The following is a 144,179-nucleotide window of genomic DNA, read 5'->3' as shown; positions in this document are numbered from 1 at the left end:
TTTCACTGCTTGGGGGGGTGGCAAAAACTGTAGAGCCGGCCCTGCAGGGATGCAAAGCCATGCTCTGAAGTGTCCCTAGCCTCTGTGTGCCAGAAGCTGGGAATGGGCGACAGGGGGTAGATCACTTGATGATTACGTGTTCTGTTCATTCCCTCTGGGGCACCTGGCATTGGCCACTGTCAGAAGACCGAATACTGGGCTAGATGGACATTTGGTCTGACCCAGTATGGCCATTTTTATGTTATGTTAAAGAATTTCTAACAACCCCCCCTCCTCATCCTTGGAAGTGTTTCTTAGTTAATATATTTATTTAAAGAGAGTACCACAGACAGTCACTATTCCTAAGGGGCAGGGGAAAAGAATAAAGGATGTGTTAATATGTGTTTGGATGACTGCAGTAGTATACTAAAGCAAACCTCAATCCACCATGTTATACTAACACAACTTTCAGTCAACTTATGACACACGTGAGCAAGTAACGTGTCCAGCTGAAAAAGGTTTTGGGTGCATGTCACCTGTGCTGACCTTTGGCAAATGAAATGTTACATCTACAAATGAAAAATACACATTCGACAAAATAATTAAGAACAAACTAATGGATTTAAACTAAAGTGCAAAGACTTTGAAAAGAACACAAATAATTAAAGGAAACATGACCTACTCTCAAACTATGGCTACATGTCAGAGAAACGAATGAAAGAGCTGACTCAAACACAGAATACAAAACTAAGCCCACAGAATATAAATCAGAGGTGCAATAATAAAACTCTGTAATTAATTGTAGCGTTTAAAAAGGCATGGAGAAGATCAGCAGGGTTAATGTTAAAACTGTGGTATGAAATATTATACTAAGCCAAAACAAATTAAAATTTATAAAGGCTAGGCAAATTATATTTGTGATGGGATTCAAAATATTGTATATAAAATCTGAAAGAATATGCATAAAGTCAACCTTAGTCAATATTTTAGGTTAGTATAGAAGATGTTCGTATTTTAAATCAGTGTTGAAGACAGTGTAATCTAAGAAAGCAAGTTAAAACGAAAACAAAACCAGAACAGGCAGCATGAGGCATTTTTCCATTTTAATAAACCATAGATTTCTCAAGTGGCTATTAAAATCCCAATCCTGTGCTGAATCTGCTTGCTTGGAGCCCTGCAACTGTGGAGTCTTACTGAAGCCATTGGGGCTCCATGTGGGTGCAGAAGTCAGCACTAGCAGTCCTATTGCAAGATTGTGGCCTAAAGAAATAATTATCTGCTCTCTTGCCTGGTACCTGTTAATTCTGATGAGGGTTAGGCCCTTCAGTAATTCCACCTGAAATCCTTTCCTCGGACTTGTATGTGTGCATATATTGAAATGTCGATTAAGAACATACCATCTTCCATAAGGATTTTTGAGTTTGTATATTGGTATTGCTTTATCTTCTAATAATAAATATATCGATCTATCCATCTATATTTAGAGTGTATTATGCTACTGTAGGTAATCTATTTTAACTCATATTTTAGTTGTTCCTTTTTTCAATTTTACAGTAGAATATTTTACCAAATGATAATGTAAAAATATTTTAATATAATTGTACATAAAACATCTTAATAGTTTTATTTTTATAAGTGATATATAAAGAGGTATATCTAATGTATGTATACAATAGTCCTATATAGCAGGAAGCATTTGGCATAAAGTTCATTAAAAATGTAAGGCCATCTGTGAAGCATACACTGCTAGCATGTGGAGAAACCTATGCAGTTTCTACTCATCCTGTAAGTTTCCCTTTGAAATTTAACAGGGCTTACCTAAAATCCCATAAAATCCCAACTTAATCCCTGCAACCTCTCTGCTTCCATTTTTGCATGGATATCACTGAACATATCTGTTTAAAGAAAAGGAGTACTTGTGGCACCTTAGAGACTAACCAATTTATTTGAGCATAAGCTTTCATGAGCTACAGCGAAGTGAGCTGTAGCTCACGAAAGCTTATGCTAAAATAAATTGGTTAGTCTCTAAGGTGCCACAAGTACTCCTTTTCTTTTTGCGAATACAGACTAACACGGCTGTTACTCTGAAACCTGTCATATCTGTTTAATAATTCTGGATGGGGCTTGACCAAATATGTGACTCTGTACTCCAGGGACTAACTCCACTACTTTTGATTATGCCAGGTTACTATGGACAATTTAGCTGAGTGATTTCTTTAGAAAGAATTTAACAGCAAAAAATGTAGCAGGTAGTAAAATGGAACCATTTCATAGTGCTGGGTGGAAGAGCTTTCCAAAGAAAGTCTATTCATGTCAATGCTATTAAATTTGCCACTAGCATATGGCTATATAGCAGTTAAAGGATGCAGAAAATCTGTAGTCTACCTGATCCTTATTAGTGCCACTTGGCCTATGTGATCAGCCCATACATTGTAATAAAGACTATTTCAAGGGTTGGGTTGCTTGCAGGGTAAACATACAATCCAGATAAACAAGCAGGTCCCTCCAGTTATCCATCCACGTAGAAAGGTGCCATTTGCACTCTGTGTTAAACTCAAGGCTGAGCTCACAAGGATGGAAACAATGCAAGTAATACAAAAAATTGAGGCACCAACAGAATGGGAGAGCGCCTTAGTCATTGTGGAGAAAAGTAAAAGCAAGGTACACATATGTGCTTAGATTTGAAAGACCACAACAAGGCTATAAAAAGAGAACATGTCAAATTGCCAACTAGAGAAGAGATTATGACTCAATTTGTAAATGCACAATAGTTCAGTAAACTGGATGTCTCTTCAGGATTTTGGCAGCTAAAATTAACTGAAGAAAGCTCAAAACTATGCACATTTAATACCCCATTTTTAAGATACAGATACTTATGCCTACCCTTCGGCATAGCTTCAGCACCAGCAGTGAACCACAAAACCATACTTATGGTCTATGAACATATTAACTATGTCGACACCTCAATGGATGATATCATCATCTGGGGCTCAACAAAAGAGGAGCATAATTGTAGACTTTAGGTAGTCTGGGATTCAATTAAACCTGCAACTAAATCAGGAGGAACATGTTTTAGAGGTTATGAAACTGATTTTTGTTGGAGATATTGTTTCCAGTGAAGATGTAAAATGATAAGAATAAGGTTTCAGCCATTGAAATGATGCTCCATTCTCAGCCAAAGAAAGTTTGAAAGTTTTCCAGTGGTTCCTGGAAATGTTAATTATCTTGGAAAATTCAAGCCTAATCTATTTACAAAAGCACTAGCTTTGAGGAAACTCCTAGAAAATAGAAACAGGAGGAATCATGGGAAGGTTTGAAACAACTGATACAAGAGCCAGTGTTGAAATTCTATACATCAGACAGGCATATGAAAATTTCAGGTGATGCTTCACAATCTCATTTAGTTGCAGTGATTTTACAGAAACACAATGATTGTTAGCAACTAGTGGAGTATGCATCCAGCTCACTGACTGGTGCAGAAACCAGATATGCACCGATTGAGAAGGAGCTTTTAGGAATACTGTTTGCATGTGACTGATTCAATCAGCATTTTACGGTCAGAAAATGGATGTTGAAATGGACCACAAGCCCCTGAGAGCATTATTTGGCAAATTGCTAAATGACTGTATCTTAAGGATTCAAAGAATGATGATAAAGCTGCAAAAATAAGATTTGGTTGTGACCTACTTGCCTGGTAAATTCACATTTACTGAGTGAGGATGCACTTTCCCGAGTGGTGACTCCCAGTATGAAACCAGAAAAGACCTCAGAGATAGAGATGCAAGCATATGTAAATCTGATTGTAAAATCAGTTGCCCTCACTAACTAAAAACTTCAACAAATAAGATGGGAAACGGAGAATGATGAATCACTGGGGATCCTTAAAGAAGTGATAATTAAAAGGTGGCCTGAAGAAATAAGCAGTTGCTATCCAAGTCTAAGAGACTATTGGAATTGCAGACATGAACTTACTGTGATAGATGGGGTTATTTTCAAGGGTAGCAAGGTTGTAATACCAATGAGCCTCTGGAAAGAAATGCTACAGAAGATCCACAAGGGTCATTTAGGAATTGAGAAGTGCAAACAACAAGCATGAGAGGTGATGTATTGACCACAGATCAATCATGACGTTACTAATGTGGTAGGAAACTGCTTCTCAGCCTTGAAATACAAGCCATTCCAACAGTCAGCCACTGAGATCTCACCCAGGTCACACAGGATTTATGAGAAGGTAGGAACTGACATTTACCTGGCAATCAAGGGTTTATTTAATAGTCACAGATTATTATTCTCTGCACCAGAAATGTGCACAGTTCACAGTACTAGCAGTAAGTCAGTGAGAGCTGGCATTAAGGGAATATTTTCCAGACATGGAATTCGAGATCAAGTCTTTAGCAATAATGAATAGCAATTTTCCAGCACAGATTAAGCAATTTGCCATAATCGGGATTTTTGTCACAAAATATCAAGTCCAAATTACCCCCAATCGAATGGACATGTGTAAAGGTCTATAAAGACACTAAAGAACTTTATGAAAAAAACTTTAAACAGTGGGGGTGTTCTGCATAAAGCTTCATTAGTTTATCAAAGTACAAACCTCTGGAAAATAGCTTTTCTCCAGCTAAGCTTTTAATGGGAAGAAGGATCACATCTAATTTACTAAACACTGGTAGCTTGCTGAAATCTCATGACAATAAAGCCACACAGAAGATGAAAAACTTAGAAGTGGAAATATTATTTTAGCAAAAGGACCCATGATTTCCCATCTCTTCACCCAGGTGATAGAATGTGCCTGATGGATCACACTGCTAATATGTCAGCCAAAGGAATAAACCTCTACCCCGATATAATGCGGTCCGATATAACGTGAATTCGGATATAACACGGTAAAGCAGTGTCCAGAGAGCGGGGCTACTTTACCTCGTTATAACCGAATTCATGTTACCGCAAGCAGTTCCTCTGTGCCCCCCCTTTACTTGCTGCGGCCCCTCCGCCCCAGCTCACCTCCGCTCCGCCTCCTTCCACGAGCGAGCCTCAGCTCCGCTTCTCCTCCCTCCCAAGCTTGGCCACAGCAAGTAAAGGGGGGGCGCAGAGGAACTGTTCCCCGCCCCACCTCACCTCCGGTCCGCTTCCTCCCCTGAGCGCACCGCCGCCCCTCCACTTCCCCCCCCCCCTTCCTTCCAGGCTTCCCATGCCAAACAGCTGATTGGTGTGGCAAGCCCGGAAGGGTGGGAGGGAGGGAGGAAGAAGCGGAGTGGCGGTGGCGCACTCAGGGGAGGAGGTGGAGGCAGAGTGGAGGTGAGCTGGGGTGGGGAGCGGTTCCTCTCCCTACCCTGATATAACGCCCTTTCATCTATAAGACAGTAAGATTTTTTGGTTCCTGAGGACCACGTTATATCGGGGTAGAGGTGTACCATTAAAGAACTGCTGTATCCAAGACCTTGTGTAGCCCAGGCAGACGAAGAGGACACATTTTGGTGTAATTGAAGGGATCCCAGAGTAATCCCATAAATGTCAAAACATTGATAGTGGATGTGGACTCGGGCATTTATCAACCAACTGATCATTTATCATCAACAGGCAAAGGAGAAACTGGCAAGGAACAAGAGAGCAATTCAGACTCTAATGAAAGGCTGTGACTGAGAAGTTCATAAAGGGAGATCAAACAGCCTGAGAAACTAATAGTGACTTGCTAATCTGCCTAGAGAAGGGGTACTTAGACGAAGTGAGTGATAAAGACTCACTCCAGAATGATGTTTTGGTAACCTCTCCTTCCTAGGTAGTTGACATGTTGGGTATATGGATTCTAGTTCATGGAAACTTACTAGTTGGGTTGAGAATTTAATATATATGTTATTAGATAGTTATTACATGATCTTCTTTTTTTAGGAGAGAAGAAGTAGAGAAATGTTTGTGAAAGATTACAATGTAGAAAGGCTCCCTCATAAGAGATAGTCTTATGAAATTAGGAATTCTCAGATATGCCCTGGAAGCAGGGGAGTGGATAACAAAGGATAGCTGTGTACAGAAGTTTACCACGGATATGTTCTGTTTTTAATAAAAATGTATTCCTTTCTCATTCAGTGGTTTGTTATTTAATAAACCTCAAGATCATTAGAGGTACTAGTCAATATTTTCATTAATTATTTGGATAATGGAGTGGAGAGTATGCTTATAAAATTTGCATATGGCACCAAGCTGGGAGTGGTTGCAAGCACTATCAAAGACAGGATTAGTATTCAAAATGACCTTGAGCAATTGGAGAATTGACCTGAATTCAAAAAGATGAAATTCAATAAAGAGCAATGCAAGGTACTTCACTTAGGGAAGAAAAATCAAATGCACAACTACAAAATAGGGAATAACTGGCTAGGCAGTAGTACTGCTGAAAAGAATCTGGTTGGATGACGAAGTGAATGAGTCAACAATGTGATGCAGTGGCAAAAAAGGCTAATGGCATTTTTGGGTGTATTAACAGGAGTGTCATCTGCAACATATGGGAAGTAATTGTCCCACTCTACTTGGCACAGGCGAGGCCTCAGATGGAGTACTGTGTCCAATTCTGGGTGCCACACTTTAGGAAAGATTGGACAAATTAGAGGAGAGCTACAAAAATGATAAAAAGTTGAGAGAACCTGGGCATGTTTAGTCTTGAGAAAAGAAGACTGAAAGGGGACCTGATAAGTCTTCAAATATGTTCATGGCTATTATAAAAAAAGACGGTGGTAGATTGTTCTCCATGTCCACTGAAGGTAGGACAAGAAGTAAAGGGCTTAATCTGCAGCAAGGGACATTTAGGTTAGATATTAGGAAAAACTTTCTAACTGTGGGTAGCTAAGCTCTGGAATAGGCTTCCAAGGGAAGGTTGTGGAATCTCCGTCATTGGAGATTTTTAAGAACAGGTTGGACACCTACCTGGGTGGGGCTGGACACAGGAACTGAGAGCAGAGAGACTGTGTTCTTAATGACCTCCCTGCTGGCACTCAGGCAGCATGGAGGAGGGAATGCCTAACTCAAATGCAGAGGGGGTAATAGCTGACTGAGGTGACGGAAAGGACTAAATTGGGAAATGGAATATAGAGGAGAAGAAAGAAACTGGGACTAGGAGCCAGATGATACTGGGGCTAGTTGGGCAAGGAGCCATGGACTGGGAATTCTGTGGGAAAAATATTATATGATGATGTAATTGGGGATGAATCATGGTTGCACAGTGAATGAGACTACTGTCTATAGGGCCCTTGCCTCATTTATTGCAGAACTTGGAAGGTATGTACTATTTGCAGATCTTGTAGAGGCAGGATTAGGACTGCCCAAAACCAAACGCTGGGGCCCTCAACTAAAGGGGGAAGAACAACTAAGCCCAGGCTACAAGTGAGTTCATGGGACAATGAAGGAAAAAGCAGGGAGAGAAGTGAGGGGAAAAGTTGAAAATTGGGGATCCAGAGGAAGACACTGAGCAGAGAACCATGAACAGTGCCCACTGCTCCTCAGCGGTGCCTATTGTTGTACCAATAAATTAAAAACCAGCAGGATCTTATTAAAGGGAAAAAGGCAAAATACCACATTTATTGTGAATACAGAAAGAATCATAGTAAGCAGTTAATTACAGCTGTAACATTCCATTCAATCTCATCTTTATTCACTCATTCATTCATACAAACACACACACACACACACACAGGTTCTGCAAGGTTGTTATCATAGTAAGCAGTTAGTTATAGCTATAACATTCCATTCAATCTCATATTTATTCACACATTCACACATTCACACACACACACACACACACAGGTTCTGCAAGGTTGTCATCATAGTTACCAGCCTTAGAGTTGCTCATGCCAAGCCACTGGCCAGGTGGCCTGGACATGAGGAGGGAGCAGGGCCTTGTCAGATGCTCATCTGATGCTCCTGGAAGTTGGTTTGCAGAATCAGACCCCAAAGTTCTCACTTTTTAAGAGTCTATTTTTATAGGAATTTCTTCCTATGCCAGTCTATGGGAATTGCTTCATCATGCTGTTGCTGAATCAATCAGCAGATAGCACATTCCTGACGGCTCCAAGAAGTTATCTTGTTCTTTGGTTCTCCCATTCTTGAGGCTGTTGGGTGGATTCCAGTCTGCCCTCCGGGGGTCCTCTGGTTATTTCCACTTGACGCCTTCTTCAGCCGATGGACACTGGATTCTTAGGCTGGCACCTCCCTGATCATTCAGTTGTTATCCACACCAAGCATCCGTCCACATACATCCTCTATCTCTATTTTAATCACAATTGTTAATACAACAAAAGGGCGGGGAGTCTCTGGGTGCTGTTTCTGTTGTTAGAGTATTGCTTTGAGTCTCTGTGAATTGCTTTGAGAACAGATTCTGTCTTAGAATGTACTAACACAATTAGCAGCTTGCAAGTTTCACACATAGAGGGAGAGAAACAGTACCAAAACCCAAGAGACTTCTTAATTAGTAATACCCTGGAATTTAAACTATGGGGAATCAAACTCATTTGTGATTTTAATACAGAACTTCTTTAATATGATCCAACACTATGGAATCAGTGGACACCATCCAGAAGAACTCTGCCTGGAGATGTGAGAAGACTAGGGGCCAGAAATAGGCTCCACAGTCGCAGAGTACCCCACACCTGCCCAGCTTTTTCCTCCAGGAGTGATGGATGGCCATAGTCAGGAGGTTGATGAAGAGATCAGAAGGTGTGGGGAAAAGTGCAGCCAGACCTCAGTAAGAGGTCCTAGAGGAGCCAGCAGAGAGGCTGCAAGCTGATGCACCCTACAGGGATTTGCCCCAGGGTCTCCCTCTCAGCGCAAAAGGGACAGGTGTTGGAAGAGTTCATGAACAACGGCAGGTACACACCTGTGCTCATGACTCCATGGAGGAGACACCAACTAACATCCCCGGCAGGCTGTGGAACAAGAGTTAGTTATCAGTGATTTTGGATGCTACAGGGCTGCCGTGGCTAGCTATGAGTTCAGCGGTCAGTATCGATCAGGGAGACATAATGTAGATGCAGATACATTGTCCTGGTGTCCACAGGCACCAGGAAATTGCTGTGATCCCTATGGATGGAGTGAAAGCTATTTGCAGTATGAGTCATCAATAGTCAGAGGCCCAGGAAAGTCTTTATGGTTGCAAAGCAAAAACTCTGGGCCTGTCCTCTGAAAGTGTGTCATCTGCCTCAGTGATATATTGTGTTGAACCAATCTCCATTGCCCATGCTCAACGCTGCTGACTGGCAAAAATCCTAGTTGCAAGATACTGATATTTCTGACATACTGCTTGCTAAAAGAGAGGGGTAAAACTCAGCGGCAATTATTCCTTCCACATTTGAGGATAAACTACTAATGAGAGAATGGAGCAAACTAAAACGGATTTAGGGAGTGCTGCACCAAATCACAGCAGATCTTTTACAAAATCACAAACAACTAGTGCTACCAAAGAATTACTGAGGCTTGGCCATCAGGGCCCTGTATGAAGACTTTAGACATTTGGGAATGGAGAGAACCATGAAACTTATTCATAGTAGGTTCTATTGGCCCTGGATGGCTGACAATATTTGCAACAAATGCAAGATGTGCACTCGGTGTCTTCAAAGGAAAACTCTGCCCTGCAGAGTTGGAGAGTATCACTAGCAGAAAACCTTTGGAGCTGGTATGCACTGATTTCTTGTCTTTAGAAGTGGGCAGGAGGAATGCTGGGAACATTTTAGGAGTGACTGACCATTTTACACAGTATGCACAGGCATATCCCACATGCGACCAGAAGGCCACCACTGTTGCTCAAGTGTTGGGGGAAAAATGTTTTTCAGTGTATGAATTCCCAGTTCTGACACACTCCAACCAGGAATGGTACTTTGAGAGTGACCTTCTGAAGGAGGTGCTGAGGATGGCAGAAACTAGAAAGTCCAGTACAATGCCTTATGAGCCACAAGGTGACCCTCAGCCAGAGCAGTTTAATCCAACTCTGTAGAATAAGATCAGGACTTTACATCCAGAACAGAAGGCAATCTGGAGCCAGCACGGTGTAGTTTTGATGCATGACTACAATGTCATGAAGAACGATGCTATGAGAGTCACCCCAGATCTCCTGATGTTTGAACAAGAACCTAGATTACCCCTAGACTTGTGCTTTGGTGTATCAGAGGGTGGAGATAGCTATGAGATGCATCAGCAATATATCTCCCAATTAAGAGAAAATCAGGGGGATGCTTATCACTTAGCTATGGCTGCAGCCCGCAAGAACTGAGATAGTCATCATCTTCTTTCGTATGGCTTGGGTAGGTAGCAACAATTACAAATTTATATCTAGATTTGATAGCCAGCACATTGCCGCAGCAGTGAGCTGGTGAATGTCCTTCAGGCCTCCAGTGAAAGAACGAAAGGGATACTCAGATATGATGTGCTCCATCGTTTGTTCCTGGTGCCCACTGTCACATACCGTGTTTGCTTCATTTTCCATTTAAGAAGGGTTTGTCCACATCTCCCATGAGATGTCCTAATGCAATTCAATCTGAACCAGTCTTTCTGACATAAAATCAAAACGTGGTGGTTCCTGGGCAGGGTCAATGATGATCTGTTTGTTTTGAGCAGTCAGAATGCTCCATGTGGCTCTCCATTGAGCCTCGGTATTGAAGTTGAGTGTAAGGGTCTTGACGCAGTTCCATAGAGGGTTGCGGGATTCTGATCTTGTCTTTGGTGGATTCTGCAGGTCATGCATTGGGATCCTCGTGTTTGAGAAAGTGAAATGTCTGGGCAGCTCTTCTGATCTGAGGAGGCTGAATGTGTGATAGGACTGGTAGCCACTCGAATAGAGTCAATTTGAGCATCCCTGACATTATGCATATGGCGTTATTGAGTATCAAGGAGTTTAGTGTGACTGCTGTGAGACCACACTGGTGCACAGTCTTCAGCCTCAGAATATAGGAAGGCAATTGCTGTGGTTCATAAGGTCCATGGAGTAGAGCCCCATGATGTTCTGGCCAATTTCCTGATAAGCGCAACATGAAACATGACCTTATCGTGGGTGTTCTCGAGGTGTTTTCCAAATGTCAAACTCTGGTCCAGTGTAATATTTTGGATTAGCCTGATGGCTGATGCTCTCACCACAGAACTGTGCATCAACTTTGGTATTAGCCATTTTATTGTTCAGATGAAAAGCAGCCACCATGGGTTTTTTTGGGTTAGGCCTAAGTTTCTAGCGTTGGAAATAGTCAGCCATTGTGCTAAGATCTTAAGTTAGGGTGTAGCTGATGGTATGGAGGCTTGTGTGCTGAACAGCTAGGGCAACTCAGATAGTAACAAGCACTGGTATGATGCTAGAGTTCGTTTGCAGGAGCTCCAGCCCAGGGACAGAGTTCTGTTGTGAAATGTGGGTGTTGCTGCAAACACAAGATAGCCAACAGATGGAAGGCAATAACTACCTGGTGGTGGAAGAGCTGGAAGATCTGCTGGGCTACAAGATTAAACATGAAATGGGGCCAGGGAAAAATAAAAACAATATATAGAAACCTCTTACTACCTGTGGGGGAATTAGTTGGCGCCCCTTATGAAATGGACTATGACATGGTACACCTAAGTGGCAAAAGGGTGCAGACTTGGGGCTAATCTACCCCCTACTCAGCAAATCTAAGAGTCAGTGTGAAGAGGAGGACACTCCCACAATGTATCTTAGAATGGAGGTCAGATTCTGGCCTCGATCAGTGGGACATAGTGAGAGCACCACTTCTTTGACCCTAAACCCCATGGTGGAAGCATCTAGGCCCATTGCTGGCACATCTACAAAACCAGCTTGGGACAATGAGTCTGTCCCACCAGCATTCCCAGGCCTCTTTGAAGAAGACAAACCTGTGATGACACACTTAGGTTGTTGGATAGTGGTGACATACAGGTGGAAGGTGTCCCTGGTGCCTGAGACACTCCAGTACTAGAACAAGAGATATGGCGGCCTATGAAAATAGCTGAGGGACCCTCAAGGAAAAACCCTCACCATCCCTAGCCTAAGAAGTTCCCCCTTCCCCTGCAATGCCCATTTTCAATCAGCATGACAGGGTTATAAGGCCAGTAAGCAGGTTAACTTATGATGTACCTGAGGTGTCAGTGAAGAACCAATACACTTAGATCACAGACTTGTGGCCAGAGTAGGCTTCCTCAGACCCTTTGGAGACAACTAGTGGACTTGGTATAACATGGTGTGTGATTTGCCAGAACAACAAATTCTCAGCAGGGGGGAGGATGTAAGCAAGGTCTGAATGAGTTCTCCCCTGACACCTAGTGATGAGCTGGGGGAAAAGACTTCAGGCACAGACTGTGTTTGCATAGACTACTCTGCCTAGGTGCACAGCATTATAGAGCTGCTTTGCCAAAATGATCACTTTTGGCAGACGCTGAGTTACAAATCACTTTAGTGTTGAGTGCAGAGGTAATTAAAAGTTTTTATCCTTATTGTATGAGTAAAGGGCAGCAGAACTATACTTAGCCAGCCCTGCTTGAAAGGCTGACCCTAAACTGAACCTCACTCGCTAAGCAGGGAGGTAGGGATGCCAAATCCCAGTAAAAGAGAGAGTGGATATGAGAGTGCACAGGCGTTCCTACCTCGTTGTGGTTGCTCTGCCTAAAGAGTCTTAGGCTATGTCTACACTGCAGCGTATATCGGCATAACTTATGTCATTCAGGGATGTGAATAAACTATCCCCCTGAGTGACATAAGTTACACCGACATAAGCGCTGCTGCTCTGGCCGACATAGCTACTGCCGCTCACAGAGGTGGTTTTATTATGCCAAGAGAGCTCTTCCCATTGGCACAGAGTATCTTCACCAGATGTGCTGCAGCACCACAGCTGCAGCACTGTATGTGTAGACAAGCCACTAGACCAGGGGTGGGCAAACTTTTTGGCCCGAGGGCCACATCTGGGTGGGGAAATTGCATGCAGGACCATGAATGCAGGGCTGGGGCAGGGGGTTGGGGTGTGGGAGGGAGAGCTGGGTGTGTGTGGGAGGGGTTTGCCGAAGGGGCTCAAGGCAAGGGGTTGGGGTGGAGGAGGGGTGAAGGGTATATGAGGGGGCTCAGGGCAGAGGGTTGGGGTGCAGAAGGTGGTGCAGAGTGTGGCAGGGGGCTCAGGGAAGGGAGCTGGGGTGCAGGAAGGGTGCAGCGGCGGGCTGGGGTGCAGGAGGGATTTGGCAGGAGTTCAGGGGGCAGAGGGGGTTGGGGGTGCGGACTCCGGCCCAGCACCGCTTATCTGGAGCAGCTCCAGGATAGCAGCGGCGCACACCGGGGCCAGGGAAGGCTCCCTGCCTGCCTGCCATGGCTCCGCTCCACTCCTGGAAGTGGATGGCACCACATCCCTGTGGCCCCTGGGGGAGGGGGGCAGAGGGCTCCACATGCTGCCCTCCCCTTTGGGTACCTCCCCCGAATCTCCCATCTAGGAGACTAGGCCTTAGACCTGCTGTAGGGACAGTGGTGAAATGAAAGACAATGTAAAGGCTGTATAGGCAGTGAGGTTCCCAGCTACCCGGTGAAATCATTAAGAATATTAGGAAAGGATATTAGGAAACAGTATTTCACTAGGAGGGTGGTGAAGCCCTGGAATGGGTTACCTAGGGAGGCGGTGGAATCTCCTTCCTTGGAGGTTTTTAAGGCCCAGCTTGACAAAGCCTTGGCTGGGATGATTTAGTTGGGGTTGGTCCTGCTTTTGGACTAGATGAGCTCCTGAGGTCTCTTCCAACCCTAATCTTCTATGATTCTATGAACCGAAATCTCTAACAACCTGACTGGAACCTCTCCACACGGCATTGCAGAAGTGGCAGTGAGAATCCAACAGCAGCAGTGGAGTAAAGCAGCGGCAGCAAGCAACCAGCAGTAACTGAGAAAAGCAAAGGAGGAATCAGCAAATATCCAGCTGCAGAGACCCACGGTAACCAAGGAGACATTGCTTCACACCTCCCCACATCCTGTTCTTTCTGTGATGGGAAGTGAACCCCTGTGAATGCACCTCTGAACTCTGGGTCTTCACTAACGAAGAACAGCCAACTGTGAGTGAGGTACAACAGAGGGAGAGGGGAGTGATGTGTTAAAGGGAGATTCGTTTGCTGGATTTTCCCGCCACAAAGGGCACTGCCCAACACACGGTGGGGTCAGGTTAGCTTATGGTCACATGCTTTTGAATGTGGTTGTGGTGATCTCCCAAACTAATGCATGGTTCCCTTTCTTTTTAATAAAAGTTCTTTTGCTATGCACAGACTCCGTGCTTGCCAGTAGGGAAGCATTGCCTCTTAAGGGCACCTAGGGGTGATGTTAAGTTTTCCCAGATTACTGGGTGAGGGCTTGAGCCAATTCTGTTTTGTATTATTCAGAGGAACCTCTAGATATTGAACCCAGATCTCACTGTTGCCGGCCCCCTCTGGCAGAAGAGTGACACTCACAACATAATTTAAAATGGCAGTGCCCTCTACAGACGGGTAATTATAACAACAAAACCCCCTCACCTGTGTTACTATGTATTGCCTGGCATTGTCAAGACTGGTTTATGACACCCAAAATGTTAAGTGGATATTCATCATATTACTAATTCCTAGGCTGGCATTCAGGAAACACTGCTGTTTTGTTGACACACTATGTGCAGAAAAATTGGAAATTTTGTTTAAAAATTAGCCTCCAAACAGATATTCTGGTGCTCATCCAGTAGTAACATTACATAATTTAAACAACTTTTACACACATATAAAACATCACAGTGCAGAAAAATGTAATGCCATAATAAATAATTTAGAAACAGTTTCTTGCATGAGCATTCTGTCAGTAATTTAGTTCTGTCTCTTCTGCCTGACAGATGTGGAATATTGTGTGCATGATACTAACAGCTAAAAGACATTGATACAAACAAAGCCCATTCAGCATTTTTACAGTGGTGAGATGCATTAATAATGTAGTTGTCACAAGGTAGTCTGACAACAGGAATATATGTTAATATGTATTGTCAGGCCCTCAGGCCATGGGAACAATGGCTTACATATATAGTGTGGTTCTATTCTGCAAAGCGAATATGTAAACTTGGTGCCTTCTTTCTCAACAGGGTTGAAATAGATTTCAACCTACATCTTGTGGATTCAGTCATATCTCCTCACTTTAGTGCTGAAAGTCAGTTTTTAACTGCATTTTGCTCCTGCCACCACTGCACAGCCAACACAGCTAAGGGAGAGCTGCCAAAGCGTTTTGCTAGCAGCCTGTAACACATGTTGGAAGTGCCATTTGGGGGATTTAAAGGTTTTGTTCTGTTAAATTATAGTACATGCATATTATTGTGTACTGCATCGGTGAGCTCAATATTAACTGAAGTTCTTCAATGAAAAAAATAATTTCAAGATTTTATTTTTTTTTTTAAAAAGAAGACAGGAAAGGGAAGTGTTACACCTGCAGAAATTAGACTGCAGAATCAGGGCTTACACTTCCTTCCCTAAAAAGAAAAGGAGTACTTGTGGCATCTTAGAGACTAACCAATTTATTTGAGCATAAGCTTTCGTGAGCTACAGCTCACTTCATCGGATGCATACTGTGGAAAATACAGAATATGTTTGTTTTTATACACACAAATCATGAAAAAATGGGTGTTTATCACTACAAAAGGTTTTCTCTCCCCCCACCCCACTCTCCTGCTGGTAATAGCTTATGTAAAGTGATCACTCTCCTTACAATGTGTATGATAATCAAGGTGGGCCATTTCCAGCACAAATCCAGGGTTTAACAAGAACCTCTGGGGGGGGCGGGGGTTAGGAAAACAAGGGGAAATAGGTTACCTTGCATAATGACTTAGCCACTCCCAGTCTCTATTCAAGCCTAAGTTAATTGTATCCAATTTGCAAATGAATTCCAATTCAGCAGTCTCTCGCTGGAGTCTGGATTTGAAGTTTTTCTGTTGTAATATCGCAACTTTCATGTCTGTAATCGCGTGACCAGAGAGATTGAAGTGTTCTCCGACTGGTTTATGAATGTTATAATTCTTGACATCCGTTTTGTGTCCATTTATTCTTTTACGTAGAGACTGTCCAGTTTGACCAATGTACATGGCAGAGGGGCATTGCTGGCACATGATGGTATATATCACATTGGTAGATGTGCAGGTGAACGAGCCTCTGATGGCGTGGCTGATGTTATTAGGCCCTGTGGTGGTGTCCCCTGAATAGATATGTGGGCACAGTTGGCAACGGGCTTTGTTGCAAGGATAGGTTCCTGGTGGTTCTGTTGTGTGGTATGTGGTTGCTGGTGAGTATTCGCTTCAGGTTGGGGGGCTGTCTGTAGGCAGGGACTGTCCTGTCTCCCAAGATTTGTGAGAGTGTTGGGTCATCCTTCAGGATAGGCTGTAGATCCTTAATAATGCGTTGGAGGGGTTTTAGTTGGGGGCTGAAGGTGACGGCTAGTGGCATTCTGTTATTTTCTTTGTTAGGCCTGTCCTGTAGTAGGTGACTTCTGGGAACTCTTCTGGCTCTATCAATCTGTTTCTTCACTTCTGCAGGTGGTTACTGTAGTTGTAAGAATGCTTGATAGAGATCTTGTAGGTGTTTGTCTCTGTCTGAGGGGTTGGAGCAAATGCGGTTGTATCGCAGAGCTTGGCTGTAGACAATGGATTGTGTGGTGTGGTCAGGGTGAAAGCTGGAGGCATAGCGGTCAGTAGGTTTCCGGTATAGGGTGGTGTTTATGTGACCATTGTTTATTAGCACTGTAGTGTCCAGGAAGTGAATCTCTTGTGTGGACTGGACCAGGCTGAGGTTGATGGTGGGATGGAAATTGTTGAAATCATGGTGGAATTCCTCAAGAGCTTCTTTTCCATGGGTCCCGATGATGAAGATGTCATCAATATAGCGCGAGTAGGGGCTTTAGGGGACGAGAGTTGAGGAAGCGTTGTTCTAAGTCAGCCATAAAAATGTTGGCATACTGTGGGGCCATGTGGGTACCCATAGTAGTGCTGCTGATTTGAAGGTATACATTGTCCCCAAATGTGAAATAGTTATGGGTAAGGACAAAGTCACAAAGTTCAGCCACCAGGTTAGCCGTGACATTATCGGGGATAGCGTTCTTGACGGCTTGTAGTCCATCTTTGTGTGGAATGTTGGTGTAGAGGGCTTCTACATCCATAATGGCCAGGATGGTGTTATCAGGAAGATCACCGATGGATTGTAGTTTCCTCAGGAAGTCAGTGGTGTCTCGAAGGTAGCTGGGAGTGCTGGTAGCGTAGGGCATGAGGAGGGAATCTACATAGCCAGACAATCCTGCTGTCAGGGTGCCAATGCCTGAGATGATGGGGCACCCAGGATTTCCAGGTTTATGGATCTTGGGTAGAAGATAGAAAATCCCAGGTCGGGGTTTCTGGGGTGTGACTGTGAGGATTTGATCTTGTGTTTTTTCAGGGAGTTTCTTGAGCAAATGCTGTATTTTCTTTTGGTAACTCTCAGTGGGATCAGAGGGTAATGGCTTGTAGAAAGTGGTGTTGGAGAGCTGCTGAGCAGCCTCTTGTTCATATTCCGACCTATTCATGATGACAACAGCACCTCCTTTGTCAGCCTTTTTGATTATGATGTCAGAGTTGTTTCTGAGGCTGTGGATGGCATTGTGTTCTGCATGGCTGAGGTTGTGGGGCAAGTGATGCTGCTTTTCCACAATTTCAGCCCGTGCACGTCGGCGGAAGCACTCTATGTAGAAGTCCAGTCTGCTGTCTCGACCTTCAGGAGGAGTCCACCTAGAATCCTTCTTTTTGTAGTGTTGGTAGGGAGGTCTCTGTGGATTAGTATGTTGTTCAGAGGTGTGTTGGAAATATTCCTTGAGTCGGAGACGTTGAAAATAGGATTCTAGGTCACCACAAAACTGTATCATGTTCGTGGGGGTGGAGGGGCAGAAGGAGAGGCCCCGAGATAGGACAGCTGCTTCTGCTGGGCTAAGAGTATAGTTGGATAGGTTAACAATATTGCTGGGTGGGTTGAGGGAACTATTGCTGTGGCCCCTTGTGGCATGTAGTAGTTTAGAAAGTTTAGTGTCCTTTTTCTTTTGTAGAGAAACAAAGTGTGTGTTGTAAATGGCTTGTCTAGTTTTAGTAAAGTCCAGCCACGAGGAAGTTTATGTGGAAGGTTGGTTTTTTTATGAGAGTATCCATTTTTGAGAGCTCATTCTTTGTCTTTCCCTGTTTGCTGTAGAGGATGTTGATCAGGTGGTTCTGCAGTTTCTTTGAGAGAGTGTGGCACAAGCTGTCAGCATATTCTGTGAATAGAGACTGGGAGTGGCTAAGTCATTATGCAAGGTAACCTATTTCCCCTTGTTTTCCTAACCCCCCCTCACCCTCCTCAGACTTTCTTGTTAAACCCTGGATTTGTGCTGGAAATGGTCCACCTTGATTATCATACACATTGTAAGGAGAGTGATCACTTTAGATAAACTATTACCAACAGGAGAGTGCGTTTGTTTGGGGGGGGGAGGAGAAAACCTGGATTTGTGCTGGAAATGGCCCACCTTGATTATCATACACACTGTAAGGAGAGTGATCACTTTACATAAGCTATTACCAGCAGGAGAGTGGGGTGGGGGGGAGAGAAAACCTTTTGTAGTGATAAACACCCATTTTTTCATGATTTGTGTGTATAAAAACAAACATCTTCTGTATTTTCCACAGCATGCATCCGATGAAGTGAGCTGTAGCTCACGAAAGCTTATGCTCAAATAAATTGGTTAGTCTCTAAGGTGCCACAAGGACTCCTTTTCTTTTTGCAAATACAGACTAACACGGCTGTTACTCTGAAACCTGTCATTATGCAAGGCACATCATTTAGCCGTATGGAGTGGAAATCTATCAACTGCATGAAAAAACTTGTACAGATACAGACAGACATCATCTTCCTTTCCAAATGCAAACAGATGGACATCGTACCAAAAGGACTGAAGGTAAAAAATCCATTACAATCTACATACCACACAGACTATGCTGACAGGTTTTTCTAAGTAATCTGGCCATTCCCCTGTATAAAAACTAGTCTGTTCTGTAGTTACCATTCATGCTCTTCTATGCCTTGCATGAGATCAGAACAGCACCCTACCTCCTCATAGGTTGAAACTTACTAAGAAACATTTATTTGAAAATAAAACAAAAAAAGTATAATTTGCTGCTCTAAAATGTAGAAAAGAATCACTTTTATATAATAAATGTGTGTGAGAACTGTACTCCTATGGGTATCACATCCCTGACTTATGCTGGTATAACTGCGTTGCTCAGGGGTGTGCACCTAACTCCCAGTATAGACAGAACTATGTTGACAAGAGGGTTGGGGGGCGGGGAGAGGTTTTCTGGCTTTTCCCATCAACATAGGCAGCATCTTCACTAAGCACTACAGCATTTTAGAAAGGTTTTGAACTATCAAATTGCACAATAGCTAGCACATGATGTTGCTGTTCCCTTTATCTTCCGTTCCTCCTTTTGCTCCTATTCTTTGTCACTCTCACTTGTCTTAAATTAGATTGAGAGCACTTTAGGGAAGGGAGCATATCTTTCTCTGAGTTTTTTGTACTGTGTTGAGTACATCAGTCCGTAAGTCCAACTGGAGCCTTTGAATACTACAATAATAAGTGTTTAGAAACATTTCAAAACTAGTAGCTGTAGAGAAAGATCAAAACAAACATGGAATCTGAAGTCCCATCACCCCAAGATTTCAGGGTGGAGGTTAGCTTCAAATGTCTGATCTGAATCCACCTCCTAAGGTTTTGGTCAAAATGCTAACTGTTTTCTGGTTCTAGTTCAGAAAGGGTCCCAGGTTGCCAAAAAAAAGTCTCATGACAATTTCTGATCTTATAAGATTTAAAGCATTCCAAGATGAATGATGACATCAGCATTCTTTCAAGATCTGTCATCTGGAGTGAACATCTCATGACGCCAGCTCACAGAATTTCAGTGTCACTGAATCAAAGCCATTGACCTTGAACCTGAACAATGGATTTAATTCTATTACAGATCTAACAGGTCCTTGGGAATTTTTTGTTGTGTTTTTTTAATTTGGAGGGATTTATACCTGCAGATTTTATCTGCTACTCCTTTCATGTTTTGCCTTTCTTTAACAGCACAAAGATTGCTATAGCATATCTTGTATCATGAGAATAGATTGCAGGTCTAAACTAATCCTGATTTGATATGGAAAACATCTAAGTTTTTAAGAACCTTGCTGGAATCTGACCATGCTTAAGTTTTTCACGTTTCATACGTCCCTAGATGTAATTTTTATTGCATAATCTTTCCTGTATGTCGAGTCTGATAAATGGAATATGCCTCATTTTAGTTAATAACCACAAGGTGGCATGCAATACATATAGAAATACTTACCAGGAAGAACACAGTACAAATAGTCGATGGTATGTACTTCCTCTACAGTGACTGGAAGTTTAAAGAATTTTGTAATATTAAGTCTAAGTACGTCAAGCTAAGTATCTTGGGAGTGTCAGCCTATTCCAGTCCTACTTTCTCAAATAAGACAAGGAATAAAATGGACTGTATACCTCTTAGCATGGTTTTATATTCTCACTCACTTAATCACCACAGTCAGATCAGAAGTTTTAAAAAAACTTTTAAAAGTTTTAAAATACACAGAGAAACTGTTTCAAACAGAAACCAAGCTTCTACAGCAGCTCTTTGTATGTAGTGGAAATCCCTGTGGCAAACTTAGAACTTTTAAAAGCTTCCTTTTAATAAAAAATGGTTCTTTGTGTATTCTAACCCAGCCACAGGGATTTGTTCTACTCAGATAGATGGAGTTCAGAACAGTCAATGGAAACCTCAGAAAATTTTCCTGTATGGCCCACAGAACTACAACAATTTTAGCTGCCTTGCTCTGCATGATATATGCACCTGTGATGGGTGACCCTCCAATTTAGTTTAAACTACTAATCTCCGTTGCAAACTTTTTTAACTAAACCTAAAGCATTACCCTTTTTCATACAAATGTAGGTGATATGACAGGTGTGTACTGTTGTTGCCTAGCATCTGAGGCCTGAGTCCATTCATGCTGAAGACCACAACACATGGAGAAAGCGAGTTTGAATATTTCTGCATTTTTTCAGTTGAAGGTGGTTACAGGAAAGCTTAACTTAAAGCCGATCTCTATTCTTATGAAGTATTCAATGACCCTATGACAAGAGGTTCGGGGCGTTGGTGGCCTAGTGGTTAACACACACAACTTCCAGGCCTTTGTCTCTCTGTCAGGGTTGTAGAGGCTTTGGCTTTCTACTTGCATCTAGGCCTTGGCCATCAAGGGGGTATTGTTGGGGACCTGGGCCTTCCCTCTCCATCAGGTCCCAGCCCAGGGACCTGTGGGAAGGAACACAGGCAGGGTCTTTCCTGCAGCAAATCTAAGTTTGTTTCTCTGGGCTACTTCCTACCTTTTCTGTTTGGGGCATGGTCCATATAGTCCAAACACTCAGTCACTCAACAACAACAACAAAGGGAGTCCAAAGGAGGTTCTCAAAGGGGGGATGGTGGCTAGAGAAGGTACTGCCCAAGAGTCTTACTCACCCTGTAATCCCCTCTCAGGCATCAGCCTCCTGTCTGACTTCCTGAAGAAGGCTTCCTCTTTGCTGCAACCTGTCCACCACCCTTTTCCTGGACTTCTGAGCCCCCCCTTTAATCAGCTCCTCCAGTCAGAGCATGCTTGGCAGGCCCAAACAAGTGGAGCTATCTGGGCCTAGTATTGCCCCCTTATCGCTTGGGGCACCATGGGGTTTGTATACCCATCACAGACCTTACGACATCTCACCACTTAGTTGTGCGAGAGGTATGGGATCATAGTAGAAAATGTGTGGCCAGTGGTTTTAAATCTCTGAATGCAGCATTCTTCAGATTTTCTGAATCTGGGACCAGTTGGGGTCCACTTGTCCAAAAAATATCTAACCTCATATAGATAGTGACCTAGACTTATGTTTATTTCCTGCAATACTATTCACCAAAAAACATTCCTATTTCTACTTGTTTTTTCTCAAGATCTTTTATTGAATGTACCCTAATCAAAACAGTTATGCTGTAAATGCTGAAAATATCATCTACAGATGACAAGGCATTAATTATACTTGCATATGACAAGAAGAGATAACTATGCTTGTCTTTTGAAAATCAAAGAAACAATTAACATGGTTGCTTAATGTCGGTTGACTGAAAATTCCTTAACATTAAGGAGAAGTGCTAATTGCTAAAATTCTTAAGATGTATTACATATTATTAAAGTCCAAAATGACCTACATCTAAATTAATGAGGATGAACTACAATAAAAAGATAAAATTGCTAATGAGATTGTGAAAGGCAGGGTTATCAAAATATATGTTAATGCATAGGGTTGACAGCAAACACCTGTATAGTTATGTTTAAAAAAGTAAATTTTGACACACAAACCTTATTATATATAGTGCAGCAACAGAGTAAATGATATCCCACTATATAAGAGGGTTTCTATGGAGATGGCCCTGAGTCACAAAGTTTGGACCAGATCTGAACTTCCTTGAAGTTTGAAGGGGTAAAAATCCAAAGTTCCAGTGTGAGACCCACAGTCTCATCAGGGGCTCAGTCCTGCAAGGTGCTAAGTACCCCCAACTCCCACAGAAGCAAACAGGCATTGAGGGTATTGAGTGCCTCACAGGATCGGTTCCGAGTAGTCTTACCCCTGCAGTTCATACTTGTTAATTTAGATGTAGGCCATATTGGAGTTTAACATCATGGCACATAGACCTATAGGTTTTGGTAACTAAACTCTAGTTTCTGATGACATTATAAATTATAAAATGAAGTATGAATAGTTTGTACATGTCACTAGATTCCAGCTTCCAATGATAAAAATATAGCGAGAGTTTGGTCGTGCTTTATTTTTTAAATAATTAAGTGCCAATATAAAACATGGAAAGCAAATATGAATGCTTATTAACATTTGTGTCCCATACCTCACCTTTTGTCTTAATGTACTTGTTTTATTATCTAGACATTTTCCCACTAGACTTGTGATAATATGGCAAAAATAATGTTTTACATCACATCCACAACAATTCTGCTCCATTGGGGTAACAAATTGAGAGAGAGAGAGAGAGAGATTGGACTGAAAAGATGTTTTAGCGCATCCCTAACGGGAAATTTTCTGTCCAGGCTAATACTGGCTTAAATTAAAATCAAGTTATCAGCCTCCTCGGATGTGGTGTTATAAAAGCAATGGCATTTTAGAGATTTAAAATATACAGGGTCACATTACCCACCCCAGGTTGAACACTGTGGGGGGCGGGAGATGACATTCCCCCAATGTCTTCCATTGAGGGAATGTAGAAATTGTCCCAAGCAGAAAAGGGGGTGGGGCCTGACCCCAAACCTAGCAGACCACTGGGCCATCTCTGGGTAGGCCATGTGTCCTCACAGGTTCCCTGGCAGCAGATTGAGGAAAAGGAGGTAACGCAGCATACATATGTGTTGTCTTTTCCAAGTCAGGCTTTCCAACACCTGCTCCCTAACCCCTCCACACCTTTTTCCATCCTATCCTGTCCAGTCCCTGCCCCATACACTAGTTCAGTGGAGATGGCTCCATTGGGTCCTTGTTGTGGGGGGTTGGAAAAGAATTGGCACCACACAGGTGTATGACACCTGTGTGCAAAACGAGGAGAGATCCGTGCATGGAGGACACCTCTGTGCACAGATCTACTGGGGGGCCAATCTGGTCCATAGATATCAAAATGATTAAAATGCAGGATGGCTTTGCTATGAACTATCACAACTGATGAGACACAATTATTGGAGTTTCAGAGAGCCACCAACTAGCCGTGGTACCTTACCCTGATACTCTATTGTGATATTTGTATTATGATGTATCATCAGAACTTAGCATCATCAAAGTGCAAAACAATGTAACCCAAAGTTACGATGTAGTACTGAGAATATTATGTGACTCAGAGTCTGCTAAACACATTACCTTCTCCTTTTCTCCTCTCCTCCTCTCACTTCATCACTGCTGGATAGGAGCCTGGCAACTTTGGCCTGTTTATTCAGTGCTTTCTGTGGTGCCGTTGTGTTGCAATAGTTGAATACATATATATTCACTCATGTCTGCTAACAATGTTTCAAATGTAAAAAAACACTCACCAAAACATTATGAAGACTTCAGGTAATTCCTAAAAGATCTTAGGTCTTTAAAAACCATGTAGTGATTTGGGACAAGTATAGTCTTGCTCCTATGTACCTCATGCTAATTAAAAAAGAAGCTGTACCAAGGAGTACTTTAGGCATACAGGCTAATGAGGCAGCCTCTTAGGGTTCCAATTTTCACCAAATTCCACTGTTGTAGCTGCCATTGTCCAAACAAACCAGATTTGTGTGTGTGTTTCCTCACGATACAACTGCTGAAGTAGACAGAACCAGGGTTTAAGCCAGGGGATGCATGGGGCAAACATGGAGAGGTTACTCACCTTGTATAGTAACTTGAGATCTTCAAGATGTGTCCCTCTATAGGTGCTCTACCTGAGCAGGATATGCACTCACCTGAGCAATCTTAATCAAAAATTTTTGTCAGCAGTGCACGTGGGTCCGCACCTGCACCCTAGACACCCTCGTAACCTTCATATCAGGTATATAGACAGAGACGGACCCACCAGCACTCCATTCCTTCTCAACCTCGAAAGTCCCATGAAAGAGACTCTGAGGCAGAGGGGAGGAAGGTGAGTAATGGAGGACCCATAGGGATACACACCTTGAAGAACTCCAGTTACTGTCCTTCTTTGAGTAGCGTCCCTATGGGCACTCCATGTCAGGAGATGCCCAAGCAGTACCTCTACCATGGAGGAGGGTGCCAAGGAGGCGGATTCTGTACAGATTGTAGGATAGCATCTCCGAAGGCCACATCAGTCCTGGAAGCGGGCATGCCAGTAAAACATGTGCAGCAAAACCAGGTGCCTACCCTGCAGATGTTTGAGATGGGTACATTTTTGAGAAGTGTTACTGAGATAGATTGAGCCCTGGTGGAATAAGCAATAACTCTTGAAGGGGAAAGAACCCCTGCCCTGAGGCTTCAAAGCATGGCAGGACACAACCTGCAATCCATTTGGACAGTCTGTGGGTGGAGATTGGATGTCCCTTCATTTGTTCTGCAATAGAGATGAAGAGTCTAAGGGAAACTCAAAAGGGCCTACACTCCTGTTGAGGTAAAAATCAAGAGCTCTTTTAATATCCAGTGCATGGAGGCTTGCTGTCAGGCTCTGTGTTCTAGATGGTCAGGCCTGGTGGTTGGATCAGTGGTCAAAGCCAGAGGTAGGGTTGGAGCGGGCCGAGGTGGGGGCAGTGCTGAAACCAGGCTATGTTTCAGAACCAGGGTTAGACTCCATGGACAAGCCAAATCAGGATTGAATTCAGAATCAGGTAAAAGACAGGTTGGCATAAGTCCAAGGGTGCGGGGGTCAAGAGTTGGGTGCAAAATTGGAGAGGGTCAGGAACAGGGCTGGAGCAGGAGCAGGATAGGGCAAAGACAAGGCTGAAGTGGGCTGGAACCAATCTTGGCCAAGGCTGGGGCAGGCACAGGAAATGGATCAAGGGCAGGCTGGAAGCCTAGGGAGTCTGACACTGTGAGGCAGAAGGAATATTTCTGGCCAAGCAGTGCTGTTGCTCAGACTAACTTGCAACTCTTGAAGGGTCAGTGAAATACCTGTACCTCAGGGTAATCTGATGCAGGCCCTGCTCAGGGATAGGCTGCTGCAGCATGACCGAGGACTGAGTCACTCAGGCTCTGCTGGAGAGATGAGTCATGGCAGCTGAGTGAGCAGCCCTGGTCTAGCTGTGGGTTTGCCTCACACTTCTTCTCTAGAAAAGGGAGGCATGGGGTAAAATACTGGTAGGTGACTCTCCTGATTAATGTGGAATTCAGAAGATATTTTAGGAAGGAGGAAAGGATGTGGATGTAGAGTCTCAGACTTTAAGGCCAGAAGGGAACATCGTGATCATCTAGTCTGACTTCCTGCACATCACAGACCACAGAACCTTACCCACGCTCTCCTGTAATAGACCCATAACCTCTGGCTGAGTAACTGAAGACCTCAAATCATAATTTAAAGACTTCAGGTTACAGAGACTCCACCATTTACACTAGTTTAAACCTGCAAGTGACCCAGGGTGCACATTACAGAGGAAGGTGAAAAATCCCCCAAAACAGGTTATCTGCCAATCTGACCTGGAGGAAAACTCCTTTCTGAACCCAAATATGGTAGCCGGCTGAACCTTGACTATGTCAGCAAGAACCACCAGCCAGACACCTGGGAAATAATTCTCTGTGGTAACTCTCAGCCCTCCCTATCTAGTTCCCCATCTACAGCCGTTGGGGATTTTTGCTACTAGCAGTCACAGATGGGCCACATGCCATGGTAGGCAGTCTCCTCATACCATCCTCTCCATAAACTTATCAAGCTCAGTCTTGAAACAAGTAAGGTTTTTTGCCCCCACTGCACCTCTTGGAAGGTTGTTCCAGAACTTCACTCTTCTGATGGTTAGAAATCTTCATCTAATTTCATGCCTAAACTTGTTGATGGCCAGTTTATATCCATTTGTTCCCATGTCAACATTGGCACTTAACTTAAATAACTCTCCCTCCCTGGTATTTATCCCTCTTATGTATTTACAGAGAGCAATCATATCTCCCCTGAGCCTTCTTCTGGTTAAGCTAAACAAGCCAAACTCTCTGAGTCTCCTCTCAAAAGGTAGGTTTTCTATTCCTCAGATCATCCTAGTAGCCCTTCTCAGCACCTGTTTCAGTTTGAATTTATCTTTCTTAAACATGGGAGACCAGAACTGCATACAGTATTCCAGATGAGGTCTCACCAGTGCCTTATATAATGGCAATAACAATTCCCTATTTTTACTGGAAATACCTCGCCTGATTCATCCGAGGATTGCATTAGCCTTTTTCATAGCCACATCACAGTGGCGGCTCATAGTCATCCTGAGATCAGTCGATACACCAAGGTCTTTCTCCTCCTCTGTTGCTTCCAACTGATACATCCCCAGCTTATACCAAATATTCTTTTTGATAATCCCTAAGTGAATGACCTTGCACTGTGCACTTCCCCACTCTGAACTCTAGGGTACAGATGTGGGGACCCTCATGAAAGACCCCCTAAGCTTATTCTTACCAGCTTAGGTTAAAAACTTCCCCAAGGTACAAACTTTGCCTTGGCCTTGAACAGTATGCTGCCACCACCAACCGTTTTAAACAAAGAACAGGGAAAGAGACCACTTGGAGATGTCTTTCCCCAAAATATCCCCCCAAGCCCTACACACCCCCTTTCCTGGGGAGGCTTGAGAATAATCCTCACTACTTTGTACAGGTGAACACAGACCCAAACCCTTGGATCTTAAGAACAATGAAAAATCAATCAGGTTCTTAAAAGAAGAATTTTAATTACAGAAAAGGTAAAAGAATCGCCTTTGTAAAATCAGGATGAAAATACTTTACAAGGTATTCAGATTCAAAACACAGAGGATCCCCCTCTGGGCAAAACCTTAAAGTTACAAAAAAACAGGAATAAACCTCCCTCTTAACACAGGGAAAATTCACATAAAACAAAAGATAAACTAATCCGCCTGGCCTGGCTTACCTATACTGGCTGCAATATTGGAGACTTGGATTAGGATGGGTGGAGAAGATGGATTTCAGTCTGGCCTCTCTCAGTCCCAAGAGAGAACAAAAATATAAACAAAGAGCACAAACAAAAGCCTTTACCCCCCAAGATTTGAAAGTATCTTGTTCCCTTATTAGTCCTTTGGATCAGGTGCCAGCCAGGTTAGCTGAGCTTCTTAACCTTTTACAGGTAACAGGATGTTGCCTCTGGCCAGGAAGGATTTTATAGCACTGTATACAGAAAGGTGGTTATCCTTCTCTTTATATTTATGATAGCACTATTAAATTTCATCCCATTTCTACTACTTCAGTTTTCAAGGTTTACCAGATCTTTTTCTATGATATTCCGGTCCTCCTCTGCATTGGTAATATATCCCAACTTTGTTGCATCTGCAGATTTTATAAGCACACTCCCACTTTTTGTGCCAAGGTCACCTTATCTTGGTAGAACACGGTGTATGGTGGGTCCGCCCTCAATGGTGCAAGCTCCCTTACTCTTCTGACTGAAATAATGGCTACAAGGAATGATTTTTGAGTGACAAATGAAGGAGGGAACAACACCTTATAAGTTTAAATGGGGGATTCCTCAGACCACTGTGAACTAATGTGAGGTCCCATGGTGGGGTTCATTCCTTGATAGGAGGGAAGAGCTTGAATAAGCCTTTGGTAAATCTTGCAATAGTGTGGTGGGAAATGACTGAACCCCTCTGTGGAAGGGTGAAAATCTGTGATGGCAGCTAGTTGAACTTTGATGGAGCTCAGCAATAAGCCGGTGGTCTTTGAATTCAGCAGATAATTGAGGATGTGACCCAAAGAGGATTTGAGAGGAAACATAGCTTGATGGTTGCCCCAAGCTGGGAAGCATTTCCACTTCTGCAGGTAAGTTTTCCTACTTGTTGTCTTTCTGCTATTGAGTAGCCACCTTTGAACTTCTGGAGAACAGACCTGTTCTACACCACAGAGCCTTTGAGTAGCCATGCCTTGAAATTAAACACTGCGAGAGTGGGGTGGATGACCAATCCTGATACCTGGGTAAGCAGAGTCAGGGATCAGAGGAAGGTGGAGAGGAGGCTGCAGGGACGTGCAAATCAGCTCTGGGAACCACGCCTATTTTAGCTGCAATGGTGCTATGAGAATAGCTATTAGCTCATCTTGTCTCAAGTTGATTAGAAACTTGAGCAGTAGAAGCACTGGGGGATAAGCATATACCAGGACTTAAGGCCATGTAATGATTAGGGCAGCTCCCAAGGAGCTGAGGCCATATTTTCCCCTTGAACAGAATCATCTGCACTTTGCACTGGATGGAGTTGTAAAGAGATCTACCTGTGCATGGCCCCAGGTAAGATATATCTCTTACAACACTTTGTTGTTCAATTCTCACTCATGGTCAGTGCTGAAATGTCTGCTGGGGGAATCCGCCATTGTGTTCTGTAATCCCAGTAGATAAAACCACTGAGATCTATATGTGGTATGATATGCACCAGTTCCATAGTTTCATGTCTTCAGCATATAAGGACCAGGATCTTGCTCCTCCTTGTGGATTGATATAATACATTGTTGCTCTGTTGTCCAGAATTATTTTGATTGAGTGATTCTGTTACCCGCACAAAATTCTCTGTTACTCACACACTCGGGGCACCCACCTTTACCCAGTTCTTAGGGGTCAAGGCGTAACCCTCTTAATTTAGGCACCCCCACCCTTTCCCAGTTCCTAGGGCTGCAGGTGAAAAGCACCTAACTTTACCCCTCCGTGGGCTACGGGCTCTACTCCTCCGTGGGATCCAGGAAAATACCCTTTCCCTGTGGACTCAGGGCTTAATCTTTTGCAGGTTTACTGGGTCTTTTCCCAGAGAAAGAGCTTTACACAGTAATATACTACATAACCACTACTTATTAACATCACCAACCACAGAATGCACATGCTACACATACAGTGCTCACCACTCCCAATAAGACAGAAACTTTTCTTGATGGCCAGTCAGGATCAGGTCAATCTGGGGGACTCCAGTTTCTGCACGGTGTCATTGGCAGAGTGTTGAGGTCTGGCAGCTCTGATCTTTGGGGCTGTGTCCTGGAGTTGTTTCCCAAAGAACTTCCTTTTGGACCCCAGTTTATATAGTGAAATTTGAGTCCTTTTTAACTATACCTTAACCAATCATTATACTAAAATTTTACTAACCAATCCTACGCTAGTGTAACAAAATTCTTTAACCAATCCTACCCCACCACCTTAATTAATTTACACCTAGCAAAATTAATTATGTAACAGACAGAAACAATTAAAGAACCAGAGACCATACAGATAAACAATTGGGAAATAGGGACCATAATGACAAAATAATGAAGAAATGAGGATTTCACATTATGATAAGTGATTTCTTGACAGACAGAATGCTATCAAACTAAGTTTTCTTTAACCATCTTAAGATCTGTTTCTTTATCCGGTGATAGTGGGTGCCATTAGGATGGGGTCTCCTTCTTAACAGCCTGATATTACATTGTTTTAATGTAATTTAGATGGAATGTGAGGATGTGACTTCCTGCTTCTCATAATGGCTACTGGTTGGTTGCTCGTTTAATCTGGCTGCAGACGAAGGCCTTATCCTTACAGTTCTTGATGTGTGATAGGAAGTGTGGACAAGTGTAGTTGGCTGTTCTGAGCTCCGATATGTTGATATAAAGATTGTCTCCTGAAGGGTCCATTTTCCCTGAGCTATGAAGTTTTGGAAGCATGCACCCCAACCTATTTGAAAGGCATCTGTAATCCTTGTGGGAAGAGGTTGTACAAATGGAATTCCCATGTACTTTGGGGGTCCTTCCACCAGTTCAGAAAGAATCGAGGCTCCTCAGAGGTACGGTTATCTGCTTGGATAGATTGCGTCCGTTAGGCGTGGAGAACTGTAGACTGTTCTCAACCATGTTTGAAGACTTCCAAGAGTGAAGTCTTGCTAGGGAAGTCACAAACGTACAGGCTGCCATATGGCCCATATGCCATGTGGTTGTAGGCAAGCCCTTGCAGTGGCTTGTGGACTCTGTTGGTTGTTGAAACAGCGCTTGACATTGTGGTGAATCTATCCCTGTGCTGTGGCAGAAGAGGAATACCAGAGTGGCACCAATGAAGTCTATACATTGTATGCATTTTAGGGTAGACTTCTCCACATTGATGTAAAAAGAAAAGGAGTACCTGTGGCACCTTAGAGACTAACCAATTTATTTGAGCATAAGCTTTCGTGAGCTACAGCTCACTTCATCGGATGCATACTGTGGAAAGTATAGAAGATATTATATACACACAAAAAGCATGAAAAAATACCTCCTCCCACCCCACTCTCCTGCTGGTAATAGCTTATCTAAAGTGATCACTCTCCTTACAATGTGTATGATAATCAAGGTGGGCCATTTCCAGCACAAATCCAGGTTTTCTCAACCCCCCCCCCCGCCCCCCACACACAAACTTACTCTCCTGCTGGTAATAGCTTATCCAAAGTGACCACTCTACCAGCAGAAGAGTGAGTTTGTGTGGGGGGGGGGGGTGAGAAAACCTGGATTTGTGCTGGAAATGGCCCACCTTGATTATCATACACATTGTAAGGAGAGTGATCACTTTAGATAAGCTATTACCAGCAGGAGAGTGGGGTGGGAGGAGGTATTTTTTCATGCTTTTTGTGTGTATATAATAAGATCTTCTATACTTTCCACAGTATGCATCCGATGAAGTGAGCTGTAGCTCACGAAAGCTTATGCTCAAATAAATTGGTTGGTCTCTAAGGTGCAACAAGTACTCCTTTTCTTTTTGCGAATACAGACTAACACGGCTGCTTCTCTGAAACCACATTGATGTGGAGACCCAGAGAATGAAACAAAGACAAGGCCTTGTTGGTTGCTGGCTGTGCTTCAGAAGTGAGCAGCCTTGCAGGAGCAAGTCATCCAAGTAGGGAAAGATGATAATGCCAGTCTGGCAAAGATAAGCTGCTGCGGTTGACCAAACTTTGATAAAGACCCTTGGGGCAATGGAAATGGCTCTACTTGGCTTCTCGATGCACAACATGGTCTTCTTAGTTGGTACCATGGTTATGGTACCAAAAGGAATGGGAGCCTCAGCAGTACCCATATTAGGACATGAGGTCTCCTGAGACCCAGATCAAAGAGATGACTTTCCCTATTTCTTTTCTCATTCCAGTGAATGGGGTCTCTTCTTCTTGTAGGGGCTGGAGAGTACCCCAGAGCCTCCAGGTCGTTGCTTACCATCGAAGCAGAGGTGGTCAGCAGAACCAAAGGGCCTCAGAGTGCACTCCACAAGTAGGAGTTCAACTCATATTTTTAGATCTTCTTTTAAATCCTAAGTAGATCTTACATCTAGAAGGAGTATGGGTTTCTTCTAAGCAGCAGAGGCAGTGTGAATGTCTGTTGCTGAGAGGAAAGGACCTGTGGCAGGTCTGGCAGGGTTTGAAGCCCAGGGTCTTGGGCATAACCTGCACTCGATGCTGCCACCACCCAAGTGCAAAAGCCCTTTGAGAGCCCAGGAAGGCACACTTGGGAATTCCTTCCTGTAGGGTACCCTCAAGCCCTTTCACCCCCACCCCTCCAGGGAAGAGCTGGGAAAGGGGAAAAAAGGAAATTAGCTGTTGCCACCAGCTAATTAAACAACATGTGCACAACCCTTTTAAGACAAAAATCCAATTCTGTTCTTAAAAAAGGTCAATTTTATTAAAAAAAAGAAAAGAAAAGAAAATATACCTGGGAACTCAGGCTATTGCTAGATTTTAAAAGAGCAACTACAAGGATTAAGCACCAAGAATAGCTTTCTTGAGGTCCAGCTTAAAGGTTACAAGCAAAACAAAAGCACCTGGGGTTAGCACAGCGGAATCCACAAGCCAAGAAGAAATAAAAGGGATAAACCTAATCACATCTTCCTAGACATTTCCTGATTTACTTATATATCTGGGGTTTTAAATGAGTAGTTTCTAGGTATGATACTGATGATATTTTTTTATACCTGGCCCAAGCTTCTTACAGCATAGCTGCTGCCCTGTCTGCCTCTCCCCGGGAGAAGAACAGACAGACAGACAGACAAAAGGGAGTCTTTTCTTAATTTTAAAAAGTTGTGGCCTTCCCACTGGCTTTTTTGGCAGGTGCCCACTCCCTTCCTTTTACCTATGCATAGCAAGGAGACTTTTTAACCCTTTTCAGGTAGAACAATTAGAGAACAGCTACTAAGAGGGATTTTATAGCTACTGGCTGGCTGGGTGTCCATAAAAGGGAACTACCCCCCCTTCATTTATCATAGTGTACATTTAGGGTGGGGCATAATGATTTCCCAAATATTCTTCCTTCAATTTAACAGAAAAAAACAACTTTCATACTTTTAACAGAAAAAGAAGTCTTACCTCTAGAAAATTCAATATATGAAGCTAAACAGTCTTGCAAATCAAAATGCATCATTCAGATGTAGCTTGATAATATCCAGGTGAGTATGCCAATATGTACATTTCACCAAACCAGTTTGGCTACTTCATCTGATCTGAGGTTTGTACAAATCTGAAACACATGCGTAGGCTGTTCCCTGGGAATTCCCTACACCAGCAGAAGTGGTATAAAAACTAGACGAAATATATGCACATACAAACTCTTGTCTTTCACTTGCTGTATAATCCCAACTGCACCCCATACAGGTAAGTTACTGAATAGCAAACAAAAAGCCACATGGTCCTCTTTGTAATAAAAAAAAGTACAGCAAGGGCAAAGAGCCCCAAAATTATATTGCACAGAATAGCTGCATCTGTATCATATGATACAGTCATGAGAACAAAATGTAGCAAACAATGGGTGTGACTAAAAACACCCACTGAAAAAATTTTAAAGAAAACCTTTTAGACTATGTGTTGGAGAAGATACAGAGAACTGCTCTGGAACTGAGCATATAGTTCATAACATGACAAATAACTGGTTCAATTTCATATCTTTTTCTGTTCCCTTAACAGGCAGATTGTGAAATTCTTCAATTTCATTAACATTTTTGCCTATATGATAGTCTAGCAAAACAGTTCATTGCAAATATTTAAACCCTGAAGAAATTTATGCTGTGTTAATTAGCTATATAAAGTATGTTCTATGATTGGATTATTATCTAACAGACATGAATTTTGATTATAACTGAAAATACAAATTGAAATTTGCTTACCATGAATTTTTGAACACTTAAACTTAACATTCTCTTTCCATTGATATGTGTTAGTTAAGCTCAAAAGTTCATGGAGAGCAAACACAAAAGAATTGCAGTCATGGTCAAACTTAACATATTTTCAGATTTAATAGATAAGAGTCAGGTCAGTCTTCCATCTACCAGTAAAATTGGTGTTATAAGCATCAGCAGCTTAATACAGAAGAGGGCTGTGTTCTGAGTGCTTGACATACTTTGGTGTTGCCTCATATGCTCTTGTAAATAGTCTTATCTAGGTGAGCTAGATTAGCTGCATTTAAGATTAACATTTGTTTATTCTTATGTTAGTCATAAGTCGTAAATCGTGATAAAGATTACTTGAGTTTACATATTTAATATAAAGTTTATTTAGCAGTAAATTATTTTGACAAAATACAACCACCTTTACTACTTGATTTTAATCACTGAGTCATGAAGTTCCTGAGTGATATGCCAAAACTGTAGCAGTTTACTATATAGTCTGCCACAAAATTCTACACACAAGCTAAAAATTCTCAGTTATTGTACTGTCATACCAAAGTCCAGCACAAAAATGATTCCACTCAGAATACTTCCAAAACATCTGCAAACTCCACAAAAGAAGGTGTGGTTCAAAGAAATGTGGGAGGAGTCAGGACAAAACCAAAGTACTGAGAGCCTGATTCTGCTCATTATTTTGATAATTATAGTTTAGTTTTAATTATTTATAATATCTTTGTAGATTCATAGATTTTAAGGTCAGAAGGGACCTTTATGATCATCTGCTTTGACCTCTTGCATAACGTAGGCCACAGAATTTCAGTAAGTGATTACTTCATCAAGCTCACACCTTCTGGTGAAACTAGAGCATATTTTATAGAAAAACATCCAATCTTGTGTGCTGTAAAATTAATAAAATCTTGTCTGTGACGTCCTTAAGTTTGCAGTTACTAAATTTTTGTGGAGAGGAGGAGCAAGGTTGTCAGTTCTGTGGGCTTATTAGTAAAATATGGATCAGCAAAGTTTCTACCATGAATTATTAAAGGAAAGTGACAGCCTTGCTATCAGCAGAAATATGTATGTCAGAGTGCCAAAATGTAAGTGTCAGTAGATGCCTAAGCATACAGATGACACCAGTGGACTGAAAGCATTTGTGTAATCAGTCTCCGACTTCAGGGTACTCAGAAAAGGACATTACACATTTCCATATTGTGTGCCCTCTTTCTACCATATGAGTAGTTTTAATTAAATGGGAAACCTAACAGGTCTTTGAAGTTCACATTGCTCATAGGGAAGGATGTCAGGAGTGACACTGACCTGAATTCTTACTTATGTGACTGCAGTAATGGGAAACTTCTGAAAACCTTAGTTGTTATTATATTTATTAATGATCATGTAGAGAGAGATATAACGTGTGCACTCCATTTTGAATATTGACTTCATGACATACTGAGAACATAATAGCTGTCCTGCATGACCTCACAAGCTTAAGGCATGCATAGGAACAGTGCTATATATTATTTATAATATGAACAACTGCCAGGTAAACAATCACAGAAGAGGCGGGTAGTCAGCATAGGTGAAAGTGCTTCTCAGAATAGTTCGTTTCTGTGATGGTGTGGGGAAACTGCCCAATTTATTAATTCTGGGTGGTGTTTATGAAGTTATGAAATACTGTATTTTTAATGCTTCTATGTGAATGCGGAATCCATGATTTGCAGACAAGACCTGTAGCATGTACCCATCAGACTAGGGACAACAGAGAGTGATTAAAATTGGCAACTGCACTCTCCACCAAACAATGGGTACGCTAAGGAGGGTAACTGAGTTGGGAAACGAATGTGACCAAGTGTCTCTGCAGGGGGCTGTTAGAGTGAAGGGAGTAGAAAATTCTCACGCAGGACATAGTCAGAAATAACAAAGCAGGTATTTAAAAAGGACTCATTGGAAAGGCTTTAGGAGAAACAGGAAGCTTTGGACAAGAGAGGGAAGAGATGACCTTGCTTTCACAGCCAGGGGGAGAGGGCTAGTTTAGCTGTGTGACTAACCAAGTTAAAAACCAGCTAACCTAGTTCAGAAGACAAGCCATGAGCTGCAGGAGATGGGTCCTGGATGCCCCTAGAGGACTCTGATCCCAGTCGAAAGAATGCTCTGAAGCGGTGAGAAAACTGAGGCAGATAAATGCATGTAAGGTTTTATTATTTTTGTCTAGAGCTGGGTATTTCTCAAGATCAGTGCTGTTCTAGAATCCTGTGCAAAGTTTGTGTGTGTTATGTGTTATACTTACATCATGCCCCTGAAGAGGAAACTGTAAACCCAAAGGCTGTGTTTAAACTACTGGAGAGTTTGAGGGGTCAGCACTAGTCTCAGAGGCTAGGTAGTTGGACCATATGGTTTAAGCTCTCAGGAGGTGATGCTAGACAGAGGATCTAAGCTCGCAGGAAGGGGTGCTAGACAGAGGATCTGCACATTTATTAGTATAAAGGGTTAATTTACTGGATGTGGTTTATCTTCTCTACCGCAAAGTTTAATAGTCTGTGTTTTGCCAGAAGTTTTAGTTGGACATTTATAAAACTGGGCTGCTCTAACTTGTGCTTGAGGCCAGGCCCAGGATCAGAGAGTAGACATAAAGCCACTTTTGTCCTTGCTCAGTTTTTGCACTCAGCATAATTCAACATAATCCAAGGATTGGGGACCAAGTCTCATGCTGCTGGGCTAAGAGCATGTGCATGTTCCCTTACATCAGAAATAATCAAGCGACGGTCACATCCTACTGAAATGAGGGGTAGGGAAAGCTAAGCTTTTATTTTAAGTATTGAAATATTTCCAGAGGAAGTTTGTATGAGATCAAACATCTAACAAGTTGCTTGCTTGCAGCTTTAAGACCTTCTGCAACTTTAACTCTTCACTTTGATGTCTGAAAGCAGTTTCCTAAAATTAGGAAATTCCAGTTCCTTGAAACACAAATAAGTTTTAACTAAGAAAGCAAAATGTCTTATTAGCAATATCACATAGGCACCAAGTTACCCCAGGGATGGGAATTTGACTAGCTATCACCTCAAGCACTCACTAGCTTTTGTAATCCAGGCTGGTTACTTTGCACTTCTGATTAGAGCCATTGACTTGGGAAGTCTAATGCCTACTATCCACTCATAAGGTATTTATATTCCCGTACAGCGTGACCCAAGTTTGAAAACAAAGGCTGCACTGCTGCTGTTGAACAAAACGACAGAAGTATGGATTCTTGCATGCAAAGTTTTGGACAGGAATACCCAATTTTGCAGGTGTTCTTCAGCCTTTAAAATTCCAAAGAGCAGAATCATTTCTAGTCAGCTTAGTAAGAAAATCAGTTGTTACTGATCACCACTAAATCTAGTATTTACTTTTTGCTGCAGGTGGTTTTGCACCTACCATAGCTCAATGATCCTTCTTACAGTAAAAACAATCAAAGAGAATTTAAGTAAATCTGGGGACCTTAAAAGCTAAGTGTTTTTCACGTGTGAGATGTTTGAGACAGATAATGAATGAGGAAAGAACACATGAATATCAAGGGAATTCTCAACTGATGATCAAAACAAGGAGGATTTTAAAAAGCCCGAACATTAACAGATGTTGCGATGTGGCATACCAGTCTTTCAGATCTTGTTGCAATTACTATTAGGAAAGACAGACAACATAGTCATCATAAATGTTTGGATAGCAGTGATTTGTTTGATTGGAGGATTGTTACGAAATGCTGTAATATCCTGTATTAGCTATATGCAATTAAGATTACTGGTATATACAAAAATATACAGGTGTGTGTATAATTCAGGGTTTTTCCCCTTTTGTGCCTTAAATTATACAGATACATAATTGAAAAAAAACACAATGTATTATTTAATATGCCATAATCTTTCAATATAAGACCAGTATTTACCACTATTTATAAGTACAATATTTAAATACAAACTTAGCAACTTATCTTGTCCACTCCACTCAAATACATTTGTCAACACTTCCCCCCATCCACCCCTTATGCTTTGAGCCCTATCTTGTAATATGATATTTGAGGACACTCATCTCCTCACAAGATTAGGTCCTTGCTCAAAGTTTGTTTCTGCTCAACTTGCCCAAGACACTATTGCTTTCTCTGCACTTGCATTTTTCTTCTAATTTTCCATTGTTGCCCTGTCACCTGTGCAGCCAGTGATAGCAATGGTGGGAGCACCAGTGTAGACAGGTTGATGGTAGTTGCTGACATCATCAGACAGTCTAGACCTCTTTGAGCAGCATTATACAGGATGGTGGCTAACACATGGGACTGTCTACGCTGGTGCTCCCTCTATTTTTATCACAAGTAGTGCAGTGCTAGAAAATTTTGAGGAACAATGCTCGAGTGGACAGAGCCTATGGGCCCAATTCTGTCCTGATATACACTGTGCAATTCTGCTGAATTTGAATGGTTCCATGAGCATAACTGCAGTCAGAATTTAGCAGTGTGCCACATTCCTGCATAATGTGAAATCCTGGCTCCATTGATGCTAACAGCAAAACTCATTGATTTTGATGAGTCCAGGATTTCACCTATTATATTGAATGGTGACTCTCACAAAACTGACAATGTCCTTTAATATCACAGTCCACCCAGAAAATATCCTCAATCTTTGCTGCTTAGACTTTGCAAAAATAGGTGTCAGCATTAATGGTGTCTTGAAACAAAATATTTTAAAAATTCGGTTTGCAGCATTCCGTAACTTCTTGGATGCAAAACTATCACTTTGTTTTCCAGCAGCAGTTAATGCCTCACATCTTAAATTTACAGTGATGTGAAACCCAAAGCCTTTCAAATTACTTGGTATGATGCCAAATAAAATACCAAAGAAGGATAGGATTTTCCACAATCAGCTGCAGATTCTTCTAAATTTTCCCTGTGTAACCAGACATTACTCATTCCTGCCTGGGGAATTCCCACTACATTACAAAACTTTTTTTTTCTCTTTTTAAAATACATTTAAATATGAATTGAACTGTTGGTTTCAGTTCATCAAATAAAATACATAGCTACTGCCACAGAACTTGAATCAAATGGAAAAACTGCTTTCCTTCCGTCTTATATTTTAACAAGTGGAAGTGCTATTTGGTTCAAGCCCCTGAGTTGTCATTCTTAAAAAAAAAAAAAAATTGTAGTCAGCAGCAACTGGCTACTGCTTCCTATCACCCATTTGTTTTCCTTTTATTTATTGTTACCAAAGTGGGGCAAATTCTGCTCACACCCAACAGGCAGAAGTTGGGAAGGCTATCATTGACTTCAGTGGATTTTGGATCAGGCTCTAAGTGTAATTTACTGTACTTCTGGAGTAAAATCCTGGCTCCTTTGAAGTCAATGGGAGTTTGACACCCAGGATAAAAACGCTCATTGGCTTCAACTTGGCCAAGATTTCATCTCTGGTTAACAAAACAGGTATGCAGCATGTTTTACACAGCCTTACAAACTATGAAAATAATCTATAATATTAACAGACTTCAGACCATAGTGCTATTGTACAGTAAGTGCTGAGCCATTGTGAAGAATATTTTTCTGCTACTCTACTGTTTCTTTTTTGTTTGTTTTAAAATGTAATGCTCTTTTGCCACTTTTAATCTCTTTTTGCAAGTTTACATTTTACATAACACAAAAATATCAATACAAAAAATACCAAGATATATAATATACTTTTTTGTATGGACTCCATAAATCTTCAAAAGTGATATTTATAATTTGTGGTGAACAGTTATAATGGGTGCCATTAAAACGGTACATTTACCACTTAGCGTGGTTAAATTTATCACAGTATTTGAAATAGTTCCCATTCTAAGTATAACAAGTATAACAAATACCAGCATAACAGTAAATACTGCAGTGTAGTAAAGGCACATTTTTAATAGTTCCCACTGTATATTTTCATTATTAAAATATTAATCTTTTACATATTATGAGCCAGGTGAAATCTTGTTATGGGTAGAGTTAACACTGATGCATAAACACGCCCTTCAATTAACATAACTGTAAGGATAATTGCCCATCTAGAAACAAAAGGAGTATGTGAATCTGCCTTGCCTGAGTATTGTTTGTTTGTGTGTGTGTGTGAGAGAGAAGGCAGAACACAGAGGACCAGACAGAAAAGCAAACAGCCAGAGGGAGCAGCTGAAAGCATGGAATCTGACCCTGAAAAAAATTTGAAGGAGAGGTTTTTGGGTCAGGGCGCAGGATGAAAACATGCAAATAAGAAGGACTGTATATGCAAAAACATGCACACCTCATGGCAGATTGCATCCTTCTGGGAAAACCAAAGTGTTCTTAAACGACAGATGAAAGTGAAAGTTGAAATTAGGGGAAGCTCAGAATTACTCTATTACTTCTACAGGTTACTGTGTACAATATAGTATTGAAACACGGGAAGTGAACCCTCTGAAACTCAAGAACAGAGAGGTTGCAGGTGGCAAATGCAGAGAGTGAACAGAGATAGATCTAATATGGCATCTAAACAGAGAGCTGCAAATAACTGTCATGCATCACAATGTTGCAACAGTGTATAGTATAATTTTATTGCAATTTATCATCAAGTACAGATGCAATGTCAGTATCTGAAAATTTAGCATCCTCATCTTATCTTCCGACCTCCACTGGCTGCTGGAAGTAAAGGGATGGACAGAAGGTATAACCACACTCCTTATTCTCTCTTGGCCATACGTTCCATTCATGAAAGAAGGCTAGGCATTTCCCTTATTCACACTGTCCATTTGCTTAGCACTCCACTTTTTGATTAACTTGCATGAAGTCTTGCAAACATCAGTTTACTTGCTTTGTTCAGGATGAAGTAGAGCTAGTGGGACACAGAATGTACTGAAAAATTATATGTTCAGCTTTGAAGAGTTGCATTCATAAGAACCACAGGTCCAGCATAATTGATCTGGATATTTTAGTCTTACTCCAATGTCCCCATCTACTTCTAGATTCTCTCTCATGAAATATAGAGTAGTTAATTCTTTCTAGATCATTAGGTTAATATAGTATGACTGAAAAAAGCACCTAAGGGGTTTAGGAGCATGAGCATCAGTGAAAGCTGACTTGCTCAAACCAAATTCTGATTGGCAAGTTGAGCCTTTTTGAATCGGTTACATCTGTGTAAGTCCCAATGGTGCAGTGCTGGGGCATTACTAAAGAACAAAGAAACCCCTTTATCTGTTAAGTAAAGTAAGTTTTAACGCGGAAGAAAGATAGTACAGACTGAGGCCTTATCTACACTACAGAGTTCTGTCGACAAAACAGTGGATGCATATACACTACAATGTGACTTTGGGCATAAAAAATGCCCTGTTTTGGTGACAAAATAAAATCACCTCGATGAGAAACATAAGACTTTTTGCACAAAAGTTTTGTTGACAAAGTGCCAGTGTAGACTTTGTGCTTGATTTTATCACTTTAATTGGCCCCCAGAAGGCGTCCCACAATGCCCATCCTGACCTCTCTGGTCAGCAGTTTGAACTCTGCTGCCCTGCAGCCAGGTAAACAACCATCTGCCCCTCCCGCTTTAAAGCCCCAGGAATTTTTGAAATTCCATTTCCTGTTTGCTTGGCATGGAGAGGTCTCATCACATCTTCCCAGGTGACCATGGCAGCCTCACCCGCCAAACACTCTCACTTGGACCACTGTGGAGCTGTTGGCTCTGCTCAGTATTTGGGGACAGGAGGTTGTGCAGTCCCAGCTGCACTTCAGCCATAGGAATTTCTATATCTACAGGCAGATTTCTCGAGATTTGTGCAAAAAGGGGTATGACTGGGACACAGTGCGGTACAGAGTGAAGATAAAGAAGCTGAGACTGGCGTACCAGAAAGTGAAGGAGGCAAACTGTGGCTCTGGTGCGGCATCGAAGACCTGCCAGTTTTATAAGGAGCTGGATGCTATCCTCAGCAGTGACCCCACCTCCACCACTAAAAATCCCATGGATATTTCGGCGGGCCTGGAGGCGGCTGCAGAAAGAAGACCTAACCCAGAGGACAAAGTTGTTGATGAAGAGTTGGAGTTAGACAATGATTTGGAGCCCATGGCAGGATCACCCAGTGGGGAAGACAGCCAGGAACTGTTCAGCACTCCAGAAGAGACTAGCCAGTCTCAGAAGTTGCTCTCCAGCTAGCAAGAAGCAGAAGAGGAGACACCAGGAAAGTGGCTTTGCTTTGTGTATTGCAGAGGTGGGTTCAGGGTATAGAAATATACAAGGCTTGCTGTGTTTCTGTGTGTTGGACATTTCCCTGTGCAGCTAATCAGCACAGCGGAACAGAGTGTTGATGCATGCCAAGAGCTGTAGAAAACTTTCTTGGAGGTACTTGGCAATCCTCTGCCGAAGGTTGCTGGGCAGAGCTGCTTTATTCCTTCTTCCATCATAGGAAACTTTCCCATGCCACTCAGCAATCACTTGTGCAGGGACCAAAGCAGCAAAGAGGCAAGCAACATACGGACCAGGGCAGAAGCCGCAAGCATGTAGTAGATGACCCTTGCTTCCCACAGCAGTGAGATATCTGCTACAATGACCCCCACCTGTGGGAAAGTGTGGGACATTTAGAATTTTGTCCATAGTTGGCTGCACCATGACCCTTCCAGAGTGCTATTCCCCAGGTGGAGCGCCCCCACCCCAGCCAACTCGCACCATGCTTGGGGTGTTCACCAAGATTTGTGCTTGCCAAAGGTCAGTGAGAAAGTGATTTGTTATGTTACCAGAGCTATATTTTACTGAAATGTTTCAATGCTGTGAGTGAACTTAACAATCATGCTTCTGTGTATTGTTTGTTGTGTTTGTGCAGATGTGGCCTTCAGGGGCACCCCCTACACACTGGTGGAGGGTCTCCGCCAGATAGAAAGCACCCAAGATGGAGCAAAGACAACCTGTTCAGGAGGTACTGCAGTGCTCCAATCCAGAGAAAAGGGAGCACAGAGAGTGGAGGGAAGCTGAAAGGCAGGACAGAAAAGAAAATCAGGAGTTCATTAAGGATGCTACTGTGCAGATGATTAAAGTCACGGAGAAAACGCAAATGCTGAAGTCCTTAATAATGTTGCAGATACATGCCTGCCCACCCTCCCCTGCAGCACATTCAGAACTGTTTTCCGTGCCTGTCCCCAACCTCCACCCGTACATTCCTTTCCACTTTTTGGAACCTCTCAGTTTCCCATTCACTCCACCCCTCGGACAACTTTCAAAATGATAGCTGGACCTACACACAGCTCTGAAGTCTGCCCTTCCCTGGTACCTCCTTTCCCACCAACCATGTTTGTGTGTGTTCTTTTTCTTTACTTATCATGCAAAAACTTTGCTTTTAATCTTTATCTGTTTCCTACAAATTGAGATAGCAGGCACTATCAAGACACACACAGGCTGTTTAATCATTTGTTTACTGGAATTTAAGGCCCCAAAATATACAATTGCTTCCTAGGATAACTAGAAGTAATATAACACTGCAGTACCAAGCGCAGGGATATACATTACTGGTTCTCATTTTCAAAGTGTTGCCTCAAAGCCTCTCTGATTCAAATTGCCCCCCTCTGTGCCCCTCTGATAACCCAGATATTTGGCTGCTCAAAATCAGCAGCCAGGCAGTCTGCCTCAGCATTCCACCCCTGCCTGAGCAAACCTTTCACCCTTAGCTTTACAAATATTATGCAATGTACAACACACGGCTATGACTATGGGAATATTATCCTTATTGAGGTCTAGCCTGCCATAAAAGCATCGCCAGCGCACCTTTAATCTGCCAAAGGCACATTCCATAGTCATCCGACATCTACTCAGCCTGTTGTTGAACCACTCCTTACTGGTATCAAGGTTTCCCGTGTAAGGTTTCATGAGCCATGGCTATAAAGGAGTAAGCTGGGTCTCCCAGGATCACTATGGGCATTTCAACAATCCCCACTGTAATCTTCTGGACTGGAAAGAAAATCCCCACTTGCAGCTTTCTGTACAGGCTGGAGTTACTGAAGATGCATGCATCATGAATCCTCCAGGACCACCACACGTTGATGTCAGTGAAACATCCATGGTGATCCACAAGTGCCTGCACCACCATGAAGAAGTACCCCCTTCCTATTGATGTACTCTGTCACAAAGTGGTCTGATGCCAAAATTGGAATGTGTGTGCCATCTATCACCCTGCTGCAGTTATGGAAACCCATTTCTGCAAAGCTGTCCACTATTTCATGCACATTTCCCAGAGTCATGGACTTTCATAGCAGGATGTAATTAATGGCCCTGCACACTTGCATTAACGCAGACCCAACAGTTGACTTCCCAACTCCAAAGTGATTCACAACCGACTGTTAGTAGTCTGGAGTTGCCAACTTCCACACTGCGATCACCATGCGCTTCTCTACTGATAGGGCAGTTCTCATTTTGGTGTCCTTGCACAGCACTGCTGGGGTGAGCTCTGCACACAGTTTCTGAAAGGTGGCTTTCCACATCCGAAAGTTCTGTAGCCACTACTCTTCATCCCAGACCTGCATGACAATACAATCCCACCACTCAGTGCTTGTTTCCTGAGTCCAAAAGTGATGGTCCACCTTATGCAGCTGTTCCTTGAATACCAAAGGAAATCTAAAGTTCCTTCTATCCATATCATAGGAGGTCAGGCAACTGGGAGTCCTGTTCAGTTAGAAACTTTATAATTAACTGAACTGCCATCCATGATGTGTTAATGACAATAATCAGAGCATGGGAGAGCAGTGAGTGATCCATCCCTTCACACAGAGATACCAGGGTGCCCAGCAAACAAGGGCAATTGAAAAATGCCACAAAAGAAATCCGGAAGCCCGTGGAATCCTGGGATAGAAAATAATGCCTCATGGGACTTTGAACCCAGTCCCAAGATGTGTCGCAATCTGCTCCGCCTTCCTACAAGACCTAGCGGCAGTAGGTGTTGAGCTGGACTGTGGGATAGGTACCCACAGTACACTGCTCACACTGTCAAAGTTAGTGCTCCAAATGTGAATGGGCTCTGCCAACAGAGGAAGCATAGTGTGAACATGAAATACCGATTTTTATTACAGCACTTTTTGAGTGTTGACATAACATTAGTCAACAAAACTCTGTAGTATAGACAAGACCGGAAGGAGGGAGGGAAGAGAGGTAGCTGAGGCTGTGGGACTGGAAAAGAAAGCAATAGTTTTTAAACTGATTCTCTCCCTCCAAAGTGACAGACTGCCTTTTCAGTAGCAGTTTGTAGCTCTACAGCCCCTTTTAGCTCACTTTCTGTTTTAAAGACTATAGTAGATTATTAAATATTCCAAATTTACTTCCTTTAATAGAAAATGAAAGCATTTATTACAAACTGTAGCTGAAAGGGCAGCCAAGCTTCTTGGGGCACAGAAACACAACAAGGAGATACAAATAATCCAGTGGATCAACAGAGGAGCAGGGCGGTGGGGGGAGTTGAAAAATATTTAGCAGATATTAAAAACAGCACTTTTTGTCATCTATTTATTCGAAACCACTTTTCATAGGAGGACACTTAGAATCTCTCTCCTCTTCCTTTACCTCAACTTCCCAGCTTCTTGAAGTTTTAGGGATAGGGTTGCCAACTTTCTAACTGCAGAAAACCAAACACCCTTGCCCCTCCCTCTACCCCACCCCTTCCCCGAGGCCCTGTCTATTCTCCAAGGCCCTGCCCTTGTTCACTCCATACCCCCGCCCCCCGTCCCATCGCTTGCTCTCCCCCACCTTCACTCACTTTCACTGGGCTGGGTCACGGGGTTCAGGCATGTGATGGAGTGAGAGCTCTGAGTTGGGGCCAGGGATGAAGGGTTTGGGGTGCAAGAGGGGCTGAAGGGTTCAGAGTGTGGGAGGGCACTGCAGGCTGGGGCAGGAGGTTGCGAGGATGAGACCTCTGTCTGGGGGTGTCGGCGCTGGGTGGGGCCAAGAATGAGGGACTTGGGGTGCAGGAGGGGGCTCCAGGCTGAGGAAGGGGGTTGGGGGTGCAGGCTCCTGGAGTTTGGGTGCAGAAGGGGTGCCAAGCTGGGACAGGGGGTTGGGGCACAGAAGGGGGTTCGGGGTGCAGGCTCCAGGGAGCACTGACCTCAGGCGGCTCCCAGGAAGTGGCGAAATGTCCCTCCAGCTCCTAGGCAGAGAGGCAGCCAGGGGTCTCCGCATGCTGCCCCCACTCACAGGCACCGTCCCCGTAGCTCCCATTGGCCGTGGTTCCCAGCTGGCATTCAGGGTGGGGGCAGCACACAGAGCCCCTGGCTCTGCCTAGGACCCAGATAGACATGCCAGCCACTTCCTTGGAGCTGTGCAGAGCCAGTCAGGGAGCCTGCCAGCCCCACTGCACTGCCAACTGGACTTTTAACGGTCCGGTCAGCGCTGCTGACTGGAGCCTCCAGGGTCCCTTTTTGACTGGGTGTTCTGGTAAAAAACTGGATACCTGGCAACACTATGTAAGGATCTTTTTAAAATGAAATTGAAATATAATGGTCCTTTAATGGAAATAAAACCACAACAGGAGAAATGAAGTAAATAGTAGGCTACTGCCATATTCTCCAGATGGTGTTGCATATGGCCTTCAGTTTCAACATGTGACAGACAGGCCTATGATCATGACTTAATTGAGTGTCTGTCAATTTTGTTTGAAAAATTATATTTTAAACTTTAAACTTCTTCATCACAATAGAAGAACTATATCTGGTAAATATGCAAATACTGGTCCTGATCCTACAATGATGTACACACGAGTCAAGTTAAGCATCTGTATACAGTGAATCAGGTAAATAAATTTTTGCAGAGTTGGGGCCACTGGGAGTTAACTAATTGCTACTTTTAAAATAGCAGTACAGAGAAAAATCCCTAAGAAACAAAAATCTAAATAATACAAGAGATAATACACCTCGGCGAGAAGATTAGCGCTTGGTGCGCCTTGGCTGAAACACCCAGGCATCAGTGTGAACGGGGTGTTGCATTACTGCGCTCTGATCAGCCTCTGGAAACGTCCCATAATCCCCTTAAATCAAGTGGCCACTCTTGTCATTGTTTTGGAATCGCTGTAAGAATGCAGATATGCCCTTTGAAACCTCCATTTCTGACAGCTGGCATGCTTATCTGCTCTGAGACAAAGCAACCATTAGTGTGGAATGCTATGTGTGTGTGTGTGTGAGAGAGAGAGAGAGAGAGGCGGGGGGGGGGGGAGAGGGAGTCTGCTGCTGTCTGAACTTACAAGACAGCATGCTGACATGCTCTCAGCCCCCCCCCCCAAAACCCACTCTCTCTCCCCCCACATACACACAACACACTCCCTATCACACTCCACCCCACCCCCACCTCCCATTTGAAAAGCAGGTTGCAGCCACTTGCATGCTGGGATAGCTACCACAATGCACTGTTTTCTGTGGCCCTTGCAAGAGCTGCTAATGTGGCCAAGCCAGTGAGTTTGCAGCTGGCAGTATGGACAGACTGCAGCGCCTTCCCTACTGCTCTCTATGAAGGCTGGTTTAACTCAAAGCACTCTACACCTGCAAGTGTAGCCATGCCCCTAATAAGGTTAGTGAGCTTGATGTTTGCAGCAGCTCAACATGCAGAAAGTAGCTGAAAGTTACAAGGAAGAGTTCACGCTCCTGGTTCCTGGGTCCACTGGCTCTTCCCAAACGCATCAGCACTTACCCGATTTTTCATGTTCTAAAGCCCACTTGCAAGGCAACAAGGGTAACAACAAAAAATCTGTCAAGGAAAAACGGCAAATTATGAACTGTGTTTATAGAGAAAGAAATGCGAAGTCTTTAAAAGCTTTGTTTTAATGTTTCCTTCCAAGCAGCGCACTCCTCCCTTGCTTGGCATTTACACGTGATCAAAACTACTTACAAGACAGTAACACCCTTGCCACTGATACTCATGACAGTTACCAAAGTGTTGCTACTATAATGACGCACTCGAGCAGCAGTGTGCTCACCTCGCTTGTACTCCGAGAAAGGACGTGGGAAAGCAGAGACAGCGCCAGTGAACGCTCTGCGGACACTGCTCCACTCTTTCTCCCCTCCCACAAGCCCCCGCTCCCAGCCCAGCCCGCCGGGGTTTCACGCACCGCTCTGCTTCGGACTTTCCTGATTGCAAGCCGCGATTTCCCGGAAGAGGTGGGTGAGGTCTGACGCCTCCACGTCCGCCAGGAGCAGCTGAGATTGGAGGCTGCCTGTGCGTGCGGCTCCCTGGAGGAGGCGGCTAGGCTGGGCGCGGCGCTCGGGGCAGGAGTTGGGCTCTCCTTACTTTTGATCTTTGAGGCTCGGGTGTGCGCGCCTGCCCCCCTCCCTCACCCCAGGCTGGTAGGAGGCTCCCAGAGGGGAGCGGGGCGGGAGGCCCGTCCGCCGCCGCGTGCGATGACGCTTCCGGGGGGCTCTTTTGGCCGCAAGAACAAGCGCCCGGAGACGGGGAAGCGGGGGGACGAGTCCTAGGCTCTGGCGGCTAAGCCCGGAGCCGGGAAGGAGCTGAAACCGCAGCCGCGCATTGTCGCTGGACTGGGGTTTAGCGGGCTGTGGGGAGATCCCGGCGGCTGGAGGGGGGGGGTTTAGGGGGCTGTGGGGAGATCCCGGCGGCTGGAGGGGGGGCGGGGGGAGGTCCACGTGGCTGGAGGGGGGGTTCAAGGGTCTGGGGGGAGGTCCCGGTGGCTGGGGGGGGGGGGTTAAGGAGCTGGGGGGGGGAGGTCCTGGCGGCTGGAGGTAAGCGGTCCCTAGACAGGGTTTTTAGGGGGACCCCTTGACGAGGCTGGTGACGCGGGGCTAGGGTGGGGGGGAGAGGCGAGGCCGGCCGGGGGGCGCTCTGGACACGTCCCCCCGCCCTTCGCCCGTGCGTGGGGGCAGGGAGAGGCCGGAGCCAGCCAACGCGGAACCCGGCTTCCTGCGAGTCCCTCCGGCGGCCTGCCAGAGCGCCAGCATGAGCAGCGGCGGCTCGTCCAGCAGCATTAACTGCGCGCTGCCCACCATCCCCTCCAGCAAGCTGCCCGACCTGCGCTTCCTCAGCCGGGGCGCCTACGGCACCGTGTCCTCAGCGCGCCACGCCGACTGGAGGGTCCCGGTGGCCGTCAAGTGCCTGCAGGGGCCGCTGCTAGACAGGTAACTGGGGGGCGCGGGCCGGGCCGGCTCCAGGGGAGTTTTGCTCCTGACTCTTCAGCCCCCAGAACGGGGCCTTCCCGCCCCCCACAGGGATCCCCTCCCCCCCAGTCTGGTCCAGGGAGCTCTGCCGGGGCTGCCAGTCCCCCTGCACCCATGGCCCTGATCCTTCTCCCGGGCCTGGGGTGCCCACGGGGTACCAGCCGGTGCCACTCGCAGACTCGCCCCTGGCAGCTGATCCTATCTTAATCTTTCCGTGGTTTTGGCCCACTTCAAAGGTCTGGCTTGTTGCCCATGTTCTCTGTGAAGGGTAATGGGAGCTAGTGGCTACTCTTCGAGGGCCCAGGTCTGTGAGGTGATGAGTGCTTTTTCGGCCCCAGTAAGGTCCAGAGCAAGGATCAGGGTGAGATGGAGGGTGTATAGTGCGAACAGATGATCCTGCCAGTGTGCCCAGTCTGACCTACAGAACCCCAGCTTCTTTCAGCCCTCCACTTTTTCTTAATAATTACTATGTATAGAGAAGTAGCACATGGAGGCCTACATCTTCCCCATTGTTCCAGGCACTGTCAAACACATAGTGACAAGCAAGGAAAGCCCTGCCCCAAATCGATTACAGTCTGGTTTAATCAGAAGTGAGTATGCTGGCTGTGTTGAATTTCTTGGTGGAGTTTGTGATTTGAGGTTTCAGAGTGATAGCTGTGTTAGTCTATATCAGCAAAAATAACAAGGAATCCTTGTGGCACCTTAGAGACTAACACGTTTATTTGGGCATAAGCTTTTGTGGGCTAACACCCACTTCATCAGATGCATGGAGTGAAAAATACAGTAAGAAGAACATATATTATAGCACATGAAAAGATGGGAGTTGCCTTACCAAGTGGGGGGTCAGTGCTAACAAACCAATTCAATTAAGGTGGAAGTGGCCTGTTCTCAATAGTTGACAAGAAGGGGTGAATACCAAGGGAGGTAAAATTACTTTTTGTAGTGCTAACGAGGCCAATGGAATCAAGGTGGCCCATTTCCAGCAGTTGACAAAAAGGTGTGAGTATCAGCAGTGGGAAAATTACTTTTTGTAGTGACCCATCCACTCCCAGTCTTTATTCAGGCCAAATTTGATGGTGTCCAGTTTGCAAATTAACTCCAGTTCTGCAGTTTCTCATTGGAGTCTGTTTTTGAAGTTTTTTTGTTGAAGAGTTGCCACTTTTAAGTCTGTTATTGCGTGTCCAGGGAGATTGAAGTGTTCTCCTACCGGCTTTTGAACATTACAATTCTTGATGTCTCATTTGTGTCCATTTATTCTTTTGCGTAGAGACCGTTTGGCCAATGTACATGGCACAGGGGCATTGCTGGCACATGATGGCCTATATCACATTGGTAGATGTGCAGGTGAACGTGCTCCTGATGGTGTGGCTGATGTGGTTAGGTCCTATGATGGTGTCCCTTGAATAGATATGTGGACAGAGTTGGCAAGAGGGTTTGTTGCAGGGATTGGTTCCTGGGTTAGTGTTTTTGTCATGTGGTGTGTGGTTGCTGGTGAGTATTTGCTTCAGGTTGGGAGGCTGTCTGTAAGCAAGGACTGACCTGTCTCCCAAGGTCTCTGAGAGTGAGGGATCGTCCTTCAGGATAGATTGTAGATCCTTGATGATGCGCTGGAGAGGTTTTAGTTGGGGTCTGTAGATGACGGCTAGTGGCGTTCTGTTACTTTCTTTGTTGGGCCTGTCCTGTAGTAGATGACTTCCGGGTACCCTTCTGGCTCTGTCAATCTGTTTCTTCACTTCAGCAGGTGGGTATTGTAGTTTTAAGAACGCTTGATAGAGATCCTGTAGGTGTTTGCCTCTGTCTGAGGGATTGGAGCAAATGTGGTTGTATCTTAGAGCTTGGCTGTAGACAATGGATCATGCGATGTGGTCTGGATGAAAGCTGGAGGTAAGTATAGCAGTTAGTAGGTTTCCAGTGTGAGATGGTGTTTATGCGACCATCGCTTATTTGCACTGTAGTGTCCAGGAAGTGGATCTCTTGTGTGGACTGATCAAGGCTGAGGTTGATGGTGGGGTGGAAATTGTTGAAATCCTGGTGGAATTCCTCAAGGGCCTCCTTCTCATGGGTCCAGATGATGAAGATGTCATCAATGTAGTGCAAGTAGAGTAGGGGCGCTAGGGGACGAGAGCTGAGGAAGTGTTGTTCTAAGTCCGCCATAAAAATGTTGGCATACTGTGGGGCCATGCAGGTACCCAGAGCAGTGCCGCTGACTTGAAGGTATAAATTGTTCCCAAATCTGAAATAGTTGTGGGTGAGGACAAAGTTCAGCCACCAGGTTTGCTGTGACATTATTGGGGATACTGTTCCTTACGGCTTGTAGTCCATCTTTGTGTGGAATGTTGGTGTAGAGAGCTTCTACATCCATAGTGGTTAGGATTGTGTTTTCTGGAAGATCACCAATGATGACACAGTTACTTGCTAATAGGAGGTCATCAAATCCATTTTCATTTGTATATCAGCCTCCCCTGTGTTCCAGATGCATTCATTGGCTGACAGTATATCCTCATGAACTTTTAAGATAGTGTTTTCACATACATTGAAGTTTGTGATTTTTAGCACTGGAAAACAAATTCCAAAGGGCGACAACCCCAAATATTTCAGGGTAGCTCTCTCAATCAGAAGTTGATCGGAGTAATGATCATTCTTTGACAACAGAACTTTGACCAAGATATGGCAAAAAAGCCAGTCGGCTTATTATTTTTTAAAATTGAATTGCCAAATTCAAAATATTGATCTTTGAGTTTTTCCTATTTCAGCTACTGAAGAGTAGTGGCTGCTGAGAGAAGGTGTTTACTGGTGTTAGTCTTGGCATCCGCAAGAGTAAATGTAAGGCTTTCAAAAAGATGAGAAATCCTTCTGCTGAAATTAGATAAAATTTAGCAAAGAAGGGAACTCCAAATGCTGCTAAGTAATATGGTAAATTTTAAAATATAAGGACAAGTTGTTTAGTGTCTTTTGCTTCTCATCAACCAGGTGTAAATATGCTTTATTGTTGCCTTGGAAAACTTACCGCCATGAAGCATCAGATTCTCAACCAATTTTGTGGCAGACTCTTATTCATGTCTTCATTCTTTCTACCTGACCACTACAATTCTCTTCTTTTTAATGTCTTCTTCAATTCCAGATCATCCAAAATGAGCTGTCTCATCCTGTCAACTTTCCTAGAAACAAGTACACATCACTTCCTCCCTCTAGAAATTTACACTGGTTTCCTGTTTACATCAGAGTGCAGTACAGCATGAATATTCCTTATGGAGTTAGGCTGGGTAAACCCCTACTCATATCGCTCTCAGATTTAGTCATTTATGGATTTTCCAGATTTTTCCCCATACTTCAAACTGCTTTTTAATTTTCATTTTCTGTAGTGTCTAGTAGCAAGATCCTGCCTTCTTGCAACATCAGGAACAACAACTCCTTCTCTATACCTATTGGACTTCAAGGTCTGATGGCTACACTTCTTTTCTAAAGACCCTATTTTGTCTCACAGGCCTATAGAGTCTAACCTTCTCTGTAATAAAATAAACTAATCTTAGTTTCCAAAACACTCCCTTCCCGCCACCCCCACCCCCGAACCTAATGGGCTCTTACCCTTTAGGGCTCTCAACCTTTCCAGACTACTGTACCCCTTTCAGGAGTCTGATTTGTCTTGCATACCCCCAAATTTCACCACACTTAAACTAGTTGCTTTCAAAATTAGACATAAAAATACAAAGTGTCCCATCACACTATTACTGAAAAATTGCTTACTTTCTCATTTTTACCATATAATTATAAAATAAATGAATTAGAATGTAAATATTTTACTTACATTTCAGCATATAGTATATAGAGGAGTATAAACAAGTCATTGTCTGTATGAAATTTTCATTTCTACTGACTTTGCTACTACTTTTTATGTAGCCTGTTGTAAAACTAGGCAAATATCTAGATGAGTTGATGTATCCCCTGGAAGATCTCTGCGTATGCTCAGCAATACACTTACCCCTGGTTGAGAACCATTGCTTTAGGGTTCCAAATCCTGCAGTCAGATATCATGGGAAGATCCTTGCGCTTGTGCAGAGCCCCATTGACCTAGAGTCTGGGTTTAGTTTCTTTTCATTGCTCTAGCTATGTAAACACTACAGTTTACGTTGGTATAAGTTACGTCTCAGTCAGTGATGCCACAGGTTTTTTAATATTTTAATACTTTTTTTTAAAGAGATCAGCCTCCAAAAATTGATTTGTTTTAAATATTATGGTATTTAAAGCAACCTCCTCCCATATTTTGGGTTTTTTACCCTCTACCCCTTTTTTTAAAAAAAAATGTAGGTCCACTCAGATAACATTATCAAGCTTTTCCCTGCAATCTTGAAGGCAAGAAACTTAGTTTTCTTAATATTGTTCCCTGGAATTAAAAACCAATATTAAACTGTAATGCCTTCTTCCAAACAGCACAGACAGTATATCTCCAGCCTAAAAACGTATCTTCACGTACAGCTGAAAAGCGTCTCCTGTGAGGGGTGTTGCTTTTGATGTCTTTCAGGGCCATAACCAGTCTTGAGTGATATTTTTTTATTTGATAAGCAAGATTGGAAAACTTTTTTTGATAACCAGAAATAGTTAATTTGAGCCATTTCTCTTTTCCCCTCTTTGTATAATTATGTTTTCACTGGATGTATTTATCTTAACTTGTATTTTCCTAGGGTGCACTGGTGTCTGCTCAGTCAAAGACGCTAGAAACCTTTTGAATGCCATTAGCTCTGGCTCATGAGATAAATATGGAAATTCCCCACTTTACACTAAATAAGGAGTGGATATAATTGAAAATTCCCATTTGTAGTTATGGTGGTACCACAATATACCAAAAATACAAGGAGATACTAATTGTCACTAGAGTGATAAATTTGGAAATGTTAATGGCACCCACTGTATTACCCACGTTTCAAGTATTATAGTAATATGCCCAAGAGTATAAATACCAGAAAAACAACCTGCCACAGCAAGGCCCAATTATTCTTGCTGAAAAATTGAATTCCTGTTGTGGCATATCTATCAATGCTACTGTGTAGTAAAACGTAACCTGTGTGGTTTACATGTATTTGCATCTATATATAGTAAGTAATCTGTTGTGAAGCATTTTGTGATAATTGTATACAACAGTCCAGTAAAAAATAAATTGTAGTGCTGTCAGTGTTTTCGTATAGTGAGATCTTAATTTTGTGAAGCTAATTCAGTGCACCTTTCATCTGTGTTTCTTTTCTTACCTTAAAAGTAAACATAATATATTTAAATGAACCAAATCATAATTGCAGGCTTCTTAGCACTGATTTAGTCATTTTTTTCTTGCAGTGAAAGAACCAATCTCTTAAAAGAAGCAGAGATTTTACACAAAGCCAGGTTCAGTTACATTCTACCAATTTTGGGAATTTGCAATGAGCCTGAGTTTCTGGGAATGGTGACTGAATACATGACAAATGGATCATTAAACCAACTTTTACATGGGGTAAGTATATAGTGTTTTTCTAAAGCCTTTTGTTTGTCACTTCTAGTTGTTGCTGTTAAATGGTCTGTTTTGTGTGCATGAGGAAATCAAGTAGTAACCATTTTTTTAATGGAAAAAAGTATTGGGCCCTAGCCTGCAATTTACTCTGCTCAGGCAGACTGCTATATCTGTGAAGAGCCTCTTTGAAGTCAGTGGGGCCTTGTCTGGGAGCAGCAGTCTACCCCCATTAAGACCGTTGCAGTATTTGGGGCTTTAGAGAAATTACAGGGAAATGTTTTTAACTCACCATTCAATCAGCTGTGATTTGCAAGTAATTAGAAGCTCAATGAGAGCTCAAATAGTTGAACTCATTTCTGTACTGGTTTCAGAATCTTTGGCCTTTACTGTGCATGCATGCGTTTATTCATTACTCCTAGGGGAATCCTGCGCCACTGCGCATGTGCAGAATTCATGCCCTCCTCCCTCTCCCCTCCCTCCCCCCATCAGATTTTTTATCTCCGCAGAATATAGATTCTGCCGGAGAGGCTCTGCAGTTTATGCCTTTTGCCCACCAGGCACTGCTACGGCACCAGAAGAGAGAGCAATCGGCTGGCAGGTGAGGGCAGTTCTTTACTGCGACGCCAGGAGGCACGGGCGGGACAGAGCACGGCACACAGGGTTGCTGGGGGTCACAGACTGGGGTTCAGAAGGGCTAATGGGGCGGGGTAGGAAACAGACTGGGACACAGGCCCAGGAGCTAGTATAGTGACAGCTTTGAGCCGGAGAATGAATGGGAGGGAGGCTGCAGGGCCACATGAGGATGAGGCATGGGGATTGCATGGTCACATAGGGACAGGACGTAGGGGACGTACGGGGACGAACAGATGCGCCTGACTGATTGGGAGAGGCTAGGTGTCAGCCAGGGTCTTCATGGGGGAGGCTCCTAACAATCCCCTCCGCGCTGCCCCCCCCCCCCCCCCCCCCCCCCGCAAAAAAACAACACTTCTACCACCACACCCAACAGCCCTCCAGGTTCACTCCCAGGCTCTTTCCCACTCTCTCAGCTCCTCCATTACCCCTGACTTCTTTGTCAACCCTTTGCACTGCTTCAGAGGGATGTGGGAAATACGTTTCTGTAGTGTAGTTTAAATGAATTACTCAAAGTTCTGATTTTATATGCCTAGTAAGGAATCTACTTGTCAAATAACATTTCCTAAATTTTGTTCTTGTTGTCTGTATTGTTACAGACATACTTCCTGAGAGGTATTTTGACATAAATTACCAAAATAATTGAAACCGGTGTAGTTATATTGTGTTGTTTTGACAAAATAAAATATCCAGAATTTTAAAATATTGTGCGCAGAGTTTAATTTTTCGGTGTGGAATTTAATTAATTTTTTGGCAGGAGTAATTCATTCATGTGAATAATTTGCATTCATTTTCTTTTTACTGTGAATAGTCTTTTAAAAGAAGATTATGACTCAAACTGATAAGTCAGAAATTGCAAAACTAAAACAGGCACGCAGTTGTGCTTTTTTAAAATGAAGGACTGAACTTTCATATTCAGTTTGTGAAACATACCCACAAAAGCTGAGAAATTCAATCATAACATTTTTAAAAGATAGTGTTTGTGTTTAGTTTTAGTGTACTCTAGCATCACTGGGAGGCAGTATTGTCTGGTGGACAGGGCATTCGATTGGGACTTAGAGGACCTTGATTCTCTTTTTGCAACTGCCAGTGGCCTGCTGGGTGACCTTGGACATGTCATTTTGTCTGTGTGCTCCTCTGCTTTCTCATTTGTAAAATGGGGATATTATGCTTGCCTTTACGAGGAGGACATCTCTTCTTGGGATATTATGTATTTTCTGTAGCCACAAGTAGAAGTTTTCTTTTTCCTCTTGGCTAGCTTGATTTGTTGGAGCACAAAACATTGAATAATGGACACTTTCTGGAACTTTGGTGTAAATAGTACTGTTATTGTCCTTTCCAGAACTTGTGCCCATTCTGTCAGGCTTTTGGTTGCCTTCTTTTGGTAATATAAAACCTTTGCCATCTCTGTGTATGTCACTGGCATTTGGTAGCTCAGAGTGTAGTAAGATGTGTTCAATTGACAAAAGATATTTGTCCTAATGTTGCCTAACTCATTTCCCTTAGACCTAGTATATCTAGTTTATATCTGTCAAGTTCTGTGATTTGGATCACTTTTCTAGGCTTATATAGTGTATTTCCCCTCCTCCTCCAGGTCCCACTGTCCTTCGTGTACTCTCTCTACTTCCCCCAGTGGATGCACTTAGGGGAGTTTTCTGGGAGTAATTGCTCCCTGGCAGAGGGCTGGTTCTTCTTTCTCCCTGCCCCTTGTTACAGGAGGGTCTGGCTGAAACAGTGGTCAGCCTCTCAGACCGTCCCTGGATAGGTCTTTACAGGCTCAGTTTCTGAAAGTTTGTTGCGCCTACACAGGGTTTACATCCCCCACCCTTCTTTCTGGAGTGAGTTACTTGGCTGTCAGCTGGGGCTCCTCTGGAAGCAGTGTGTTGTGTGGCTGTCTGTTCCTCACCCGGCCTGCCTCAGTTATTCATAGCCTCTTCCTGGTCACCGCCCCTTCCTATGGTATGCTTCCCCAAATAAGCCCCTTCTCCTCTAGGAGGAACAGGGGTACCTCATTAGTGCTGCACAGGCCCAGAGTAGCTTGTTAGCCTCCTTGCAGCTGGTGGAAGGACATGTCCCTTCACACTGCATATTCTGCATACCAATTTAGGAGACAGCAAATTCATCAGCAGAGTAGCTTCCTTGTGTGTTTGGCCATTTCACATCATCATCTCTCATAAGTCTATCTGAATGGAGTTGAGTTGGATTGAGTTTTTGAACTGCGGGGTAGTGCAGATTTCCCTAACAACTTTTTCTTACAGTAGTGGCTTACTAGCTGGTGCGCTGGTGGACTGCCTTAAGTCTGGCTCCTACCCTTTGACCTAGACATGGATGCTAAAATAGGGAGCAATAACACTGTGAGGGAAGCTATTATAGGGAAACAAGGCATCAATGGAAAGAAAGTGGTAAAATGTTTGCTGATTTTTGTGGAACAAATGGCCTGATCATTGGAGGAAATATCTTCCTTCACCGTAGTATTCCTAAGATAACTTGGAGGTCACCAGGTCACAGAACAGGAAAACAAATGTATCACATTACAGTGTGGCTCAAATGAAGAAGAACATTTGAAGATGTACATAGAAGGAACGGGGCAGATATGGGGATAGACCATGCATTAATGGTAGATATCTTGAGAATAAAAATAAAGATGACTGAACAACAGAGATGCCTACATTATAACATCACCAACCTAACACAGATGACAATGCAATCAGAGTTTAGAATTGCATTAACAGGTGCTTGAAGATGATGGAACAGTAGAAGGCAAATGGAAATGGGTAAAGGAAGCTATCACTAAAACTTCTGAAGAAATGCTGGGATTCAGGAAGAAACACCACAGTGAATGGTTATCTGAGGATATATGACAGGAAATAAAAGATACCAAATTAAATAAACTAAATCAAGCAAGACCAAGAAAACAGACACATACACACTCTCTCTCTCTCTCGGAGGAATATACCATAAAGAGTACAGGGGCCAAAATGAGTGCTACGAAAGACCAATAAGAACTTATAGATAAAGTGGCAATTGATGCACAGACCACTGCAGCACAAAATGATATGAAGACAGTATACCAACCAACCAATTCAAGACAGCAAGGGCAACATAATGATAAAGACATCAAAACAATTAAATGTATAGAGGCAGTATTTTATTCAACTACTGAATGGCAAGCCAGTGGACATTCCCCCCGGATATAGAGGAAGGAGAAGATCTGGACATCAAACTAGAACCTGTCACCAGTGTAGAAGTAGAGAGGGCAGTCAATCAGTTAAAAATGGAAAGGCACCAGGTTCAGGTAACATTCCAACAGAGGTTCTTAAGGCAGACTTGAGGAAAACAGTAGACATTTTGATAGGCCCTTTACAAAATATATGGAAAGAAGAAAAGTTACCAAATCAGTGGAAAAGGAGTCATGTAGTGAAGCTGCCAAAGAAAGAAGACTTCAGTCAGTGTAAAAACTGGAGGGGCATAGAACAGATGTCTCTTGCAGGTGAGGTGTTTACAAGTATTATTCTAGGCAAAATCAAGAAATCCGTGCATAAGAACAGCCATACTGGGTTAGACCAATGGTTCATCTAGCTTAGTATCCTGTTTTCCAACAGTGGCCAATGCCAGATGCTTAAGAGGGAATGAACAGAACAGGCAATAATTCATCCCCTGTCATCCACTCCCTCCTTCTGGCAATCAGAGGCTAATAATACCCAGAGCATGGGATTGCATCGTTGGCCATCTTGGCTAATAGCCATTGATGGACCCATACTCCATGAATTTATCTAGTTCTTTTTGAACTTCATTATAGTTTTAGACTTCACAACGTCCCCTGGCAAGGAGTTCCACAGGTTGATTCTGTGTTGTGTGAAGTACTTCCTTGTTTGTTTTAAACCTCCTGCTTATCAATTTCATTGGGTGACCGCTGGTTTTTGTGTTATGTGAAGGGATAAATAACATTTCGTTATTCACTTTCTCCACAGTCACGATTTCATAGACCTTGATCATATCCCCCCTCAGTCGTCTCTTTTCTGAGCTGAAAAGTCCCAGTCTTTTTAATCTCTCTTCATATGGAAACTGTTCCATACCCCCCATCATTTTTGTTGCCTTTCTCTGTACCTTTTCCAATTCTAATATATCTTTTTGAGATGGGGTGACCAGAACTACAGGCAGTATTCAAGGTCTGGATGTATCATGGATTTAAATAGTCGCATTATGATTTCGTGTTTTATTATCTGTCCCTTTCGCAATGGTCCCTAACATTCTGTTAGTTTTTTGTTTGTTTTTTTTGACTGAGGCTGTCATTAAGCAGATGTTTTCAGAGAACTATCCACGATGGCTCCAAGATCTCTTTCTTGAGTGTAACAGCTAATTTAGACACCACCATTTTGTATGTGTTCTTAGGGTTGTTTTCCAGTGTTCATTATTTTGCATTTATCAATGCTGAATTTCATCTGCCATTTTGTCACCCAGTTCTGTGAGGTCCCTTTATAACTCTTCACAGTCTGCTTTGGACTTGAGTAATTTTGTATGATCTGCAAAATTTGCCGCCTCCCCATTTTACCACCTTTTCCAGATCATTTATGAATATGTGAATATGTTGAGCAGCGCTGGATCCTTAGAGAACACTTCTATTTACCTCTCTCCATTCTGACATCTGTCCATTTATTCCTACCCTTTGTTTTCTATCTTTTAACCAGTTACTGATCCATAAGAGGACCTTCCCTCTTATTCCATGACTGCTTACTTTGCTTAAGAGCCTTTGGTTAGGGGCCTTGTCAAAGGCTTTCTGAAAATCTAAATGCACTGTATCCACTAGATCTCTCTTGTCCCCATGCTTTTTGACCCCCTCAAAGAGTTCTAGTTGATTGGTGAGGCATGACTTCCCTTTACAAAAGCCATGTTGACTCTCCTCAACAAAGTGTATTTATGTATGTCTCTGATAATTCAGTTATTTACTATAGTTTCACCCAATTTGTGAGATACTGAATTTAGACTTACTGGCTTGTAATTGCCAGGATAGCCTCTGGAGCCTTTTTTTAAAATTGGTGTAACGTTACTATCCTCCTGTCATCTGCTACAGAAACTGATTTAAGTGATAGGTTACATCCCACAGTTAGTAGTTCTGCAATTTCATATTTCAGTTCCTTCAAAACTCTTGGGTGAATACTATCTCATTCTGGCAACTTACTATTTTATAGAGCTATCCATTAATCACAGTTAACTCAAGCAATTAATTCAAAACAAATTAACTCACTGAAAAATATTAATCGCACTATTAAACCATAATAGAATTCCAACTGGTTTTTTATAAATATTTTTCTACATTTTCAAATATATTTATTTCAGTTACAACACAGAATACAAAGTGTACAGTGATCATTTTATATTTTTAATTATAAATATTTGCACTGTAAAAGAAACAAATTGTATTTTTGAATTCACCTCATACAAGTACTGTAGTGCAATCTCTATCGTGAATGTGCAATTTACAAATGTAGAATTGTTGCATAACTGCACTCAAAAACTCTTAAAATTTTAGAGTTTACAAGTCCTCTCAATCCTGCTTCTTGTTCAGTCAATCACTAAGACAAACAAGTTTGTTGTATATTTATGGGAGATAATGCTGCCTGCTTCTTATTTACAATGTCACCTGAAAGCGAGAACAGGTATTCACATGGCACTTTTGTAGCCGGTATTGAAAGGTATTTACGTGTCAGATATGCTAAACATTTGTATGCCCTTTCATGCTTTGACCACCATTCCAGAGGACATGCTTCCATGCTGATGACTCTCATTAAAAAAAATAATGCATTAATTAAATTTGTGACTGAACTCTTTGGGGGAGAATTGTATGTCTCCTGCTCCATGATTTTACCTGCATTCTGCCATATATTTCATGTTATGCCAGTCTCGGGTGGTGACCCAACGTATGTTGTTCTATTTAAGAACACTTTCATTGCAGATCTGACAAAACGCAAAGATGGTATCAATATGAGATTTCTAAAGATAGCTATAGCACTCAACCCAAAGTTTAAGAATCTGAAGTGCCTTCCAAAAATCTGGGAGAGACGAAGTGCAGGACATGCTGTCAGAAGTCTTAAAAGAGCAACACCTGGATTTGGAAACTACAAAACCAGAACTACCAAAAAAGAAAAATCAACCTTCAATTGGTGGCATTTGATTCAGATGATGAAAATGAACGTGCATTGGTCCGCACTGCTTTGGATCGTTATCAAGCAGAACCTGTCAGCAGCATGGTAACGTCCTCTGGAATGGTAGTTGAAGCAGGAAGGGGCATAGGACTGTTTAGCAAATCTGGCATGTAAATACCTTGCAATGCTGGCTACAATAATACACTTTGTATTCTGTGTTGTATTTTAAATCGATATATTTGAAAATGTAGAAAACATCCACAAATATTTAAATAAATGATATTCTATTATTTAACAGTGTGATTAAAACTGCGATTAATCACAATTTTGTTTTAATCTTGGTTAATTGAGATTTTTTTAAATCTATCAATCTGTTTCAAAACCTCCTCTATTGACATCTGGGACAGTTCTGCAGATTTGTCACCTAAAAGCTTACATCCTCTGTAGATTCAAGATATAGGCACGGTTCAGACAGGATAAATCAGTTACATATCAAATAATAATCTTATGTATCAACATAGAACTGTTGATTGTACGACAGTCACCACTTTATATGAATTTTTTAGATTTCCAAAAATCTTTTGGTATAATGAATAGAACTATTTTATGGGCATGATTACACCACTATGGAATCCTTCCAAAATTTGTGAGGATCATTCAGAGCTTCTATGAATATATGACGTGCCAAGTAGTACGTAATAGTGAACTGACTAAACCATTCAAAGTCACTCTGGGCATCAGGCGAGGATTTCTTATGTCACCCAGGATCTTTTTACAGATAGTGGATTGGGTAGTGAGAGGGAGCACAGATCAATGAAAGGACATACAATGAATTTTCAAACAGAAGTTAGACCAACTTGACTTTGTGGATGACATCAACATGCTATCACTTACCCATAGAGACATGAAAGCCAAAACAAATGATCTCCAGGCTTATGCACAATTAATAAGGTTGAAAATCAACACTAAGAAAACTTCAACCATAAGAATCAACACACAACACCAATAACATTTTCTGGGCCTGACACAAAAGAGGTCCGATATTTCACATATCTTGACAGCATTGTAAGTACAACATGTGACGGACTGACAATATCCTGCACAATCCTTATGGAATTAGGATAAGGTTTAACTTAATTCTGTAAACTTTATTGAATTAGGTTTAATGCTTTGGGGGTCCATTGTATTAAAAATGCAGTTGTGCATATTTATTATGGAATTGTAGATCACTGCTCTAGGAGGATGGGGATGCTATTGTAATTCCTCAGGTTATGAGCCCCTTTGAAGTCGCCCCTTAGTGAGATCTGCATATATTAGTTCAAAATGGATTCTCCATGGACTAACAGACAAAGAAAAGACTTTTGGATGACTATCCTGGTCCAGGTCCTTCTTGCTGGCCCAGCGGATGGACAGGATCTCTGGTCCATAGAGGCCCCGATCCTTTAAGGAAGGATTGGATGGACTTCGCCTACTGAAGTCCCATAAGACTGTGTGCTTGTTCTGAGCTGAAGCTATGATGAACTTGAAACAAAAGGGAAACCCCTTTTGGGGGACTGGTGAATGCCAGAACTCATGTTAGGGTGATCTCTGGTAATTGTATTAGCGTGCATGTAGTTGTATTATTAACATATTCTCTGTAATGTTTTTTTACCTTAAGAATAAAATATCCTTGCTTAAAAAGAACTGTGTGGTAAATTACAACCACGGGCAGTCACTCTGCTGGGAATAACACAGCAAAGGCAGGGAACTTCTCAGCCTGGAAATACCCAAGTGAGAAGGGAGTGAGATATAGGTCTCCACCCAAGAAAGGCAGTGGCTGGGGAGCTGCAAGCCTGACAGTGGGTACCCTGGCTGGACCACTGAGAGGGAACAGGGAAATGCCCTGATCTGTGACACAACAAAGTAGCGCAGGTGAAAACATTAAAACCAGAGTACCAAAAGCCAGACATGTCTTTGTAACTCTAAAGTCAATCTGGAGAAACAGAAATCTTGCTTCCAAACTAAAAACTTTGAATATTTAACACTGTTCTAAAGTTGGTCTTACTATATTGTGCTGAAACTTGGAGATTCAAGACTTCACTATCTAAACTCCAAGTTTTAATAAACAGCTGACAGAATAATCCTCAGTATCCGATGGCTGGGGGAAAAAGAGTCACAAATAAAGAATTCTGGAGAAGGATAAAACAGAAGCCACTAGGACAAGAAATTCTGGAACAAAAATGGAGATAGCTAGTATATAGAGTTAGAAAACTAAATAACGTAAGACAGGAATTGGATTGGAACCCCTAGGGCAAGAGGCAGGCAATAAGGTAGACCAACGATAACATTGAACTACATAATATAAGCAGAATTGAAAACTAAGGCTGCAGGAGGAGACCAGAAAAGGTGAAATGCAGTGGTGAAGACCCTGTGTTCTGCAATGGAATAGAGAGGGTTAAGAAGATACTTGCCCACTTTTGTAAAGCACTCTGAGTCTGTTGATGATAATATTTAAATCTTATCTAGAACTTTATCATCACAAGGTCATAAAGTATGTGTATTAGTAACAGCTTATATAATGATCATGAATTGATAGAGTATAATTGCTAAAGAACAGGAGCATAGTACTGAGTGGTTAAACAGTTCATAATGTTAAAACAAATACATAAATTAACACCAATCACAATGATTTGTCACTTTTTAAATTTGTGAATACAAGATGTAAAAAAACCTCTTCTCAAACTATGTCTCCTCTAACTCATAGATTTTTGTTAGACTATTTAAATGGATGATGATATTGTGATTTTTCTGGTTTTCTTTTTTCTTTGGTAGAAAAATGTGTATCCTGACATTGCGTGGTCACTGCGATTCCGGGTTTTATATGAAATTGCTTTGGGAGTGAATTATCTGCACAACATGAGTCCTCCATTGCTGCACCATGATTTGAAGACCCAAAATATTTTACTGGATAGCGAGTTTCATGTTAAGGTAGGGTCCTGGTTATTTTAGTCCCTATATTCCTCTTCAGCGAGCACATGTAAGCAGGGGAATGGTTTCACCATTGTGGGGAACTTTCCTGGCTTATACACTATCCTGGTGAACTGGGCTAGCGAAAGGATCTGAGTCTTCACTCCCACTTCCTTTACCCGGAGGCCTGCCTGACCTCAAGGGCTCCCCTCCACTCTCCTGTCTGGCAGAGTCCTCGTAACCCCAACAAGGCTGGGCCCAGGATTCCTGGGGGCTCGACCCGCAACCTTGTTGTGGTCACTTAGGGCAGGAGCTGGGTGTCCCCACTCCGGGGTGCTCTCTCTGCACTGGATGCTTCCCTAACCCATAGATCATTACATACAGTTCAAAGCAAATACAATGTATTAAACAGCAATCAATTTAAAAAAAATAAGGAAAAAATGGGAAAGGTTAAAGGAAAACACATCACCCCACTCTGTGGGATGGGGACATCACAACCAGCACCTCTGTAATGTCAGGGAAGTTCAGTCTGTTCCGCACAAGTCCCAGGCCTCCTTGTGAGGCCTGGCTGTGCTACAGGAATGCTGCGGGTCGGACACTTGCTCTGGCGGTGGCCACAGGCCCTCAGGCTTTAGGTGGCAGGACCCTTCTTCCCAGCGTTGCCCCCGGCCCGTCAGGGTTACGATCCCCCTCCAAGTCTGTCCTGTAAGGCGTCTTGGCTGGGGGCATCTCCCTGCGCTGGGCCCGCTGCCCAGGGTCCCGCTCGCTCTCTGCAGCTGCTCGCTGTATCTGGCTCCAGACTGCTCCAGCTCCACTCTGTCTGACCCAGGCAATTCCAGCTCACACGAAGGACGGGATCCCCTGGCTTCCTGACTCCCTGATTAGCCTGCCCGCCCTGTCGATCAGGCAGACCTGGAGCATTGGCCTCTCCCCATTGTTTCTGGGGACTGTCAGTCTCAGGGTCCTGATTTCCCATTGACCCTTCCCCTTACCTTTAGTACTGGGAGCTAGCCAACCAAAACACTCCCACTGAGTTCTAATAAGGGGACAACAGTCCCCTTACACATAACAGAACTGAATTGTGTTTAATATTTCAGACAAGGAGTGGGGATAGGAAGGGACAAACTTATACTTCTGTTCTGCAGTTGTGTTTTTGCAGCCAGAGCCCCATCTTCTTCAGTGAGGTTCCACACAGAAACAGGGATTGACTTGCACCAATCCAATTGCAGATTCCTGGCCTTTAGCAGCATACTGGCTTTTCATAGTGTTGGCCTATGCAGTATGCCATACAGATGAAATAAATCAAAGTTAGTAGATAAGAAATTCAACTGAGATGAACCTGTGGATATCTGAAGGCATTATACCTAGGGAAGAAAACCAAATTCTCAGCAAAATTAATATAAAAGTAGTTGTGATTTCACAGGTTTAGTTACAGAGAAGGGGGGTTAGAGGTATTATGATAAGATAGTGTTAAGATAAGCATAATGTTAGTTCATGGTAACAAAATAGAAAGGAATTAGAGAAGTAATTAGGCAGTGCAAGAAATAAAAGCAGTGGCTAATATTCAGAAGTGGCAACACTTTCTTATGAAAGTCCTTGAGGATAACCCTTTAATGTGGTCCTTTCAGAGTAGAAACTCCTTCTAAAAACTACTCAAGTTCTGAAGTCAGAGGAGCTCAGGTAGGCCCTGGTGGGTTTCCCATTCCCAACAACAGGGTAATATATGATGTACTGTCTTGCATCCAAATTATCATTCTTCACTCAGCAATGCTTAGTGTAGCCTTAGAACATCTCTTCAAATATGCACGCTCTGGGTTTGGATAGTATGGGAAGGCAAGAAACCTACCTGGCAGATACTTCCTGAAGGAGAATTGATGAGGTAATGATCAAAGCCTTGGTTGCCTGTTAGGCTATATATTCACCTTAAAATAGAACTAAACACACGTGAAATTGTTTCTCAGCCATCTTAACTTTAATAGTTTATTATAGACCTTTAATTCAGAGGCAAAGAGGAGGAAGTATTGGTGATGAAGAATCCATTTGTTAAGAAAACTGTTAGTCACTTTTAGAATTTGAATAGAAATAAAAACAGTTTGATACAGTTTTGTTTCCTTTCATCAACAGTTTTAAAATTTGAAATGCAGGTTATGGAATATTTAGTATTACAGTAGTTGAGGGAGATGCTTTGCATTAAATTTGGATGGTTAATGCTTTAAGATTAATTTTTTTACAGATGCTTTACTTGGGGGTTAATTGCTCATTGCTTATTAACTAGCTCTCTAATTATTTGAGCTGCCTTTGGGTGGAGTGAAATTAAGATTTTGATAATTGGCAAAAAATGGAAAGAGCAATATTAGATACATCTGCTGTGTATTATAAAAAAGGAAGCATTGAATATATGTAAAATATGCAGTCATACAGTGTGTCTGATTGCATCAGAAATCTGCTAAATGAGTGAGATTTCTAAAGGGTTGAATTACAATGAGACCAAACACACACAAGTGCAGTATGCAGATTGGTTTTAAAAGCAGTCCCTCCTCCCCCAATGACCTCAAAAGCTAGTCAGCAGAAAGCACTTGCAGACAGGCCACGTACTCCATGACACAATGAAATCAAGTGTATTACAAGCACCTTAATTTATTCTGTTCTCATGAAATATTCTTCCTTCACTTCCACCTGTCCTACATAAATACACACAACTATGGCCCAGTCAGTGACATAACACCAGTCAATAATTATTTTTGAATTTTGTTTTCATGTATTCTCCAGGAAGCTCATATCCATAGATCTTACTTGTTGCAATGTTGTCCAGGCAGCCTTGCTCAGAACCCTTTTTCCCTCTCATGTGTGTACCAGGAAAGTGGGGAGTTTGTAGTTCGCTTCATCTCCTTGGATTCCCACCCATTGGCCACTGTGAGGAATTCTAGGCATCCCAACTGGCCAGCCTACACTTCTGGTTCCCTCTCCCCCATTCTGGAAGCTGGATTCCAGCTTTTGCTCCCTGATCCCCTGCTGCCTGGTTCCATGGAACAGTGTGGGATGCTGTGACAGGTTGCTATACTCACTGCTGGATGATGCCACCTCTTAGCGGTTCTGGGGATTACCTCGGTCACGGAAATGCCCATTCTAGTGGTTAAACCCCATCAGTTTCTCCTCTACAGCTGTTCTTGCTCTCAGGAGCCGCAGCTGTCCTCTCTGTGATTCGGCCTCTGACCAGGTCGCTCAGCATTCCCCCCTTCTGGGGTATAGTCCTTCAAAGTCTCTGTTACTCCCATAGTGACCAAGGCAGTCTTCCATTTCAGTACCCTGCCAGTGCCACTTTCCCAGTGTCAGGTAGAAGAACATGGGCCTACTCTCTACTCCGGGTTCCAGCCCAGGGACCTTACAACATGCAGCCAAGGTCTGTTCAGTCCCCAACCTTGCTGCTTATTCCTTGGGCTGCTTCCAATCCCGGCACTCCCCCACTCTCTGGGGTTTGTCAGTCTCTCTACTCCCTCTCCCTCCTCCCAGGGAGCAATAGTGGGCTGCTTGTCACACTTGTCGATAGCCCCCCAACACATCTCCCTTCTCCCACGGAGTGACTGTAGACTCCCTCCCTGCAGTCCTTCCTGCTATCAGCTCCCTGGCTTTAGAACCCCGGCCTGTTCCCACACAGGTTCACTTTCCTCTCAGACTAAAAGGTTATTTGGCCCATCTGGCTTCCATTAACGCCTTCAGGGAAAGTGTGGAGGGTAGAAACCCCATCACAGGTGCATGCATTGCAAACCAATTAACTCTTAGCTTGTAGGGAAGGACAGAGAGCAGGAAGCAATTTCAGACACGTCCCAGCCAGACATGGAAAAAGCAAACAAAATATTGGATGCCTGCCTGCAGCAAAATGGCAAATTTCACAGCCAAAATTATGAATTCTATGGCATCTTGGAAAAACACTAGATTCCATAGCTGGGGAATTGTAAGGTCCAAGGAGCTCTGATTGAGATGATATGAACTGCATCAGTCTCTGAGTTGTTGTTGTTTTTGGATAGTGCTACATCGTTTTACACTTAATTAATGTTTTCAAGATTTTTGTTCCCAACCATAAAGGCTAGAAACATAAGTGTTTGGTCTTTGGAAATGAAAGCTAATATTCAGAAATGCAGTTTTTTTAGCAAGGGTGAATTCCACAGCCAAATCTCAGACTACGTGGGGGTGTTGCCCACAGGGAGCAATGGGAGGGAACATCTTTTTATTCTATTTATTTTGTACACCACCTATCACAGTGGGGTCCTGGTCCATAAATAGGGCCATTAAGTGCTACGTTAATTCAAATAATAAATAATAATAATAACGTGCGTGACAACATGAACCCTGATTTGGGAACATTTTCTGAATCAAGGTTGATGTTTTTTGTAGCTAGCAGAACACCATAGCTGCTTTCGTTTCAAGTGGGATGGAGGGTTTTAAACAAACTCTTCATTCCGTTCTATTTTTGACAACTTGCACTAACATCAGTGCATAGATGGGACCTGTTGTTCTCTCAGAATGACAGATTTTTGTTCTTTACCAGATTGCGGATTTTGGTTTATCGAAATGGCGCATGGTGTCCACATCACAATCACGAGGTGACAAATCTCTGCCAGAGGGAGGGACTATTATCTACATGCCACCTGAAGACTATAATCCCAATCAGAAAACCCGTGCAAGTATAAAGCATGATATATACAGGTACTGCCTGTTATCCTACAGTGAGCACTGCAAACTGAAAAGTAAAAATTGTCAAAGGAACTCGATTATAATGAATCAGAATACGTTATTTGGGGGCACTAAATGGATAAAGTAAAATTTTTGAAAACCTCTTTCCCTAGCAAACATTAGGACAAATATAATGCCCTAGAAATTAGGGTAAAACCAGGATAACTAGACAAAGGGGATTGGTTGGAGTTAACCCAATGTTGTTTAATTTTCTGAACATCCCACAAATCAGGCTTGCAGGGAATAGAATTACCCTGCTGAAAACAGGATGGATGGGGGGAGAGAGAGAATAGGTAGCAAAACAAAGTGCAAGCATCCAGATGAACAAACTGTACACACCTACTTGAGAGATCTCTGTGGCTAATGTCCGGAGATTAATGTAATTTGCAAGACAAACATGGAGTGAGAGAAGAAGCATTAACTTAGAAAAGGTCAGGAGAAAAGACAGGCAAAAACAGAGTACACATCCAATAGAAATTAATATAGGAGTATACATCAAATAGGGACAGGCAAAAACAGAGTATACATCATATAGAAATCCAGGGAGAGCTACTCCAGTAAGCTCTTGAATGGCACATATAGAGTAATAGTACCTATAAAAGAAACAACAGAAGTTGCTGTCTACGTGTAAGAGATACAGTAACTCCTCACTTAATATTGTAGTTATGTTCCTGAAAAGTGTGACTTTAAGCGAATCCAATTTCCCCGTAAGAATTAATGTAAATGGGGAGGGGGGAGGGGTTAGGTTCCAGGAAAAAAATTTTCACCAGACAAAAGATTATATATGTATGTATGTATATACACAATATAAGTTTTAAATAAACAATTTAATATTGTACACAGCAATGATGATTGTGCAGCTTGGTTGAGGTGGTGAAGTAAGAAGGTGGGATATTTCCCAGGGAATGCCTTACTGCGAAATGATGAACTAGCACTCAGCTGAGCCCTCAAGGGTTAACACGTTGTTAATGTAGCCTCACACTCTACAAGGCAGCACAAATGGAGGGAGGGGAGACAGCGTGGCAGACAGACACACCCTGTGTGTGAGAGAGATGTGCACTGCCCCTTTAAGTACGCTGACCGACTCAAGTACATTGCCTCTTTAAGTAGATCAGCAAGTTGAGACAGAAGGTGCTGCCAGCAAGCTCTCTCCTTCCTGAGCCCTGTTGTGTCTTTGTCGTTCATCCCCCCCCCCGCCCCCCTCCCCCGCTCTGTGGAGATGGGGTAAGTGGGGAGGCAGGAGCAGGGGGGAGGGGGGCACCTTGACATTAGCCCCCCTCCTCCCCCACCCCTGCACAGCAAGCAGGAGGGTCCCAGGAGCAGCTCCAAGGCAGAGGTCAGGAGCAGCACATGGCAATGTGGGGGGAGGGACAGCTGAACTGCCGGCAACTGATAGCCTGCTGGGCGGCTGCTGCACAGGGAACTTACATGAGCGGGGAGCTGATAGGGGGGCTGCCGGTCCGCCCTGGTTCCAAGCTCCCACCAGCTAGCTCCAATGGGCTGCTTTTTCTGCAAGCAGTGGACAAAGCAGGTGGTTGCCAAACAATGTTATAAGGGAGCATTGTGCAACTTTAAACGAGCGTGTTCTTTAATTGATCAGCAATGTAACAATGTTAACCAGGACAACTTTAAGTGAGGAGTTACTGTACGGAACAAGCTAGCAGAGAAGGGTACCACCTTAAAGCCTGCCTAAACAATCAAGGAGGGGATTGAGTTGAGGAAGTGGATGGATAACAGTTGACAGATGGCCTATTACAGTCAAGCGTAGTTTTTAAGAATATCTGTTAAGGCTGCATTTTTGCTACTTGAGTCATGGATTCCATGATTTTCATATATTTTAAAAATATCTAGGAGTTCTGACACTTTAGACTCTTACATGTAGGTGTCAGAGTAGCAGCCATGTTAGTCTGTATCTGCCAAAAGAACAGGAGTACTTGTGTCACCTTAGAGACTAACAAATTTATTGAGCATAAGCTTTTGTGGGCTACAGCCCACTTCATCAGATGCATAGAATGGAATGTAGAAGAAGAAGATTGAGATAGATAGATAGATAAACACACATATAGAGAAGGTGGAAGTTGCCATACAAACTGTAAGAGACTAATTAATTAAGATGAGCTATTATCAGCAGGAGAAAAAAACTTTTGTAGTGATAATCAAGATGGCCCATTTGGACTGTAGACAAAAAGGTGTGAGGATACTTAACTTAGGGAAATAGATTCAATATGTGTAATGACCCAGCCACTACGTCTCTATTCAAACCCAAGTTAATGGTATCTAGTTTGCATATTAATTCAAGCTCAGCAGTTTCTCGCTGGAGTCTGTTTTGGGGGCTTTTCTGTTGCAAAATTGCCACTCTTAAATCTTTTACTGAGTGGCCAGAGAGGTTGAAGTGTTCTCCTACCAGTTTTTGAATGTTACAATTCTTGCTGTCAGATTTGTGTCTATTTATTCTTTTGCGTAGAGACAGTTTGGCCAATGTACATGGCAGAGGGGCATTGCTGGCACATGATGGCATATATCACATTGGTAGATGTGCAGGTGAACGAGCCCCTGATGGCGTGGCTAATGTGATGAGGCCCTATGATGGTGTCATTTGAATAAATATGTGGACAGAGTTGGCATTAGGCTTTGTTTCAAAGGTAGGTTCCTAGGTTAGTGTTTTTGTTCTGTGGTGCGTGGTTGCTGGAGACTACTTGCTTCAGGTTGGGGAGCTGTCTGTAAGCAAGGACTGGTCTGTCTCCCAAGATCTCTGAGAGAGTGAGGGATCATTTTTCAGGATAGGTTGTAGATCTTTGATGATGCGCTGGAGAGGTTTTAGTTGGGGGCTGAAGGTGACAGCTAGTGGCGTTCTGTTATTTTCTTTGTTGGACCTGTCCTGTAGTAGATGACTTCTGGGTACTCTTCTGGCTCTGTCGATCTGTTTTTTCACTTCAACGGTGGTGTAAAGGTTCCTTCCCCACTCTGAACTCTAGGGTACAGATGTGGGGACCTGCATGAAAACCCCCTAAGCTTATTTTTACCAGCTTAGGTTAAAATTTCCCCAAGGAACAAACTATTTTCCTTTTTTCCTTGGACTTTATTGCTGCCACCACCAAGCGTCTAACAGATCTATAACCGGGAAAGAGCCCGCTTGGAAACGTCTTTCCCCAAAAAATCCTCCCCAAACCCTACACCCCCTTTCCTGGAGAAGGCTAGATAAAAATCCTCACCAATTTGCATAGGTGAACACAGACCCAAACCCTTGGATCTTAAGAACAATGAAAAAGCAATCAGGTTCTTAAAAGAAGAATTTTAATTGAAGAAAAAAAGTAAAAGAATCACCTCTGTAAAATCAGGATGGTAAATACCTTACAGGGTAATCATATTCAAAACATAGAGAATCCCTCTAGGCAAAACCTTAAGTTACAAAAAGACACAAAAACAGGAATCTACATTCCATTCAGCACAGCTTATTTTTTTAGCCATTTAAACAAAACAGAATTTAATGCATATCTAGCTAGATTACTTACTAAGTTTTAAGATTCCATTTCTGTTCTGTCCCCAGCAAAAGCATCACACAGACAGAGAGAACCTTTGTTTCTCGCCCCCTACCCCCCCCCACCCCACCCAGCTTTGAAAGTATCTTGTCTCCTCATTGGTCGTTTTGGTCAGGTGCCAGCGAGGTTATCCTAGCTTCTTAACCCTTTACAAGTGAAAGGGTTTTTCCTCTGGCCAGGAGGGATTTTAAAGGTGTTTACCCTTCCCTTTATAATTATGACAGGTGGGTATTGTAGTTTTAAGAATGCTTGATAGAGATCTTGTAGGTGTTTGTCTCTGTCTGAGGGATTGGAGCAAATGCAGTTGTATCTTAGAGCTTGGCTATAGACAGTGGATCATGCAGTGTGTCCTGGATGGAAGCTGGAGGCATGTAGGTAAATATAGTGGTCAGTAGGTTTCTGGTATAGGGTGGTGGTTATGTGACCATTGCTTATTAGCACAGTAGTGTCCAGGAAATGGACCGCTTGTGTGGATTGGTCCAGGCTGAGGTTGATGGGGGATGGAAATACTATAGGTACCCGCATGGCCTCACAGTATGCCAACATTTTTATGGCTGACTTAGAACAACGCTTCCTTAGCTATCGTCCCCTAACGTCCCTACTCTACTTGCGCTACATTTATGACATCTTCATCATCTGGACCCATGGAAAAGAAGCCCTTGAGGAATTCAACCATGATTTCAACAATTTCCATCCCACCATCAGCCTGTCCTTGCAACAAAGCCCGATGTCTCTATGCAAAAGAATAAATGGACACAAATCTGACATCAGGAATCATAACATTCAAAAACCGGTAGGAGAACACTTCAACCTCTCTGGCCACTCAGTAAAAGACATAAGGGTGGCAATTTTGCAACAGAAAAGCTTCAAAAACAGACTCCAGCGAGAAACTGCGGAGCTTGAATTAATATGCAAACTAGATACCGTTACCTTGGGTTTGAATAGAGACTGGGAGTGGCTGGGTCATTACACACATTGAATCTGTTTCCCCATGTTAAGTATCCTCACACCTTCTTGTCAACTGTCTGAATGGGCCATCTTGATTACCACTACAAAAGTTTTTTTCTCCTGCTGATAATAGCTCATCTTAATTAATTAGCCTCTTGCAGTTTGTATGGAAACTTTCAACTTCCACCTTCCCTCTGTGTGTGTGTGTGTGTGTGTGTGTGTGTGTGTGTGTGTATACACATCATATACATATATATACACACACACACACACACACATCTTCTTACTATATGTTCCATTCTATGCATCCAATGAAGTGGGCTGAAGCCCACAAAAGCTTATGCGCTAATACATTTGTTAGTCTCTAAAGTGCCACAAGTACTCCTGTTCTTATTACATATAGGTGTATGGATGCAGTGGTAAGAGATGAACCAGTTTCAGAAACTTAGATGCCAAGCCGAAGCCTGGGCTTCCAGGAAGAGAGAAAGCACTAACTTTCATAATTAGCTCTTCCCCTTGAGGTGCAGAGGAAGCACCTGGCATTCCTAGCAAGAGGTCAGGGAGAGAGAATGTCCCTGTAACTCTCACCTTTTGAGAGGTGTGGCTGGGTGGGGCAAGAGAGAAAAATCAGGAGCTCCTCCATTGGAGGAGCAGAAGAGGGAGTGAATATTGTAGCAGGCCCCATCTATGCCTATGGTTTTTAGAAGGATGTGGCAGTATTGGTTAGGAGTGGGGAAGAGCCTAAAGAAGTTGGTTAGGAGAGATAGAAGAGAGAGAGAGAGAAAGAAAGAGTAAGTTTAGAGGGAAACTGGACTGAAAAAGAGGTTTGGAATGAGGGAACAAGGAAAGAGGGAGAGATTGTCCAGGAAGAAGAAATTGAGAACATAGGTGGAAAGAAGGGAGAGAACCCAAAGCAAAGGAGGAGAGAAAGAAGACAGGAGAAGAGAACATCCATTGAAAAAGAGACAAGTTGGAGGAAGTAATATCTTTTATTGGACCAACTTCTGCTGGTGAGAGAGACAAGTTTTCCAACTACACAGAGCACTTCTTTGGGTCTGAGAAAGGTCCTCTGAGCATCACAGCTAAATATGTGGTGCAACAGATTGTTTAACTACTACCTACCTATGCTAAACAATCTGTTGCACCACATATTTAGCTGTGATGCTCAGAGGACCTTTCTCAGACCCAAAGAAGTGCTCTGTGTAGCTCGAAAGCTTGTCTCTCTCGCCAACAGAAGTTGGTCCAATAAAAGATATTACCTCACCCACCTTATCTTTCTAATATCCTGGGCCCAACACAGCTACAACACTGCATACTAAAGAAGAGAACAGAAGCAAATCAAGCTATACAATGGAAGGAAAGAGAAAGGTGTAGTGAGGGAAAGAAGAACATGAGCCAAAGGAAAACAAATAGGAAGTTGCAGACTACAATGTCACAGAAGAGATGATAATGTTTAATTATATCGTATCTCAGATTGAATGTGAGAGTGATGTTGGGGGTTTCCCAGGCTCTGGCAGAGTTCATTCACCTCTGTGAATACTCTTAGGCCTTCCTGTCAGGGATGAGTCTTTGTGACTTCTGTACCAGTTTGACTCAGTTACTCTTGTTGAAAAGCGGAATTTTTGCCTTTAAAATCCACTGCTTTGTACCAAATGTCCGGGACAGTGAACTCTCTCTTAAGTCACTACTTAGGGGACCAACAACAAAGGTTTGCTGCATATAAGTAGTGTTCTGCTCCACCTTTATTAAAACTGTAGTTATGAGCCTATTCCTGCTCCCATTGAGATTAGTGGGAAAATACCCATTGATTTATATATTAACTCCAAATTTACTAAACCTAATCGTGTTATTTCCACGTGGTCTCCTGAAGATTCTTCTGTGCAGAGTGAATATGGCATGTATGACACCTAACCCAACCAATCTCTGTTTATATTCAGAGTCCCAACAGCCATACTTTATGGACAAAAATATTTATTGAATTACTTTTCACTCCTGTTGGCACTGCATCGGTAACACAGCTCTGGAGAGGGAGCTAGATTCTATTTTGACTTACCCATAATTAGTAGAATTATTAACTGAGTTCCAATTGCAGGACCACATTTTTTCCCTTGTTTCCGCTTCACAGTCTGTTTAAAGGCTTTGCACAGATGTAACTAAGGATAGATGGTGGCCTGCTGAACTCATATTACTTTAGGCATGTCTATGCTACAAAATTAAGTCAACTTATGTTAGGTCAGCCTACAGCCACTGTGGTAATTAAATCTGCTCTTTCTGTCCACACTGTGCTTCTTCTGTTGGTGTGCATCCTCGCCAGCAGCGCATGCACCAACTTAAGTGGAGCATTGTGGGGCAATGAAAGCCAGATACCCAGTCCCGCCGCCCCGAGGCCTGACCCCCCGAGCTGTGAGCCCCACCACCCTGGGGCAGCAGGACTCTGACAGTCAGCCTTGGGTCGGCGGGGATCCAGCTACCAAAGACAGCAACAAGTGATGTAAGCAACTCAGTGTCTACATGGACACTGCGTCAACCTAACTACATCAGCCTAATCACTATGCCTCTCCTGGAGGTGGAGTTATTAGGTTGGCCTAGTGCGTGAGTTAAATCAGCGGGAGGAACGTTGTAGTGTAGACGCTTCTTTAGTTAGGTTGACGTAAGCTGCCTTACGTGGACCTACTCGGAGGTGTAGAGCGGGCCCGTGAAAGAAAGCCCTCTTAACACTGAGAGCCCAGGATGAGAAGGGCTAGCAGTTAGAAAAAAAACTCTCGACTTATAAACGGATTTTTTTTATGTGAAATCAGTGAGGTCCTTAACATAGAACCCCAGTTCTTTGGTTTTTCAAAGGTACATATGGCCACCATAAATAAAGTCAGCTCTAGCATGTTGTTCTTTACTGTTGTTGGTTTTTATAACATGTATGAAGGGGCACATCATTATAGTCAGCCGTTTAAGTTGGTATTGTGCAATGTTTATTTTAATGTTTTGTATGATGCTGAGTGCATTGTCACCATACATCATAAAGTGTTCTAAAGTAATGCACATTTTTACTTTAATAGCTATGCCATTATTATGTGGGAAGTGATGTCAAGAAAACAGCCCTTTGAAGGTGAGAATGTGTTCTTTAGTTTTCTTTTATAGCCTTATTTACATTTAGCTAAAGCCTATGTACAGTAATCTGAAAACAATTATTTTGGCATAATTACAACATCCCTAATTATTGTCTGCAATTTTAATGTATCCTCCTATAGTAAACAATAACTATTTATAGTACATATATTTATAATAAATGCTTGATATCTATTTTGACAGAAGTTATAAACCCCTTGCAGATTATGTATAGTGTGTCACAAGGACAGCGACCAGACACTAGTGAAGAAACTTTATCAATAGACATACCCCACCGAGTGCTGATAGTAACATTAATGGCAAGTGGATGGGCACAAAATCCAGATGAAAGACCTTCTTTTTCAAGTGAGTTTACTTGCTTTGTATAGATTAAGTGGAAAACCATACCCCCAAAAATACCTGTATGTTAATACAATATTGAGATTGCTTAGTTGCAATCACAAAAAGGAAATGTAAACAGCTGTATCCAAAACAGCTTTAACTCAGCCTTGTCAAATATCCTGTATAATTTACAGTTTACATTTAACAGCATATACAGTAACATTAAGCTACCCATGCGAGAAGTCACAGTAATAAAAAATGGAACATGTACAATGCTGCCAGGTTTATATAGTAGTTGGAATCTTCAATTTTGTATTTTCTGTCTTTTTGTGATTAATTGTGCAACCTTAATATTTATTTGCACTTAATTTACTGTTTGTTTTTGAAGGGGTGGGAGTTTTAAAGAGGAAAATAATTAGAGGAAAACAGATAAAATAAGGCTAGTGGAACTTGTAAGCAATCAGAGGTGTTTTGTTTGCTGAACTAACAGTGAGCCCTGGATTATAAATTCCTCTTGAAACAAAACTGAACCAGCCTTTTACAAACAAACTTTTAACCTTTCATAAACAAATGTGTGTGTTCCTGGAACACACCCATGTTCGGGGGAAGCCATGTGAAAACACTGCCCCACCTTCCAGAATGAGGGGCTGCTGTTGCAAAAACCTGTTCAGCCCACTTCACATCTAGCTCATCAGCTCCATTGCACAGTAGTTCTGCTGCCAGTGGGATTTCATGGCTGTGGAATTGGCAGCTGGTTCTGCCCCTAAGTGCACCCATAGAATTAAAAATGTCTATTATGCAGGCTCAGTACACAACTCCCAAAGTCTTAGTTTTTGTTAAATATAAACCAGTTTGTTACAGTTCATGCAAGACACTAGTGCCAACTTTCAGACCACCAGCATATTGCTACAGTAATGTTCAAAAAGTTGTGGCTAGATTTATTATATTTTTGAAACACTGGAAACAATGCTTTCTGGGTTCCCCCCCTCCTCCCTCACTCATTTTGCTTATACATTTCCCTCCAAATCACCATTAGGTAGAGAGCTGAGACTAAGTGCAAATGAGCCTAAAAGGTGAATATTGCGTGGAGAAATGTAGGAAACTATAACGTGAAAACATGTTGTAGTCTTTACTAGATCAGTCCCTACCACCAATTGCAGTGATAATTGGAAACTAATTGTATATTTAAGACTTAAAGTGGCATTTGACAGATGTTAAATGTTTATCAAACTGACTAGATGACTCACTCTAGTTATAAATATCTTCTATGCTTCTCCCTTTAATGCTGTCAGGTTTTACTATGAAATCCTATCTTAATGCTTTTAGCTCTTTTACAGTGAGTCCTATAACCTGCAACACTGCATTCAGAAGGCAAACATGACATTAAACATCTATATCTATATCTATATATATTAGAGAGGGACAAAGCGAGGAGGAGTTTGGTTTTGATTTTGTAAATCCTTGTTTATCAGGCTTCTATCTTACCCAAAAAAAAAAAAAAAAAAGGTCAGGGGGATGGGGGGAGTTATACCTGGGTCCCATTTTATCCATTACCATCTCAGTTCAACATAGAGTTCTTCCCCCACACACCTTTTTTTGTTTTAGCCCATTCCTAACATTGATTACAGCCAGGTTGTGTAATTACATGTGTACTTGTATCACCTGACTGTCCATCTTGTGAATGTGAAAGCTGAGAGCACACTTTTAACTCCCATCTTTGGAAAATCTGATCCTAAATGTCCAAGGGAGATGCCAGATTATCGTGTAAAAGCTTAAAAGTAGCAATCTTTAATTGTTCAAAATTTAAAAGCCTTGATGCTTTTCTTCTCCCCTCCCAATTGGTGTTGCAGAATGAAGACGGTAAGATTGTGCTGGGGTAGAAAATTCTGTGTTTTAAAGGCTCTGTGACAGTTTACATGCCTAGACTTGCAGTTTTCCTTTAAAAAAAAAAAAAAAGCTTTCTTTTTTAAAACTTCCCCAATATGAAACACTAAGCCTTTATCTCTCAAACTGAGGGTTGCAGCAAATTTAACATTTCAATTTCTAGGGTGGTTGGGTTGCGCAGTTGCTTCATTTCTCTAAAAGTGTTGCTGGTTCTGTTCTTTTGAGCTGGAAAGTGTTTTGAAAGTTCCTTTCCAAAGAGCTCAGAAAGCAGACTGTTTTGACAATTTCAGTTCCTTCAGTGAAGCTGGCAGGAGAGAAAAATGAGGCATACTTATGTCTTTAATCTGAACATACACACGCAGCATACTAGTGGATGGTTTAATGGGTAATTCAGTCTAGTATTTGGGATTTACAACCCTTTGTTTGGATTATAGACAAGTCTTTGAATGGCCTTTTAATATTGGTGGATGTTTTGAAATTAAATGTCCGTTTTAGACAGAGTCCAGTTTGGGGCCTATGAACTTTTACCTTGTCTCTTGTTTTAACCCAAACAAGGAATATGTCATATCATAGCTTTTTATAAAAGCAGAGAAATGTTTCTGTGCTTTTATACTACTTGGGTATTCTTATTTTGTAATGAATTGCATCAGCTAAAATGTAGTTTGTAGTGTTAGCACAATGTTAGAACTGTAAGGATTGTTTAATTAATGTTATAATTATATTTATCTAGGTTACATCATCAAAGTAGTATGTATCTTATGTGCCTTCATAACAATAAGTAACCTCACTTTGTTTTGTAATAAAAGGAAGAAAACAGGTGGTTTTATTTAAGGGGAAAGCTTTTTCTGCTGTCTTATGGTAAAAGCAGAATTTTCTGCCCAGTTTACTTTTACTTCCCTTCATTTTGGATTGATCCTTGTAAGGGTTGAAATGTCTACTTTTTTGCTTCCTCTTTATATTTCTGTCATACTCATTGATAGTAAATTTGGAGAATTAGTGATGCCTAGATAATTGGCTACCTTTTCTCTGACTGAATCCTCACCATTTTTAGAGTATCTTGCTCGGTTTCTGGAAAGTGCTTTTCAGTTTGAAAGAGAAAATTGAGAAGCAATTTTGCTCATAATCTGTCGGTAATATGTGGGGATGTATTTTTTGTTCACTCAATATGTTTTCCTCTCAGTGCATTGTTGTAATGCTCACTATTGTTCATAGGAATTGTGTGTGCATCAAATATCATATCTCTTTGTTTCTACAAATTTCTGCCTTAAAACACAGTGTGCATGATCAGAAATAGCTTCTTATCTTCCTTATTTTAACTTTTAAATGGTTCTATGGATCATTTTGCAAGTTTTCTGTAAAATATTTTTCTCTATTGATGTTCTGTAATTGTTTTGAAATATTGATAATTATATGCTGTCAAATGGACTCTGAGTTTTGACATGTTATATCATGAATACCTGCCCTGAAGGGATACAGTAGTTTAAACTCAAAATTTGACTCACCTAGAAGCTTTTGATAAGGAATATCTCCAAATTCTAAATATCTTTGTTGTTCTAGATTAGAGAGTTCACCACACTATTGCAAAGGAGGTGAAGGGTTGTTTTGTTTTAAACCAGCTACTGTTTACATTATGTTGGCCTTATACCAGAGAGGCACTTAATGATGTTTTACTCCCTCTGGCGACTGTTCAGAAGCAGTCAACTACAGAACATTATTCTTGAGAATGCCATTGCTCAAAGAAGGAAATATTTTTTTAAAAAATGTAAATTTGGTCTCCATTAGAAAAGCCAGGGGGAAACTAAAAGACATAATAATTAGAGGGGAAAATTGGTTGTAAGCTTTCAACAAGTATCACCGAAAAAATAGTGACTAAATTAGAAAAGACAAAGAGCTAGATTATCAGTGTAAATCAGCATGGCAATGTCAGTTAGGTTTTGCTTAGTCATGCCAGTTGAGGATTTGGTTCCAAGTATTTAATAGTTCCCTTTTAACAAAATTATGGAGTATATTGTAAGATGGTTGTAGAAGTTGTGGGGTTTCTCAGGCCCTTCTGTTTGCTTTTGGTAGCCGAGCTCAACTTAAATTAGACATTTCTACAAGTAACAGTCATCCAGAAATCAACACACACATGCTGGGATGGAGTAGTTGAACTTCCTGCCATCTAATTATTAAAATGACACAAAATCACTAGATAAATAGGTGGCATTAATCTCCTAGGGATGTCAATCTACCACTTTTTCATGAGCATGAGAAAAATAGCAGATGGATATGTTGGATGTGGTGGGACATTACATTCACTATGTTACATTCCTTTCTGGTCTGGCTTCAGAGCCACCAATCTCTGCATAAGGGAAAGAAAAGGTAACGGTGGGGAAAGAATCAGCATTTTGTTGTGGGTGATATGCCAACCCTAAAACTTTCACCCTTTAGAATCTGATCATTGTTTCTTCCTTCTTGCACCTCACCCACTCTCTATCTTATTGTTCATAGGGTCTCCCTTCATAGGATCTCCTAACTTCATTTTGGATACTGCTGATTTCATTCTAGACTTCTCAGTGGTGGTCTAAGGATAGAGTTGTTTCTCCAGTGGAGTGGGGAGGCAGCATTCTTCTCCAAGGCCAGTGCTGCTTCATGGCCCAGCTAGTAAATTATGCCCTGGGATGAACGCTCCACGCTACAACTATGTCTTGTTTTTAAGGGTGTGATCTCCACATCCCAGGGATCCCAAGACTCTCAGTCTCTCTCCGAGTCAGGTCTCCCTTGATAGAGCATTCAGTGTTGGTGCTGCCAATCCTCTAGGCCACACTGAAATTGTTTTTAATAGATTAACTGTTTTTTTTTTTAATGATTGCAAAAAGTGTTTCTTTAGCAGCCTAAATTCTCTAATTACTGTGTGTTGGTGGAAGCAGTATTTTCATAATTGCAAGATAAGTAGCTCAAACAACTTAAAAATTGTAATTACTGTTATTAAAAGTTAATGTTGAACTGAGTATTCTTTTCTTATTTAGAATGCTTAATAGATCTTGAACCGGTGCTGAGAACATTTGATGAGATATCTATGCTTGAAGCAGTAATGCTCTTGAAGAGAGATAAGGTAAGTAGCTTTTATTACAATATGAATGTAATATGAAAATACACTGGAATGGCAACTTGTGCTTGTCACAGTGTAACTAACCTAAGAATTAAGTCCCTACTGTCCTGGCCTGGTAGATTTATAATGCACAACTAATAAGAATACCAATGTTTTTTCAGTCACGATATGAGTCACAGTGTATTCGCATCAGTCACAAGACATCCGATGTGGAGCTGACATCTGTAAATATACCTCTGAATCTTAGTCCACAGGAGGTAAATCTTTTTCTTTTTAATTTTGAATTCAAGTTCTTTCCCAAATGTGTTGGGATAACTAAAACATTTTGAAACAGTTTTTAGTTCAGGATGGGGAAAACTTTTCTCCCGCTCCTCTTCTGCAGTTGCACAGCCATGAATGCAACGGAACTAGCAGTGGGGCACAGAGCAGCAGGGAAGTCTGTTTCTATCTTCTGCACATCAGAGTGCAGTGCTTTTCAGCATTTGCATAACAGTATGGATGGAGTTAGTTGTGGGTGGCCCACATGAGCTGGATGACATGACCATATTATCTACTGAATACAGGGAGCATACCTGTACAGAGGTATACACACATACACACATACATACACACATACCTGTACAGAGAGTGTAGCAGACCACAGATGCTGCAACAGACTGTTGTTTGCCACACAATGGGTGCTTTCAGGGTTGGAAGAGAGGATTTCATCCCCCACTCCCACTGATGTTGCTCATGGAAAGTACTGTGGATTTTTTTTTTTTTTTTAATTATTGTGTCCCTTAGTGCTGCTGCTTTTCATTCTTTCTACTAATAATTAAAATAGCACATAAAATCTTGGTCAGATGGTGGAAGAACATTTTCATTTGGTTTTTAACTTTTTAATGTCTTACTGTATTTTAATTGTGAAGTAACTTGAGCATCTTAGTAACAAGGAAAAGACAACAAAAGGAAAGAACTTTAGAAATTACTAAACCATTCCAAAAATGTACATCTTCACTATATAACTGAATTCATTTCAGGAAACGTGTGCTCCCTTCCTACAAAGTGATGTACTCCCACTCCGGAGTATGTCACCTGAATTATCAAGACTCAAGTCTATACCAAAGTATAATATCCTCTCAACAGGTATGTAACCTTGCTGCACAGTATTGATTCACAATACTTAGTTATTATTGAACTGCAGTTTTATTCTCTATTTGTGACACTACATTTGTACAGGAGTACTCACCCTACACTCAGATTCCCTGCTCTATTTAAGTAGTCTTCTGCAGCTGGAGTAGATCACTCGAATAACTCCATGACACCCCATAGGGACAACTAATTGTCCTCTATATGGCCGGATCATGGGCAAGGGTGAGGAATAGCTGCTAGGTCACTGGCCATACTGAGCCACGACAGTCCATTTATGAATACTTTCAGAGTAGAAACAAAAGAGATGGAGAAGGATTGTTTAGAGTGATACAAAGTAGTTTAATTAGAAGTATGTGGTGAAACTGACATGGGAAAATTAGGCTGAGTATGAAGGATGGGTATGAATGTGACTGGATAAGACACTGGTGAGTCTCAAAACCTCTTGACATTGACTATGTACTACCATGTATAGAATCTCCCACTGTGGGGAATTCATTGGTGATGGTATGTGGAGTCTTCTGTCAGAGTTCAAGCTTCCATCTATAGGACGGAAGCTCTGCTGTTTACATTGGCCAATGATATTCATCTAGCCATGAAGATTAAATGCCAGTAATGATTCTTTTGGCTCTGTTCTCTGTCACACAGCTGACTGTGTTCTCTATGGGGTGTGTATGAAATCTTCCAAGTGGCTCTGATCCTTTCTTTGTGAAAAGTCACAGAAGATAGTTTTGAACAATTATTTATTCTGATAGTACCCAGAGGCACTGGTCTGGATCAGAGTCCGATTGTGTTAGGTACCAGGCAAACATAGAAGTAGGAACAGTGTCAGGCCTGAAAATCTGACAATCTACGAAGACAAGAAACGTGGTGGGGAGACAATCAAATATACTTTGTAAACACATCAAAAATAAAAATTGACTTCCACCAGCTGCCCTTAAATGTTAGCTGATCTATTTTAGGAAGCACAGCAGAAAGATGTTGTTAGTCCTTGGCTGCCATGAGCAAGTAATTCTGCCAATGTGTTTTTTTTTTTTTTTTTTTTTTTAAGTGTTGCACATAAAACATGCAGCTATTTTACTACTTTCCCCTGATTGAATAATCAATACAGACTGTGTTTTAACCTTTTGTATATGATCAATTTCAACCCTCAGGTTTTCATGCACTGGCACAATGTTGCAAATATTTGGGTTTTGTTCTGTTTGTACAGTGCCTAGCAAAAGGGGACCCTGGTCCATAACTAGAGTTCCTAGGCACTGTGGTAATACAAATAATAAAATACAAACACTGCAGGCAATGTTTGTGTTAAGACTGTTTCTTTTGAAATTACACTTTTGTTAAAAAATGGAAACATATCTGTTGTTTTGGGTTTTGTCAAAATGTGTCTGGGTACAAACTTGGCCAAAAGGGTCTTTTAAGTGACATACAGTTTTAGGCTTACACTGTTAATGTGTCCATATAAATTCTATGATTTTATTGTCTATCAGGCCCTGTATCAAGGTAAACCTATTACCATACTGCTGCATCTCTTTCACAATGTCATTTGTTCTTCTACTCAGTCAGTTCTGCAGTTGAATGAATTGTCCATGAATTAAGTTAGACATAGTTAGTATTCAAACCTCTATTGCCACATAAGAAGATTTCATTTGAAATTTTTATTAAAGCTATAGGGAATCCTCACAAGAGATAGCTAATAGAACAGATAAGAAAGCAGCATTTTCCATTGGACTTCCAATAAAGATCACTATTAGTCTTCGAGATGCTTCCGTTCTACTTGAGTCTCTTTTAGGAAGGTTTAGCCCCTTCACATTTGTTGTGCTAAAATAAATAAAAGGCACTAAAATAAATCTGATAAGAAGAAATAATTGACAACATGAAAGTTGGAAGTCAGAGCTCTGGTTGGTCCTGCCACTTTGGAATTTTCTTTTGCTTAAGACTTTTTAAAGTTGGAACAGACCAAACCTGGTTTTCTCAACCATGTTTTGCCAAAAAAAAAATAATAATAATAAAAAAAAATCCTCCAAAGCTGACAGAAAATAAGAAAAAAATGTAAAAGTGCTATGAACCTCACCTTCATGAGAAATCTGCATGTTGTTTGTACAGAACAGACATGAAAGGCATGCAACTAACAACTTTTTTGTAAAGGTGCTGTAAATAATTTCTAACATGTTTTTGTTTCTTTCCTGAACCCAAAAGTAATGTGATTCTTTATCTTTTATTTCAGGTAAAGACAACAGTTCTGAAGGACCATGCTCTCTTGTTAGCATGGATGAAAATATCTCTCCAACCCAGAGTGCTAAATTGTATGTGCCCTACCACAGCTACCCTTCCTCATTTGGTGCAGATCATTCAGATGCATCAAATCCTATGACACACATGCTGCAGTCATCAGCACTTACTTCAGGTACAACACAAACTGATGGAGTTTTAAGTCCCACTAACATCACAGGGAAACAATGAATGGTCAATGAGATGCCTGCTGTTAGGTTTATTCACAATCTTGATATATGTGCAACTACCAATTTGTGTGTGTGTGTGTGTGTGTCTGAAGGGAAGACTAGGCCTATTATTATTTACTAAGCACTAACAAAGCAATACAAAACACCAATATGCAGGCAATAGTGCTCTGAAGAATTTACAGTTTAGGGTAAGGAATATTGCACATACAGTGTGACTGTGGTGTGTATGATGGTTCTGCTTCAGTGTGGTATTCGTTAAAGGGGTATTACGATGCAGAATGGTACAATTACAAACACTTACCAGGGATGGTCAAGGTATAGCTAATCCTGTCTTTCTCCTACAGACATAGGGTAGGAGAAAGGAAGTGTTATATTTCTATTCTGCAAGTGAGGAATTGAGGCACTGAGAAATTGTGTCTTGCCCAAGATTACACAGGAAGTCTGTGGCAGAGCTTGGGTTTGAACGCTGGTCTTGAATCCCAGTCCAGTGCCTTAACCAAATATCATTCTTCTGTCTGTAGTGTGGTAGTTTTGATCCTAATATAGCCGTGTTACTTGTAAGCAAAGCCAACTTTGAGTATAAGAAACATAAGAAGGGGATAATAGGGCAAGCCAGAAAAGGTGAGAGGAATGACATTGTTTTAATAGGGAAAAAAAGCATCATCACAGCTTGTGATCCATGCCTGCAGCTGTTTCCAGAGGAGGTGGGTTTGTGTGGGACGGAAGCGTTGATGGTGGGGGATGGTTGAAAGGATTGAGTTTGTTTCAGAATAATGGTGGCATTTTAGGGAGAGCAGCTGTATTTGTAACTTTTATTTCCCCTAAGAAATAAAGACCCAGCATTAGAATAACTAAAGAGAAATATTTTAAATAATAGTTAGTACAATGAAAAGAGTTTTAATCTGGATTAATGTAGCAACATTTTGGCAGAGTGTTACGAGGCTGTCATTTTAACTACAGGTATGGTTTTGGACCATTCTTTCTCAACTCACTCTTTATTTTATAGCACTATAAATTCACTTTAACTATGATACTAGATTTCTGAATCTTTCTTCAATTTTAGGTTTTGCTGTGGAATCCATACAACAGGATGTAGCTCACCAGTGGATCCAAATTAGGAGAGAGGACATTGTCAACCAGATGACTGAAGCATGTCTGAACCAGTCTCTGGATGCCCTCCTATCAAGGGATTTAATCATGAAAGAAGACTATGAACTTATCAGCACCAAACCTACAAGGACATCAAAAGTCCGACAACTGCTCGATACTACTGACAGCCAAGGAGAGGAGTTTGCTAAAGTTATAATACAAAAGTTGAAAGACAATAAACAGATGGGCCTTCAGCCTTACCCAGATATGTCATCTGCTTCTAAGACTGCATCTTTAAATTTATCATATCAATATAAAGCCATGTAAATGTTTCCTTACAAGTAGGTTCCTTTTTCTGAAAGGTTACTTTATATCTTTATTGCTTTGGTCTTTATTGCACTTATATAAGGCTGGTAAGCGAAAGAATTAGATGTAACTAAGGTTACATTGTAAGGTTAAAACTAGTGATTTTGAAGAGCAACTGGAAAGTCAAATACTTCATTAGAGTGTATTTAAGTATTTTGTTTATACATAAAAAGAGAAAATGTTCCCTATTTTCTATTTTAAATAATCATAATTATTCCATTTATAAATATCCTTTAAGTTGTAACTGTCTTAAAATGATGGGGATGCTGCTTACTCACTGTCATGGTAGGATTGATATAAAAGGAAAAAACCCTACAACAAAACCTGTAGAGTTGTGCCAATGTTTATTTCTGTTGTAAGCTATTTTCACATTACCCTTCTGGGTAGATTTGTTCCTTCCTAAAGAACATTAAGACTGCCATATGCCTGTATTTAGATTTTAATTTTGCCTCTCCACTCAAGTAGCTAGTAGTGGTAAATGTAATGATACAAGAACTGCACCTGCTCCCATTTCAGTCAAAGGGAGTGTGATGGGATCCACAGACCAACATGTGATCTGGTACAACATTGCTGTCTAACTCATCTCTTACCTCCACAAGCTTGATACACAGTCATATCTGAAATGTAAAATGTTGCATTTGATCCATCAAGCTTCTAATTCCAGTTCATTTTTAATGTCTACATAACCTGCAGTAAGCACTGATTTTATGTGGTGTATAAAGATCAAGTATATGCTGCCCAGGTGGGTTAGCAGTAACACAAAAAACACACATGACCTCCTTTGACACGCAAGCACTGAGAGTGCTACAGAGCTAATGTACTTACTTCCTGGAGGAAAAGTGTGGTGTGCTGATCTGTAGCAATCCCCTTTGGACAGAGTAAATATCAGCACTGAAAACAGTGGCGTTCAGCACTTCTGTAGCTGAGAGGGCAGCTCCAGTCAGGCCAATGGGGCTGTGCGGGTGGCGGGGGGGATTCTGTGCCTGCTTGAGGCTTTCAGTTTGGCGGGCAATGCCCCTTCTTACCCCCATTTCCCCTCAAACAACACCCTTGGTGTTCTGCCTTTCTTGTCTGAGGGAAGGCCATTGTTGAGGGAGAAGTGTGGCCAGTCTGACAGGAGGAATCTGATTTTTGTTTTAATTCTCTTTAGCACATTTCATACAGTGAACGGTTATAAATCCAATTTATAGCTTTTTAATTTTCTTGGATGCAGCATATACACACCATCTACATTTTACAGCAGTAAGAAGTTGAGTTCAGTTATGCTGTGCACTGAATGCCGTTGGCACTAATAAGAATTTTGCAATTGAAAATCCCACCTCCCCATCCACGAGGGTTACAAGTAGCATGAGTAGTTTACTGCCCTTGTCATAAAAGCCAAATCAATGAAGAATCCAAATTATTGATATTTGAAAATCTTGGAGGATGAGCCAGGGACTGATCCATTTCAAACTAGTTCAAGGTTTAAATTGCACATCACTGCTTGCCTATGTGTTTAAACATTGTAGTGATATTTTAGTATCTGTCTTAACTTGTTTTGTGAACTCGGTCACTAGAATGTGATGCATAATTTACTGTAAGCTTTTGCAGACTTTACCAGGTACATTCACATTTTTGCAGTAAATTGGAATTTTGCATTTCAACCCTGTTTCTGTGCAGATATTTAAACTTGTTGCCAATGTAAAAGTTCTAACTGGAGCACAGACAGCACATCACGGGACAATGCCAAGCTCCCATGTGCATACTTTTTATAGAATAGATTTGAAGATGACCTGGTGGAATGTGGCCATAGTGAGCTGTGCCAGTCTTGCCTAGTGATGCCAGACTTACATAATGTCCATGCAATGTGCTTTTTTTAAATGCAAGACAGTTGTACCAATAGATAATTGCAAATGCTCTTTTTTTAGGTTCATCCTATACCGGGGTAGGCAACCTATGGCACGCATGCCAAAGGTGGCACATGAGCGGATTTTCAGTGGCACTCACACTGCCCGGGTCCTGGCCACCGGTCTGGGGGGCTCTGCATTTTAATTTAATTTTAAATGAAGCTTCTTAAACATTTTAAAAACCTTATATACTTTACATACAATAATAGTTTAGTTATATATTACAGACTTATAGAAAGAGACCTTCTAAAAACTTTAAAATGTATTACTGGCACGCGAAACCTTAAATTAGAGTGAATAAATGAAGACTCGGCACACCACTTCTGAAAGACTGCTGACCCCTGTCCTATACTATCAAATTGTGATAGGGACCCAGCAGCACTTCAGAGACAGAGATGAGCAGTGCCAAATATCTAGAAAAATCAGTAATTGACTGTACCAGACATATTGCTTTCAAATTCGAGAGCAAGGTTGAGGACAGTGCTAAATGATAATGAGTAAATTCGAAGTGGACTGGAACAGTAAAGTGAGAAAAGAAATATTGTAACCCCAGGTGTCACCTGCGTGCCTGGATATTGCTTCCATTTTTCCATCCCCGGCTCCTTCCCATTCATTCGTTAACGGTTTTACCTCTGGGTCTCGGTCTTGTCCTCTGAAATGATGCAGGATGTCTTGATTTTTATAAAATAAATTTCATGAATGGGCATTGCTAAATACATGGTAAAAACAGTATCTGCTTATGGGATTGGGTTCTCTTGTGGCACATTAATACAGAAGTACCTTAATGTACCTTTTACAATACTATATAAGTATTCACTGTGAAAATATGGATGACATGTTCATGTTTGGGGGAGAGGGAGAGAATTTAATTTATAACTACCCATTTATGGCAGATTCTACTTGTGTGGGTCTGTGGATCTACATTCGTCTTGTTCATGGGTTTTGCTGAAAGGGAATAAATGGGGAAGAGTCTTAAAAACCCTGCTGGGCACATTTCCTGACAAAGGAACTAGTCCTGGCCCCTGTGACAGACAAGAACTTCACCCTAGGGCATTTCTAGAACCAAAGTAAACTAGTGTGCCACTTGCAAACTTTGTAACTTTTTCCCCCTTTTAATTCTTAACTATATATTTTAATGCATAAAAGGAAATGAATTGCACAGAGTAGCTAGGAGTCTATGATCTTAGTATATCAGACTACTGATTACGTGTGACACATGGACAGGAGGAGGATGGAGGTACAGCTCTTGTCCTGCTGTGAAGTTATACTGGAGCAGCCTGAGTGTACCAAACTGGGAATTAGGTACTCATTTATTGCTGCTGACCTGTTCTTTTAAATGTCAACTTCTTTTCATGTGAAGGCTGGTAACTAATCAGTCATCAAAAGTAACCAATACAAAATTTCCAGCTCTTGACTGAAAATTGAATATGCAAAGAGTTTTGGGGCATGTTGTCAGCTGTGCAGTGATGAAATAACTGGTAATCCAGTTAACCATCCAAATAGGAATCCAAATAACCATCTTCCTGATGCTCCCAAAATCCCAGGCCTGGCCCTGTGCACATGGGATTCTGTTGTCTAGAATATAAAGGTCCTAAAAAATAATTAAACACCAAGACCAGCTCTTCAGGTGAGCACTTGTCAGCCTCAAGGACAACAAACTGGACAGAGGGCTCTGAGGAAAGCTCCTAGGAGTTTGGAAAGCATCTAGAACAAGGGTGGTAATGCCATAAACTCTGCAAATGATCATTTTAATTGAGGTTTGTAAAATAGATTTTTCTCATAAACCAAAGCTGGAGCTGTGATGGAATTAGAGCTGCTCTGTTAAAAAAATAAAATAAAATAAATTATGAATACGGTATGTTGGTATGTTTATTGTATGAGTATATTGATTTGGTTTAATAGGGGCCTATAAGGAAAAACAAGCAGGAAGGGAAAAAGCATGGCTCAAGATAAGCCACTTCTCCACAGACACTTGAGGATTGTTAAGAGACAATGTCAGGATAGGAAAAAGCGTAGGCAGAGAACTGTCAAGTTTAAAAAGAAACCCCTCTCAAGGTTAGGGCAGTTGTTTGGAGGAATAAGTCTGAGATACAGGCACTCATTGTGGGGGGTCTGAAGAAGTCTGGCCTGTCTAGGGTATCATTAAGGAATGGTAAGTCTTTGGGTAAGATAGACGTGTAAACTCTGGTGTGGAAGTCCTTTTTTCTCTAAATGTGTTTTTCCTACTGTGAAAATAAACAATACTTTGGTTTGAAGAAGGCTGTTTTGTCACTGGATACCACTGGTCACAGACTCCCAAAGGGAAGAATTGCAGTGCTGAACTCAGTTGGACCCACTAGGTAAGCATGATTATTGCCCAGGGGCTGTGCAGAGAGTGGCAGGATTGTGAACTCCACTCCAGGAGAGGTAAAGGCCCAAGACATGACACATGAGGGGGTGTCCTCAAAGAGGCACAGGAGCTCTCAGTTGGCATCACCTATTGCTCAGCATCTTGAAAATAAGAGCCATTAAGGCTATGCCACACTTATGCTGGGGGGTAAAGTACAGGTACTACATGGCTACATGCTGCAGTGAAAAGCAGGCTGCATGCACACTTGTCACTACGGGGTGTAGCTACATGTGGCAGTGAAAGACTCCAGCAGCTCCATGGTGCCGGAGTCTTTCCTCGCTACCTCACCTCCTGCTAGGGCCTTTACCTGCAGCAGAGAAAGGCTTGGTTAGTGGGGAGACAGCCTGATGCTGCGCTGCTAAAAATAGTATTGTTTACCTGGGAGCTACTGCTTGGGCTGTAGAGAACCATAGCCTGGGCAGTCAGACATGTAGGGCACTCTGTTCTACTCTACTCACTTAAGCTGTGCTTCACTGTCTACCCTGCTGTTTATACCCATGCTAGCTGGGTGAGCAGTGCCTGTACGCTATACACTGCCACCAGGGTAGACATTTTAAGATGCTGTTGCAATGCTTCCTGGGGTATCCAGGGCTTTGAGGCACTCATTACCACCTGCCAGAGGAAGCCATGTCTGTGCCTGCCAGGGGTTGGCTCCCCAACACCACTGGCCACAGGCAGCACAAGCACTCCCATCTAGGCCTATACGGGTCCTGCCCTCTCTACAAGTTAGTCATATTGGGATCCAGGAAGTGGGCAGGCTTTGCCCGCCCACTGCTAAAGGATCCCCCCCCCCCCCAGCCTTAGGGGAGGTCCACAGGACCTGGAAAGCCAAATAATTACGGGGGACAACTAATGAACAGCAGGGACAGGAGTGCGGTCAAAGGGTCAAACGAAGGGAACCGGACAGGGACACTGAGCAGAGAACCCCAGACAGCGCCCACTGCTCCTCAAAGGCGTCAAGGGAGTCAGTGGACGCCGCCCAGAGGAACCCTGCCTGGAGGAGTGAACAGACGGAGGATCGGAAATAGGCCCCACAGTCACAGGAGACTCCATTGGCCAACCTCCTCACCCTGGTTTTATAGATGGCCACTTTAGCCAGGGCCAGGAGGAGATTGACCAGGAGGTCCTGCGACTTAGTGGGGCCACGGACAGGGAGTGCATAGATAAAGAGGTGAGGGGAAAAGTGCAACCAAAATCTTAACAAAATATTCGTGAGGAGCCGGAGTAGGGGCTGCAGCCTGGCACACTCCAGGTAGAATTGCGCCAGGGTTTCCCTCACGCCGCAGAAGGGGCAAGTGTCCGGGATTGGGGTGAACAGCGCCAAGTACACGCCCGTGCTCACGGCCCCGTGAAGGAGCTGCCAACTGATATCCCCGGCAGGCCTCGGAGCCAAGGTGGAATATAGGCCAGCCCACCAGGACTCCTCACCCTCTAGAGGTGGCAGGAGGTCCCGCCACTTTGTGTCAGGGTGGGACGCGAGGGTGAGGACATGAAGGGTGTGGAGCACGAGCGTACATAGAAGTTTCCTTGGCGCGGTCTGAAAACAGACCGGCTGCAGCTCGTGTAGCTGGCTCACGGTGAAGGGGCGGGGGGTCTACAAGTTAGCAATAGGCACGCTCCAACGCCCAAGTCCTCCAATCATCTCCCTGAAGGCCACTGTATTTGCAGATTCACTGCTGCCAAAGAAGCTGTACTTCCCAGCTTACCAGTTACACCTGTGACGGGGCAAGGCCAGATGGCTATAGAAAAGTAGTGGGAGATAGATATATTAGCTCCAGGCTAAACAAATCCCTGGTACCAGGATAAGTGAAATGGCAGATGCTCCAGGTCAATTAAGACACCTGGGGCCAGTTAAGAACTTTCCAGAAGGCAGGGAGAATGCTAGGTTGATTGGGACACCTGAAGCCAACCAGGGGCTGGCTGAAACTAGTTAAAAGCCTCCCAGTCGGTCAGGTGGGGGTGCATGTGAGGAGCTGTGGGAGGAAGTTGCAGTGTTGGAGAGACTGAGTAGTACACACCATATCAGGCACAAAAAAGGAGGCCCTGAGGTAAGGGTGAAGTGGAGCTTGAGGAAGTGAGGTCTGCTGTGTGGGAAGTAGCCCAGTGAATTGTACATGTTATGTTTTTAAAAGGTCAGCTACCATAGCTGACACTATTAGGGTCCCTGGGCTGGAGCCCGGAGTAGAGGGTAGGTCTGGGCTCCCACCCCTTTGCCCCCTGATAAATCACTGAGACTGGGAGACAACAGAGACTGTGCAAGGAAGGATAGCTTCTCCTCACCTCCCTCGCTGGCTGATGATGAAAATGGCTCAGTAGACTGTGATCCTTGTCTCTAGAGAGAGAAGGGTTACATAGAGGGTCACAGCGAGCCTCTGAAGTTAGTGAAATCTGCCAGGAAACGCGGGACCCACAGAGGCAAGGACAGAGCTTTGTCACACACCTCGGATCACTGCTCCACTTAACACACAGCACTTAGATATGTTTATAGTGAAACAAGTGAAAGTTTCCTTGAAGTACAGATATTCAAGTGATGGCAAGTAAAAATATTGTAAACAGATAATTACATATAAAATCATAAGATGCATTCTAGAACCTAGACTTATTTAACTTGATGCTTTCATATTTTAGTAGAGCAATGCTCACCCAAAGTCCCTTCAATGTTTGACAGCCAGGTAGTGACCCTCCATTCATAAGACATAGATTCATAGATACTAAGGTCAGAAGGGACCATTATGATCATCTAGTCTGACCTGCACAACACAAGCCACAGAATTTCACCCACCACTCCTGCGAAAAACCTCTCACCTATGTCTGAGCTATTGAAGTCCTCAAATTGTGGTTTAAAGACTTCAAGGAGCAGAGAATCCTCCAGCAAGTGACCCATGCCCCATGCTACAGAGGAAGGCAAAAAACCTCCAGGGCCTCTTCCAATCTGCCCTGGAGGAAAATTCCTTCCCTACCCCAAATATGGCGATCAGCTAAACCCTGAGCATATGGGCAAGATTCACCACCCAGATACCCAGGAAAGAATTTTCTGTAGTAACTCCGATCCTATCCCATCACAGGCCATTGGGCCTATTTACCATGAATATTTAAAGATCAATTAATTACCAAAATTATGTTATCCCATCATATCATCTCCTCCATAAACTTATTGAGTTTAATCTTAAAGCCAGATAGGTCTTTTGCCCCCACTGCTTCCCTTGGAAGGCCTCCTCAGTGAAGGAGCTGGAGGAGGGGGGGACGTGAGCCCCCAGATATACCCCAAAAATCCATTGTCTTTAAACAGGACCCCAGATATACCCCAACGATCCATCGTCTTTACTCTAAAGGCAGGATCCCCTCCTGCTGTTCATTTCTTCCTGTAAATTTCCTCTTTTGAAGATTTCACGAACACTTTATTAGTATTTGGCTCACTGTGCAAACAGGCATCTGCTGAGTCAGACAATGCCCGATGCCCCCATGACCAGACAGAGCAATAAACTTCTATTACCTCCTGCTTGAAAGGAACCTGTCCAAGATACGTCACCTTCTGGTTACTTGCCTTAAGGATATAATTTTCAGTATAAACATGTAACTTCTTAAATATTATATGTACATGTATTTTTGCAGTAATTATGATGGGATACTGGCTCTAGGTTGCGACCTCATCCTTTAGTGAATTATTATGCATACATCCAGTCCAAGGAATTCCTGTAAAATGCTATGCACCTCTGTGCTCTCTGCCAGTTGGCACAAAGAGGTTCGTGAGTCACAGCTGTCTTGAAAATGTAACATTTTAAAAAATATTGCTCGTGTCTTTTTGAGCCTGTGTAACAAAGCCAGCACAGTATAATGTATTATAGGTGAGGGGTTACCTTTTTGTTATATATTTTGAAAATACCTGGGAGAATAAGTTGATAGCAGGTTTTTAGCTTGGACATTCAATGTCTTATATTTCTCCTGGCTCTTAAATTAAAAATCCTGAATAACCTGGAAGAGGTACTAGGATTTTATTCCCCCTCCTCTTCTTCTTTGGAATGTGCCCTCGTAATGTTCTAGCACGAAATAGTACCAGATAACATTCGGTGACTTTCCTGAATGAAGATCTGAAATCTCTGGTAACTAACTGCTCTGGTGCCAAACCCTGATATCCTCACTAAAACAAAACTTCTATTGACATCTGTGGGTGCTTGCTATGAGATATTGTTGATTCAGTGGGACTGGGATCAAAAGAACAACTTATTCCTGCACTTTTCATTCAGACCACTACCACTAACGTCCTGGGGAGATAGGCCTTGTCTGCTCATTTGGGGCTAATCCTGAATGCAGTTGGCACAGCTGCAGTGGTGCTGACCCCAAAGGTAAACAAGGACATCTTGGTAAATGCAATCCCTGGCTTGCTGTTGTCTACACTTTAGACGTCAGCACTGGTGCAACTACATCACTTGCACCAAAGCTCTGATTCAACATATGGACAAGGCCATAGACACACAAGGAGAGCAATGTGAGCTGAGAACTCTTGGCTCCAGAAGCAGAGTATAAAAAGAGCCCTTCTGAGTAGTACAAGGAGGAGAATAGAAAACGTGGGGGCAGGGGGGAATAGTTTTTAATTCAGTCAGGTATTATTCTCTCCCTCATCCCTCCAAAATCAAATACATATCTGTGTAGCTATAATGCACAGAAGAATAGCAAAGTGCATTCTTCTGGCACGGGAGAAACGTGTTCTATAACTATCAGTTTATCCATCAAATTCTGCAGACCTATAAATGAATGAGGAAAACTTATACATTATTAAGGAACTCTACATACTGATTTACAATCTCCTTTCTAACCCCCACACTCCTTATGTCTGTGGGGGGGTGGAGAAATACAGAAAATGAGTATGAGCTAAACAAAATGTAAAATAAATCCTCTCCCCCTTTTTTCAAATGAATTATAAATAGATTCTTGTTCCTTGGCAAATTGTGAACAATTGCTTAAGATTTTGAGATCGTGCAGAATCGCAGACCCCTATGATATTAGTATGATCATCAGCTGTGTGTCTGACTGAACTTGCTGGATTATTGCTGGTTGCAAATACAAGGGAAATAGTCTTGTCTTACATTCTTTATTGTTTGATTTTATTTTCTCTCCATGTTGACCTAAGCACTTTTCTTTGTAGATATTTGTGAAATTTTGACTACTGTTTGAGCTGGAATGTTCTAACAGTAATATAAAAGACATTTTTACTGAGTCAAAATGGAAGGCAGAATTTGGCTCATGGTATGGATATTTGGCTCATGGTATGGTATGAGCAATTAATATTTTCCAGCTAAATATGCAAAAAGTACCTACACAGGAATAAGAATCTGATAATAGAGGGCTCTTTAACCTAGCAGACAGAGGCATAACAAGATCCAGGAGCTGCAAGCTAAAGTTAGACAAATTCAAAGTGGAAATTAGATGCAATTTAAAAAAAAATAATAAGAATAGTTAATTGTTCTTTAAATCAAGAACAGGGGGCCTGTTTCTCAGTTACACTTAGGCCCATTTACACTTGTACTATGGAGTGCAGCAGCATGGAAAGGCCTTTAAGTGACCATAAGGGTCTGTCTGGAGTCCAGGCTCTGGGGTTCTCCCCCATTGCAGGGTACCAGAGTTCAGGCTCCAGCCTGAGCCCAAAGGGCTACACTGCAATTTTACAGCCCCACAGCCCGAGCCAGCTGACATGGGCCAGTTGCAGGTGTTTAACTGCAGTATAGACATACCGTAAATATAACAAGAGTTTTGCCTGATTGAGGCATGCAAGGCAGGGCCTATCGTACTTTCAAACAGAGTAACATGCCTTCAGAACAATTTTGTTGCCAAGAAGCCTCTTGATATTATAATTTACCTAATCACAGATTTGTGTAACTCTAAAGAGATGCAGCCAGCTAACGTTGTACAATCCAAGTATTAAACATACATATTCCTAACTAAATTTAGAAAACTTAGTGCATAAATACCTGCCGTCCATGGGCAAAAATAGCTTGAGGAGTGTTTAACTAAAATGCCTTGCATAGTCTTGTTTCCTTTAATACTTTTAAATGCTTTAATGCTTTCCTTTAATGCTTTTAAAAAAGCACAGCCATTACTACATTACATTAAGTATTGACTTTCTCAGACCTGTATCGTCCTTTTCTTTTTAAGAAACGTGCCCCAATATGTAATAAAAAATTTTTACAAGATGGTATTTGAAAAGCAACAAATAGCACTACCAGATTTGTTCTAGATGCTTCTTGTTTTGCAATTCATTTTTAACCCTTTTATGGTGTTGTAACTTACTGTACAGTGAAAAGAAAAGGAGGACTTGTGGCACCTTAGAGACTAACAAATTTATTTGAGCATAAGCTTTCGTGAGCTACAGCTCACTTCATCGGATGCATTCAGTGGAAAATACAGTGGGGAGATTTATATACAGAGAACATGAAACAATGGGTGTTACCATACACACTGTAATGAGAGTGATCAGGTAAGGTGAGCTATTACCAGCTGGAAGGCGGGGGGGGGCGGAAACCTTTCGTAGTGATAATCAAGGTGGGCCAATTACTGTACAGTGACATTTTAATACTATGTTGCAACTTGCTTTCCTTGGGTCTGGGATCAGTGGAGGAATGGGAAAACATCCATATTAATTAAACATATTTTTATCTTTTTGACTAGTTGCTTTCCTCTTAAGTCCCATTGTCAGATGTCTTGACATGGTCCAGTGGCCAAAGACTCTTGACCTGCTTGATCAGCTCTTTCGACACACCCTTTGATTTCTGAGCGTAAACTCTTTTACTCACACTGGCCTCTCATTTCACCAGCACATCATGGAAAACAAGGATGCTAAATTAGTGTTCTTGCATTCATTAACTTATTTTTCTGCTCTCCAGAGATTATTTCCTGGTTTGGCCTCTTTGGCTTGATATTGTACCTTGCTTCATCCTGGCCTTTGTTTTCCAAGAGCACTTTATAAAGAGGGTACTATATAATTTCAGAAGTCAAATTCAAGCACCTTGGTAAGTCCTCCTTTGCTTTACTTATTTTTAAATCTTAGTTGAAACAAAAGCACATACAATTGAAATAAGATTTACACAGATTGCCGGCATGCTTTTCAAATAATGAATAACTGTTATAAACTGTTAGGTGGACTACAGAGATACTTTTCTGCATCAGAAGAGTAACAGGATAGCTAAATATAAATAAATGTACTTGGAGTAAAGTGAGATCTGTTGTTTTCATTTAACCAGCTGTCTTGTGCTAGTTAGCAAAGTGGCTCATGTTGTGATCATTGCAGTGATGGAGAGATTACATTGGTTTTGAAAATGTTTATTTGTCACCTGGGACACTATCTTTGAGTTCAATAGTGGCTGTGGATAAGTGCATTAAAATAAGTAAACAAACTTCCATTGGTCTAGACAAACATGCCTTTCTAAGATATTGTAATAGGGCTTCTGACTTTTTCACTGTCTCTTCCAGTTCACTTGGGTTGTTTGGAGACACCCGATTTCACAGAAAGAAAAGGAGGACTTGTGGCACCTTAGAGACTAACCAATTTATTTGAGCATGAGCTTTCGTGAGCTACAGCTCACTTCATCGGATGCATACTGTGGAAATTGCAGAATACATTATTATATACACAGACACCATGAAACAATACCTCCTCCCACCCCACTCTCCTGCTGGTAATAGCTTATCTAAAGTGATCATCAAGATGGGCCATTTCCAGCACAAATCCAGGTTTTCTCACCCTCCGCCCCCCCACAGACAAACTCACTCTCTTGCTGGTAATAGCCCATCCAAAGTGACCACTCTCTTCACAATGTGCATGACAACCAAGGTGGGCCATTTCCTGCAGGAATCCAGGTTCTCTCACCCCTTCACCCCCCTCCGAAAACCACACACACAAACTCTCCCTACAACGTGCATGAAAATCAAGGTGGGCCATCTTGATGATCACTTTAGATAAGCTATTACCAGCAGGAGAGTGGGGTGGGAGGAGGTATTGTTTCATGGTGTCTGTGTATATAATAATATATTCTGCAATTTCCACAGTATGCATCCGATGAAGTGAGCTGTAGCTCACGAAAGCTCATGCTCAAATAAATTGGTTAGTCTCTAAGGTGCCACAAGTCCTCCTTTTCTTTTTGCGAATACAGACTAACACGGCTGTTACTCTGAAACCGATTTCACAGAAGCTTCAGATCCTCTTTTTTGGTAGCTGCTGCTGGTTTTAATATTCCTACTAAAAATAGCAGCTGACAGCAAAGCTAAATTGAACCTCTGGGAGAGAGAGAGAGGGTTATGCATATTCATATTCATATCACTTACCATTCCTAGTGAACCAGCTGCTTGTTTATCTAGACACAGAAGGAAGTTAAAGGGTCACTGTTCAGCTGCTTAAGTTACGGCAGCCTTTCTCCTAAAGGAAGCAGTGTCAACTGGTAAGCTTCTACTTTCTCTTTTTAATACCACTCTTAAATTTGGAGTACAGTAGCTTCTTCTTTTATTTCATCAGTAATGACGTGCTTTATGGTGGTAATGATAAACTGCGGGACTGAGTGTGTCTGTAATATAGGAACCCACAAACATTTTGAGCACAGTAACCAAGCAGACCAACACTAGGTATTATTTTGCTGCATATTTTTAAAAACATAAAAGTAAGAACAACAATCTGTGGGACTGGTAAGTTCCTGTTGAATAATTATGTATTCCTTTCATAGAAGATAAAGTTTTGCTTCACAGCAAAGTGTTTTCGTTGCTGTTGCTTCTTCACAATGCATAATCTTGTTTTGTTCGCCTGGCCCGTTCTTGCACTGGAATGTGTTCAGTGGCATGATCATGCCATAAGTGCTCTATTTAGAATCTGCTGTAGCTCATGCTCAGTGTCAGTCTTCTGAAGCTTGAGCCACACAGCAGGATTTCCTAAGGTACAATGGTGACCTTCGGCTCATCTGTTCTTTGCACGTCCAACCAAGCATATTCATCTAAATGTGTGTGCCTTAAAGATGTGTTGCTATTTTTTTTCAATCATTACCTCTACTGTAAATATGTTGTTACTGTTTGTTTGCTTTAAGGACAGAATGTGATGGATGATAGTCCTTAAAACAACTTTTTAAACTTGCATTTGTTCCTGATAATCACAGGGGAAATGTGAAAATAGATTTCATTTTTAAATGGCATTTGTCTTCATTGACACCACTCCCTTTATGTGTGAAACTGGAAAGCCCTTGTTTACCTTGATTCTACAGCCTAGTTCATGGGCGCTGGATTCAGTGATGATGACATAGCAGAAGTCTCTGATCTGGGACTCCATGATGGTGGGCAGCTGATCGTCCCACGTAAGAGATTGTTCCCCCAAATGGCCTAAAATACAAGAATAAGACTGATGCATGTTCGATGCATTTCATCTGTATTTCATCTTTATTGAGGTCTGACCTTCCAAGGTGCTTGTGCTCTCAATTTCCACTAAAGTCAATAGGAGCTGGGGGTTCTCAACACCTCATAGGAAGTACTCAGCATCTTAATCTTTATTTAGTATTGTCTGCATAAAAGGCTGGGGATTTCGAAGGTGCCTAAGGAGTTAAGTAAGTAACTCCCATTGAACCAAACTGTCAAGGCCCTTTGAAAATTCCAGGCTGAATGATTAGCTCTTAGCTGAAAAGTTCACACCTTTTAAACCCCTGGCCGAGCATTGATTGTCACTTGGCACTTGTTGAATATGTCTCCATGATGCAAGTTATAATTTATTGTTATATAGGGTAAATCTACACAACAAAGAGAGGCGTGACTGCATCACATGTAGACATACCTTTGGATTGAGCTAGCTCAGACAACAACGGGTATGTCTACCCTGGAGTTGGAGGTGTAATTTCCAGATCCAGTACACCCAGCTGTACTAGTTGTGATCAAGCTAATACATTAAAAAAAAATGTGAGGACTGCTCCAAGTGTATATCTAGGGTTTCAGGTGGGATTGTACTCAGGCTCGTCCATTCCACCACCCATGCAGCTGCGGCTACATAGCTATTTTTAGATTGCTAGCTCAATCAAAGCTAGCATGGGTATTTCTCCTGGAGATGGAATTCCACCTACTGGATTGCACTGTAGAGAGAGTCAGTAGGATGATAACCCTAGCGTTGGGGTGTCCAGCATTTAGAGATGAGGGGGAATCATTCACACCTGGTCAAAGATGAAAACTGGCCCACCCCAAACTGAAATGTCCTGGAACAACTTAGGCCAGGCACAGCAAGAAAGGTAAAGACAGTGAGGGAATGCGTATTTAGCCCTTGATACACCTAATATAAAATATTACATCCATAAAAGCTACGGTAAAAGAACATTAAGTTTGCAAAGTCAAGCATTCAAATGTTAGGAGATGCCAGAATTAAGGTTGCCTGTGCAACCTCAATTTGATGCTCTTGTGCATATACATTATGAGGCTTTTTTTTTTAAACAACTAACAAAATCATCCAAAGCTCAGGACTTGGTGGTGATGGGGGATTTCAACTGCCCAGACATCTGTTGGGAAAATAACACAACAGGGCACAGATTATCCAACAAGTTCTTGGAATACATTGGAGACAATTTTTTGTTTCAGAAGGTGGAGAAAACTACTAGGGGGGCTGTTCTAGATTTGACAAATAGGGAAGAACTGGTTGAGAATTTGAAAGTGAAAGGCAACTTGGGTGAAAGTGATCATGAAATGGTAGAGTTCACGATTCTAAGGAGGGAGAACAGCACAGTAAAACAATGGATTTCAAGAAGGCAGACTTCAGCAAACTCAGGGAGTTGGTAGATAAAATCCCATGGGAAGCAAGTCTAAGGGGAAAAACAATTGAAGACAGTTGGCAGTTTTTCAAAGAGACATTATTAAGGGCACAAGAGTAAACTATCCCACTGTGTAGGAAAGATAGGAAGTATGGCAAGAGACCACCCTGGCTTAACCAGGAGATCTTCAGTGATCTAAAACTCAAAAAAAGAGTCCTACAAAAAGTAGAAACTCAGTCAAATTACAAAGGATGAATATAAACAAATATGTAGGGACAAAATTAGAAAAGTCAAGGCACAAAATGAAATCAAACTAGCTAGGGACATAAAAGGAAACAAGAAAACATTCTACAAATACATTAGAAGCAAGAGGAAGACCAAGGACAGAGTAGGCCCATTACTCAATGATGGGGCGGGGGGGAAACAATAACAGAAAATGTGGAAATGGCAGAGGTGCTTAATGACTTCTTTGCTTCGGTTTTCACCAAGAAGGCTGGTGACGAGTGGATTTCTAACATAGTGAATGCCAGTGAAAATCTGATAAGATCAGAGTCTAAAATAGGGAAAGAACAAATCAAAAATTACTTAGACAAGTTAGACATCTTCAAATCACCATGGCCTGATAAAATGCATGCTAGACTACTCAAGGAGCTGACTGATGAGATATCTGAGCCATTAGCGATTATCTTTGAAAACTCATGGAAGATGGGAGACCTTCCAGAAGACTGGAAAAGGGCAAATATAGTGCCCAACTATAAAAAGGGAAATAAGGACAACCCAGGAAATTACAGACCAGTCAGCTTAACTTCTATACCCGGAAAGATAATGGAGCAAATAATTAAGCAATCAATTTGCAAACACCAAGAAGATAATAAGGTGAAAAATAACAGTCAGCATGGATTTGTCAAGAACAAATCATGTCAAACCAAACTGATAGCTTTTTTTGACGGGTAACAAGCCTTGTGGATGGGGGGAAGCAGTAGATATGGTATATCTTGACTTTAGTAAGGCTTTTGATACTGTCTCGCATAACCTTCTCATAAACAAACTACAGGTTTCAGAGTAGCAGCCGTGTTAGTCTGTATCTGCAAAAAGAACAGGAGTACTTGTGGCACCTTAGAGACGAACAAATTTATTAGAGAATAAGCTTTCGTGGGCTACAGCCCACTTCATCGGATGCATAGAATGGAACGTATAGTAAGAAGATCTATCTATCTATATCTATATATGTACAAATAAGTTGGAAGTAGCCATACAAATTGTGAGAAGCTAATTAGTTAAGATGAGCTATTATCAACAGGAGAAAAAAACTTTTGTAGTGATAATCAAGATGGCCCATTTAGACAGTTGACAAGGTGTGAGGATACTTAACATGGGGAAATAGATTCAATATGTGTAATGACCCAGCCACTCCCAGTCTCTATTCAAACCCAAGTTAATGGTATCTAGTTTGCATATTAATTCAAGCTCAGCAGTTTCTCGTTGGAGTCTGTTTTTGAAGCTTTTCTGTTGCAAAATTGCCACCCTTATGTCTTTTACTGAGTGGCCAGAGAGGTTGAAGTGTTCTCCTACCGGTTTTTGAATGTTATGATTCCTGATGTCAGATTTGTGTCCATTTATTCTTTTGCATAGAGACTGTCCGGTTTGGCCAATGTACATGGCAGAGGATAATTGCTGGCACATGATGGCATATACCACACTGGTAGATCTGCAGGTGAACGAGCCCCTGATGGCATAGCTAATGTGATTAGGTCCTATGATGGTGTCACTTAAATAAATATGTGGACAGAGCTGGCATTGGGCTTTGTTGCAAGGACAGATTCCTGGGTTAGTGTTTTTGTTGTGTGATGTGTGGTTGTTGGAGAGTATTTGCTTCAGGTTGGGGGACTGTCTGTAAGCAAGGACTGGCCTGTCTCCCAAGATCTGGGAGAGTGAGGGATCATTTTTCAGGATAGGTTGTAAATCTTTGATGATGCTCTGGAGAGGTTTTAGTTGGGGGCTGAAGGTGATGGCTAGTGGCGTTCTGTTATTTTCTTTGTTGTGCCTGTCCTGTAATAGGTGACTTCTGGATACTCTTCTGGCTCTCTCAATCTGTTTTTTCACTTCAGCAGGTGGGTATTGTAGTTTTAAGAATGCTTGATAGAGATCTTGTAGGTGTTTGTCTCTGTCTGAGGGATTGGAGCAAAAGTGGTTGTATCTTAGAGCTTGGCTGTAGACGATGGATCGTGTGGTGTGGTCAGGGTGAAAGCTGGAGGCATGTAGGTAGGAATAGCGGTCAGTAGGTTTCCTGTATAGGGTGGTGTTTATGTGACCATCGCTTATTAGCACAGTAGTGTCCAGGAAATGGACCGCTTGTGTGGATTGGTCCAGGCTGAGGTTGATGGTGAGATGCAAATTGTTGAAATCATGGTGGAGTTCCTCAAGGGCTTCTTTTCCATGGGGCTCATTCACCTGCACATCTATCAATGTGATGTATGCCATCATGTGCCAGCAATGATCCTCTGCCATGTACATTGGCCAAACCGGACAGTCTCTATGCAAAAGAATAAATGGACACAAATCTGACATCAGGAATCATAACATTCAAAAACCGGCAGGAGAACACTTCAACCTCTCTGGCCACTCAGTAAAATATTTAAGGGTGGCAATTTTATTTTAACACAGGCCAAACAATTGTTTGTTTTTTGTTTTCCTAATTTCATTCTCAGAAACAATTGTACTTTTTAGCTGAAACTTTCCAGAAATCAGAGTGAGTCAGGCACCCGACATGGAAAATTTTAGCCCAAATGGTTGAAGTTTGACAAAATTATAAGCAACTGAAGATAGGATCTTATAACAGAAAGTGTTTAGGCATCTTCAGTATAGGCAAAGCAACCCTCTCCACCTATATTTGTCAACTTACAAGTCAATAGACATTGACAGTCTTGAGCAGCATAACATGTATATATGTAATTAAATCTTGGTGGGAGCACTTTCAAAAAAGCCAGATGCTCTGCATTTTCTGATAGCAATCAAAAGCTCTGGTCATTTTATCAGATTATGCTGTGCAAAACTAGTAAATATTTTATTGAAGTGGCACTGTGTTGCTGATGGAAGAGAGACAGAATCTGAAATTTCACAGTGTTGTAATTGTTGGAGTCCTACCAATAAGGTAGATTTTGTTTTTTAATCGAAATTAGCCGACCAATAAGGCCCTATCAATCAGTACTGATCATGATGGTGGAGTCTGTTAATCACACAGTTAATCCCATATGTGATAGGCATTAAAAAACTGTCTCTTTCTCATTACACATTTTCAGGTAATGTCAGGCTCCTGCATCATATGCTGTAATAAAAAAAACTCATCCAAGAATGGAGTACATGAAACGGACACAGCGGCTGAAAATGTGCAAGAAAAAATGAAGATGAAACAACAAATTACTTTGCTTAATGGCGTTTCTTTAATAGTAGGGAACATGATTGGTTCTGGGATATTTGTGTCACCCAAAGGTGTTTTGATGTATAGTGCCTCCTATGGACTCTCACTATTCATTTGGGCCCTTGGTGGGATCTTTTCGTTGTTTGGAGCTTTGTGTTATGCTGAACTGGGAACATCCATTGTTAAATCAGGAGCTAGCTATGCCTATATACTGGAAGCTTTTGGTGGATTCACAGCCTTTATCAGACTGTGGTCTTCCTTGCTAATTATTGAACCAACAACTCAGGCTGTAATAGCAATTACATTTGCTAATTATATTGTTCAACCAATTTTTCCATCCTGTGAGCCGCCATATGAAGCAGTCAGGTTAATTGCAGCTGGTTGCATCTGTAAGTAAAGTTGTGATTGGTAGAAATGACTTAATTTAATGCATGTACTCATAAAAGCCTTGTCAGATTACCCTCCCCCTTAATTTTCTGTGAAAATAACAATTTTTTACCTACGAAAAATTCATAAGAATGTATTCTCTCTCTTCCAGATTGAATTTTTGTGGGATGAGGGAGTGGTAGTGGGAGTTGGAGGGTGGGGAGGGAGGGTTTCCAACATTTTGACTGAGAGACACTATGATTGGTGATAGAAAATAAAACATTTTGCTATGGATCAAGAGCCTAACCCAAAGCCTGCATTGAAGTCCATGGGAAAATTCCCTTTGGCTTCAATGGGCTTTTAAATATTCACATATCCTCAGATAAATCAGTAACTGCTTGTGAGTGAAAACTGGTGACACACTGACATTCCTTCCTTAACCCCTATCAACCAACCAAAGAAATAATAAAATCTTAAAAAAAGAAAAAATCAAAACCAAAATCTCTACCTCAAGCAGAGTTTTGACCCCCAAAAGGTAGAAGTGCCGGACACTCCATGAAGTCCACTAGGGCCTTTGCTGTTGCTATGGATTTTACGTGGAAGCCTGGAAGGTAAATGTAAGTACATAGGGCTGGAAGGGACAAGCATTGAGTCCAGTCCTCTGCTATCCAGGTGCTCAGATACTACAGTGGTGGATGGTGGTATAAAACCTAATGACTCACATACACAGAACTGTGTATAATCTATGTGCTGTTCTTGGTATATGCAACAGCATGATTAATTGTCCATGAGGCAAGACATAGCATTCCCTAAAAGACACCTGACACAGCTAGTGTATCCTGAGTAGTGAGTATAACAGAGTAGTGTATACTGTGAATTCTGAGAAAATGTCTCCTCTGTAATTAATCCTGTTTATACTTCTAACACCCCCCACTGAGGCAGACAGGAAGTTAACTTCTGAAAAACAGAGACCATGATTTAAACTGTCGTCCTCATCATTCTGCAGTATTCTAAACATCTAATGTATTAAAAAGTAGATCAATTCTAATATATTTTAGTAGCTTAACTGTGATTTAGATCATCTCCCTACTTGCATATACATGGAATCTATTTCTCTCTCCCCAGCTGACCTGGTATTGTTCCATAAACTACTAAACTTCGGAGGGAATGGCGTTTAATTACAGCAGTTTCTTTAAGCATTCATTTTGGAGTCTGTCTGAGTGATTTTTGCTGTGTTCCTCATGTGGATCAGTTGCTTTGTTTTGTAACACCATTAGTTACAATGTGCTGCTATCTCACACTCTGCATGGGTTTTAAATAAAATATAAGATCCTGAAAGTGAAAGGATACATCAACAATCCAAAATCAAATATTTTTCAGTGGTAAAATAATTTCAAGTGGGGGGGGGAAAGACTCTTTAGTCACTTGAGCTAACTCAAAAAGCTACAATTTTTCACCTAGAGCAGCCTCCTTTTTCCTTTTTGGGCAATTACGTTCATAGGAATCTACAGCTCTGCCTCTCAGTGCTAGAGGGTATTAAAAGAATGAGAAGGCTCTAATTGCTTTCTCTGCTGAAACAAAGGGCGATGGTAAAGGAATAAAATGTATTTTCTAGATCTTTCCCAAAACAGTTGTATTAGAGTAGGTGGCTTTCACAGTATTTAATCTGTCCATATGCAAATATAGGACTTTGGAATTTAAATTATGTCCCAGATACTAAGGCCCTGTTGCAATGCCCATTGAAGCCAATGGGAGTTCATCCATTTCCTTCATCCAACATTGGATCAGTCCGAAATGAGGAATTCATTTTTTAAAATAGCAAAACTTTGGGGGTTCAGTTCCTTACTCTGAAAATTTTCATACCCTGATCAAGTAGAGTTCCTGATTTCACTCATTTACAGACATAAAAAGGGAGAACATAATGTGTGAAAGCGTTATATTTGGATCTAAAATATGGGACAGTTGAGAGGGATGTTTGGTTTGGCAGTTGAAATATATAATTTGACGCTTGGCATTGTCATGGTCTTAGCTACAAACTCTGGCAAAGCAAATGTTTTCTTCTAGGAATAAGGAATACTGTAAGTTACCAGTGCCTAGATGGTGATTTTAGATTATAGAGAATGGAATCTTATTTTAATGTGCACACCACATTTGTTAATAGAGTGGGCTTTATAGAAATCACTCAGATAGCAGATACATTTCAACTGAGACCCTACTCAGATATTAAAAAGGTGTTTGTTTTAGAACAATTCACTGTAAAATCTAATATTTTTTAGACCAAGAGCCTGTTACCACTGCATTACTCCAGTTGTGTGCTAATGTGTAACACCACTGATTTCATTGGTATCACAGTGGTATATAAAAGAGAAATGCCATGGTGTATCAAGCCTCAAAGGGCACAGTAGTCCCACTGAAATCAACGGGACTACTCACAGTAATAAAGGTAAGCATGTGTGTAAGTGTTTGCAGGATTGGAGTCTTATATATTGGATACTATTTTCACCATTGTAAAGAATAATTTTTAAGTTGCAATATAATTTAAAAAAGAAAAGGAGTACTTGTGGCACCTTAGAGACTAACCAATTTATTTGAGCATAAGCTTTCATGAGCTACAGCTCACTTCATTGGATGTAGTGAGCTGTAGCTCACGAAAGCTTATGCTCAAATAAATTGGTTAGTCTCTAAGATGCCACAAGTACTCCTTTTCTTTTTGCGAATACAGACTAACACAGCTGTTACTCTGAAATATAATTTAAATGGCTGTAATAGCTTTTTCCCCATTTAAAACTAAAGAAAAGTGAGGTGTGGATGAAAGGGTAAAACCCTGGAGCAAAGCCGAAATGAGAGAGATTTTCTGTGAGCAAATTGTGTCAAAAAAGGCCTACTAAAGGCTACAGAAAAAGGAGTCCTTGTCCCTAGCCAGTGCTCCAGGGCACTTTACACCTCATAGCCAGCCGCTGTTGAGTTGAGGAAAGAGTCAGTTAGCCCTGCTGCTTTGCTGATTTATGCAGTGTGCCCACATCCCCTACTGGTCTCCATTTTGCAGCACTGAGTTGTACAGTGCGACCTCCTCTATTTCTGTGCGTTCTCTTGGGGGTAGGATATGTTGGCAGAGTCCCCCCTCCACTGCCTGAGCTTCTAGTGCTGCTGACATGTGGCAGCTGACAGACTAGTCTATCACCTCATTAGGTTTTAACTTCTCTGACTAAACTGGCTATTTTCATCAGTACAAGGGTATCAAGGTTCAGTGGAGATCCAGTTTAGCAATAAAGTGACTTTACACTGTGTCAGGGACAGGAACAGACCAGGGAACAAAGTGTGACCCAAGGAGTCACACACTTTTCCTTGTTCTGAGAAGGAAGTAGATTACTAAGTTTCTAATAGGACTTGGCAGCTAATAGCTTCTAAATGATCTTTGGATATTGCTACAGCAGGTTACTCCTTCCTGAGACCAGTCTGAAGTTCTAAGGACTAAATGCTTTGCTGACTTGCAACTTCAGACGCTCCCCACACAGTCCATGTGGTTGCACAAGTCAGTGTAGAATCTGACCCCAAAGGAGAAGCATTTCCATGTTGTAGTTCCTTTTTTCCTTCCCTCTGTAAATGTAAGGTGAGCATTAGGAAAAGCATCCTAACAATGCAATCTGTTATATTATGAAAATCTCTCTCAAAGGAAGTGAGGGCAGTCCCATTGTTCATCTAATTTTAAATGTCTCAAGCAAAGAATTGGAGAACATACTGCAGTGGAAAATTCTGCATTACAAGCACTGACTGGATGAGTTAAATGGATGACCTAATAGGTAACTATTACCACATCCACCCACCCACCTCACAAATATTGTGTCTCTGATCTCTGCCTCCTTCCTAGATCATTGTCCCAGATGGTAGGTTGGCCATAGTGCTGAGGTCAAGCTGGAGGGTCGGAGGAAAGATTGTCAGGGCTGAATAAGGCAGGACAAGGGGACGTTTCCCAAAAAGGAGTGTGCACATTCGCTCTCCATCTGAAATTCCTAGGCACTGGCGAGTAGAGCTGACAGGAGGACGGTTCCATTTCCTGGCAACATTTGAGATTTCAAATTTTGTTTTTGTTCTGCATTGGAATGAAAACAAAACCTTCTGAATGTTTTCACAAAAACCACTGGAGTACACGTGTAGGCTGGTGGTTAAGGCCCTGTTCTGGGAGACCAAACTCACTGTTTAGAGTTTTTCATCCCAGATCACTCCAAACAGGTAGAGTAAAGACTTAAACCCCCTTCTTTCCGCTTCAAGGCTAATACCCTAGCCAACGGGCTACAGAGTCTCTCTCTTTGCTCAGCCTCAACCTGGACCAGGAATGTTTTGGCTTTGACAAAACAGCATATTTTGAGGTGAAAATGTTCCAACCAGCCCTACTGGCTAGCAACAAAGAAATACAAAGTGAGGGCCGAAAAGAAGAAAATTGGACTTGTGATTAAGGAAGGGACTCAGAGAATGTGGATTCAAATCCCAACTCTGCTACAGGCTTTCCTGTATGACCATGGAACAGCAACATAGTTTCAGTTCTCCTTGTGCAAAATGTAGTTTCCTTTCTTGCATTCTTTGTCCATTTAGACTGCAAAGTCTTTGAGGCAGGGACTGTCTCAGAGCCTATCACAATGGAGCCTTAATCTCCATTGTGGACCTTAGGCACTACTGTAATCCAAATAAATAACATTAAGAATCCTGTCTGCCTTATGTGAGTAGCCCCACTGAAATCAATGAGATGACTCAAATATAATAAACACTGGTTGGTCCTAAAATCAAAACCCAGTGCTTTCCACTGATTTCAATGCAGAATGTCTTCCTTCCTCTCCTAATTTCTCTTTCTTCCAGCCTATTACCAGGAAATGGCAGCCTCCATGCAGTAAGTTTTACTTCATTTTAAAATATAAAAAATAAAAACTGACAAAAATTAACGATAGTCAATTTCTATTGCTTTCAGTAAAAGTCTAGATAATTCTGAAGTGTTGACAGAGTTTTTCTGTACTGGTAACTTTCATTTTCTTGAAAGATGTATTATTTAAGAAAGCACCTATCTCATTTGTATTCCTTTTCTCAATAGGCACCTTAACATTTATTAACTGTGTCAATGTGAAGTGGGGAACCAGAGTACAAGATCTGTTCACATATGCAAAAATTATGGCCCTTATCATGATCATCTCGGTGGGTCTTTACAGAATTAGTAAAGGTAAGAATATAGTTCATTTTACAGACTTTTTTTAAAAAACTGAACAGTATCTGAGAGTCAAAATACAGAAGTAGCAGAATCCACAGCACTTTAATATAAAATGTTATGCACTGGGAAATAGCTGTTAACCTCCTGAAAAAGAGGCGACAGCTATATTGCTCTGTAGGACGCTTTAAGCTCCATCTACACTGCAATAAAAGACCCTCGGCACACCTGGACACTGGTCTGCAGGGCTATAAAATTTCAGTGTAGACATTTGGGCCACCCAAATGTAAACCCGGGGTTCAAACTCAAGTTCAAGGCTAGCCCCCTTCCTTCTACACACAAATCACACTAACCCAGGGCTTGGACCCAGTGTCTCAATAGTTCGCAATATGGGGCCAAATATTTTCATGAGAACAGGACATGTTTTCAGTGCCCGCAAATCTGAACCCAAGTCTTCATACAACCTTGAAACCACACCTTAGCCTAAACTGCCTTGGTCTACCCTTGTCCATTTTTAGCGGTAGAGGATGAATAGGGATTACAACATGGTTATACTCTAATAAATTATTCTGCTTTCTAGAGCATATTTGTTGGCTGACAATGGTTCCAGATCAAATTTTTCTCAGGTTCCAACAAATAGATTTTTTTAAATAAATGCCAGCCCTGCAAACTTAACCCGGGATATGAAGCACAAACTGCATGCTCTCTGGCTTGTGCATCAGCAGCAGAATTGCTAACTAAATTCTGACAGGTTTCAGAGTAACAGCCGTGTTAGTCTGTATTCGCAAAAAGAAAAGGAGTACTTGTGGCACCTTAGAGACTAACCAATTTATTTGAGCATAAGCTTTCATGAGCTACAGCTCACTTCATCGGATGCATACTGTGGAAAATACAGAAGACGTTTTTATACACACAAAGCATGAAAAAATACCTCCCCCGCCCCACTCTCCTGCTGGTAATAGCTTATCTAAAGTGATCACTCTCCTTACAATGTGTATGATAATCAAGTTGGGCCATTTCCAGCACAAATCCAGGTTTTCTCCTCCCCCCCCCGCCAACACACAAACCCACTCTCTTGCTAGCGAGTGGGTTTGTGAGGGGGTGGGGGAGAAAACCTGGATTTGTGCTGGAAATGGCCCAACTTGATTATCATACACATTGTAAGGAGAGTGATCACTTTAGATAAGCTATTACCAGCAGGAGAGTGGGGCGGGGGAGGTATTTTTTCATGCTTTGTGTGTATAAAAAGATCTTCTACACTTTCCACAGTATGCATCCGATGAAGTGAGCTGTAGCTCATGAAAGCTTATGCTCAAATAAATTGGTTAGTCTCTAAGGTGCCGCAAGTACTCCTTTTCTTTTAACTAAATGCTGTTTGCAGAATCTTTACTGCTAGTGATGATATGTGAATCAGAAAGAGGACTGCTCAAATTTCAGATCCCAGGTTCATTTTGCAGACTTGCTCTCACACAGATAAAACTCTGCAATGCTAACATGTAAAAAAAATAGTAAAAATTAGTTTCGTCAGAAAAGTAAGCAGCCATAAATTTGTCAATATTAGGGCTGTCAAGTGATTAAAAAAATTAATCGTGATTAATTGCACAATTAAAAAACTTAATCGCAATTAATTGTGTGATTAATCCACTGTTAAACAATAATAGAATACCATTTATTTAAATATTTTGGGGTGTTTTCTACATTTTCAAATATATTGTTTTCAATTACAACACAGAATACAAAGTGTACAGTTCTCACTTTATATTTATTTTTGATTACAAGTATTTGCCCTGTAAAAAAACAAACAAATGTATTTTTAAATTCACCTAATACAAGTACTGTAGTTCAACTGATTTATCATGAAAGTTTAACTTACAAATATAGAATTATGTAAAAAAAAACTGCATTCAAAAATAAAACAATGTAAAATTTTAGAGCCTGCAAGTCCACTCAGTCCTACTTCTTGTTCAGCCAAATTGCTCAGACAAACAAATTTGTTTACATTTGTGGGAGTTAATGCTGCCCTCTTCTTGTTTACAATGACACCTGAAAGTGAGAACAGGCATTCTCATGGCACTGCTGTAGCCGGTGTCGCAAGATATTTACATGCCAGATGTACTAAAGATTCATATGTCCCTTCATGCTGATGATGGGTTCTGCTCAATAACAATCCAAAGCAGTGCAGACCAACACGTGTTCACTTTCATTATCTGAGTCAGATGCCACCAGCAGAAGGTTGATTTTCTTTTTTTGATGGTTTGGGTTCAGTAGTTTCCGCATTGGAAAGTTGTTCTTTTAAGACTTCTGAAAGCATGCTCCACACCTCATCCCACTCAGATTTTGGAAGGCACTTTAGGTTCTTAATCCTTGGATTGAGTGCTGTAGCTATCTTTAGAAATCTTACACTGGTAGCTTCTTTGCGTTTTGTCAAATCTGCTGTGAAAATGTTCTTAAAACGAACAACATGTGCTGGGTCATCATCCGAGACTGCTATAACATGAAATATATGGCAGAATGCACGTAAAATAGCAGGGGACATACAGTTATCCCCCAAGGAGTTCAGTCATAAATTTAATTACCTCATTATTTTTTAGCATTATTTTTTTTAACAAACGTCGTCAGCATGGAAGCATGCATGTCCTCTGGAATGGTGGCCAAAGCATGAAGGGGCATATGAATGTTTAGCATATCTGGCACTTAAATATCTTGCAGTGCCAGCTACAAAAGTGCTATATGAACATCTGTTCTCATTTTCAGGTGACAATGTAAATAAGAAGCGGGCACCTTTATCTCCTGTAAATGTAAACACACTTGTTTGTCTTAGCAATTGGCTGAACAAGAAGTAGGACTACGTGGACTTGTAGGCTTTGAAGTTTTACATTGTTTTGTTTTTGAGTGCAGTTATGTAACAAAAATCTACATTTGTAAATTGCACTTTCATGAGAAAGAGATTGCGCTATATTTCTTGTATGAGGTGAATTGAAAAATCCTATTTCTTTTGTTTATCATGTTTGCAGTGCAAATATTTGTAATAAAAATAATATACACTTTGATTTCAATTACAACACAGAATACAATATATATGAAAATGTAGAAAAACATCCAAAATATTTAACAAATTTCAAGTGGTATGCTACTGTTTGACAGTGCAATTCAAACTGTGATTAATTGTGATGAATTTTTTTAATCATAATTAACCTTTTTGAGTTAATTGCATGAGTTAACTGCGATTAATCGACAGCCCTAGTCAATATGTACAAGGAGCAATCCTGTGGGATATGTAGGGACCATTTTATGTGGTCACTTTTTTGACCATAATGTAGTTAGGACTGAGGAGTTTCAGTTTAATAGAAGAGAAAATGTTATTGGAGAGAGGCCTATAGTAAAGACAGGGTTTAGGATGATATTTTATTGTCTGTATTCTGGGAGAACCAGGGTCCAACCAGGATTATAAACTCCATTGTGCTCGCCACTGCATTACCACATAATAAAAGACAGCCTCGCTCTTGAAGAGCTAGCACTCTAAAAGACAAGACAGACTAATCAAAATAGATAGGCAATAAATAAGTAATTCATTGCTCCTGTTCATAAATAAGCTACACTGGCATAAACACTTTTATACTGATATTACTGTGCCCATACTCAGGGAGCTATACTATTTATACCAGTATAGGAAAAATAGTATAGCTTTTGTGTGTAAACAGGCCTTAGTAGGTCAGATCATGTGAGTTGTCTGTGACCTGTCAGCTCTGATCAGAAGCAAACTGCTGAACATAGCGATAAGGACAAGGAGTGAGAATGGGGGAGGAGAACATTGCTGATTGTCATTCTCTATTATATTTTCTAATCTGGCTAGGAAAACAGAGATGGAGGGGTGGCAAATGTTATTGTTGTGAATGAAGAATGCTAAGAGCTTTCAGTGGGAGTCAAGTCATCTGATAAGCCCTAGTCTATGCTATGAACTTATGTCTGTATAACTATGGTCGCTCAAGGGTATGGAAAATCCACACACCTGAGCGATGCATTATACCGACCAAACTCCCAGTGTAGACAGCGCTATGTCGATGGAAGGGCGTATCCTGTCGACGTAGCTACTGCCTCTCAGGGAGGTGGAGTACCTACACCAACAGGAGACACTCCCATAGGAGTAGGTAACATCTTCACTAATCACTGCAACTGCTGCAGTGATGTAAGTGTAGACAAGCCCTAAACTAGTAGGGGATAAGCGCAACCTAATCTGTATTATATTTAAATAGATTCAGGATATTAAAATGGGGAAGCAATAGGAAGTTGGGGAGAAGGATGAAGGAAACTCAGAGGAATTTTTAATCGGGTTAGGGTGACCAGATGTCCCGATTTTATAGGGACCGTCCCGATTTTTGGGTCTTTTTCTTATATAGGCTCCTATTACCCTCCACCCCCAGTCGCGATTTTTCTCATTTACTGTCTGGTCACCCTAGATCGGGTTAACAGTCTTTCACTCAGCAGTTATTTTACTGAGAACAGTTATGTTTTTCCTTAGCTTCAGTATTCCTGATATAGTCAAATGTGTTTATTTTTTGGACATTATGAATGCTTGTGATTTTGAAACCATGCTGTTTTTAGAAGGTAAGTTTCTCAGCCCTGTCACTCTGTTTTAATACCACTAAAGTCAGAGGTTTCTCTCTTTGTCAGCACAGACCGCCATCTGCAGTCCCTCTCCATGGAGTGTAGATGGATCCTATGACTTAACTCCACCTATCCCAATTCTAACAGTAACTGGGTATGAGATTTTGTTACAAAGGTGAAACACTAGTAGCTGCAAACTTTACGCTGTCGGTCTCCATAGCTTACTGCTTGTGTGTAACCCATGAATTCCCCATATTTAACTACCTTCTTAGTGTCCAGGGTAACTTTATAAAGAAGTCCTCCCTTTGTTCATAACTGAGTAAAGTGTCTGAATGCTCATCTCACTCATAATACATAATTCCATTTCTATTTATAAGTGATTTTTCAATTTCCTTCTGCATATCTGGTCATTTTAAAAGTCTTTCCTCCACTTCCACTTTCCCTGCATATTTGAGGTAAGCATTTTTATTCAAACCAGTTTCTTTAGCATGCTAATGAAAACCTGGACCCTAGGAGTTCTTCCCCTGCTGGATACTTAAAGAAATCTACACAGATACCTGTAGATAATTAGAATTACATCATATCAGATTTCACATTAATAAATGCATTACAGAAATTAACTTATAAAAATTACAATATTATGCTTTTATATAGCAATTTTATCCATAGAATTCAAAGTGCTTTAAAAAAGAAAGTAACTATAATTAACCCCATTTTATAAATAGGGAAGCTGCCATGACGTGAGTCGCACAGCAAGTCAGAGAAGGAGCCAGGAATAGAACTCTAGCCTCCTGATTCCCATCCAATCCACTGCTCACACTCTCCTGGGCTTTTGACAGAGGGTGTGGATGGTCCCACTGAAGTCAATGGCAGTCCTTTATTAATCAAGTCAGAACTAGTCCCATAATAGTCAGACAACAAATATGGAAAAACATTACTTACATGTGTAGTTCCATATCACAATTTGTGAATGTTCTGATATCTCTAACTGACTAAGCTTTTTTATATCTCCAATGCTATGAAAATATCTATATATTTTAAAAAGGTTTTATTATGGTCTGAGAACAGTAGCTTTTGTTTTATTTTGTTTCGCTGAAGTATATATACTTAAATTAGATAAGACCGAAAAACATTTAAACATAACTTATAACTGTGTTATAATATTTACATAGGAGAAACAGAAAATCTTAAAACTCCATTTGAAGGTTCAACAACTGATATAGGATGTATAGCACTTGCTCTGTATTCAGCCCTCTTTTCCTACTCTGGATGGGATACCCTGAATTATGTCACTGAGGAGATGAGGAATCCTGAAAGGTTTGTGCATACTCTCAAATCCTCCAAAGTGTTACAAAGATTATGAAAACATGACCATGTGACAAGATAGATTGTTCAATAACCCAATGGATGAGTTCAGTTTGTTGTGGGGGGGTGGGGTTGTCCTAATTTTGAAATTAATCAAACTACTATCCATAAAAAAATTCGTAGCTTTTGAAAAGACCTACTAAGCACCTTACCCCTATGTGATTTCCCTTTTTCTCTTCAGATTATTATATCAAAAAGTCAATAGCTCCATATGCGACATTATTTTCTTTACTTTTTAGGATGGGATTTTCAAAGGCACCTAAGGAATTAGGGCATCCAACTTCCACTGAAAATGAATAGGATCTGGGTGCCTAACTTCCATAGGCCCTTTCAAATTCCCACTTTTTTTTTTTTTTTTTTGGTCAGCCAGTGCTGTATTTTACCTTCGAGGAAATGAGCCAAAATCAAGGGTAATAATAAACTGGGGCAAAAGTGAGAGACAAGGGAGTTATATTAGTGTTCTGGAAACATGTTCATTTCCAAGGCCTGGTCTACACCTAACGGTTAAAAGGTTCAAATTCTTAGGGGTAATATTCGATACTAAATTACTTTGGAAAGTGTAGACGTAGCCTCAATCAGCATGGAGAGGCACATACATTGACAGGGGCCAAATTTAAGCGAAGGCACTTCCGCAGCTAGGTTGGCAGCTTATATCGACCTAACCCTGTAATGTAGAGCAGGCCTGAATAAGTTTCTCACACCTGCAGAAAAGTTCTGTGTAAGCACGAAAGCTTGTCCCCCTCACCAACAGAAGCTGGGCCAATAAAAGATATTACCCCACCCACTTGTATTTGGGAGGAGCATTTCTCATTTCAATATGATGCAATACCATTTTCTCTCTCTTTGTAGGAATCTACCCCTCTCAATTGCAATTTCAATGCCTATTGTGACCATTATTTACTTGCTGACTAACATAGCATACTATGTAGTGTTGGACATGCCAGCTCTCCTAACAAGCGACGCAGTGGCAGTGGTAAGTTGTGTGAAGTTTATTAAGGCAAATGTTTACAATATATATAATTCTGTGGAAGATTCTCATGTCGTCCCCTTTACAGCAGATTTCTTACCCTACCAATTAAAGTATTTCCTCTGTGTGTGTGTTTAATAGCAATAACTACTTGTTCCTGTGTAATACCACCAGTACACTGTGACGACTCAGGCATAATGCATATCTCTGTGAACTGATGCTTATTAAACCATTTAATAATCTCTGTAAATACTGATCCTAACAATGACCTAGATGTAGCGTTTTTTTTAAATAAACCCAGAGAATAAGAAGTAGAAAGTTTGGATTGCTTTAGGGTCCAATTTTGCTGTAGTTCTAATTCATGGTGTTCAGTATTGTCATTGCACACTCTACACTGACAAAAATAGTTTTGAGACAAATTTTTGCTGAACCCTGCTCAAACTTTTATTAGCATTTCACCCCCCCAAAATACAAACCAATATAGTCAGCATATTATACAATATGGAAAGTCTATAGTTATTAACACACAATTCAACCATAGCTTTATATATCCTAATCTGCATGACAACCACTATTTCAAACCCAATTTACAGAAATTAACAAAAATCCAGTTTTGATTTAATGCAAATGTAGGACTTATCTTAGCATTGATCAGCCTTTCAAAATTCCAATCACCCGCTCAGCAGGAGTAATTTTCATTATCATCATGGTAAAGAATCGGCTAAGAGACTCTGTGCTTGGACTGATAAATTTTCCTGACAGTTTTGCAGACTGTCATTGCATATTTAATGTAATTAGCCTCATGCTCTTTCTTTCTATTGCAGACATTTGGTAATGAAACCCTTAGTTATGCTAAGTGGATAATTCCTATTGCAGTGGCCATGTCCTGTTATGGTGGCTTAAACTCATCAACTATTGCAGCTTCCAGGTATGAAACATCAAACATGTCAAAAGCAGCCAGTAATCCAAGGGCAATCAATAGCACTTCGTAGTAAGTGGCATCATTTAATAATACATTGCAGTGGGACTTGCTGAAGTTAAGAATCTGTGACTATCTCCCTTTCAGGTGTTTAGTATTGTAGGATAAATAATACATTCTATAATGTTAAGAATGCAGTCTAAAGGTAGCAGTAGAATGTTAACAGGAGTGACTGTTGAGTTTCTTTGGTCTAACTTGACCGGCAGACTTGCTACAAGAAGATGTGGCTGGTCTAGGAAGTGAGGGTCTAAGAGGCCCATGCATGGTTGACACGGGTTGCATTCCTGGTGCACAAAGAATGTTCCCTATTAGTGCCACCTGGGGAATGAACCATCCCAAAAGAAATGAGGAATGATAGGGAGAAGGCCTTGTAAAATTGTAGATCTGTGTATACTGCCCCTCCTAGTTAGTGACACAGCAGATTCATTACCCCTTCCTGGTGGGGTGCTTTGGGAGGCATTTTACGAGGTACACTTGTGTCTTGGCACAATGTTTCCAGAACAGCTCAGCACGGCCTCCTTTGCCAAGCAGTAATTAGCTGCCATAGTGTGGCCCTATGATTGTAGGCTGCTCAGGGCATGCACCTCGCTTCTTTTATTTGTAGGTAAAACCCAATGCAAAACTCTGTGGCTCAGAAAGCTTGTAGGGTAAAATCTGAGTAAATAAAACAAAGGGTATGTCTACACTACGAAATTAGGTCGAATTTATAGAAGTGGTTTTTTAGAAATTGGTTTTATATATTCGAGTGTGTGTGTCCCCACAGAAAATGCTCTAAGTGCATTAACTCGGCGGAGTGCTTCCACAGTACCGAGGCTAGAGTCGACTTCCGGAGTGTTGCACTGTGGGTAGCTATCCCACAGTTCCCGCAGTCTCCGCTGCCCATTGGAATTCTGGGTTGAGATCCCAATGCCTGATGGGGCTAAAACATTGTCGCAGGTGGTTCTGGGTACATATCGTCAGGCCCCCGTTCCCTCCCTCCCTCCGTGAAAGCAAGGGCAGACAATCGTCTCGCACCTTTTTTCCTGAGTTACCTGTGCAGACGCCATACCACGGCAAGCATGGAGCCCGCTCAGGTAACCGTCACCGTATGTCTCCTGGGTGCTGGCAGATGCGGTACGGCATTGCTACACAGTAGCAGCAACCCATTGCCTTCTGGCAGCAGATGGTGCAATACGACTGGTAGCCGTCATCGTCATGTCCGAGGTGCTCCTGGCCACGTCGGCCAGGAGCGCCTGGGCAGACATGGGCGCAGGGACTAAATTTGGAGTGACTTGACCAGGTCATTCTCTTTAGTCCTGCAGTCAGTCCTATTGAACCGTCTTAAGTGAGCAGGCAGGCGATACGGATTGCTAGCAGTCCTACTGTATCATCTTCTGCCGAGCAGCCATGAGATGTGGATGGCTTGCAGTCCTTCTGCACCATCTGCTGCCAGCCAAAGATGTAAAAGATAGATGGAGTGGATCAAAACAAGAAATAGACTAGATTTGTTTTGTACTCATTTGCTTCCCCCCTCCCCCATCTAGGGGACTCATTCCTCTAGGTCACACTGCAGTCACTCACAGAGAAGGTGCAGCGAGGTAAATCTAGCCATGTATCAATCAGAGGCCAGACCAACCTGCTTGTTCCAATAAGAACAATCACTTATGTGCACCATTTCTTATTGGAACCCCCCATGAAGTCCTGCCTGAAATACTCATTGATGTAAAGCCACCCCCTTTGTTGATTTTAGCTCCCTGGAAGCCAACCCTGTAAGCCATGTCGTCAGTCGCCCCTCCCTCCGTCAGAGCAACAGCAGACAATCGTTCCGCGCCTTTTTTCTGTGCGGACGCCATACCAAGGCAAGCATGGAGGCCGCTCAGCTGACTTTGGCAATTAGGAGCACATTAAACACCACACGCATTATCCAGCAGTATATGCAGCACCAGAACCTGGCAGAGCGATACCGGGCGAGGAGGCGACGTCAGCGTGGTCATGTGAGTGATCAGGACATGGACACAGATTTCTCTGAAAGCATGGGCCCTGCCAATGCATGCATCATGGTGCTAATGGGGCAGGTTCATGTGGTCGAACGCCGATTCTGGGCTCGGGAAACAAGCACAGACTGGTGGGACCGTATAGTGTTGCAGGTCTGGGACGATTCCCAGTGGCTGCGAAACTTTCGCATGCGTAAGGGCACTTTCATGGAACTTTGTGACATGCTTTCCCCTGCCCTGAAGCGCATGAATACCAAGATGAGAGCAGCCCTCACAGTTGAGAAGCGAATGGCGATAGCCCTGTGGAAGCTTGCAACTCCAGACAGCTACCGGTCAGTTGGGAATCAATTTGGAGTGGGCAAATCTACTGTGGGGGTTGCTGTGATGCAAGTAGCCCACGCAATCAAAGATCTGCTGATATCAAGGGTAGTGACCCTGGGAAATGTGCAGGTCATAGTGGATGGCTTTGCTGCAATGGGATTCCCTAACTGTGGTGGGGCCATAGACGGAACCCATATCCCTATCTTGGCACCGGAGCACCAAGCCCGCGAGTACATAAGCCGCAAGGGGTACTTTTCAATAGTGCTGCAAGCTCTGGTGGATCACAAGGGACGTTTCACCAACATCAACGTGGGATGGCCGGGAAAGGTACATGACGCTCACATCATCTTTTGAAACAGGAACTCTGGTCTGTTTCAAAAGCTGCAGGAAGGGACTTTATTCCCAGACCAGAAAATAACTGTTGGGGATGTTGAAATGCCTATAGTTATCCTTGAGGACCCAGCCTACCCCTTAATGCCATGGCTCATAAAGCCGTACACAGGCAGCCTGGACAGTAGTCAGGAGCTGTTCAACTACAGGCTGAGCAAGTGCAGAATGGTGGTAGAATGTGCATTTGGACGTTTAAAGGCGCGCTGGCACAGTTTACTGACTCGCTTAGACCTCAGTGAAACCAATATTCCCACTGTAATTACTGCTTGCTGTGTATTCCACAATATCTGTGAGAATAAGGGGGAGACGTTTATGGTGGGGTGGGAGGTTGAGGCAAATCACCTGGCTGCTGGTTACGCACAGCCAGACACCAGGGCGGTTAGAAGAGCACAGGAGGGTGCGGTACGCATCAGAGAAGCTTTGAAAACCAGTTTCATGACTGGCCAGGCTACGGTGTGAAAGTTCTGTTTGTTTCTCCTTGATGAAACCCCCAACCCCTTGGTTCAGTCTACTTCCCTGTAAGCTAACCACCCTCCCCTCCTCTCTTCGATCACCACTTGCAGAGGCAATAAAGTCATTGTTGCTTCACATTCATGCATTCTTTATTCATTCATCACACAAACAGGGGGATGACTACCAAGGTAGCCCAGGAGGGGTGGTGGAGGAGGGAAAGAAAATGCCACACAGCACTTTAAAAGTTTACAACTTTAAAATTTATTGAATGACAGCCTTCTGATTTTTGGGCAATCCTCTGTGGTGGAGTGGCTGGTTGGCCGGTGGCCCCCCACTGCGTTCTTGAGCGTCTGGGTGTGGAGGCTATGGAACTTGGGAAGGAGAGCGGTTGGTTACACAGGGGCTGTAGTGGCAGTCTGTGCTCCAGCTGCCTTTGCTGCAGCTCAACCATACACTGGAGCATACTAGTTTGATCCTCCAGCAGCCTCAGCATTGAATCCTGCCTCCTCTCATCATGCTGCTGCCACATTTGAGCTTCAGCCCTCTCTTCAGCCTGCCACTTACTCTCTTCAGCCCGCCACTTACTCTCTTCAGCCCGCCACTTCTCCTCCCGGTCATTTTGTGCTTTCCTGCACTCTGACATTATTTGCCTCCATGCATTCGTCTGTGCTCTGTCAGTGTGGGAGGACAGCATGAGCTCAGAGAACATTTCATCACGAGTGAATTTTTTTTTCTTTCTAATCTTCACTAGCCTCTGGGAAGGAGAAGATCCTGTGATCCTTGAAACACATGCAGCTGGTGGAGAAAAAAAAAGGGACAGCGGTATTTAAAAAGACACATTTTATAAAACACTGGCTACACTCTTTCAGGGTAAACCTTGCTGTTAACATTACATACATAGCACATGTGCTTTCGTTACAAGGTCGCATTTTGCCTCCCCCCACCGCATGGCTACCCCCTCAAGCCTCCCCTCTCCCCGTGGCTAACAGCAGGGAACATTTCTGTTCAGCCACAGGCAAACAGCCCAGCAGGAACGGGCACCTCTGAGTGTCCCCTGAAGAAAAGCACCCTATTTCAACCAGGTGACCATGGATGATATCTCATTCTCCTGAGGATAACACAGAGAGATAAAGAACGGATGTTTTTTGAACGCCAGCAAACATACGCTGCAATGCTTTGTTGTACAATGATTCCCGAGTACGTGTTACTGGCCTGGAGTGGTAAAGTGTCCTACCATGGAGGACGCAATAAGGCTGCCCTCCCCAGAAACCTTTTGCAAAGGCTTTGGGAGTACATCCAGAAGAGCCGCGAATGCCAGGGCAAATTAATCCTTTCACATGCTTGCTTTTAAACCATGTATAGTATTTTAAAAGGTACACTCACCGGAGGTCCCTTCTCCGCCTGCCGGGTCCAGGAGGCAGCCTTGGGTGGGTTCGGGGGGTACTGACTCCGGGTCCAGGGTGAGAAACAGTTCCTGGTTGTCGGGAAAACCGGTTTCTCCGCTTGCTTGCTGTAAGCTGTCTACAACCTCCTCCTCATCATCATCTTCTTCGTCCCCAAAACCTGCTTCCGTGTTGCCTCCCTCTCCATTGAAGGAGTCAAACAACACGGCTGGGTTAGGGGTGGCTGAACCCCCTAAAATGGCATGCAGCTCATCATAGAGGTGGCATGTTTGGGGCTCTGACCTGGAGAGGCCGGTCGCCTCTCTGGTTTTCTGGTGGGCTTGCCTCAGCTCCTTAAGTTTCACGCGGCACTGCTTCGGGTCCCTGTTATGGCCTCTGTCCTTCATGCCCTGGGAGATTTTGACAAAGGTTTTGGCATTTCGAAAACTGGAACGGAGTTCTGATAGCACGGATTCCTCTCCCCATACAGCGATCAGATCCCGTACCTCCCGTTCAGTCCATGCTGGAGCTCTTTTGTGATTCTGGGACTCCATCATGGTCACCTCTGCTGATGAGCTCTGCATGGTCACCTGCAGCTTGCCACGCTGGCCAAACAGGAAATGAGATTCAAAAGTTCGCGGTTCTTTTCCTGTCTACCTGGCCAGCGCATCTGAGTTGAGAGCGCTGTCCAGAGTGGTCACAATGGAGCACTCTGGGATAGCTCCCGGAGGCCAATACCGTCAAATTGTGTCCACAGTACCCCAAATTCGACCCGGCAAGGCTGATTTAAGCGCTAATCCATGTGTCAGGGGTGGAGTAAGGAAATCGATTTTAAGAGCCCTTTAAGTCGAAATAAAGGGCTTCATCGTGTGGAAGGGTGCAGGTTTACATCGATTTAATGCTGCTAAATTCAACCTAAAGTCCTAGTGTAGACCAGGGCAAAGAGATCTCTGAGCACACCTCCAGATTCCAATGAGAAATAGCACAACTGGATAGAGGTGTTATTTTAGAGTCAATTAATAGTCCAATTTTATTTGCATTACACTGAAGAATATTTGTATTCTTCCTTTTTCATCTGTCAAAGAATATTGCTATACTGTGATATTTGAAACTGATCCAATAATAGTTCCTGTTGATAACTCATAAATAATAAACAGAATTGGAACTGCTTTAAACAGAAAAACAAGGCCCACCAAAGGGAAAAAAAATTCCTTTCAGTCAAGCCAGAATTGAACTTTCATCGATATAAACCATCAATCTCACCATAAATTTGACACAGATCCTATTCAACAGAATTGAAAATCTGCTAATGTTGCCATGTGCATGAATACATTAGAAGTACCAATCCTGAAGGAATGCCACAATCCGAGGATAAAAGGGCATCATTTAGCACCATCTTTCTCCAATAATATCATGTAGTTCCATGGTTATCTTTCTGTAATGCCAAAGCAAAATAATTCAGAATATGCAAGTACAGTGTGGAGTTATTATTCGTTTGTGGGGAGCAGCACTGCCCTTGGCCTAACAAATGTGGTGAATTTGCTATATATAGCTGCAAGTTAATCTGAATCTAAATAAAGCTTTTAATATTTTGGGTTAATAAATATTTATTTCAGTGCTAATAGTTCATGCTTTATAGCTAAGTATTTAGCATAATTTCATGTTGTCTGTGGACAGGTATATACTTGAGACACTGGAAGAAAACCAAAACACTTAAAACCAAGATGCAGCTATAATCCTGTAGGTCTCACCTTCTGTGTTTACAGCTATAAGTATGAAAGAACCAAATTCAGGAGAAAAGTCCAGCACATTCCAGTACTGTTTGTTTGAGGCTTACATTATCCCTTCCACTGCTATCCACAGTGCATTATTTAGTTAATTACGGTAGTTAGTTAAAAGAAAAGGAGTACTTGTGGCACCGTAGAGACTAACAAATTTATCTGAGCATAAGCTTTTGTGAGCTACAGCTCACTTCATCAGATGCATTCAGTGGAAAATACAGTGGGGAGATTTATATACATAAAGAACATGAAACAATGGGTGTTACCATACACACTGTAACCAGAGTGATCAGGTAAGGTGAGCTATTACCAGCAGGAGGGCCGGGGGGAGAGGGAAACCTTTTGTAGTGATAACCAAGGTGGGCCATTTCCAGCAGTTGACAAGAACGTCTGAGGAACAGTGGGGGGTGGGGGGGGGATAAACATGGGGAAATAATTTTACTTTGTGTAATGACCCATCCACTCCCAGTCTCTATTCAAGCCTAAGTTAATTGTATCCAGTTTGCAGATTAATTCCAATTCAGCAGTCTCTCGCTGGAGTCTGTGGCTGACTTAGAACAACGTTTCCTCAGCTCTCATCCCCTAATGCCCCTGCTCTACTTGCGCTACATTGATGACATCTTCATCATCTGGACCCATGGAAAAGAAGCCCTTGAGGAATTCCACCATGATTTCAACAATTTCCATCCCAACATCAACCTCAGCCTGGACCAGTCCACACAAGAGATCCACTTCCTGGACACTACGGTGCTAATAAGCGATGGTCACATAAACACCACCCTATACCGGAAACCTACTGACCGCTATTCCGACCTACATGCCTCCAGCTTTCATCCAGACCATACCACGCGATCCATTGTCTACAGCCAAGCTCTACGATACAACCGCATTTGCTCCAACCCCTCAGACAGAGACAAACACCTACAAGATCTCTATCAAGCATTCTTACAATTACAATACCCACCTGCTGAAGTAAAGAAACAGATTGACAGAGCCAGAAGACTACCCAGAAGTTACCTACTACGGGACAAAGCCCTGGCTGGGATGATTTAGTCGGGGATCGGTCCTGCTTTGAGCAGGGGGTTGGACTAGATGGCCTCCTGAGGTCCCTTCCAACCCTGATATTCTGTGATTCTATGATTCTATGACAGGCCCAACAAAGAAAATAACAGAACGCCACTAGCCATCACCTTCAGCCCCCAACTAAAACCTCTCCAATGCATCATCAAGGATCTACAACCTATCCTGAAGGACGACCCATCACTCTCACTGATCTTGGGAGACAGGCCAGTCCTTGCTTACAGACAGCCCCCCAACCTGAAGCAAATACTCACCAGCAACCACACACCACACAACAGAACCACTAACCCAGGACCTATCCTTGCACCAAAGCCCATTGCCAACTGTGTCCACATATCTATTCAGGGGACACCATCATAGGGCCTAATCACATCAGCCACACTATCAGAGGCTCGTTCACCTGCACATCTACCAATGTGATATATGCCAACATCTGCCAGCAATGCCCCTCTGCCATGTACATTGGTCAAACTGGACAGTCTCTACGTAAAAGAATAAATGGATACAAATCAGACGTCAAGAATTATAACATTCAAAAACCAGTTGGAGAACACTTCAATCTCTCTGGTCACTCGATTACAGACCTAAAAGTGGCAATACTTCAACAAAAAAACTTCAAAAACAGACTCCAACAAGAGGCTGCTGAATTGGAATTAATTTGCAAACTGGATACAATTAACTTAGGCTTGAATAGAGACTGGGAATGGATGGGTCATTACACAAAGTAAAACTATTTCCCCATGTTTATCCCCCCCGCTATCCTCACCCCCCACTGTTCCTCAGACGTTCTTGTCAACTGCTGGAAATGGCCCACCTTGATTATCACTACAAAAGGTTCCCCCCCCCCACTCTCCTGCTGGTAATAGCTCACCTTAAGTGATCACTCTGGTTACAGTGTGTATGGTAACACCCATTGTTTCATGTTCTCTATGTATATAAATCTCCCCACTGTATTTTCCACTGAATGCATCTGATGAAGTGAGCTGTAGCTCACGAAAGCTTATGCTCAAATAAATTTGTTAGTCTCTGAGGTGCCACAAGTCCTCCTTTTCTTTTTGCGAATACAGACTAACACGGCTGCTACTCCGAAACCAGTAGATAGTTAGTTAAACGTTGTGCTAGTGACTAGAGGCAAACAAGGTCAAAGCCCCTTTGTGCTAGTGCTGTGCAAACATATAGTAAATGATTATTCCAGTCCCAAAGAGCTTACAATCTAAAAGACTGCCTGGAGCTTCTCCAGCTATGCAAAGGTGCAGATATGGCTCCCCTCCCCTAAAAAGAAAGCATGCTCAGCACAGAGGATTGGACTGGACTATATACTTTTTTGCTGTCAAATTGCCCCTCTCTAATCATTGTGGTGGCTTTTGATAGTCCTGGTAGGGACTTTTGACATTTTAGGAGCAATAGCATTCAGTATATTTCAGGCTACAGGAAGTTCTTTCAATGAAATGTGCAATGTTTCTACAATAAACGTATGCTTGCAGTGAAGTACGATTGTCAGTAGTACAGATTTTATTATTGGAACTCTCAAATGAAGGGCTACTTAAAATGGGGCAAGTGCAGTCTTCTGATTACCTAGCAGTCTGATCTACATTTGTCACATTAAGTTAAATCATTTCTTAATGATGGAGGCGTTTTTGTGCCCTGGCATGTACATTAGCGCTGTCTATTATTCAGTGAAAGGCAAAGGTGGACAAAAGAATGGTACTTACAACAGAAAAGCATTTTTCTCCATAAATGTTTACAACAACAAAAAATAAGATAATTGGTTCTGCCTTTGTGGAAAAGCAGAAGGACTCTGCTTGGCTAATTAGACTTTTTTCTCTCCTTTTGTGTTAGGCTTTTTTATGTTGGAGCCAGAGAAGGACACCTTCCTGACAGTTTGAGTTTGATTCATATAAAGTGTTTCACACCAATCCCTGCTCTTTTCTTTAATGTAAGTAATAGTACTTCCCCACTTCTTCCCTCACTATTTTAGGAATCTGCAAAATGGTAAAGTATTAAGAATCCCCTTTACACTCAATTTCTCCAGGCCTGTCTGCACTGGGGAAGTTTCCCCAAAATGGCTAGTTGAACTAAATTGTTTTTTAAAACAGTTGGAACCACACGGCCTGATTCTCATTTACACTAAGGCCACCCGGGTAAAGTGATCTTAGTGTGAAAGAGAATTAGGCCCAGAGGGCAGGGTTAATCAGCCCAAACTAGTTATAAAAGCATCTGTAGGGGTTTATCTGAATCAGTTTTAAAAATAGTTTGAATTTTTGTTGCAATATCCCCAGTTTATACAAGATTTAACATTAATTAGTCTGTGTATTCTGATCGAGTTTAGAAAAAAGAGAAGGTTTAAAATGCATAACAACAGAGAGAGCAGTTGTTCTAGAGCTGCACCACAGAGTTTACAGCTGCGCAACTGCAGCACTGCTAATGCAGACGCTCTATGGCGGCAGGAGGGAGATCTCCCTTTGACTTAATTACTCCGGGCCCTGCAAACGGCGGTAGCTATGTTGGCGAGTGAAACTCTCCCGCCGACATTGCGCTGTCCACACCGGCGCTTAGGTCGGTGTAACTTGCACCACTCAGGGAGGTGGCTTATTCACACTCTTGACAAAACTAATATGGACGTAAGCTGTAGTACGTACATAGCCTAAGTCTTTGTGTGGATTTGCATATTCACAAAGCCACATACCTGAAATTCTCAGGTGAATACCACATGCTAAAAAGAGAATTAGTTTAGTTAGCTTTGGGTAAGAGGAAGATTGGCTCACAATGAAATGCTACCAGCTTCCCAATGAAGAATGTTTTATGTAGTCATGGGCTAAAGTATATAAGAATTTTAAAACAATATATACACACATTTGTCACAGCACTTAAAATACTTGGATCAAAGTATTTAAAATTGGGTTCCGAAAGCTAGACTTTTACATCCATATTTACTTTGTTCTTCTCTAATTGCACAAAGGAATCTTCTTTGTGATGGGCACTTGTAGGTATTTTTAAAATCTTATTTAGAAATTAAAATGAGATGTTATGGAGCAAGATTGACATTTCCTTGTAAATGAGATTGTGGGACACAGGGACAAGGAGCTGTAAGATACAAAATTAGAACAAATGATTGCAAGTATTAATCCAGAAATCGAATAGATTAAAGTGAAGGGGCAAAATCCAATATAAAGCATTTATTGTTGCTTATTAAAGTATTCATTTCACTTGGTGAAATTCTATAGCCTGTCTTATGCAGATGATCAAAGTGCCTTTTTGCCTTAATGTAGGAATCTAGGAATGAGGCATTTGAGTCTGAATATTCCCAATAGTGGGAATTACACTTGTATCAGTGGGACGGGTTTGTTCTCTTAACATGTGAACATAATTCCCATTTATCAGAATAGAAGTTTTCTGTGTTTATTGAGGGAAGAATGCACTCCTTCAGTTGAGCTCTTTAATAAATCAGTGGTTAAGATTCAGAGATTTTAGGCTCAATCACATCTGGACTCAGTTCTGCAGTCTTTTGGGCTAAATACCATAACTCTCATTGAAGTCCAATTGTTTGTAGAAAGCTCAAAAAGAGGAGCATTCTAGTACAAGGAAGAGAATCTTTGCTTAATTGTTCTCAGTGCACAGGAATACAATGTACTATACAGTGTTTGTTCGAAGGCAGATATTTAAAAGTTAAAATTGTTGTATTGTGTTGTCCGGTGGACTTGAGCCCAAGAATGTGAGCTAGGAGTTCCTCAGTTCTAATTATGGCTCTGATATTGACTCCTCTTCTAGCTTTGGGCAAATCAGTTGAACATCTCCGCCTCAGTTTCCTCATCCGTAAAGGAGGAAAACAATACATATTTGCCTACCTTACCAGAGAGATGTGAAGACTGACTAATATTTGTAAAGTGCTTTGAATACAAAATAATTACATAAATATTGGTGGTGTTATTATTGTTACTATTAAACTTAACTCATGTCGTAACTCCCATTGACTTCAGTGGGGCAGGATCAAGCCCTAGATAAGTAAAGTACATTAGATAAAATGAGTAAAGTTTGCAAATTTGACAAATCTAGCAGTACAAAGGAAAAAAGAAAGAAAGAATGAGTGATGACATTGAACTCTGTGTTCAGTAGCCACCCAGAGGACTGACTAAGTTTTTTCATAAAGGTTGCCTTACAGTTCACTTGAACAATTCCGTGACAAAGCTCCTGGGGTAACTTCAAGCCCAGGCTATTCCTCAGAGAAGCATTCATGAAGGGGAGCAAGGGGCGTGACAGAAAGATACTGTAGGAAGTTGTAGTTTTGCTCATGTGAGTACAGGCCTGCCTGGGTAGCCTATTTTAATATGCTCTTAAAATATACCCAGGGCCAGTAGCACTGACTGTTACTGAGGTTGCCTAACGCTCCCAATTGTGACGCTTTGTTTAGTATTGCTTACAACTTTGCCAAAATATAACCACTTGGGCTGAAATTTTACACGCCAGATGTCTGCCTCAGGCATCGATATTTTGGAAAATTTCCACCAAAACAGCCCAGCAACCTCTGAGAATGAGGCTAGGGAATGATAATGTTTTGCCCAATTTAAAAAATCATGGTGATTTTTAAAAAAATTTATTTTGAACAGCTCTAGTGCCCACGTGCTTTGGAGTAATTATCTGAAATTCGGAAGAGGAGTGAGTGGCCTTTGTGTCAGGGATGTGCCTTTTGCTGACCTTGTGAAAATCTGCCCAAATTTGGCCAAGAGATAAGCCTTTTCAGAGTCTCCATTAACACATGCTTAGGAGAGACTTCTTCAGTTTTTAGCAGCTAAAATCTCTGAAAATTCAGTACTCACTGTGCATGCTCCATCCCTTCAGAGCTCCTACTGTTGATCAAATTGACTGTCCCCATCGAGCAATTGCCCATGCTTCCACCAGCCCAGAGCAACAGGGATGAAGCAGAACTTTCCTGTTAGTGGATGCTCCCAGCTGTTCTGGGCTGGGGCTGGGCTGGGCACTAGAATAGAGAGCAGGGAGTGTCTCTTTCCTGTGCTCGAAGGGTACATCTACACAGGGATAAAAGACCCACGCCATGGCTGAGGCTGTCCTGGGTCAGCTGACTTGGGCTTGTAGTACTCAGACTGTGGGGCTAAAAAAAAAAAAATTGCTGTGTAGACGATCAGGGTCATTCTGAAGCCCAAGCTCCCGTACCTCCACTCTTGCAGCCCAAGGCCAAGTGTCTTTTATTCCTGTGTAGACATAGCCTCAATGACACCCCCGCCCCCTCAAACTGCTGGCACCCAGGCAGAATGGAGGTGGAAGCCTCTGGACTCAAATGCAGAGAGGACAAGAGGTGGGCCTGGGAGCAGGTTGTTGTTTGTTGGGTCCTTACCTAATTTAGAAGTTGGAAGGGGAGTCATGAATGAGCCAGGGAATTTCAGGAAGAGAAAGGATGGCCTCATCGTTAAGGCAGCTGAATGTCATCCTGGAGAACTGGATTCTTGGGGGAGGGAATAGATTGGATAAGGAGTCTCATGAGACTGGGGCTGGAGGGCAGAAGAGGGGAGAGGAAAGAGGGAAAAGAAAATAGGATTAGCTGGGCCAGGAGACTTGGACTGTGAACCAGTGGGGTGGAGAGGCTGGGAATGATTGGGAGAGACTGGGACAAGACTGGGACGAGAAGCCTGAGGAGTGGAGACTGGGACTGGATAGGCAAAGAGAAGGATCCAGAGACAAGGACTGGAACAGGTAAAGATTGGAGGGGCTGGGAAAACAGGAGTCAAGCTTGGCAGTGTGGGGGAGGGCAGGCAGAAGGCTCTGTGACCACTAGAGTACACTCCCTTCCATCACCTAGAATGGAACTCAAGATTCCTGAGTCTCACCATTCCTCTGCTGTCAGCATATCTGTAAAATCCACTGGCAAAGTGGATGTCTCATCCATAGGGGCCAACTTTTCCCAGTGCTGGTGGAAGCTCGCACCTCCCCCTGCCCCAGCCCCACCCCAACTCCGCCCCTGCCCTGCCCCTGTTGGAATCCTTCCCCAAATCCCCACCCCGGCCCTGCCTCTTCCCCAAGCGTGCCGCATTCCCTCTCCTCCCCCTTCCCTCCCAGCACTTGCCGCCACAAAACAGCTGTTTTGCGGTGGGAAGAGGTGGGAGCTAAGGGAAGAAGCGGTGCGCTCAGAGGAGGAGGTGGAAGTGAGCTGGGGTGGGGCGGGGAGCTGCCGGTGCGTGCAAAGCACCCACCGATTTTTCCCCGGGGGTGCTTCAGCCCCGGAGCACCCACGGAGTCGGCACCTATGGTCTCATCCCCCTCTAGTGCTGGTCTACAGAGAAAATGACAAACTACTATTGCTACCAGTTACTCTGCTAGTTCAAGGGGCAGAGGTCTGTGAAGTGGGTCCAAAGGTTCCAATGTGGCTGATGAATCATGTGGGTGTCAGTATGATGCCACATGATGGAATTTTTTTTCAGTTTGCTTCTTTTAAAAATGAGGAAATTACACATAAAGTACATCAAAAAAACATTATTAAGGTTGCATAGTCAAGTACTCAAAAGCTAGGCCAAGCCAGAAAAACTGGCTGTGCCCCTTTGTATGCATTATGAAACAGTCATTAATTGCATGATCACATACTATTTTTAACTACTGGACCCTACCTAATTCAGTGCCCACAATGGATCTGTTCTGGGGATAGATCAGGGCTGTGTTCTGAATGAGGTTGTTGTTTGTTGAGTCCTTGCCTAATTTAGAAGTTGGAAGGGGAGTCATGAATGAGCCAGGGAATTTCAGGAAGAGAAAGGATGGCCTCATCGTTAAGGCAGCTGAATGTCACCCTGGACAACTGGATTCTGTCCCTGCCTCTCTCAGATATTCCACTGTGATGCTAGGCAAGTCCCTAGACCATACTTTTCACAGGTGGTCACTAATTATCTGTTCTTCTTTTTCTGGGTTTCTGACTTGAGACCCTGGATCTGATTTGCAGGAGTGTTGAGCACTCACTGATGTAACTGAGGTCAATAAGAGCCATGCTTTATATAGAGCACTGTATAATGTTCAGAACTCTGACAACACAGGTTCTAGGTGTCTCAAGTTAGACACCACAAAGGTGGAAATTTTTGACCCGTAGTCCCTCTATGCCTCAGTTTCCCATATGTAAAATGGGGATATGACCCCCTCACCTCACGTGGGTGTTGTGATGATAAACTAATGTTTGTGAAGCACTCAGATACTATGCTGATGAGCACCATAGACAAGCCCATGAGGAAATCAATGGTTCTGTCTTCAGAGCAGGATTTGACTGGTGTGAAGTAAATAAGGTATGGGGCCACACTTTGAGCAGTGAGGAGAAAACGAAATACAGAACAGCTGCTCATTCCCTGAGCACTGTCCACCAGTGCACTTATAGATTTCTTAGCGGTTCTGAGAACACAGCTCCCAGTGATTTCAGTTGGAACTTAAGAGCTCAGCACCACTAAAAATCAGGCCTTTGATATATAGTAATTAATATATAGTATGTTTTTGTTTCATAAGAAAACTATTTTTTACTTAAAAAGGCTTCCTCCCCCCCCCCTTTTATGTCTGTAGGGTTTCATGACTTTGCTCTACCTCCTTGTGGAAGATGTCTTTCTCCTCATTAATTACTACAGCTTCAACTACTGGCTGTATGTTGGGCTGTCTATTGCAGGATTAATATACCTGAGACATACTCAGCCTGATAGGCCACGGCCTATTAAAGTAAGTACATTACAGAAGGAAATAAAATATAATATACAGTCAATGCATCTGTTTGTATATACATTACAGTATATATCCTTAGTACTAAGGATGTGTCAGCACTTCCCTTATATGCTACTCTTTTAGCCACAAAAGTCCTTTTAACATACATTGTCACAAGTTAAGGAGCAAATTGTATTCCAGCTTTCAGAAGGATATCTATTATGGCATTTTTGCTATATACAGTATAAAAATTGACATTTATTGATTTTGTGACTCATTTTTGCTTCTTTCAGAGTAGCAACCGTGTTAGTCTGTATTCGCAAAAAGAAAAGGAGGACTTGTGGCACCTTAGAGACTAACCAATTTATTTGAGCATAAGCTTTCGTGAGCTACAGCTCACTTCATCAGATAAAACCCTCTTTGTTTTTAAAATGAAATTGTCTAGGCTCCTTAATCCATCGTGTGTAAGCTGGATGGGCCCTTATTTTTGTTTAATAATTTTTTCTCATAGTGGATCTCTACATTGCCATAGTTACAGCCAGGGTGCCTAGGACTCTGACACAGTTCGGTATTCAGGTTGGGAAATACCTCTCATAGTTTGGGAAATTCTGAGCTGCCAGACAATAGTTCCATCTCTCCTTCTTTTGTAGGACTAGTACTTTACTTCCTCTTCCCTTCATCCATATATATTTTGCCATCCAAGACACATATGGTAGTGGGGGAGTGAGGTATATTAATGCTACTTGGGTCCTCCAGGAAATGGTATCCTGTACACTCTTCAAGTACAGAGGAGTGTTACCCAGTAACATTCAGTCAGACAAGTGAATATAGAATACAAATTAATACCCCTTCACAAGCTTTTCCAAAGACCTTTTTATTTTTGACTCTGTCTTGTCACAGTCTCCTGCACCATCCTTACCAGCATCAGTTTTTGTCTCTGTGTTATTAAAGAGTGCAATGTTTTGATTCCTATCCAGCATCTACCACAAAAATAGAACTCCTGTGTACAATCAGCATTGAAGTACATTCTCTAAAGCTAGTCAACTTTCTAATTCTCCAAAGCTAGTCAATTTTTTTTTAATGTCAAGTTTGAAAATTTCATTCAAATTTTGAATGTAAAAAAACGCAACAAAAAACCGCACATCACAACAAGCAACAGGGGAAACTTTTGCTCAAATTTTTCCTGTTTTTTTGACCAGCCAGCTCTGCTTTCTGTTGGATATCAGACCGACAAAACACAAGCTGCTCATGGGTCTGCTGCAGCCCACAACTTTTAAAGTTGTAAAAATGAACTATTGGATTCCACAACTTTACCATATACAGCCCTGCTTGACAACAAATAGCCTTGATAAAACTTATTGTCTTCACACTTAATTTACAAACTCTCTAGCTAATAGGCAGAAGAGAGGAGAGAGAGTGAAATCCTGACCTTATTCAAATCAATGGGAATTTTGCCATAGACTTCAGTACACCCAAGAGTGCATGCAGAGAGTTTATCTAAGCTGACTGTGGGTGCCAATTTATCAATGTCTGTTACTCTGTGCCTGCTTAGCTGACCTCATATTTTTGCATGGAATTTTGTGCACTCACAGTGTATTGTTTTCCTCAATTTACATTTTACTTACATAAAAATAATATTTATACAAAACCTCTTTCTCTGTCTTATACATTACAGCTAGCTCTTAAAATGTCATGATGTTGTAAAAGGCTGTTCTTGAGAACAGTGGCGAGGTATCAGTGTGGTTCTACTTTGAGAAATGAATCTGTAAAAAAGTTTATTATGGGCTTCCCTATTTGTTTTCCAGTTATTTCCATATCAGATTTGCTGATTTTACAAGCAAAATGATGTGTTTCTAACTGTCAACTCTGCAAACTCAGCTAGACTCTTGAAAGTCAAGCTGGGTTCATTCAAGTTCTGACACACAGATGATAAAAATTCTGCACTCAAAGCTTAGAGAAAAAATGCCTATATGGTAGTGCTCAGCTTCAGTGCTCTGCTCTTACTGCATTTGTGGATCTCTCATAAATGTCAATTGGAGCTGAGTTTGTGCAATCCTGGAAACAGGATGGACAGATACAGACACACACATGTATTTACACCTGGGAGGCAGAAGTGATCCCCCAATTCTCCTCCAGACTCTTCAAGTCATTTATAATGTCCTTCCCCCCACTTTGTAGTATATGAACGGTCCTCAAGTTAAACCAAAAAAGAGGCAAAAGAAAGGTCCTTCCAAGTGAAGGGAAAGGTGGCCTGTCTCTCAGCCTATCTTTCTAGATTCAGCTCTTTGGGCCTGGCCTATTAATAGGTCTATTGTCTTTTATTAGGATCTAACTCCAGCCCCTCCTCTTGGGGCATCTTGCTTCACAGCTGGTCGGTACAGCTTTAGGGGCAGTGTCTCCCTCTTGGCTGATGTGTCTCTTTTGTCAGTAGTCTATGAGGTGAAGCAACCTACCTCTTCTTCACCACTCCTTCCTGTAACAGCTTTCCCTTTTTTAGCTTCCCTCCCTCTTCCAGGCCGAGCAAGCCTTACAAGCAAGCTTCATTAGCATTTCAGTGTGTAAGACCTCACATTTTTCAACAGTATGTTTGATTGCTTCTTTTAATTCACATTGATCTTTTTGTATCTGCAGCTCAGCCTCTTCTTTCCTGTAGTATACTGTTTATGTTCCATCTTCCTGGTCATGGTTCCTCTCTACAGCAATACAATCCATGCTCTCATTGGAATTGCCATAGCCCTCTCTGGAATTCCTGCTTATTATTTGGGAGTCTATTTACCATCTGAAAAGAAACCTAAATGTCTTCAGTGGCTCTCTGGTAAGCAATGTAGGTTTACATTAGTATGTGAATATGTACATCTCTATGTGCAGGCACCTGTAAATATAAATTGTGAGAACCTTGTCAGAAAACATAAAAAAAAACTTAGCTATTTTTTCTGGATTTTTGTAAAATTTGTTCCCTCGGAGATTTTTAATATATATCACATAACATGTCTAGGAAGTTTTGCTGAGTTTGTTATGTTTTAGTGGAAAAAATAACCTGAACCATGCAACTTTACAGAATTTTCCTTCATGTAGATACAATAAAAATATTAAAATACATTAATTATAAGTCATTATGAAGGAATAATTTATGTTGGCTCAGTCAAAAGTCCTCCTAGTGTTGAAGACAGAAGAAGAGCTCTGTGTAAGCTCAAAAGCTTGTGTCTCTCACCAACAGACGTTGGTCCAACAAGATATTACCTCACCCATCTTGTCTCTCTAAAGACTAAACTCATTCATTTTTGGTCTCCTGGAAGGCTGAAAGTACCACATCACTGTATTGTTTCACTGACTGACCAATTAGTATAGTATCTGAGTTAGAGAAGTCCACCTTTTTTGGTACCCAGTTAAAATGTGAATTCTGCTATAATGATGGATATTTGAGATTGGTAAGGGGCTAACGTTTGCATTGGGGAAAAAATTGGTGGTCCTGTAGGGCTGTACATATACTTATTTCTGGGTGCTCTCTTCCAGGAACAATTGAAAAAGTGGTTGTGTGTGTGTGTAGGATGGGACAGATGCCATAACTTGTATAAATAAGCTGATGTGAGGTTTTGAGGTTGTAAACATCAGCAGAAAGTTTCCTAAATTATTAAATCATTAATTTAGTGGACTCAGGTTCAGAAACTAGTGGCTGCAGAGGATTATGCATATCTCTGCTACTGACTCACAGACTAGTCTTGAAAGGCTCAATCCTGAGCTCCTTGTTCAGTTTGATCCCAGCTCTTACAAATTTCCATTAAATTCAGTGAAGGGCTGATTAAAAAGTAAGAATTTCAAAGCTGGGCTTTGATGTCTCTGTGAATGATTTACCCATTGGAAACATGGATTTAATCCCCTTCACAGAGGGGTTGCAAAGCTTAACTAATGTTTGTAAAGTGCTTTGAGATCCTTGGACACAGTTTATAAAAGATCAAAGTTCTATTGTAACTTTGTTTCATTTATGTGTTTTTTTTTTTATTTTGCAGCCACAACAACAAAATATGTTCAGATGTTGTTCTACTGTTGTCTGACAGACTTGGACACTCAAGTGGATCAGACAGAAGCTAAAGCCAGATAGGGTTGTCTGGACACTTCCATACTTGAAGCATTTTTAGAGTCTGAAATTCTTTGTGTAGGGTTGGTTACACAAAAGCACCAACAATTACACCGTGCATCGGTTTGATGTTAATTATTTCTGTGCTTATTTTATTAGCCCCTTCACTGCCAAGGGTATTTACCAATCCCTGTTCAACAGGATTTTTTTCTAACTTTGTTTATTAATGCTGATGATTGTGAAGTGCTTTGAAAATATAAAGCACTGTATGAATAAGCACTTCATGTTACATAAGTGTTAGTTTTTGTAAGCCTTTTGGAATAAATCTATCCAGTGCAAAGCAGAAGCTTGAGATATAAAAAGACAAATGAAAGAATATAATGCAAATCAGACACTTACTAGATTTACATTTCTAAAGCTGAGGTGGGAGAATAATAGAATCATAGACTATCAGGGTTGGAAGGGACCTCAGGAGGTCATCTAGTCCAACCCCCTGCTCAAAGCAGGCACAATCCCCAATATTGTTTTTTTGCCCCAGATCCCTAAATGGCCCCCTCAAGGATTGAACTCACAACCCTGGGTTTAGCAGGCCAATGCTCAGAAAGTCACAATATAAATTTAAGAATTGTATTGCAGTTAGAAAATTCGTTTCTCAGCAAAAAAGTTAAAGTAGGCAGGCAAGCATTTCCAAAGTATAAATGCATCTCTAGAACTGTCAAGGTTCCTCCCCCACTCTGAACTCTAGGGTACAGATGTGGGGACCTGCATGAAAAACCTCCTAAGCTTATCTTTACCAGCTTAGGTCAAAACTTCCCCAAGGTACAAAATATTCCACCCTTTTGTCCTTGGATTGGCCGCTACCACCACCAAACAAATACTGGTTACTGGGGAAGAGCTGTTTGGACACGTCTTTCCCCCCAAAATACTTCCCAAAACCTTGCACCCCACTTCCTGGACAAGGTTTGGTAAAAAGCCTCACCAATTTGCCTAGGTGACTACAGACCCAGACCCTTGGATCTTAAGAACAATGAACAATCCTCCCAACACTTGCACCCCCCCTTTCCAGGGAAATGTTGGATAAAAAGCCTCACCAATTTGCATAGGTGACCACAGACCCAAACCCTTGGATCTGAGAACAATGAAAAAGCATTCAGTTTTCTTACAAAAAGACTTTTAATAGAAATAGAAGTAAATAGAAATAAAAAAAATCCCCCCTGTAAAGTCAGGATGGTAGATACCTTACAGGGTAATTAGATTCAAAACATAGAGAACCCCTCTAGGCAAAAACCTTAAGTTACAAAAAAGATACACAGACAGAAATAGTTATTCTATTCAGCACAATTCTTTTCTCAGCCATTTAAAGAAATCATAATCTAACACGTACCTAGCTAGATTACTTACTAAAAGTTCTAAGGCTTCATTCCTGGTCTATCCCCGGCAAAGACAAAATATATACAGACACACATACACTTTGTTTCTCTCCCTCCTCCCAGCTTTTGAAAGTATCTTGTCTCCTCATTGGTCATTTTGGTCAGGTGCCAGCGAGGTTACCTTTAGCTTCTTAACCCTTTACAGGTGAGAGGAGATTTCCTCTGGCCAGGAGGGATTTTAAAGGGGTTTACCCTTCCCTTTATATTTATGACAAGAACAAAAAAAAAATCTAATCCATGTTCCCCTAAGTAGATCCCAGCAGACACATTTAATTTGGTTACAAGAAGAACACAAGGGAAGTGGACTATGTGAAAAATAAAAGCTCTGTGCTATACCTTGTGTGAGGACATGCAACAATTATCATCTTTTTGCAGTAGAAGCATTTCAGGTGACAAATTAGTTCACATAGTTGTTGTCACAGGTATGCTAGATCTCTTGCAGATCAACTTGCTGTGGAATAGGATAAAAAGACTGCAAGTTCCACTTCAGTATATGCATATTCAGGGATAAGTGCATCACCTTTCTATAGTGTGCCTGTGTTCACCTACAAACATCAAAAATTGTGGCCTCATAAACCATAGCAGGTATGCTGATTGACTTTCAGTTAGGAAGGAACTAAGCATCTATCTCCTGAAAACATAGAAGAGAAAATAAACATCCTGAAAGAAATATCTGGGAATTAGGCCCCAGAGGTGATTCCTCTAGCCTTTCTTGATATACACTATACTTTGTCATCCTGTAGGATGTATTACACTTACTTTCCATAATGCTATTGGAATATATATAATATTCTGTCTGTAGCTTCATTATCAGTATTCCTTTCAGTAGCTCCAATTAATCTAAGACATCTGATCCTAAACTGATCTCTGTAGCTTTTAGCTTGGGTGGTACAACATTATCTTTCAGTATCACCTGCTTGGAGAGAGCTGTGTGGGGGAGGGGGAATAGGATTGTAATGGGGCGGGGTTACTCACAGCAGGTGCCACCTCTTTGTGACTGCTCTGGGGGATCAGCTCTCATCCCACCTGGCTTCCTCTTCTGTCATCATTTGCATACCCAGCCATCTCTCTCTCCCTGCAATTCAGGATGCTCTGTCTTCCTGTCTTGGCCCTCCAGCCATGTCACTATAGTCCTTTCCCCCTTCCAGGGATGAAAGACCCACTGGATGACAGTTCTAAGCAGCCATCTGCTCCAGTGCCTGGGTTGGGGCACTTCCCCAGTGGCTAGGGTGACCAGATAGCAAGTGTGAAAAATTAGAATGGGGGTGGGGGGTAATAGGCACCTATACAAGAAAGGGCAAGACTTTGGCTGCTGATTGTAGGGTCTCTGGGCTGGAAACCAGAATAGTGGGAGGGCCCAGGTTCCCCTACCAGTCACTGGTAGGGTGATCACATGTCCCGGTTTTATAGGGACAGTCCTGATATTCGGGGCTTTTTCTTATATAGGTGCCTATTACCACCCAACTCATTGTCCCAATTTTTCACACTTGCTATCTAGTCACAGTTCCAAACTCTGCGACTGTTTCCCTGGGCTGCTCCTACTTCACCTCTACCAGGCTCTGGGTATGCCTTTCCCTCGGGGCTTCTATTCTACCTCTGGTTATCTCCTTTCCCTCTCTACAGCTAGAAAGTGACTGCAGGCTCCCTAACTGCAGCCCCCCTCTCTTGCCAACTTCCTGGCTTTATCATAGCCGCACCTGTTCTTTCTTAGCTGGGCTCTATTCCCAGTCAAGGGTTAATTCTCCAGCCTAATTCCCTTCAGGCTTGGCCTATCAAATTAATTGGCCTCCTTCTCAGCCTCATTAATCCTTTCAATGCTGGTGTGGTGTGAACACCCAGTCACACAGCCTCCCCCTCAGGACTGCTTCCCCCGGGGGTATAAATGCCTTCTTCCCTTTGCTGTTTGTCAGCCCCCTTCAGCAACTCTGGGGTCCACCTTGGGAGGGTGAACTTGCCTTCAATGAAGATGTTCTCTGCACATAGTAGTTCATTGTCCTTCTTTCCCAGTTTCTTCACTCTTTCAAATTCTTACACTCCTCTTGTATTGGGGCAACCATTAACTACAGTCACTCACACTCCCCTTGTATCAGGGTCATGCCCATATTCTCCACCAAAATTGTAACTGAGCTTACTCACCACAGGTGGCGCCTCCTTGTGCCTGCCATGGGGATCAGCTCTTGCCTGGTCTGGCACCCTCTTCTGTCAGTTGTTCCCATGCCCTGCCGCCTCTCTCTCCCTGTGACTCAGGGTGCTCTCTCTCTTGGTGACTTGGCCCTCTGGCCAGGTTGCTATAGTCCTTCTGGGGGATCAAAGTCCCACTGGATGACTGTCCTAGGCAGTCTTCTGTCTCACTTCCCCAGTGGCTGGCAGAGGAACCCAGATCCGCCCACTACTCTTTGTTCCAGCCCAGGGACCCTACTATCAGCAGCCATGGTTTGCACAGGGCCAAACCTTGCTGCTGTTTCCCTGGGCTACTTCTACTTTGCCTCTATAAGGCTCTTTGCCTCTATCAAGCTCTTGCTCTACCCTCCTCTGGATATGCCCTTCCATCAGGGCCAGGACCTCAGGGCTTCTATTCTCCCCCTGTTTTCCTCCTTTCTCTAAGGCCAGAGAGTGCCTGCAGGCTGCCTCACTGCAGCCCAATTCCCCCTTTTTTTCTATTTTATGGTGAAGCAGACTTAACTGTATAGTCTATAGCACCACCAAATATTCTTCCTCAATACTTACTGGTTTATATCCTCTCACTCTGCCTTGTGTCTTTCCGGTAATGCAATAGCGCTTTTAATAATACTCCATTTCCCAGATGTTTTTACTAAATAACAATGTAATTTTTTTTACCTTAAGATGTTTGAATTGCTCAAAAAGCTTTTCCCTTTCTTTATCAAAGCCCTTACATACCATGAAAGGTGATCAATTGTTTTTTCCACCTTACGGAGTGCATGTAGTCCATCTTTTTGTCTATTTATTTGACAAAGATTTGTGTTTAAACCACAATGGTCAGTTAGTACTCTAAACAAAAAAACTTCACTAGTCCTACCCAGACTCTGAAGTATGTCATAATCCTCAACTTTAGGTCACAATTCAAAAACATCATCTTCCTCTTTTTTCATTAATCCAAATTTTTTTAAAATGTTTCTGTACTAGGCTTTTGAATTCCTGTTTACTCAAGGGTATTTCTATGTCAATCCCTCCATTTCTTACATCATTTTTAGCTGCTTTGTCTGCCATTTCATTCCCAGTTGTCCCCAAATATACTGGGATCCAAGCTAATGCATATATCCCAAACTGTACTAATTCTTATTAGAAATATAATTTAATTGATTACATTACTTTTACATTCTGAGACACCATTTATCACCACCAGGCCTGACATTGAATCTGAAAAAATAACCACTGCTGCTGGGCATACATCCCAGATCCAATTCAGTGCTAGCATTATTGCTTCTAGTTTGGCTGTCATGATACCTACATAGTCAGATATTTTTTTAGTTGTACTAATTCCCTATTTCGGTATATGATGAGTGACAGGGTCAGGCCAGATGGCTACAGGAGAGTGACAGAAGACAGATATATTAGCCCGAGGTTAAGCAGGTCCCTTTTCCCTGGGTAAGGTAACAGGGGCAGTTCCAGAACAATCAGGAACTTGCTGGAACCAATTAAGGCAGGCTAATTAGGATACCTGGAGCCAATTAAAAAGCTGCTAGAATCAAGACAAGCAGGCTAATCAGGGAACTTGGTTTAAAAAGGACCTCACTTCAGTCAGTGAGGGGTATGCAAGGAGCTGAGAGTGAGAGGGCGTGCTACTGGAGGACTGAGGAGAACAAACGCTATCTGGCATGAAGAGTAAGGTCCTGTGGTGAGGATACAGAAGTAGCCCAGGGAGTTGTAGCTGTCACACAGGTGTTACACAAAACACTGTAGACAACTGTGATCCACAGGGCCCTGGGCTGGAACCCGGAGTAGAGGGTGGGCCCAGGTTCCACCCATCCCCTCAATTCCCTATTGGATACAGGAGGAGTTGACCTGGACTGTGGGTCCCACCAGAGGGGAAGGTCCCTGGCTTGTCCCCCGACCCACTAGGTGGACCACAGGGATTGTTCTCCTTCCTTTTCCCCATGCTGGCCAGTGATGAGGCTAGCTGAGTGAACGGCAGTTTGAGCCACTAGCAAAGTGGCCCAACTGAGGGCTGCCGTGAATCTCTGAGGTGAGCAAATCCGCCAAAAAGTGCAGGACCCACCAAGGCAGAGGAGGAACCTTGTCACAGATGATATGCCCTCCCTACTCTTCCTGGTTTTTTTTCTTTTCTGTACCCATCTGTATGTATTTGACAAAACCAACTTCACTTTCCATTTATATACTGGTTCATTTTTAATACCTACTGTATCTTTTTTACCCTCATGTTTATATAATAAATCTAAATCCATGTATGGCCATGCAACTTTCCACCCATAACTAATTTTCCCATGACTAAAAGTTTTGACTTTGTTCAACTTTTCGTTGTCTTTCAACTCCTGCATCCACACTTTAACTCAAATGGCATGTGGAGTTCCAACATCATGATGCTATAGTTCTCTTATCTAATTTCCAACAATCCTCATATATATATATATATATATATATATGTTTGATACTTTCATCATTGTAGTTCCCATTAAGTTTGTCCCAGAAAGATAGATCCAATAGTTTTGTTCATAGCTTTTAGTGACATGCCACTTACACTATCTGTAGCACTTATAGGTGTTGTAATAAATGCACCACACAGAAGTCATAGCACCTGGGCTTGTATTAAATCTCTTTTCTGTAAATTCTGATTTTGATGCTGACCCAAAAGCATGGCAGCTATAATCAACAACTGGTTCTGATTACCACCAACAGTGTTTTCTTATCCACCCCGCA

The 144,179-nt window shown here is 42.1% G+C and overlaps 3 protein-coding genes and 1 long non-coding RNA gene across 11 annotated transcripts; 2 read left to right on the top strand and 2 right to left on the bottom strand.

The window, feature by feature from the left end:
• Window positions 1-40,448: 40,448 nt before the first annotated feature.
• On the bottom strand, window positions 40,449-47,893 carry LOC141981329 (uncharacterized). Its single transcript, XR_012637734.1, has 3 exons — window positions 47,739-47,893; window positions 47,453-47,509; window positions 40,449-40,645 (listed from the first exon to the last, which is right to left on the bottom strand). It is a non-coding gene; the product is annotated as an uncharacterized LOC141981329 (long non-coding RNA).
• Window positions 47,894-48,627: 734 nt separating this feature from the next.
• RIPK2 (receptor interacting serine/threonine kinase 2) lies at window positions 48,628-90,685 on the top strand. The gene is made up of 11 exons (XM_074944141.1): window positions 48,628-48,891; window positions 54,256-54,409; window positions 63,991-64,146; window positions 68,672-68,829; window positions 76,397-76,446; window positions 76,650-76,811; window positions 81,680-81,765; window positions 81,924-82,019; window positions 82,782-82,887; window positions 85,115-85,294; window positions 86,413-90,685. The coding sequence occupies exons 1-11, from the start codon at window positions 48,713-48,715 to the stop codon at window positions 86,763-86,765; spliced, it is 1,680 nt and encodes a 559-aa protein (XP_074800242.1). The 5' UTR covers window positions 48,628-48,712; the 3' UTR covers window positions 86,766-90,685.
• A 7,306-nt stretch (window positions 90,686-97,991) lies between these two features.
• On the top strand, window positions 97,992-139,944 carry LOC141982249 (Y+L amino acid transporter 2-like). Of its 8 annotated transcripts, XM_074944136.1 has the most exons (11): window positions 99,431-99,508; window positions 100,316-100,405; window positions 105,133-105,640; window positions 110,698-110,823; window positions 116,586-116,730; window positions 117,628-117,751; window positions 118,570-118,673; window positions 127,944-128,040; window positions 133,647-133,796; window positions 136,410-136,593; window positions 137,786-139,944. In XM_074944136.1, the coding sequence occupies exons 3-11, from the start codon at window positions 105,136-105,138 to the stop codon at window positions 137,875-137,877; spliced, it is 1,527 nt and encodes a 508-aa protein (XP_074800237.1). In that variant the 5' UTR covers window positions 99,431-99,508; window positions 100,316-100,405; window positions 105,133-105,135; the 3' UTR covers window positions 137,878-139,944. The 8 variants fall into 8 exon arrangements, with proteins under 8 accessions (XP_074800235.1, XP_074800234.1, XP_074800237.1 ...); XM_074944134.1 differs by lacking the exons at window positions 99,431-99,508; window positions 100,316-100,405; window positions 127,944-128,040; ... (1 more) ...; window positions 136,410-136,593; window positions 137,786-139,944 and adding exons at window positions 97,992-98,083; window positions 120,454-121,970; XM_074944133.1 differs by lacking the exons at window positions 100,316-100,405; window positions 127,944-128,040; window positions 133,647-133,796; window positions 136,410-136,593; window positions 137,786-139,944 and adding an exon at window positions 120,454-121,970 and having other exon boundaries at window positions 99,406-99,508.
• Window positions 122,100-123,827, bottom strand: LOC141983468 (uncharacterized). The gene is made up of 2 exons (XM_074946679.1): window positions 123,245-123,827; window positions 122,100-122,656 (listed from the first exon to the last, which is right to left on the bottom strand). Exons 1-2 carry the CDS (start codon window positions 123,825-123,827, stop codon window positions 122,100-122,102), a joined length of 1,140 nt encoding a protein of 379 aa, XP_074802780.1.
• Window positions 139,945-144,179: the final 4,235 nt, after the last annotated feature.

This window comes from Natator depressus, chromosome 2 (genome assembly GCF_965152275.1).
Source record: "Natator depressus isolate rNatDep1 chromosome 2, rNatDep2.hap1, whole genome shotgun sequence".
Taxonomy (NCBI): Eukaryota; Metazoa; Chordata; order Testudines; family Cheloniidae; genus Natator; species Natator depressus.
This window is presented reverse-complemented; position numbering and strand designations above follow the sequence as displayed.

Coding starts and splice junctions, on each gene's coding strand:
- LOC141983468 (XM_074946679.1), bottom strand. CDS start 123,827: ATGCAGAGCTCATCAGCAGAGGTGACCATGATGGAGTCCCAGAATCAC. Junction 122,657..123,244: donor AGGCGGAGAAGGGACCTCCG/GTGAGTGTACCT, acceptor TTTCTCCACCAG/CTGCATGTGTTTCAAGGATC.
- LOC141982249 (XM_074944134.1), top strand. CDS start 105,136: ATGTCAGGCTCCTGCATCATATGCTGTAATAAAAAAAACTCATCCAAG. Junction 105,641..110,697: donor AATTGCAGCTGGTTGCATCT/GTAAGTAAAGTT, acceptor TTTTCTCAATAG/GCACCTTAACATTTATTAAC. Junction 118,674..120,453: donor TCAACTATTGCAGCTTCCAG/GTATGAAACATC, acceptor TGTTGATTTTAG/CTCCCTGGAAGCCAACCCTG.
- RIPK2 (XM_074944141.1), top strand. CDS start 48,713: ATGAGCAGCGGCGGCTCGTCCAGCAGCATTAACTGCGCGCTGCCCACC. Junction 64,147..68,671: donor ATAGCGAGTTTCATGTTAAG/GTAGGGTCCTGG, acceptor GTTCTTTACCAG/ATTGCGGATTTTGGTTTATC. Junction 85,295..86,412: donor GTCATCAGCACTTACTTCAG/GTACAACACAAA, acceptor CTTCAATTTTAG/GTTTTGCTGTGGAATCCATA.